The 144,179-nt window shown below is 38.7% G+C and overlaps 1 protein-coding gene across 1 annotated transcript; it reads right to left on the bottom strand.

The window, feature by feature from the left end:
* Positions 1 to 65,661: 65,661 nt before the first annotated feature.
* Aqr (aquarius intron-binding spliceosomal factor) lies at positions 65,662 to 143,021 on the bottom strand. Its single transcript, XM_027422262.2, has 35 exons — positions 142,802 to 143,021; positions 140,153 to 140,209; positions 138,172 to 138,212; positions 134,900 to 134,935; positions 131,428 to 131,548; positions 128,382 to 128,522; positions 126,030 to 126,098; positions 124,617 to 124,717; positions 123,240 to 123,316; positions 118,184 to 118,248; positions 117,179 to 117,295; positions 116,317 to 116,430; positions 113,307 to 113,410; positions 112,085 to 112,187; positions 109,358 to 109,478; positions 103,871 to 104,012; positions 99,524 to 99,702; positions 96,171 to 96,338; positions 95,383 to 95,552; positions 92,302 to 92,543; positions 89,824 to 89,970; positions 89,310 to 89,379; positions 88,109 to 88,219; positions 86,498 to 86,607; positions 84,055 to 84,190; positions 82,831 to 83,040; positions 80,761 to 80,898; positions 79,755 to 79,826; positions 78,372 to 78,559; positions 77,612 to 77,783; positions 74,639 to 74,809; positions 72,618 to 72,703; positions 70,447 to 70,621; positions 68,245 to 68,358; positions 65,662 to 66,132 (listed from the first exon to the last, which is right to left on the bottom strand). The coding sequence occupies exons 1-35, from the start codon at positions 142,874 to 142,876 to the stop codon at positions 65,821 to 65,823; spliced, it is 4,455 nt and encodes a 1,484-aa protein (XP_027278063.1). The 5' UTR covers positions 142,877 to 143,021; the 3' UTR covers positions 65,662 to 65,820.
* Positions 143,022 to 144,179: the final 1,158 nt, after the last annotated feature.

Below are 144,179 nucleotides of genomic sequence, written 5' to 3'. Positions count from 1 at the left end.
GCTGGGATTCCAGGCATGGGCTGCCAATCACCTCTGGCTTAGTTGTTTGTAGAGTAGAATGGTCCTGAAGTTCATGAACTTGTATGAGAGAGTTGCTACTTGACAGTGGCTGATGAGAGATTCCTACAGTCACTATACATGTGCTGAAGTTCTCTGGAACCGGGTACACTGATATTTAATCTGATACTTTGCAAGGCTCTTAGGGCCACCCAGTGCAAGACTGTGAGTCCTAGTGAAGTATGGGTAAATTCGTTGAGGACCAGTTTTGGGAGGCAATACTCATCTTGAAGACATTTTAAAATTATGTTTCACAGTCCATTCAGCACATTTTAATTTTTAAAATCTATTTATTATTATTAATGTCTCTGGGTGGTGGGAGCATATTGGTGCCATGGTATGTGAAGCAGGACCAGAGGACTACTCTGTGGAGTTGGTTCTCTATTTCCACTTTGATATGGATTCCAGCGATTGATCTCAGGTCTTGTAGAGTATACAATTTTACCTGCTGAGAATTCTCACCAGGCTTCTATTAGTCTTTTAGCACTTGAAGCAAAATGTATTTTCAAGTATGTTATATAAAATTATATTTCATGTACAGTATACTAAAAAAAGGTTTATAGTGAAAACATTCAAAACCCTTTCTTCTAACTTTTTGAAATACACTGTACATGGTCTATAGTTATCCTACCGTGCAACAACACATGAGGACTTATTGCTGTCTGCTGCAACTTAGTAATTGCTAATGAACCTTCCCCATTCCTGCCCAGACTCTACTCTCTCCAGCCTCTAGTAACTACCGTTTAATATCAACATCTCTGAGATATTCCTTTGCAGATTCCACATGAGTTAGAACATGTGAGGCTTGTCTTTCACTTAACATAATCTAGATCTAGTTCCATCAATGTTGTTGTGAATGATAATTTACACACACACACACACACACACACACACACACACACACACACACACACAGAGGCACATGCATATACACATACCATACTTTATCAGTTGCTGGCACTGATTGTTTACGTTTCTCAGCTCTGGTGAATATTATTGCAATAAAACACTGCTGTGCAAACATCTCTTTAACATATAGACATTATTGTCATCGGAAATAGATCCCCGGGGAGCGGGTTCCACATCATCTGATAGTTGTAATTGAAAGTTTTTGAGGCACCCAAAACTGTTTCCTTTAATGGCTGCACTAACTTACATTCTGTCCAACAGTAGACCAGCATCCCTTTTCCTCAATATCTTTCAGCTTTTTGATAATAACTCCTTCTGAATGGGGTGAATGGATAGCTCATTGTAGTTTTGATTTGCATTTCCCTAATTAGTGATGCTGTTTCCTAATTGTTCCTATGCCTGCTGGCCATTAGCCATTCATGTATGTTTTCCTCTGAGAAATATCTATTTGAATCTATTGCAATCTCAAATTATTTTGTTTTATTTATTTATTTGCTGGGTTTAATTTGGCTGCTGAGTTCTTTTAATTCTTCATATGGATGTTAATCCCTTGGCAAACAGAGTTTGCAAGTATTTCCTCCCAAACTGAGAGTTGCTTTGTTTGCTGTGCAGATACTTTTTAGATTATATTTCTATTTGCCTGGTTTTTTCTTTTATTTCCCATGGTTTTTAGAGTCTTTAAAGATTTGTAGCATTAAATATTTACTATTATATCACTGATTATTTCCACACTTTAGAAACACTAAATGCTATTTTACATATTTTAAAATGCAAGTTAATTAAGTTGGTAAGAATCTTGAGGTTTTCATTTAACACAAATTTTCAGTGATTTATTTAATTTGGAAACTGAGATAAGTGAGCGTATAGTTCAATAGTGTTAAGTAATTCACATTATTATACTGTCAGCCTTCTGATTTTATTTGTTCATGCTTATTGTAACTAAGATGATTTTCAAATCCAGGAATGGCTGCTTCCCAATGTTTAAGACAGCTGTATATCCTCAGAATCTGGGACTCTCATCTGACATCATAAAGATGAACAAATGATAAAGAAAGAACTGCAGAGTCACCGGAGTAAGCCTGCTTCCTAACCACCTTCTCAAGTCTTCTCAGGTCCCCCTCAGATTCCAGTTTTTCAAAGGGGGATGTTAGAATTGCCTGCTGCTGGACTGCCTAGTACAAGTTCAAAATCTGGGTTTCCATCCTTGAGGAGAACCGAATCTGTATTTAGTGAGACCTCACCCTGTTCCCCAGGTGAGTTTCTCCTTTACACATTGCCTGGCTGTGCTTCCCCAGCCCACAGAGCTTTGCTGGATAAGGCCCAAAATGCCATTGTTGGCCAGAGTCCTGCTTGGCTGACCTTGAGCGTCCCAGTGGGAGAGCAAAGCCAGGCGGGTCCCCAGGGCTGTGGAGGGCTAGCAAGGTCCTTCCCGGCACAATAGGCCAGGAGGGTGACGTGCAGAGCAAGCTAAAGGGACAGAAGGTGGGACAGTTCCCTGTGTCCTTGCCTGGGGGAAGCCTGTTCCATCCACCATCTGCTGGGATCTGAGAGGGAACAGCCCAGCCTCCTCCCCTGCACTGGGGGATTAGCAGTCACTTATCTCAGCTGTTCCTCCATTTGGAGGTGTTGTAGTATTTACAGAGAAGACAGAAACAGACCAAGCCACACTTAATTCCTCCCCACAAGCTGCCCTACCCCTCCGGTCCCTCCTGCATTCCATGTGTCTTTGAGAAGCCTGGGAGAGGCTCTTTCCAGACCACAGCAGGGTACGGGGCCGCGGGGGGGGGGGCAGCGTTCCTAAACATTTTTATTTTATCTCCTTACACACTTGTTCATCCTCGTGCCCTTTGGCAGGGGCTCAGTTTCAATTTTCGTTAAAAAAAGCAAGTGATGTGGTTGGGAGAGATGTAGTGGCCCACACATCCTGGTGCTCAGGAATGGCTAATCTTTTCGGCTTACTGCTTGTTTTTTATGCAACCGCCAAAGAGATTAACCTAGCTGGGAGGGTATTTTGACCCCAAATCGATTCTGTTCTTGGCATATTCCAAGATTCCAGAAGGAGTTCCTGCTTTCTGGCATGATAAGACCAATTGTAGTGAGCCATTTAAAACGATTCAGAAAGACGGACAAGACCAGGAGGATGCTGAGGTGGGCACTGATGGAGAATTCTGGACTCACGTGGGCTTCATTATCTAAGGATGTGCTTTCGTTGGCCTGTACCATAGTAGAAGGCAGGGAAATCAGAAAGGATTTCTGCATAGCCTTTTTAATTCCTTAAAAGGAGTGTGTCCTTCAAGTATCAAGTGCCTACCCTTGTGGGTTCCTTCTTGGAAGGTATCCTTCTTAGCTCAGTTTTGGCTTGCTCCACATATTAGCTCTACATCTATTTATGGAGTTTTGGTTTTTCAAGTGTTACCTGGAGAAAGCCTACTTTTTCTGGATAGCCCAAACATGGCAATGATCAAGCCTTTAAGCTTCGCTGACTTTCTGCTAACAGAAGCAGTCATGGTCATGTACATTGGATGATCTGTGGGGTGAGTTTCCATTCACCAGCACTCTGTGAAGCTCTACTGTTCCCCATCAAACACAAGATAGTGGTGTATACTAATGTTTACTGAGCATAGATGTTTATTGAGCATGTCTTAGGGGCTCTGTTTTGAGACTTTCTGTGTGTGTTCAAGTGGGTTAAGTTGTAGATAACGCTCAACAGACTGCCAGCTGCAGGGCTCATTCCACAGGCATGTTTTCCCTTCCTTCCTTCTTCAATAGAGAACTTCTTTCTCTTTTAGGAAGTATTTCTTTAAATTAAAATTTCCTATTTAAGTCATTGTGTGCACAGTGACTATGCATGAGTGCCAACTATGGTGTAAATGTAGAAGTCAGGGACAATTGGTGGGGGTCAATTCCCTCAATTCATCATCTGGATTCTGGGGGTCAAAGTCAAGTTGTAAGGCTTGGTGGCAAGCGCTCTACCCATTAATTCAGCTTGACGGCACATAGGTGTATGATGAAGGACAGAGTAAGAAACAGGCTTTTCCCTCTGTTGTAAAAACATTGTTATGGATGGCCACCTCAGGGATATGATCTTCTCTTCACACCTCTCAGGAGAATTTCCCTCCAACTCTAATACCATGAATCATAGCACTCAGCAAACAGGGGATTTGTTTTGAGTCTATGGCTCCTGAAACAACATATGTGGTCCTGATGTTAGCCCAAACCAAGATTCTTGTGGTCTATTTCACACAACCATCCCTGGTGTTCAGTTTTCTTTCTCTTCCACTTTTTTACTTTACTGGATTCTCATCTGTCATTGGAAGCTACTATAGATCTTTTTGTGGGACAAAAAATAAGGAATGGATGGGGGAGAAAAGGATGACTTTACAGAGAAGATGACAAGAATACTTGAAATTGGAACTAGGCTGTTCATTTCACACATCATCACTGATCCGATATGAGTTACAAATACATACAAATGTCTTCCATCACAATGAAAGTGTGTCTCATTTAATGAAAAGACCCACTGCTCATATACCATATTTTTCTTTTCTTCTTTCATTCAATTGCACACAATAATGGATTTCATTGTGATATTTTCATACAAGGTTGGTTTCCCACGTGATATGGTAAGTATAAAACTACTGATCTAAATTAACCTTCCTCTCATTATAGAAATATTTGCTTATTGCAGTGGATTAGGAAACATTTAAAAGTACAAAATAAAATGACACTTCTGGGAGAACTGTAAAGCTCTGTCTTACAATTTCCCTAGAATGAAACTAAGTGTGACATAAAAGCCATTTGGCCTTGCCTTTTGCATCTACTTTCAGCTGCTGGGCAGAGGAAAGACAAGCAGCCTCCTAGTCTGGTAGCTTGGAGAATGCCCACTTGTTCTTCAAAGAGAGACGGGCAATGCCAGGAATTTACATTAAAAGCATTTCTCGCTCCTGCTATTAAAATCTAAGTCATCTCTAGCTAACAGCTGAAACGGAAGAATGCTGAGGTGCCAGCAGCATCTGCCCTTTGGGATTACACCATTCATATCTCTTTTATATATTGTAGTTCAGCTGTTGAACTCTTTCAAAATGGCAGTCTGAAAACAATGACCTATTACAGATAAAACCAAATTACAGATATATTTCCAAAGGCTTTGTCTTCCCAAGAGGGGTCAGAAAGCTGTTCTTTAATAGCTGTTTAGTGATCTGTATTTCTAAACTCTTTGTTAAGAATTTAATTAACGTTTATTTTTATCTCTTTCTCTTTTTTGAACCATACAGATTGTTTGAAAATATATTATGTTTTTGTTGTTTATTTGTTTCAAGACAGGATCTCCCTCTTCCAACTCACTATATAGACCAGACTGGCCTTGAACTCAAAAGGATCTGCCTGCTTCTGTCTCCTAAGTGCTGGGATCAAAAGTGTGTCACTGTGCCAGACTTTTACTTATATATTAATGCTTTTGGTTTTATATTTTATGGGATTCCTGATTGGTCAAGCAAGTGGGTCTCTGTCTATATGTTTCTTGTGTCTTTCCTTGGGATCCTTTCCTTCTGCTTGTTTGTTTTGTCCTATTCAGTGTATTTGTTTTAACTTATTATATTTTATTACTATTCCTGTTTGTTTTGTCACAAGAGATAGAAAGAGGGTATATCTGGATGGAAAGGGAGGTACAGACAAACTATGAAGAGTAGAAGAGGAGAGACCATAACCAGGATATACTATATGAAGAAATAAAAAAAAACTGTTTTCAATAAAAGAAAAAATAAGGAATGTAAATAACCTGTCTATCTTATCTTAACAGCATTTGCCTGCTTGCTTAGAGGAAAGATAGTCTCAAATTTATAATTCTCTCTGCATAAGCTTTCTGAGTGTTAGTAATGAAGGTTTACACCATAATGCCTTGCTCAGCAGCTAATTGCAGAAGTTAAAACAAAGGCTTGGTCCAAAGCCTTTGTAATGATCTATGTTAGTTAAAAGAAATGGAAAGATATTGTATTTTCAAACTAAAAGTAACTGAAAAATCCATTGCTACCATCACTTAAACATGAATGTTGCCTCCAATAGAGTTCTGTGCCCTACCATATTTGAAACAGATGAACCAGCTTTTAATGACTAAAGAAAGAGTCAGCAATTAAACCATGGTGTGGCATTAGAAAATAATTAGAACAACTTTAAACTTGACCCAAAGAATGAAACATCTAGAGGAAAATATTGCATCATTAAAGAAACATGGTAATGATTGAATGGGCCCATCTCTCCACCAATGGTCACATCTTCTTTCTGTATTCTGTATTTCATGACAAGAGAAGCCAGTGTTCTGATCCCAGGATGCAGAGGGAGGAGCCTTGAGGCTGCCTCTCAGACTGGCCTAAAAGCTCAGTCCTGGTGTCCACACAAAGATCTCATCCCCAAGATGCCAACCCTTGGTGATGGATGGGGGTGAGAAGAAGAGGGACTGGTGGAACAGAACAGATTGTGAACAGAAAACTAAAAATTCTAAGCAGAGATCAGAAGCACATGCCTGTGATCCCAGCACTTGGAAACCACCATCGTTGTCTCTTTCCTTAAACTAACATAAACTACTGGCTTTGGAACAAGCCTTTATTGTTTTAATTTCTGCAGTTAGTGGCTGAGCAAGGCATTATGGGGCAGGAGGATCAAGAGCTCGAGGCCAGTCTGGACTACACAGAAAGACCCTGCTTCTAAAACAAGCCAAACAACATAAAAAATCACATATTTTTCATCTGAAACATAGACAGGCATTAGCCCAAGGACCAGCCCTTGCTTTTATTTGGTAGAGGGGAGTCTCGGGTAAACTGTGCTCATGATTAGCCTATGAGCCAGAAAGCATTATACCTTACAGTAGCTCCTATGTTCTGATACCTTCTAGAAATATCAATAACTAAGACCTAAATCTTAAATTCTGAAATATTGTCTGTGGTTTAGGCAGTCTGTTCTTTGAGCTGCTTGTAAATTAACTCTCTATTCTGACTAAATGTGAAAAGTTAACCTTTAGATCTGCCAGCGCTCTCTCATATAACATACACTTGTGAACTTGAGAGAACCAGGGCTGTTGGTTCTGCTTCTTATATTCCACCATGATGTGACAAGGGAAACTCAAGCACTCAAACACCTGATTCAGCCAAAGTCACGGAGAAAAATTACAAAATACCTTAAGAGTGTCTTTGAATCAACAGATGTTTTCCCAGAGATTTGTTTGTTAGGAGAGTCTGTATAATATTTTACCATCTCCAGCCTGAGCCTGAATTAAATACAGCATCATGTGACATGCTAAGGAAGCAAAGTGTCCTATTGTCAGAGCATGTGCTATTTCTAAGATAGTATTTCTCACCCTCCTGGTCACTCTGAATATTATTTAAATTCTCAACATCATCTATAAATGTGTCTAAATCTCAGTAGCAAGTTTTAAACAAAGATCTTCAAGTATTTTCTCTGGTGGACTCGAGGATCAATAAAACTCAGTATCCCACATCTTTCATTTTTGCCAATAATTTAGCAAAGTGTTTCAGATGAATAGACTGTTAAATGTTTTTACATCTACTTGGTGTGTGTGTGTGTGTGTGTGTGTGTGTGTGTGTGTGTGTGTGTGTATGTGTGTGTGTGCGTGCATGTTCATACGCTGCCATTCATATGTGGTGGTCAGAGGATAACTTGCACAAGTTAGCTGTCTCCTTCTACCATGTGGGTTCTAGGGATATCTCAGGTTATCAGGCTTGGCAGCAAGTGCCTTTACCCAAACTCATGTTGCCTGACTAAAAGATGAATAAACACCATCATTTGAAAGAACATTCTCAGCACAATCAAAATACTGATGCTTCCCATGCAACTGTAAATACATGAACAAGAGTAAAAATCCAATTCTGTGGCTAAGTGATGCACCTTTGAAATCCAAATGTGGTTTATGCAGTCTATTGATTTGATTGATTCTCACCACATGGCACGTCTAGACACAGCATTGTACCAGCTGCTGAGGGAGTGCTAGGATGGATGAGACAGAACATGTGCATAAGGAAAATGTTTCACACAGATAGTAGTTAACACAAACGTGGCCACACATACAAAAGAAGAATGAAGCAAAGGGTAGAGAGCTGGAAGATGGAAGAGAATCTTTCACATTAGACCACTTGGAAAGGCTTCATAGTCTATGCAATTTGAATTATGCCTCTAAGGGCTGGTTGAGTAATAGGTCCTTCCCAATACTAACCTGTATCAAAATGGCATAATTTTCCATGTGAGTTAGAGGAAGGGGCAAGAGTGCTAATGACCAGAAGCTTAAGATACTAAGAGGCAGAATTACTGAGTAAGCTTTATCATGTTATACTGTGTTTATGAAATCATTTTCTAGCATAATCATTTTTTTAATTTAAAGGACACTAGTTTCTATTAATCAAGACCTTATATATTCAGTACAAGGCATTACTCATGAACAAATGGAAAAAATTAAGTTTAACATTTTGAGACCAAGATAGCTGTTAATTTATCTTCAATGTCAACTCAACATGTCAAACTGGAGTAGTTTTTAATCCAAAGTTGACAGCACAGCTAAAGTTTCCAAAAATTCAAATTATTTATGTGTACACACATATTTATATGAAAACAACAATATCAGTGTGTTATGCATCACTGTAGCAGCAGCTTCCCCAAGTTTGTGGTCATCTAAAAAAAATTGTAGAGAAATCCCCTGCATTCTAATTTAAAAAAAAAAAAAAGTCCAGAAAACAGCACAGGTCTGGTACTGCTATGATACCAGGCACCATTAGCTTTCAAGGGCTGGAGAGATGACTCAGCAGTTAAGAGCACTGACTGCTCTTGCAGAAGATCCGGGTTCAATTCCCAGCACCCATGTGGCAGCTCGTAACTGTCAATAACTCCAGATCCAGGGCACCCAGCATCCTCACACAGACATACATGCAGGCAAAACACCAATGCACATAAAAATAAAAGTAAAGTTAGCTGTCAGTCATCATCTGGAAAGCAAATGTTCTTAGCTCTGATAAAGTGTGCCCATCACTATGTTTATATATACTGATGTATGTCACCTACTGCCCTGCATCTATACTAGAGGACACAACTGAAAGGCACCATTTGAGATTTATTCCACATCTCCAGCAGAAGGCTTACAAGGTGGTGTGACAGCTCAGTACATCTTAGAAAGGAGATGTACTTAGATAGCACCTTTCACTAGTAGTGTTGTACTGTGATTGCTTTTTTAATGGACACTGGCTAAAAACTGTCATTTTTTAATTCCTTTAAAACAAAAGCCTGACACCACCAAATCATACAAAGACCTTGAAGTGGAGGCAAACAAGACTCAGCTTTACTATCACTTAACCATTGACTGGTGAGAACTCAAGGAAGGAGAGGGTGTCAAGTACTGCCAAAGAGCTCTTGACCAGAGTCAAAATGCAGCATCATGGACAAAGCAAAAGCATATTTGTTACTGCACCTTAAAGTGATTTGCTTTTTCAGCAGACACTGGTGACCTGTGAGACCATATCCCATTCTTCTGAGATGACAGTGCTAAGGTTCCATGTAGATTTCAGCCTAAGTGCTACTGATGGCTTCATAAAGTGGCCCTTGCAAATGGACAGTGTGTGTGTGTGTGTGTGTGTGTGTGTGTGTGTGTGTGTGTGTGTGTGTGTGTGTGTGTAATGTGTGTGATGTTGTAGAAGTCAGCTGCATCTCATTTTTCATAAATTTAAAAGCCAGACTCAACCTGATAGAAAGTTCTTCCCCACTAACCCGAGTCATCTGCCGTGGCTGACTGAAATTTTCCAGGGAGATTTCTGATGGGGGGAAGTCCTTCTGTATATGTTTATCTTATTGGTTGATGAATAAAACACTGACTGGCCAGACAGGAAGATAGGCGGGACTAGAAGACAAGGAGAGTTATGCAAAGTATAAGCAGACAGGAGTCGCAATGTAGTCACCAGGAGGACAGGATGTACCAGACATTCTCTGGTAAGATATGACCCCATGAAAATACATAGATTAATAAAAATAGGTTAATAATTAAGACAGAGTTAGTCAATAAAACGCTCTAGCTACTGGCCTTTTATAACTAATATAACATCAGTGTGTTCATTTGGGGCTAAAGGGAGGCAGAATGAGCCAGGACAAAGAACCTCTCATTACAGTTTTCAGTGTCACTGATCCATAGAAACCTTTGTCTGCTGGTGGCTGCCTCTAAATTCCAACACGCATGAGGTTGGTATGAAGGGAGAAGGAATAAGTCACTGTATTTTTCATTTATACTTAGGCATTATTTGCAGCAATGTGTATTCATTTTATGAACTTGAGAGAGGAAAGCAGTCTGACTTTGGCTCCTCTTGCCAAATGTCAAACATCATTTCTGTCTTGTTTACCCAATGCAAAGCTGCACAACAACCTCCATCTACTTGAAGAAACAAATCACAATGCCAAGTGTTGATTCAGATCTTTTTCCACCAATGTGGTTATTTTTAAACCTGTCTTCAGCTTTCCTCTATAATCTGACTCCACTTTAGTTCTTCATGGACAATAAAACATCTTTTAGTCAAATTGCTTCAATGTTGTATTTCTGGTCAATTGAAAACTACATCTATTGGAGGGTCAAGCCCATCTACACACTCCCACACACAACTGCAGAGGTGGCTGCATTTTGGTGCTACTTCAGAAGTTTGTTCCAGAATGTTTTGGTTTAGAAACGTGACTTTTGTGATATGCCACGCTGTAGCTGACAGATTTAGATACTGAGCTGAACTAGGATGTGTAGGCAGACTTTCTCTGTTCCCCCAGCCAGTTCCCAAATAACCACACAGAGACTTATTATTAATTATAAATACTTGACCGATAACTTAGGCTTGTTATGACTAGCTCTTACAATTTAAATTAACCCATATTTCTTATCTATGCTCTACCATAAGGCAGTACCTTTTTTCCAGCATTGCATATTCATCTCCTGCTTACTCTGTGTCTAGCTGGCCTCCTTCATCCCCACATTTTTTTGTCCATGACTCCTGCCTAACCTCTACCTGACTAGCTATTAGACATTTAGCCAGTTATTAAACCAATGAGAAAAACAATATTCACAGTGTACAAAAAGGTTGTTCCACAGCAATGATGATTCTACCTGAAACATGATTGATATGAATTAATTGTTGGTATTCACAGGATTTATATGAATTAATTGTTGGTATTCACAGGCTACCTGCTATTTAGATGTTTCTCTTTAAGGTCAATATTATAGATCAAAGGTCTGGTTCCAGCCCAGATGGAGCATCCCAGTCCTCCCAGGCTGCTATCTCACAGTGATGGGCACAAGTGAACAAACAGGGAGGAATAAAGAAGGTGGACTGTGAAGGAACTTTGAGGCTTAGGAAACAACATACCAGTGACTTCTGGGGTTGCCTCACATGTCCTGAACAGGTACAGACAAAATCAATTCTAAGAAAAGTCTGTTGTCTGATTTAAAAAAAAAAAAAAAAGACCAAGACAAGGGTGACCCAATGGTGGAAAGCCATTTTGACAACAGCTGCCCTCTCATGATAAAGCAATAGGAAAACTATGTCCCTATCCATAGTTGCAGTTGGGGTGTGGGTTATTCCCATCCCCTATCTGGAGGCATTAGGTTTTGGTGCTTGGGCAGGCGTATTTAATCACATTCTGATCTTCACTTAAAGCCTGGGGGAATGGCAGGGTTACTCTTCTCCCACAGAAAACTGTCAAAAACCTCCAAATGGACCCTCCATCCCTTCTACCATCCACAAGATGGGGCTGTGAAAATTGCAGTCAGCGCTCCACATATGGTGTCAGCAGGATCCAAAGGGGGTGCTGAACTTCCATTAGCAATGAGACTTAACAGTAAACAAAGCCAAGGAGCACTCTTGACTCCCTTCCACCCTCACCCAGCTTCAGAAAGTAAAACAAGAGTGTGGCATGTAGAATCTAGCTGACCCTCTACTCTCCTCCTCTCTGATTTCAACAGAAGTGAGGTGTTGACCTCATGTCCTCACCTGGAAGCAGCAGAGCTGTGTGGCTCAGCCTTCTGCTCCCTGCCTCTCTGTAGACAATGGAGCCCATCAGGGAACTAAGTTTCATCCCCTTTTAAAGAAAATGGGATGGCAGGAGTCAGGGTCTAGCTTTCCTCAGGAAGGTATCAGTGAGGTCAAGGGGAGCTGAACTTCTACCCATCCTCTGCTATGAGATAATATGGTAGGCACTCTACTCTTGCCAGGATAGAGTCAGAAATCTAAACATGTACACTGACCCAGCTCTCTGTAACTCAGCTGAAGGGTTTCCTGCTAATAAAATAGGAATGTCATGATACAATGTCCAAATTGTCAGGATATAATTTTAAAAATTCAGCATAGGATTGGGGATATAGCTCTGTGGTAGTATGTGTCCCTACCATGTATAAGGCCCTGGGTTCAGCCCCCAGCACTACAAGGAAAAATAAAATATAAAGAGAAAAGACAAACAATAGGCAAGCAACATCAATAGGAATCTGATACTGGAATTATAAGACAAGAATTTTAAAGAAGTCATTCTTTAAAATGTTTCAATAATTGCAAATTATCTTGAAATAAATTAAAGAAATAAAAATTGCATCAAAGGGCTGGAGAGATGGCTCAGAGGTTAAGAGCGCTGACTGCTCAGAGGTCCTGAGTTCAATTCCCAGCAACCACATGGTGGCTCACAACCATCCATTATGAGATCTGATGCCCTCTTCTGTTGTGCAGATATACATGGAAGCAGAATGTTGTATACATAATAAATAAATAAAATCTTTAAAAATTGCATCAAAGAAACAGCAGATAGATAGATTAGATACAGATATGTACATATATATATATATATATATATATATATATATATATATATATATTGGTTGAGGAGAGAGTTCTGTCAGTGACATGCTTGCAGCACAAACGTGGGGTCCTGAACTTGAGCTCCAAAATCCACAGCAAAAGAAAACCAAGCATGGTGACTGGTGTCTGTAATGTCTGCACCTGGACTGCAAGAGGAGGAGGATCCCTGGGGCTTGCTAGCCAGTCGGCCTGGTGCCATCAGTGAGCCCTGGGATCTGGTCAGAGATCTTGTCTCAAAAACTAAAGTGGACATCTGAGGAACATCCATTGTTAACCTCTGTGCATGAGCACATATTTGCATAGAACATGCATACCTACACTCCAAATTGAAACAAACACAAAGTAGTATCTTAGCTTGGTCACTCACAACCCTCTAATCTCAGTGCCAAAGAGGCTGAAGCAGGAGGATTGCCATTATTTCAAGATGGCCTGGACCACAGGATGAGTTCCAGGCCAGTTTAGAGGACTTGGCTCAAAGGAACAAACTAGCAACTATGGGAGAATGAAAAATAGAGTCAGTAAAATGAAGAACAAATCAGTGGAATTCAAGCAATATGAACAGAAAAAAAAAATGCATGAAAAACATAAACAATCTGAGGGAATTGTGGCTCAACAATAAAGCTAACATTTCTCTACATCTCAGTAAATACAAAGAAACTCACCGTAAAGCACACCATCATTAAACTTAAGGCTGCAGAATGAGATTGTGGGCATGTCTGGAAGAGAAGCATGAGGGTTTTCGTTTCCCAAAAGTTCCCAAAGGATTATGAACACTCTGTCTCATTCCAAGGTACAGGTTTATTGAGACATCATTTCTAAATTTCTACCTCCTCTCTTCCCCAGCCAGTGAGGCTATTGCAAACATCTGGACAGACAAAAAGTATAAACCAATGAACAGACTCATAGAGGCCTGCACCTCTCTGCTGCCTCTGTCACTTAGCAACCATATGAACTTGCTTACACTAAACTTGAATTTCTCCATGAGTAAAAGAAGAAAAATTGCATCATCTATTCATAAGGTTGCTGCAATGCTTAATATTAAAAGTTTGTCAGCAATAAATGCATTATATATATATATGTATATATGTATATATAACATCAATTTAACCCCTAGTCCTTCCTTTGAAGGATTAGTTCTCCCATTTATAGATGAGGAAGCTGGGTTTCAGAGATGTGACTTACTTCAAATTGAAACTCATTTGGACAGGCTTAGAATTAAGACCCAGTCATTCTGACTCCAAAATCTACAGTTAAATACAAAACAATAGTACTATGATAATTACTAGCTATTATGGCAACGATCATATTAGGAAATGGAAGCACCCAGGATTCCAAAAATTTCAGAGTAGTTTATTATTTTTGGCATATCTATGACATAGGAAACTGGCAGTTATTGTGGTCAAGTGTAAGCTCAGCCTTCTAGACCAGCATTTCCCATTGTGTGCAGCTTCCTCAAGTGGGGTCATCCATAATGTCTTTACCTCAGCCACAAACCCACAATTTCTTGGAGGGCAGAGATCCAAAACTTGAGCTATGGCATCTAAAGTGAGGAAAAGTAAGTGCTGCTGCAAACAGAGATTCCATAACTCAAGAGGAAAACTTTTGGACCTGCATAGACACATACAGATTCCACCGAGTCAGCAGTCAGGTGCTTGTTTCCAGACTTGAATGAATTTCACAAAGAACTGGAAGGATTTGCTCCATTGAAAGTTTTTTTAAGGTGATAAAATGACTCAGTGGGTAAGGTGCTTGCTGCCAAGTCTAATGACCTGGATTTGATTCTCAGTACCAACATGGTAGAAAGAGAGAACTGGTTACTACATGCTATTCTCTGACCTCTACACAAATGCACAAACACACACACACACACACGCACACACGCACGCACGCACGCACGCACGCACGCACGCACGCACGCACGCACGCACGCGCGCTCGCGCATGCAAACAAAATCAGCAAAGATTTCATTATTGAGGGAAAGCTAAAAGAACGAACATTAAAGATCTATAACAGAAATCAGAGCTCTGGGAATCAAGCAGATAGATCAGGGATGGGACGCAAGAAAAGGTTAGATCATCTCCCACATTGGAAAGGGCCCAAGGAGAGGGGAAACCTACAGAGCCATGTTGTTGAAGATTCTTATTGGATTTATGGCCAAACCCAGGCAAAGACTAATATCATTTCTATTGAGATTGGTTCATTCTCTGAGCTATTGCAAGTTGAGCCAAATGGGAGCCCACGCTATCTACCCTGTCTCCCTGGGCCAGTCAGGGAGATGATCATGCTACCATTCATGAGCAGCTTGCTTAATTAAGAAGGCTAAGAGAATGGTTTTCCACCTCTACTTTTTTAGCTGCTGCCCTTAACTGTCTGTTGATCATTAGCCCTGGGCAATGTTGCTACTTGCTGACATTGAAGGTGTTACTAGTCTCAGAACTATGCAGGATCTACTAGCTGTTAATTGGACTATGCTCTTTGTTCTCCTGTATGCTATCAGCTTATAGTTTTACTATGATAGGGTGCTAACTCCTTTCACAGCTACCAAGATATAGCTGTAGTTTGTCTTGGTATCCAGCTTCCTTTCTATGGGAGTGGTTTCCTTCCTGGAATAAGTGGATGGTGCTTGTCATGTACCTACATGCAGAGGGGAAGGTACCATCAGTTCCCACCCTTAACTGAGTAGCTATTGAAAATGGATGGCTCTGGGGAAAAGAAAGTCAGTTTTCTTGAAGGGTAGCTCCTGGTAGGTAGACTTTGCTTCAGTGAATGTTCCCAAACCTTTGATTACATGGTCAGCGCAAATTGGTTATTGAAATCATACAAAGTTAGGAGAAGATGGACAGGTGATGTTTGATCTGGGAGGAATTAATAGGGAGTATTGTGAGAGGAATATTATTAAAATACGTTGTATGCATCTATAAAACTCTCAAAGAACTAATAAGAATATAATATCCACATAATTAACTGCATCAGAAAAGGAAGAGTATGAAAGAACAATTGTCAACTTTATATGGAAAAACAAAAGACCCAGGATAGCCAAAACAACCCTGTATAATAAAAGAACGTCCAGAGGCATCACCATCCCTGACTTCAAGCTCTATTATAGAGCTATAGTCTTGAAAACGGCTTAGTATTGTCACAAAAATAGGCAGGTAGACCAATGGAATCGAATTGAAAAACCCTGATATTAACCCCCACACCTAAGAACACCTGAATTTTGACAAAGAAGCTAAAATTATACAATAGAAAAAAGAAAGCATCTTCAACAAATGGTGCTGGCATAATTGGATGCTGGCATGTAGAAGACTTCACATAGATCCATGTCTATCGCCATGCACAAAACTTAAGTCCAAATGGATCAAAGACCTAAACATAAATCCAGCCACACTGAACCTCTTAGAAGATAAAGTGGGAAATACCCTTGAAGGAATTGGTACAGGACACAGCTTCCTGAACATTACACCTGTAGCACAGACACTGAAATCCACAATTAATAAATGGGACCCCCTGAAACTGAGAAGCTTCTGTAAGGCAAAGGACACAGTCAGCAAGACATAACATCAGCCCACAGACTGGGAAAAGATATTCACTAACCCCACATCTGACAGAGGGCAGACTTCTAAAATATACAAAGGAATTGATTTCCATTCTTAGGCATATACCCAAAAGATACACATTCATACAAGGACATCTGCTCAACCGTGTTCATAGAAGCATTATTTGTAATAGCCAGAAACTGAAAGCAACCTAGATGCCCCTCAACTGAATGGATGGAGAAAATGTGGTACATCTACACAATGGAGTACTTACTACTCAGCCGAAAAACAACCATGGAATCTTGAAATTCGCAGGCAAATGGATGGAACTAGAAGAAACCATCCTGAGTGAGGTAACCCAGTTACAAAAAGACAAAAATGGTATGTACTCACTCATATATGGATTTTGTATCTAGAGCAAAGAAGTAGCAGCCTACAATCCACACAGCCAAAGAAGCTAGGAAAGAAGGAGGACCCTAAGAAAGACACACATGTTCCCCCGGAGAAGGGGAAAGGAACAAGATCTCCTAAGCTAATGGGAATCATGGGGGAGGGGAGAGGGAGTTAGAAGAAAGAGAAAGGGAGAATGGGAGGGGAGAGGAGGACAGGAGGGGGCAGGAAGATCTAGTCTAGGGAGGAATGGAGGAGAGCAAGAAAAGGGATACCATCATAGAAGGAGCCATTATAGGTTTAAAGAGAATTCTGGCACTAGGAAAATGTCCAGAGGTCTACAAGGTTGACTGACCCCAACTAACAATGTAAGCAATGGTGGAGAGGTTTCCTTAAATGCCCTTTTCCAATAATGAGATCAATGATTACCTTATATACCATCCTAGAGCCTTCATCCAGTAGCTGATGGAAGCAGACGCAGACACTCACAGCTAAACATTGAGCTGAACTCTGGAATCCAGTTGCAGAGCAAAGGGGTCAAGACCAGGCTGGAGAAACCCACAGAAACAGCTGACCTGAACGAGGGGTTGCTCACGGACCCCAGACTGATAGCTGGGAAACCAGCATAGGACTGTTCCAGACCCCCTGAAGGAGGAAGTCAGTTTGGAGGTCTGGACAGTCTACGGGGCCACTGGTAGTGGATCAGTATTTACCCCTAGTACGCAAATGAACTTTGGGAGTCCTCGCCACATAGAGGAATACTCTCTCAGCCTAGACACACTGGGGAGGGCCTAGGCCCTGCTCCAAATGATATGATAGGCTTTGAAGATCCCAAGGAAGGCCTCACCTTCCCTGGGAAGCAGATGGGTTGGGATGGGAGGTCAGTAGGGGACAGGGGAGAAGGGGAGGGAGAGGGAACTGAGATTGACATGTAAAAAGAAGCTTGTTTCTAATTTGAATAAAAATAAAAAAATAAAGTATCACATTTTGAGTTTACCAGAAAGAAAGAAAGAAAGAAAGAAAGAAAGAAAGAAAGAAAGAAAGAAAGGAAGGAAGGAAGGAAGGAAGGAAGGAAGGAAGGAAGGAAGAAAGAAAGAAAGAAAGAAAGAAAGAAAGAAAGAAAGAAAGAAAGAAAGAAAGAAAGAAAGGAGGGGAGGGAACTCTGGGGCACCTTCTGCTCTGCCAATACAGAAGTTGTTCCCAATGTCTTTTTTTTTTTTTTTTTTTTTTTTTTGATTTTTGAGACAGGGTTTCTCTGTAGCTTTGGAGGTTGTCCTGGAACTCTCTCTGTAGAACAGGCTGGCCTCGAATTTACAGAGATCCACCTGCCTCTGCTTCCCGAGTGTTGGGATTAAAGGCATGCTTCACCAACGCCCGGCTCAATGTCCTTCCTATTGTGCTATCTCATACTAAGCTTCGGGCCCTTTTATTTCCCTTTTATTGCTAGTGTTCCTGACCTCATCACATTAGCCTTAACATTCCTTTTAAATCTACCTGTTTTTACCATAACAAACACATTTTGTTATTGACCTTCTCCTACTTGTTAGGCTGACCTAGTGATCCTTTTATTATCTTTTAGTGAACTTGTGATAAACTATGTTGAGTACACCAAATAAAATTACCTGTGATTTGAGAAAATAGAACCTACCATTTACATTATTGTAGATATACAAATAAAATACTGTATGGGGTATCTGGCTTAAAATGCACCCCACCGCAATGTAGCCTCAAGTACCTACTATGACAAATAAAGTAGGACAATGCCTTTCATTTTAGGGAAAAATGAAGTTATGCATCTGATCTCTGTTACATTTTTTTTCAGTTAAAAAATGCAACTCTCTAACATAGATTTTATTGACAGAACAAAGGTCCATGTAATGGAGCTTCATGAAATACTTTTGATGGTGTGGTCATTTTCTTGGGGTCCCAGATCTAGCAGAAAGCAATGTGGCAAAAACCAAACTTTAAATAGAACAATGGTCCAGAATTACCCCTCCCCCCCAAATGAAGGAAGATACTCACTCTGGTGGTCAAACTTAAATGGAGGAAATGCACAGAAAACCAGACGAAACACATTCTATAAAGCAGCTGAAAGTGAGAGAAAATTTTACAAGTAGCGAAAGAAAAGGGCATGTCAGCCTCAAGCAGAAAAGGAACAAGAATGAAAGCCAACTGGGACATGGTAACAAGTAGTAGGAAGCTTTGGCTGAGTGGGAAAGTGACATAATGAGTTCAAATGTGCTTGTGTTGTGCGGGAAGTGTAAAAGAATGAACATGTGTTAGTCTATGACATATCAGAATAAAAGTTACATTACATAGGGAAACCATAGAGTATGAGTAACTTGTAACAAGTCAACAGAAGGGAAAAAATGAAATAATGAGCCTGTTGAATCAAAGATGAGGATGGTGGCCCACAACTACAATCCCAGCACTCTGGAGGCAAAGGCAGAAGGATGCGAATTCAAAGCCAGTTTGGATAGCCTAAGAAAATCATGTCAACCCATGAGTCAATCAATAAAGATACATAAATAAATAAACCTGCCATCTATAATCTTAAAAAGGCTGGACAAAGTTTAAGATGATAAACATAGATCTAATACAGCCATGTTTCTTTCCAAAATGCTTAGGGAGAGAAGCATTTTAGATTTTTATTTAGGGAGATTTAGAACGTTTGCATGCTCTATAGCAGTTGAGTATTACTTAGTTTCAGCTGCACATCAGTACTCAAAATGTGTCTGATTTAGAGGGATTTGGAGAATTGGGAGTTTGGGGTTAGGGATGCTCAAGCACTACATTATTATAAGAGGAGTGGTATTCCAATTAAAAAAGAAAGACTGTCATACTAGGTGTGGCTGGAAGAAAATGGCCCCCAAAGAGAGTGGCACTATTAGGAGGTATGGCTTTGTTGGAGTATGTGTAGCCTTGTTGGGAGAAGTGTGTCACTGTGGGAGTGAGCTTTGAGGTCTCCTACGCTCACCTACTTCCAGTGTCAGAGGTAATTTCTTGTTGCCTTCTGAGCAACACGTAGCCAGCACCACATCTGCCTGCATGCTGCTGTGTTTCACCGTGGTGATAATGGACTGAACCTCTGAAACTGTAAGGGAGTCACCACAATTAGTGTTTTCCTTTATAAGCATTGCCATTGTCATGGTGTGCCTTAAATATCAAGGTACAAAACAATTGAGATGGCAGTTTAAAAAGAGTATGTCATAGTGTTAGCATTCTGTATCTGTGAAAGAGTACTGGAGATAAACAGGTCAAGAAGAGGAGTTCATTTGGGACCATGTTTTCTGAGGCTTCTTTTTTTACCTTCGTCTGGTTTACTAGCTGTAATAAAGCAAGTCATAGTGGAGAAACTCAGAATAAAGGAAAGGTATTCACCTCATTACAGCTAGAAACAAAAAGAAGCCAGGGGACATGGGTTCTGATGTCAAGCTACCAAGGTGCCCCCTTCTCTCTCTCTCTCTCTCTCTCTCTCTCTCTCTCTCTCTCTCTCTCTCTCTCTCTCTCTCTGTGTGTGTGTGTGTGTGTGTGTGTGTGTGTGTGTGTGTTTGTGTGTGTGTGAATGCTGATTCTAAAATTTCATAGAACCACAAAAGACTAAAGAAACCACCAAAGATAACTTTAAATAATAACACAGTTGAGTGACAGGCTATTGAGATTTACTATAAAGCTATGAAATGAAGAAAGAATATTGGTGCCATATTAGATAAAGAACCAGACAATACCATGTATGTGTGTGTATATGTCTCTGAAACATGTTACCTCAAACATCACTGAAGAAATGATGACCTTTTAAATAAATGGTTCTCAGTCAATTGGATAACTATTTGGGGGGAAGTGAACATTACATTAATGCCATCTAACATTATCTACATAAATCAACTCTAAGTGAATTATAGATAATGACAAAGTTAAAAAGGTAAGTTCTTAGGATGTAACATAGGATAATTTATTGTTTAAGCACAGGTTTCTTTAACAGAGAATGTTCTTCTGGCTCAAATGGAAATGATAAACAGCATGATGACACATTTGTCCTGAGAGTCTACCAGGAGACTGAAAAGGTGAGTGACATTACAGGGAAAAAAATAATTCACAGTAATACCCAGCAAAGGGCTCAGATCCTGGATAGACAGGGAGTGCCTATCAATCATTAAGAAAAACAGACAAGCCCACATGAATACAGACAAAAGGATTCAAGGAGGCCTGACACCAGAAACTGTCCTCACAGCTGTGAAAAGGGGAGCCATTTCAGTCTCATCCCCCTAAAACAGAGATGAGAGACTATGGGGATATCCTTGACTTCCTGCTTCAGGAGTCACCTTACAGAATCAAGCCACTCAAATTGTCTCTTCTCTTTGAGAGTGTTTAGTTGAGCTGGGGGCATAGTTTAATCGCAGAGCCCTTGCCTAGAATGCATTCTAGCTCAGGCTTTTATTTCTAGTACTACATGGTAAGGGGTGGAATTAAAAAACAAAAAAAAACAACTATTTTTATTTAACAACTGAAGATAGAACTGCCAACTATGACTTAAGAGTAACTTTCACAGTAATCGCCAACACTTGCCAAACACTTTGCCAATCTCCCATGGACGTCCCAAGAGCCAGTGAACCTGTTTTCAAAATAACCTGCATAGATGTCTCTGTCCTAATTAAATCCCCCAGATTTCCTTTATTCTCCGGACATACCAGGAGCCATCCCAGCCTGTTAGCTTGTCTCCTGAGTTGCAATCCTATTATCTGTTTACTCCCAAATAGAAGGTCCACTGTTGGAGATTTGTCTACACAGCCAAGAAACACATGAAAAGCTACTCAGTTTCAGTAAAGATAGGAACCAAACTTGCTGATTGAATTTGAAGAAAGTGGTTCTTCAGTAAGTGTATTTTATCTATTTTGAAAGGAAAGTCTAATCTATATTTTGATTAAGAAAAGTGTTTGGATGAGAAAAAATATTACAAGTTCAGTTGCCTTTGCTATTTCTTATTTTGAATTTACATTGGTAGTCTTGACAGTAAATCAAAGGACTGAAAATGTGAACAGAAAAGTGAGGAAATAATTCTCATTCTTTAATGAAGCATCTCCAGGTTCTGCTCAGTTATACTAAGAAATAAAAGTGTAGGTGTGAGGTATATCAGGGGAAGAAGAGAGATGACAGCTTCTGCTATGTCTGTCCCACTGCGATAACACAATGCGTTTTAACTCTGGAAAAAAAAAAAAAAAAAAAAAAAAAAACAGGGAAAAACCACGAGGGCATCAGAGACTAGGGTGGACCCCTCTCTCTGTCCTGCCTTAATAGTTAGGGATGCACTTCTGTCCTTTGATAATTTATGGTTTTTCTCTAGCAGAAACTGAGATTTGACTATCTCCTGCTAGATGAGCTTTTTCCCAGATTTTTTTTATTTGAATTAGAAACAAGATTGTTTTATATGACAATCCCAGTTCCCTTCTCCCTCCCGCCCTCCCCTACCACCCCCTTCCAACTAAAAACCTACCTGTCACATATCCTTTCTGCTCCCCCTGGATGGTGAGGCCTCCATAGGGTGTCATCAGAGTCTATTGTATCCTTTGGGATAAGGCCTAGGCCCACCCCCGTGTGTGTTGGCTCAGGGAGTATTACTCTTTGTGGAATGGGCTCCCAAAGTCCACACCTATGCTAGGAATAAGTACTGAACTACTACTACAGCAGGTCCTGTAGATTTCCTCACTGAAACCCATGTTCCTGGGGACTAGATCAGTCCCATGCTGGTATCCCAGCTATCAGTCTGGGAACCAAGAGTTCCCCAATGTCCAGGTCAGCTGTTTCTGTGGGTTTCACCAGCCTGGTCTGGACCCCTTTGCTCTTCACTCGTCCTACTCTGCATCTGGGTTCCAGTTCAGTTCAGTGGGGGGTGTCTGCTTCTACTTCCACCAGCTGCTGGATGAGGACTATCGGGTAACATATAAGTCAGTCATCAGCCTCATTATCAGGGGAGGAAATTTAAGGTCTCCTCTCCTCTGTTGCTTAGATTGTTAGCTGGTGTCATCTTTGTAGATCTCCAGACAAGAGGAGGGATGCAGAGGACATGAGGGAGCAGAAAGGTTGAGTCAGGTGAAGAATAAAAGATAACAAGAATGGAGATACCATAATAGAGGGAAAGATTTTAGGTTTACAGAGAAATCAGGTGCTAGATGAGTTTTGAGAGATTTGATTTAGGCAATAGAATTGAAGAGAAATACAAAGCAACCAAAGGTCTTTTCAGCACAGTGTCAGCAAGTTCTCAAAGATGATTTCTCCTATTTCACAGAAATGAAAAGAAAAATCAGATGACATGATGCCAGGGAAGAAACACCAGCTTTATAATTAGAAATGCTTCTGGAGATCTGGCCACATCCATGTGTGATATGACACAGTTTCAACGCTGCATAATGCACCAGGAGGCAAGAAGTCCTCCTTGCAAGGAGAAGGCCTGAGATCAGGACATGCTTAGTTATTTAAATGAGGAGTATGAAATCTGGCAATCAAAAACAATATTTTGATCAAAGTCAGTTGGTCCCTTTTGGTGGCCAGGGCTAGCTGGCTGGTGCCACTACTATTGTCTCAGCATTTGATTTTAGAAAACAAAGATAGAACAGATCACTACCCGGCACTGAAGAGTAAGTGACTACGTGGGAACTTGACAATGTAGAGAAGATTGGTGAAGCAGAAAACTGCACTAGTTTTCTTACCAAGTTCCTCTCTACAGGTAACTGTTGATTATCTTAGGTTTATATTCCAGGAATTCCACAATGAATAAGCACAGGCACAATTAACCCAGGAATATAAAACAGAAAACCGGAGAGATTAGGTAAGGTTTCTTGGAGCAGGTAGTATCTGACCTTGAAATCTGGGTGGAGTTGACTACAGGGAAGAAAAAGGACATTGCATCCCAAATAAGAAGTGCAGGAAAAGCAAGCCACAGGAGTGATGCTTTCACAGGAAACTAAGGAGGGTAGTGTGACAGAAACAGAGACTGTTAGACAAGTAGCTTACTAAATGCACATTACAGCTAACCAGGGAGAGAGATAAGAGGGAGGGATGGGGAGACAGAAATAGAGAAGTTAAGAGAGTTCCTAATAATGTTGAAATGTATACTTTAATATTTATTTTGGTGTGTGTGTGTGTGTGTGTGTGTGTGTGTGTGTGTGTGTGTGTGTGTGTCCATGCCTGATGAAGGCACAAAGATGGCAGTGGGGTAATTTGTAAGCTGCCCAACATTGAATTTTGGAAATTGAATTTTGGTATTTTGAAAGAACAACAAGTGCTTTCCACTGCTGATGCATTTCTACAGCTCCTTAAAATCATATTTTTAAAATTATAAATAATAAGAAGAATGTTAGAATTATAGCTGGGGCCTGTAGAAGCAGCTCAGTGGGTAAAGTGCTTGCTGCCAACACACCAGGGAGCTCAAACACTCACATCCATATAAAATCTCAGGTTCTTTGGCATGATCCTGTAACCCCAGAGCTGGGAAGGGACAGACCAGAAGATCCCTAGAGCTTGCTGGCCTGCCAGCCTGGCCAAATTGGTGAACTCCTGGTGGCAGATCTTACCTCAAAAATAAGGTGGGGAGGAGTTTGGGGGATGGATCAGCTGTGAAAATCAGTGGTTGCTGATGGCAACCACATGGTAATTCACAATCATCCACAACTTCAGTCCCAGCAGATCTGACACAATCTTCTAGCCTCCTTGAATACTGCTAACACGATGCACAAGCATACACATGAACAAAACAACCCTAGGCTTAAATAACATTTTAAAAATAAATGAGGTCGAGAGAGGTTCACCAGAAGACACCTACCATCAGCTTCTCAACTCCACGTGGGTTGTACACATGTGCCTGTATACACACCTATGAATGAATATGCAAACACATACACATGCCCATACATGAAGAAAAGTCCTAGACACAGGGAAGGCTGGCTTGGGTACAAATATAACAACCACAGTAATAAACATAATACTCATGTGGCTATCAGACCCCAGCACTGCCTTCTTCAGTCCTCAGCCTGGCTGCTGCACTGAGGTGTCTGATGACACTTTGTTTCTGAGGTTGATTGTCTCTGTGATGTAAATATTTCCTCCACAGCCAACTTCAAGCCATTGCCAGCTTAAAGTATTGAACAACCAGTGCTCACATCTAAACCCCGAGGCAGCCAGCTCTTAGTCATCTGCTCTATAACAGGTTCCTTTTTCATTTCCCAGACAGCTCTACTCATGAACCCCTGTTCTTTGGCCTTTGTAAGTAAGGGTTTTGTGTTTCATACTAGAACTGAAACAATGAGAATAGTTAGCGAAACCAACCAACCAAACAAACAAACAAATGTTAAATGAGTCCTATTTGAACTGCAGGATGCTAAGCTGTGTATTTTATCATTTCATGTATTGGTGTTTGACTTCCATCACCCATAAAGCCAAGTATTCTAGCAGTACTGGGTAATGTTATAAACAAATGCACAATGTCTGACTCTTTAGAATCACCTTTGTTTAGTAGGGGAAAATGATCTCAAGAGTTTGCCTTTTCAACAAACTCCTGGATGATGATGATAATGATGGTGGTGGTGGTGGTGGTGGTGGTGGTGGTGGTGGTGGTGGTGGTGGTGGTGTGTGTGTGTGTGTGTGTGTGTGTGTGTGTGTGTGTGTGTGTGTGATTAGGACCACATTCTGAGTGTAATCATCAAACTAGATGTTGGCTGGAGGTCATGGTTGTCAACGTCTTACAGATTCTATGTTCTCTAGCTGTAAGGCTTGGCATCTTCACTCAACATCTCTGGAATTTCTAAAGACGCCAGCTAGCCCTTTACCTCTGACTCTGTTGCCATAGCTGGGATAAAATGCATGACTGTATTCATTCTGGAAAAATCAACTTCCACTCCATGCTTTTCACACAGGGTCATCAAAGCATTTCTCCTGCCCACACTTTTCCTACAAAACCCCTTTACTCCCAGCTCATGCCCACCTCCTAGGCCCCTTGGTCCTCAATCAAGTTCTAACACTTCACATATCTGCATTTTAATTAAGTCTATTTATATGGTGTCATTTTCCTATTTGTGTTCTCATGCACATAATAGCTGCTTCTATCCTCAAGTCTTTGAGCACAGCAGTTGTGACTTTTCTCACTATTTCCCCCTGCTCTGAGCCAGGTGTGGAACCTGCATAAGTCACCTCCGAAAGGCATCACTCACAGGTCCCCAGACTGACTCTTCTGGGGTCTGGTCTTTTCTGTTCCTCTCTAAGTCCTTCCTTAACTGACCATCCTCTCTCTATGCTGCAACCTCTCCTTGTTTGTAAGGTGCCATCAGAAAAGTCAGCAGCTTTGTGTCTTGCAGAAACAAGTTCAGCCTTGTTCAGCATGCAAAGTCCAACAATATTAGGAGACCAGAGATGGTCTTGCTTCACTTTGAATATCATGTTCATGTTTTTTTAGGTAGACTATTTTGCCTTGTGAAAGTGATTTCTTGCTCAAAAGGGGACAGTGCTGCCAAACACCTGAAGCACTTGGAAGATTTGCTGAAGTAATTCGTAGAAAAAAAATTAAAATGTAATAGTGTCATGCCCAGAGCAAGGCTGTTCACACACAGCTTAGGAGAGTTACATAAGCTCTCTGACTCGTGACTTCCTCATGGACGAACTATGAACGATGGTATGAGAGTACCCACTGTTCAGGGTGTTTGTGACAACAGAGAGAAAGTGAACTATATACATGAGTGTGGAAATGCTTGACCCATGGGTATATCTCTCCCTATCACTTGTCCTCCCTTTCCCTGGGCAGAAATTCTGAGGTCATGAGAATGTCCCTTGCTCTGGGTGTTTTCACTTTGTCCACCATCCTCTGCTCCTGTTCCCTTAGGCTTTCGTTCCCCTTTCTCTTCTCCTGATACAGATTCATTCACTCCACTGACAATAACAGTGGAGTGTGGACTACCATTCCCCTCCCTTAAAACCGGATGATGGGAAAGACTCTGAACTGCCAGGTCTGTGGATATAAACAAAAGAACAATGATCACTTCTACATTAGCTCCTTACTGTTGTTGAAATTACTATCTATGGGGCATGTCAAATTATATAGACACAGTCACAATCTCAGCGCTTACAATTCCACAAACATGAAGCCCACAAACCAACAAATAAAAACTCCAAGATACCCTACTTTACACGAGACCATTTGGTGAAGATTCAATCTGAAATAGAAATATCTTGAAGCTCATTGGCCAGCCATTCTGTCCAATTAATGATCTCTGGGCTCAATAAGAGACCCTGCCTCAAAACATAAAGTATAAAGTAATAGTGGATACTCAGTGGCAACCTTTGGCCTTCATATACAAATACACTATCCTTCCACAAACATCAGTGCACCTGCATTGAGACATGCACACAAAAATACACATGTGCAATGCGCTCTCTCTCTCTCTCTCTCTCTCTCTCTCTCTCTCTCTCTCTGTCTGTCTGTCTGTCTGTCTGTCTGTCTCTCTGTATATATACACACACACACACGTGTGTGTGTGTGTGTGTGTGTGTGTGTGTGTGTGTGTGTGTAATCATTATAAAAGATGGAATTTTCCAGTCTTTTCAGATTTTCAATCCAAATGCCAAATAGAATCACCTGGGAAGATATTTTTAATTTAACAAAATATATCATCTACTTCAGTTCAATTAAATCTGCATTTCTGGGCATTCATATTTTTGTACACGCCTCAGAAGATTCTAAGATGAAATCTGAGTTCAGAGTCACTCAGTGGTAGCAGCAAACATCTCCTGTTAGGTAGAAAGGAAGAGTCCAGCTTTGCCGGAGGCTATGTGCTCAATCTTTCTTTGTCCTTCTGCCAAGATGTTCTTTAATTTCCCAAGGCATCCTACCCTCTCACTCCTGAGCCTCACAAAGGCCTTCTACTAGAATTTTCACTGTCTTTTCCCCATCCATTTAATTCTAGTTCATCCCCGAGGCCCAGCTCAAGGAAAATTCAAATATAACTTTTGCTAAAACAGCTATGGTTGCTGTGATATTTTAAGTAAATAATAGAATTGATGGGTGATAATGTAATAGTTAATCATCTTCACAGTTCCATTTTACTCAGTGTCCTGATAGAATCAGGGTTTCTCAGTGTGGTGCCCAGAACAACAACAGTGGGGACCTTGTCAGTGATGCAAGTTCTTCATATACACTGAACAAGATACTCAAGGGGTGGAGCTAGTATTTCAGGGTTTTAATCAGCTCTTAGGGTGAGTCCAGCAAACATTCAAGTTCGAGTGTACCTGTGATAGTCTGCCTGCCTTGATGAAAAAGCACCAGGTCTTTTTATTTTTTTTTTTCACTGCTGCACTCCAGAGTCTACTTCAGGACTCTATGAGGAATATATACTCTATAAATATTTATTGGATGAATGATAGCACGGTCAAAGAATTTGACCTGGAAAGGAGTATGTGGGGCTTAGGTGGGCTGAGGGAAGCATGGAAAGGTGTATGTGGGGCTTAGATGTGCTGGCAGAAGGAGATATTAGGGGATATTAAGGAGAGCGAGGGCTAAAGAGAAGCAAAGGCATGGTCAGAAAAATAGAACGTCTAGAAGAACAAAAGAACTGTGGCATTTGCCTGGAGACACAGTAAGGAGAAGGAGCTAAAGTGTGTGTGTGTGTGTGTGTGTGTGTGTGTGTGTGTGTGTGTGTGTGTGTGTGTGTGAACAAAAATGTATATGACAGCATTCTTGAAAGAAAAATAACATGGATAACTACAGATACTGAGATTTGAATGAGAATAGCCCCCATAGGCTCATATGTTTGAATGCTTGGTTCCCAGTTGGTGAAGCTGTTTGGGAAGGATGAAGAGGTGTGGTTTTTTTGGAAGAGACATGTCGCTGGAGGTGAGCTTTAGTGTCCCATGCCATTCGCAGTTAGCTCTCTGCCTCTTGCTTGTGGGTCACATATAAGCTCTCTGTCATGCCTGCCTGTCTTCTGTGATGCTTACTGCCATAATGGTCCTGGACTCAAACCCTCTGGAACTGGGAGCCCCAAATTAAACATTTTCTTTTATAAGTTGTCTTAGTTGTGGTCTTTTATCACTGCAATAGAAAAATAACTAAGACAGAAGACTCCCGAAGGAAAGTGGATACCAATCTTAATGAGCTCGTGGCTTATGGTGTTGTCTGCTAGGTAGGCATAGACCTATTTAATTTCTAGTCATGAAGACCATTACTTTCTGATTGTGGTGACCATGCCATTTTTAAATATGTGAAGAATTAATTTTAACACTTACTTAGCATGTGTATGTGTTTGTATTTGTGTGTGCATGCACAAGTGCTTGCATTCCACTCCATACATGTGTACAGTCAGAAGACAACCTACACCTTCACATAGATTTCTGAGATCAAACTAAGGCCATCAGGCTTAGCAGCAGGCATCCTTACCCACTGAATCATCTCTCCAGCTCCTGTATGGAGAAGGGTTTATAATAGACCAGCAACAAATAAAATCTCGTACCTTTTTATCCTAGTAATAATGCATAGTTTCTGGTCTTGATTTTTAGAAGTGTATAACCCAGATCTGGTGATGTTCTTATCCTCCTAAGTTTCTGAATGAAATTGTGCTGTCCTCAACCTGCTACCTCAGTGCCTCCATTCAGTCATTTACCCTTTCTGTGTCTGATAGTATTCTAGAAACTTGGTTTTACAGCCTCCTATGCTTATACCAAAGTCCCTTCTTTCTGAAGCCAGATTTCCTTGATGATGACTGTCAAGGAAGAAGCATTTGTTGCCACCTACAGAGGACGAGTCCTGCTTTTTCTAGAAATGGCAGTGCCAGGATGTCATCCCACTCCGTGGTTCAAGGTCACCAAGAGAGGCAAGACTCACACAGGCAGTGGATGGATCAATGTTTTCTTCACACAAAGAAATCCGGCTAGATCAGCAGTGGGAGTCCACCCCCACACCAGCAGCTGATGCAGGGTGATGATCTGTCTGCATGCACTCCTCCCACACCTCAAGTGAAGGACCCAGTTCCCTGCTGCCAATAGTGGGGTTGCCCAGGGACCAACTGAGATGTGGGCTAAATAAAGTAATGGAATATGTAATAAGGCAGGGAATAATGTTCTCACACAAGTGATAAGCCAAACTTAGGTTTTGAAGACTCTTAACACTTGGTGAAAGGAAGTATTCTGGATTCAAGGATCTGGATATGTTCATTTGTGTGTGATTACATAGAGGTCTTGAGAAGTTTAGTGTTGAAGGAAGTCCTTGGGATAATTCCATTCACTTCTTTTTTATTTTATTTTAAATGTATTTATTTTACATCCCCACTGCAGTTTCCCTCCCTCATCTTATTCCAGGCCCTGCACCCCATCTCTCTTCTGCCCCCCAATCCACTCCTTCTCCATTTCTGTTCAGGAAAGGGCAGATCTCCCATGGATGTCAATCAAACATGGCATATCAATTTGCAGCAAGAATAAGCACCTCGCCTTGTATTAAGACTGTATGGCAACCCAGTATGAGGAGTAGGGTCCCAGAAACCAACAAAAGAGTCAGAGACAGATTCTGTTCTCACTGTTAGGAGTCCCACAAGAATATCAAGGTATACAACTGTCCCATATATGCAGAGGGTCTAGGTAGTGCTTTGCAGGCTTCCTGGTAGTTGGTTTAGGTTCTGTGAGCTCCGATGAGCCCAGATGAGTTGATTCTGCAGGTTCTAGTGATGTTATTGACCCCTCCGGCTCCTACAATACTTCCTCCTTCTCTTCAGTAGAATCTCCCAAGCTTGGCCTCACATTTGGCTGAGTCTCCCTGCATCTATTTCTATCAGTTGCTGGATCAAGCCTCTCTGATGACAACTGGGCTAGGCACCTGTCTATGAGTATAGCAGAATACTGCTAGGCATTATTACATTGACATTTTTTCCAGTCATGTTTGGTTCTATCCTAGGTCTCTGGGCCATTCAGCCTCTTTTTTTCCTGATGCTCCAGGTAGTGTCAGGTGTGAGCTTACTCTCATGGCATGAGTGACCAGTCATTGGTTGGTCACTCCTTCAATCACCCTTACCCCAGCACATTCATGGGCAGAACAGAGTGTAGTTGAAGGTTATGTGGATAGGTTGGTGTCCCAATCCATCCACTATTAAGTCTTGCCTGTTCACAAGAGATGGCCAATTCATGATACATATGGGCCATTACTAGGGGTCATTCTTGTAGATTCCTGGGAGTTCCCCTTCCATTTACTTCTTCATTCACATCAGTTTGTTCTTTATCTCCTATGTATAATTGACTAAAGGGATCACAACTCACATGCTAACATTCCAGTGAATCTTCCAAGTTTTTACCATCACATGTCTGGTCCAGGTTACCACAAATTCAAAATTTTGACTATTTAAAGACTGAATATGTAAGCATACAGTGGACAGAACATATATGACCATAAAAACACTGACTCAGTTCTTCAGCTTTATTCATCTTAGAAAAAGAATTTCCGTTTCCAGCAGTAATCCCAGAATAGTAGAAAATTAGCCAATGACTGTCAGATTACATACTTTTTCTTCAATTCCTGATTCCAACTCAGAACCAATCATACAAGACCAAATGCTTCCAAATCAATCAAATAAGATCTCCTGTGTTTGGCAAGCCCAGCCTAAGTCAACTTGTGCCATCAGACTCCACATAGAGCACACTGGATGCCCTCCTTTGCTCTACTCTAAAGCTTCTGTGGTCCTTGTGAAAAAATGATCAAAGGGAAAAGATTATTCTGTACAATAGAGACAGAGGAAACATTCTCAAATTGTTTTTATGAGACTACTGTTACTAACACCAAACCCGCACAAAGACTCAACAAAAAACAAAATTATAGACTAATATCCCTTATGAATAGATATAAAAATTCTCAATAAAATACTTGGAACCTGACTCAAGAAGACATAAAAAAAATATTATCCACCATGATTCAATTTGTTTCATTCCAGAAATGCTAGGATAACTCAGCACATGTAAATAAGTACATATAACCCACCACATAACCAGACAGAAAGGGCAGAAACAGCATGATCATGTCAGATGCTGAAAACAATTTGACAAAAAAGATAAAAGGTTCCAGAGAGACTAGGCAGGAGAGAGACACATCAGCATAACAAAGACAATTTACGATAAACCCCAAGACAACATCATTCTAAGTGGAGAGAAACTCAAAGTATTTCCACTAGAACCAGAGGCAAGATAAGGATGTCCACTTTCTCCATATGTTCAATACTGTACCTGAGGTCTTAGCTAGGGTGGTAAGACAACTGAAGGAGGTCAAGGGGATATAAATAGGATAAGAAGAAGTCAAAGTATCCTTATTTGCAGATGATATGATTTTATACAGAAAAGACACCAAAAACACCACCAGGAAACTTTTTCAGCTGATAAATACATTCAGTAAAGTAGCAGGATACAAAATTAATGCACAAAAATCAGTATCCTTTCTATATACAAATAATAGACTAGAGGAAGAAATCAGGAAAACAGTATCTTTCACAATAGCCTCAAAAACTATCTTGGAGTACCACTGACAAAAGAAATAAAAGACTTGTATGGTTAAATTTTTTTTTTGATGACAGAGGGTTTACTTAGGTCCATAGTGTAAGGGGGTACAGTCCACCATGGGGGTCAGAGGAAGTTATGGTCCTGGAGTGTGAGATAGCTGTTCATACTGTGTTCAATTAAGAAGCCAAGAGAGATGCACACTCAAGCTCAGCTTTCTTCCTCCTTTTTACTGGGTGTACTGGCTGGTTTTGTGTGTCAACTTGACATAAGCTAGAGGCATCAGAGAGGAAGGACCCTCAGTTGAAGAAATGCCTCCATGAGATCCAGCTGTAAGGCATTTTCTCATTTAGTGATCAATGGGGGAGATCCTTGCACATGGTGGGTGGGGCCATCTCTGGGCTGGTAGCCCTGGGTTCTATAAGAAAGCAGGCTGAGCAAGTCAGGGGAAGCAAGCCAGTAAGCAGTACCCTTCATGGCCTCTGTATCAGCTCTTGCTTCCACGATCCTGCCCTGTTTGAGTTTCTGTCCTGACTTCCCTTGGTGATGAACAGTGATGTGGAAGTGTAAGTTGAATAAACCTTTCCTCATCAACTAACTTTTTGATCAAGGTGTTTTGCTGCAGCAATAGAAACCCTAAGATACTGGGTCTAGCAAACCAGCTCCTGGAATGGTGCTGTCCATATTATGAGTAAGTCTGTCTTGTTTAATTAAACTTTTCTGGAAATACCTTCATATATACATATCAGGAGATACGATTTCAGGGTGATTCTAAATCCTGTCAAGTTGACAGTGAAGATTAACCAGTTCAGAGAGCAACCTTAGAACCCCCTTTTTTTTATAGAGTTTTTAATCTGAATTATGAACTATGACTTTTACTTTTGAGATTATAACATAGTTACATCATTTCCCCTTTCCCTTTCAGGCCTCCAAATCTTTCCATATTCCATTCCTTGCTCTCTTTCAAATCCATGACTCCTTTATTATTAGTTGTTGTTATATGCATATTTGTATATACATATATATTTCTATATACAAACTGCTTAGTCTGTATGTATGTTTTCAGAGCTGACTAGTATTGGATAACCAATTGATATTCTTGTCCAGTGGGGAAGTCTACTTCTCCTGCTCTCAGCATTCCTTAGTTACTTGTTGTTCTTTGTGTAAGGTTCAGGGCTGGTGGGCTTTCCCCCATCTGCTTCAGTAAGTCTGCTGTTATTGTGCTTGTTCAGCTCATGCCTAGGCAGTCATGTTGGTGAGTCTTCATAAGTGTAGCTTCTGACATGACTAGGAGACACACAGAACATTCCCGGTCCTCTGGCTCTTACCATCTTTCCACCTTGTCTTCGGCAATGCCCCTGAACCTTAGGCGAGGAAGTGTTTTATAGATGTATCCATTTGGACAGGGCCCCATAATTTTGCCTTTGATTAACAGTGGATTTTTGTAGTTTTTTTTTTTTCTGTTGCAAAGCAAACAAAAGCACTCGCTCTGGAGACCAGGCTGGCCTCAGACTCACAAAGATCTGCCTGCCTCTGCCTCCCGAGTGCTGGGATTAAAGGTGTGCACCACCAATGCCCAGCTGTTCAGTGGCTCTTAAATCCAATTAGAGAACTGTTGTTTATCAACATGGCAGGTTCTGTATGTGTCCATATATATGGTCTATAACATTTATTGACTTGTGTATTTTGTACCATCCCTGCATTTCAGGGATAAAGCCAACTTGATCATGATAGATAGTCTTTTTGAGGTGTGTCTGTATTCTGTTTACTAGTATTTTATTAAGCATTTTTGAGTCTATGTTCATCAGGGATATTGTCCTGTAGTTTTTTTTTCTTATTCTTTTCTTTCTCTACCTGGTTTTGTATTAGAATTATACTGGTTATGTACCCCTTTTCTTTCTATTTTTTGAATAGTTTAAGAAGCACTGGTTTTAGATCTTTGAAAGTCTGCTTTGAAGGCTTTTTACTACTATTTCAGTCTTCTCATTTATTACAGGTCTGTTTAGGTTGTTGACTTCTTAATTTAATTTTAGTGGTTGGCTGAATATAGAAAGTCATTCTTTTATTTTTTAGGTTCTCCAGATTAATAGAGCATTCCCTTATATTATTCTGAAGTTCTATAGTGTCTGCCATAATATTTTCCAGTTTGTTTCTGGTTCTTTTAATTGGGTCTCTCTCTCTCTCTCTCTCTCTCTCTCTCTCTCTCTCTCTCTCTCTCTCTTAGTTGTGCCAATGATCTGTCAGCCCTTCTCAAAGAACCAGCTCTTAGATTCATTGATTCTTTGTATTTTCTTTGCTTCTATTTCATTTATTTATACTCTGGTTATACTTGTTGTTGTTGTTACCATCAACTGGGTTTGGATTAGCTTTGTTGGTTTTCTAAATTTTTGAGTTGCATCATTAAGCCACAATTTGTCCTCTTTCTGATTTTTTAAGTAGGTTCTTATATCCATAAATATCCCTCATAGGACAGCTTTCAGTATGTTCCAGAGGTTTAATTATGCAGTATTTTCATTTTCATTGAGTTCCAGGAAATTGTTTCATTTTCTTTCTTGATTTTTCTTTCACTCATTCCTCATTCAGTAATGAGACCAGTTGTTCAATTTCCAGCAGTTTCCACATTTATTAGAGATTTGTTTGCAGTCAATTTTAAGTTTTACTGTATTGTTGTCAGATAGGATACAGTATGTCAGCTCAGTGTTGGAAAAGCTTCTGTGTGCTGCTGAGTAGAATGTGTTTTCTTTGGTGCTTGGGTGGAATATTCTGTAGACATATGTTAAGTCCATTAATGTCAATTAATTCTGATGTATCTCTGTTTGTTTTTTATGCTGATTACTGGTCTATTAGAGAAAGGGGGCATTGAAATCACCTACTAATAGATTGATGTCAATTTGTGTCTTTAATTCCAATAGTACAGTTTTCATGAAATTGGGTATGTTAGAGTTTTGTGCATATGTGCTTAGGATAGTAATGTACTTTGGTTTAACTGTTCTCTCAATTAAAATTAGAATCCTCCCTGCATCTCTTCTTGGTTTTAGTTAAAATTTTTTATGTCACGTATTAGGATAGTGATGCCAGCTTTCTTCCTGGTTCCAATTTGATTTGATTACTTTTGTCCATCTTTTTTGTTTGTTTGTTTGTTTTTTGTTTGTTTGTTTTTTGTTTCTCTGTATTGCTTTAGAGCCTGTCCTGGCACTCACTCTGTAGACCAGGCTGGCCTCGAACTCACAGAGATCCACCTGCCTCTGCCTCCCAAGTGCAGGGATTAAAGGCGTGTGCCACCAATGCCCAGCTTGTCCATCTTTTTATTCTAAGATGTATATGTCTTTAAAGCTAAAATGTATTTCTTGTAGAAAACAGATAATATTTTTCCTTGAGCCATTCAGCCAGCCTGTGTTTTGTGGTTGGATAATTTAAGACTGTTAATATTTAAAGTTATTATCTCAAAATGTGTGTGTGTTAACTGAGAATATTGTTTTGTTGAGTTTTGGTAGTTGTTTGCATTTGCAATGGTACTTAATTATGGCTTTGTATTTCTTTCCAGAATCTTTATGCTATGTTCATTCCTCTCTTCAGCCTAGAATATTGCTTCCTGTATTTTCTTTAGGTTTGATTTGTTGGATATAAATCTTTCTAGGCTCTTTATATCAGAGAAAAATTTTCTTTCTCCTTTAATTATGGCAAATAGTTTTGTTGGGTATATTAGATTATGCTGCCTATCATGAGAGAAGAGAGGGGCTTAGAGGTTGGAAATGGCTTGGGTGAAGTAAAGTCAAGTAGGCAAAGGGGACTGGGCTGATGTACGGGACGTGCCTCCTGGTCCAAGCCTGGTGTGTAGGGGTAGATCTTGCTGGGTATAATGGTTTGATGAAGCATGGAAGGGACCTGCGGCTTAAGGAATGAGCATGTAGGTTCTGAGAAGCCTAGAAATTGGTTGAGGTATGGCTAGACTAGAATAGAGCTTTGGATTTGAGATTTGGGCTAGATTTTGTTGGTTGAAGATGAGAAAGGTCAGGGAAACTCGCCAGGCTAGACCTTGGAGGAGAGTGTGGGAGATCTGGCTTGCTGGAAAAGTTACATACATATTAGGGCCCTGTGTATGGCAGTTCTTGGTGGACTCCTAGAGGTTATAATAAAATGTTTAAGATAATGAAGAAATAAATTGAAGAAGACATCAGAAAATGTAAACAGCTGCATTTTTAAAACACTATTGAAGCTGAGTGGAATCTATGTCAGTATTTATCTAGTCAGTGGTTAGACATAAATCTAGGAGTTACCTCTTTATTAGAAGGTCTTGAAAATATGGGATGATTTGAATAATTCAGCTTAGATAACACTGGAGAACTCACACTGTCTTAGTTCTGCTACTCTGGAAAAGAAAAAAACAAACCACCATGACCAATGCAACTTATAAGAGAGTTTACTGGGGCTTACAGTTTCAGAGGGAGAGAGTCCATGACCACTATTGCAAGGAGCATGTCAGCAGGTAGGCATGCATGGCACTGGAGCAGTAACTGAGAGTTCGTATTTTGAGACATAATCACGAGGCAGAGAGAGAAAGACACTGGAAATAGCACATGTCTTTTGAGACCTCAAATCTCACCCCAGTGATGCAACTTCTCCACAAGACCTCACCTCCTAATTTTCCCCAAATAATTCCACCAACTAGAGACCAATTATTCAAACATATGAGCCTATGAGAGTAGTTCTCATTCAAACCACCATTTCTTGTTTCTTTGTAAATGGTGGATGTGGACAAATCATTTCTGTTGCTTCTACTAGTCATTTGGCTCTTTGTAGGAAATTTCAAATCCCATTTTTCTTCTATTTACTATTATGATAAAGATCTCCCACATTTAGGTATAAAATAGTAATGTTTGAAGTTAAGTTGTTTTACCATATGATCTTATTTCTGGCATGCTAATTTTGGCATATATTTTTGGCTTTTAGTGCTAAAAACTGAAATAATAAAAGCCACCGCCTACACTCTACTACAGTTATAATTTTTAGCTTAATGCTGGTGCTTTAAGTTGACTAGACATTATTTTAACAAAATTTTATTTTCTCCTGTCCTATTTATTGTCTCTTCATTGAATCAATTTCTGAAATTAGTATGAAAAGATAAATGTATGGGTAGTGAATTCAGTAGCTGAGTAATCAGTCTGTTTTAACTAGAGGGAAAAAAAAACGAATATCAAGACAAGAAGTCAAAGCTCATGTTTTGCAAATGCATCATTCAGCATGCATGAATTCCAAAATTTTAAACTCTGTCTGCCTACTAGTCTCAGGGTCATTGGTGTGAAGAGAAGATTCTTTAAAAAAATAAAAAACATGTTATAGTTCATATGCATACTAGGCAGAGTGTTAACTAACTCTGCAGACTGATTTTTTGTTTGTTTGCATTGAAACTTTTTTCTCCTTTTGACAGAGAAACTGAGTTAATTAAAAATTATAATCATTATGGACCGGAAAGATAGCTCATAGATTAAAAGCATGTAATGCTTTTTCAGAAGTCACAGGTTCAATTCCCAGTACCCATGATAGGCAATTTGCCACTACCTGCAACTCTAGCTCTGGGGGAATCCAACACCTCTAACCTCTGCAGACACCTGCTCTCACATGCAATCTCAGTCACAGATACTCATCATACATATCATTAAAAGCAATAAAAATAAATCTTTAAGAATTATAAAAATTAAATAAATATTTGTATATCAATTATATGTCAGACACTGTTTGCTCTTCCCAAGCAAGCTGAGCAGAAGATAGGTTTGTTTTCCAAGTCCCCAGAGTTTTACCAATGTATTCTTCATTTCTTTTTTTTCTGCTTTGCAAGGAAACTTTTTGTTGTTGTTAACTACAACTCAAATTTGTAGTTAAGCCCAGGAGCTCAGACATATTCACAAACTTAAACTCTGCCACTCACTTTTCCCTTTCAGTGGTCCTCTGCAGCATTCAATCATGGTGTCTTAGGATACTATGAAATGGTTACATTGCTTTGGTAACTTAGCACAACTTCTTTGACTCTTTTGAACAATCCAATCCAATTACAAGTAAGGTATTTTAAAAACTAAACCAAATTTTCTCAAATTTGTTTTGTCTTTCAGGAGGGATGTCTTAGATTATCCAAAAACATATTTGAAATAAACACATGACTCTTCTAAAATGTATGCAACCTTTCCAGCAAGCCAGATCTTCCACACTCTCCTCCAAGGTCTAACCTGGTAAATCTCCCTGTTCTTCCTCATTCACAAACCCTCCCCAACCCACAAGATCTACCCTAGATCCCAAATCCAAAGCTCTAGTTTAGTCTAGCTACACCTCAACAAATTTCTAGGCTTCTCAATATGCACAAACATGGAACTACTTGTATTGGGGGATCTCAACTGTAGAATACACTATTTTTTTTTTTGATTTTTCGAGACAGGGTTTCTCTATGTAGCTTTGGAGCCTATCCTGGCACTCACTCTGGAAACCAGGCTGGCCTTGAACTCACAGAGATCCGCCTGCCTCTGCCTCCTGAGTGCTGGGATTAAAGGCGTGCACCACCAATGCTGGGCTAGAATACACTATTGATCCAATAAAAGATATTGGGGGAAGTCACCCTATAGAATGTATGCTGTGGGGTTGAAAAGATGGGTCAGTGGTTGACAGAACATTCTACTCTTCTAGACGACTCACATCTGCTTCTCAGCAGTTTCTGGTCTCCTTGGACACTTGCACTCACATACACATATCCACACATGACACATAATCAAAAATAAACTTTGGGGATAAAGAGATGGGTCTATGGCTAAGAACACTAGTTGCTCTTGAAAAGGACCCAAATTCCATTCCCAGTACCCATATGGTTTTGGTCCTATGTTGGTTCTCCAGCTGTCAGACTGGAGTCCATGAGTTCCCACTTGCTCAGGTCAGGTGTTTCTGTGGGTTTCCCAGCATGGTCTTGACCTTTTTGTTCGTCACTCCTCCCTCTCTGCACCTGAATGTAGGTGTCAGCTAGGAACCCTGGGCAGTCTATGGAGCCTCTAGCAGTGGAACCAGTATGTATCCCTATTGCATGAACAGACTTTGGGAGCCCATTTCCCATGGAGGGATACTCTCTTGGCCTAGGATACACAGGGAAGGGCCTAGGCCCTGTCCCAATTGACTTGACAAATTTTAATGATCCCTCATGGAAGGCCTTACCCTCCCTGAGGAGTGGATGGATGATGGGATGGGGGCGGGAGTCATTGAGGGGGATGGAAGGATGGGAGAGAGAAGGAACTGGAATTGATATGTAAAATAAGATTGTTTCTAATTTAAGTAAAATTTGTATAAAAACAAACAAAAAATACCTCCATAAGATTGGGCTGTAGGGAAGACTGTAGGACATTTTCTTAATTAGTGATCAATGGGGAGGGCCCAGTCCATTCTGGGTAATGCTTCCCTGGGCTGGTGGTCCTGGGCTCTATAAGAAAGCAGGCCGAGAAAGCCATAAGGAGCACCCTCCGTGGTCTCTGCAACAGCTCCTGCCTTCAGATTCCTATGCTGTTTGAGTTCCTGTCCTGTCCTGGTTTCCTTCAATAATGAACTACAATACAGAAGTGTAAGCCAATTAAACCCTTTCCTCCCCAAAGTTGCTTTTGGTCATTGTGTTTCACCCCAGCAATAGGAACCCTGAGACAGACATGTACAACACATTTTTTAATAAGCATTCATATATATATATATATATATATATATATATATATATATATATCAGTGTGCTTCCCCTTCTGTCATCTGTGTGGGAAAACCTCTATTACAGTAATGATATTGCAGCCTCTCATCCTGATTAACACATGCCATCCGAGAAAGCACACCTCTCACACAAGTGATGTGACTTTCACAGTTTGGGTGCCATTTTCCCTTCTTTAAAAATGTATGTGCAAATGAGAATTTTAGTGTGGTGATAGCATGGGAAGTTTAAATTTACAACAGTCAGGAAATTCCCAAAGTAGATAGAGCTCTAAACATCACGTGTGCACGAGATCACTAAGTATAAATAGTAGTTGAGTATAACTCGGGTTTTCCTTGTCTTCAGAGGCATTTAAGTCATCTCACAAACTAAACTGGATCCTTTTTGTGTTGGCTCTTCTAATCTTAGTTATTTAGGACCAAAGCATTCTAAAATGCAATAAATGAGCTAGATGTAACATTTTGAGAAGAATTCAACACAGATCCTAACCACAAGAGAAAACTACAAGGCAGAAGATAAAGGGCAAACAGGAAAGAAGATGGCATAGCCATCTGTCAGCCTCCCAGAGGACATGTTGGTTTTCACATCAGTGTTTGCTTTCCCTTTCAGTGCTTACTGGGCAGCATGTTGCTCAGTTAGCACTGTTCATGTATGGGGTTAGGGCATCAACTGATAATAGTTCTGTGCCTTTTGATGTCTCTTTTCTGTAACTTGGCCTATCCACTAACAGATTTGGGACACTGGTTTTTAAAACAAGGGTGTTACAATGGAAATCTCAATATAATGAAAAATAACACATGTTTTCTTTTATAATATTTATTGTTTAGAAGCAAGGTAAGGTAAAAGCTTCTGTAGCTGAAGTCTGTAGAGGAGGTAAAGACTTACTTCTAGTAGAAAACATACAGGATGACTTTCACTTGTCTGCGCTGAAGTACCAGGCAATCCACATCACACAGATCAAGACACACTCTTTAATACAGTTGATGGCAGTGTGTTCGAGGGACAGCAATACACAGATGCTGGAAATAAAGGGGAAACTGAGAACCTGCAGCGTGCACGATACAGATATGTGAGGGCCCAGCCCACTGTGGAGTGCCACACCTGGGCAGGTGATCCTGGGCTCTATAAGAAAGCAATCTGAGGAAGCCATAGGGAACAAGCCAAGAGGCAGGACTCCATTATCATCTTTGTTTTAGTTCCTGCCTTGACTTCCTCTGATAATGGTCTGTAACATATAAGTCAAATAAACCTATTCCTCTGCATGTTGCTTTTGGTCATGATTTTTTTTCTCACAGCACTAGAAACCTAAGACAGATGGTAAACACCTAGCTAGGCAATACAACAAAATAGTTGGAATAATTTATAAGTAACAGAAACTTAATTCTCACAGTCCTGGAGAAATGCAAATGTTGTGATATTTTGTTAATGATATAGCAAATAAAGCTTGCCTGATGATCAGAGTGCAAAGCTTGCCACACTAGGTAGCCATAGAGGCCAGGCAGTGGTGGTATGCACCTTTAATCCCAGCACTAAGGAGACAGAGGCAGATAGATCTCTGTTAGTTCAACGGAGGACTACACAAAACTGATCCAGTCTAAAAGAGAAACAGAGCTCACACAAAGGTGATCCCAGTACTTGGAGTGACACACCTTTAATCCCAGCACTAAGGAGATGGAGACAGGCAGGGATATGGCTGCATGGAGAGAGGAATATAAGGCAGGAGGAGACAGGAACTCATGGCAATCTGAGGCAGCAGCTTGCAGCAGGCAGTCTGAGGATGCATTCTGAGGACATGCTCACCCCTTTGGTCTGAGCATTGGTAGAGGTAGAGATAGTGGCTGGCCACTTTGCTTCTCTGATCTTTCAGTTTTCACCCTTTGATAGCTGACTCTGAGTTTTTATTATTACTACCAATTAGAATTCATGCCACGTGCAAGATCCAGTAGCCTCAGTAGCCTCAGTGTCTAGAGAGGTATCAGTCTCTGCTCCATAAATGGTGTCTTTTTCTGCACCCTCCAGGCTAGGAAGCTCATTCTGCATCTTTTAAAAGAACATTAAACACAAGTATGAACATGGGACCCTCATCACCTAATCACTTCCCATTGGCCCTCCTCTATACTACTTCACTGGGCATTAAGTTCAGCATAACTTTGGAGGCACACCATTATTCAGACTGCAGTGGAGAAGGAAGTTCTGCCTCTACCTTCAACTACGCCTAAAAGCATTTCTTAGTTCTGGGGAAATTTAAAGGTAATGGTGAAGTAATTGTTCTGAGAATGACAACCCACAGTTTAAAGGGAATCAAGAAAAACATGGTACCAGACTTACATTCTGCTTCATCATAAAACTATCGGTAACCCATGCAGCTATACTGACTTTATACTGACTTCATTTTCATGGTGAGAATCATCCCTGCCTTTTGTTCCCAGGTCTAGCTGCCCTTTTTCTCTAAGCATCGTATTTTCAAGATTTACTCTCTTGGTATGCATTTATTTCAATGCTATCTTCAAACACCACATTTTACTTGCTAGTAGCTTCCTGTCTCCAGCAGGCACTTGGCTCTTCTCTTTCTTTGTAGCTGGGGATGTCATATACTTCATTCCATTCTCCTGAGACAAAGAGATGAAAAGGTTTTAACGTCCATTTTCTTAGTAAAATTTTCTCTGTTTGACAGAACTTCTATGAAATACCTTTCTGTTTCCTTATACAACTTCTTTTTAACTGGTTTCCTTCCAAACTTATGTGGTTTATCACAGACCGTGGGAAACAGTGGAATGCTATGAAGGAAACAAGTAGTTTTTGCTTTTTGTTTTTGTTTTTCTTCAAGACAGGGTTTCTCTGTTTAGCTTTTTAGACCTGGCTGGCCTCAAACTCACAAGGATCCCCCTGCCTCTGCCTCCCAAGTGCTGGGATTAAAGGTGTGCACCATCACCATCCAACTTAAAGCCATTCTAGACATGGCTTTTCTTTTACTTTCCAGATATGAGAATGAATGAATGAATGAATGAATGAATGAATGAATGAATGAAAACAAACTAACCACACAAGAGAAGTTAGGGTATCCAAGCATCATTTTCCCATCTTCAAGAGTTGCTGTGTATGAGCATTTGGGGATCAGTAAATGATACAGTTTTATGGTTGCCATTGAAACTCATGTTGAGCTTGCAACTCTACTGTGAAGCATCAAGGATCAGGTGATTTGGGGTTTGAAGCCATGGCGTTATACATACCAGGCTAGGGGCGCATTCCCAGCCAGCCTCAAGTGTGACTTTTCAAAAGTGATTAATGAGTGTTCTTTTCTTGTATATCTCTTTGTGGGATGATGAATTAGTCAATTAAGGGGTAAATGAGTTATTATAAGATTGAGATTACTATAAAATCCAATTTGCAACCATCTCTCTTTTATAGGATGCCTCTTTCCACCTTCAGAATCTACAGGGTCCCAATCAGCAAGATACCTTTGAATGCCCAGCCCCAAGATCACAAAACTACATTCTGCAGTGTCATTCAGTTAATAGTCTAGGACATTAGGTAACAACGGTCAACCCTGAGCAATGCATGAAACTGCAGGAAACATCTAGCAGGAGCTCCAAAACAGGAATGTGACAGGTTAACGGCCCCTGGTGAGATGTTAACTGGGACCTTGTTAAGATTCTAAGACTTACAGAAAAGAGATGCAGGTGAGAAGGGCTCAAGCTGGGAGACTGAAAAGATGAGGAGCACAAAAGGCACTGTTATTTCTTCAGTCCTGATCTGCTCCTGTAGCAGGGATCTAATCAAAGCCTGTGTCTGCCTCCCTCCTGAGAAGACCAGAGGCCCCATCTCAATAGTCTTCCTGCAGCAGCTTTCTACCCCCTCCAGGCTGCCAGATGGGAGTTCCAGACCAATGTTGTCTCCCGGGACGTTGGCACAGCAGCTAGGTTTATTGTTGCTGGGCTCTCCACAGTTGGTGTGGCTGGATCAGGAAGGGGCTGGCATCCAAACAGTGTTTGGTAATTTGATTATTGGCTATGCCAGGAACCCATCTCTCAAGCAGCAGCTCTTCTCATATGCCAGTCTGGGCTTTGCCCTGTCTGAGGTCCCCATTCTTTTTCACTGTGAAATACTGTGGGGTCACCCAGATGTCCCTGCTGTTTTAACTCCATGACATTCTTGGTGCTAGAGTGTGCTAAACTTTACTATTAAACACAATGTTTTTCTAAAAACAAAACCAAAAGAAGAAAAGAAGAAGAAGAAGAAGAAGAAGAAGAAGAAGAAGAAGAAGAAGAAGAAGAAGAAGAAGAAGAAAAAGAAGAAGAAGAAGAAGAAGAAGAAAGAAGAAGAAGAAGAAGAAGAAGAAGAAGAAGAAGAAGAAGAAGAAGAAGAAGAAGAAGAAGAAGAAGAAGAAGAAGAAATGCAGGTGAAAACACCTTGGGAATCATATCACCGCACCAAGCAAATAATCTCCGGTTTTGAGCTTCCTATTAGTCCTCTCCACATTTTCGTATCTTTTCCATATGGGTACAGCATGCTTTTCTCTCAGTGGTCCAGTGTGGGTTGTGTAAGTTACCCTCCAAGCATTCCAGGAAGGGTTAATCATAGTGGCTGAGGACTAAAAGTCATTAAAGGTCTGTGTTAAAGCTGGGCATAGTAGTGCATGTCTTCAAAGTCAGCCAGAGGCAGGTGGGCTATGTAAGTTCCAACAACCCTCCCCCCAAAAAAGTTCTGGTTCCAGTCAAGGACACTGGGATTTAGACTGCTCTTCTGACTCTAAAATGCCATTGGACACCTTTTCTGTAACACATATGAAAGAAGAAAACATTTCAATTGGGAGGGAGAAGAGATGAGAAATGGAAGCTTCTCTCACTCAGGAATGGATGAGCACAGCTTCATGAGGAAGAAAAAGTCATTGAAGACAAAGAGGGGCTTGGGGTGGGTCTAGGGTGGGCAATAAGAAGCTGAAAACGTCTACGCTCAGTATTGGTGATGACTAGCAGAATGAAACCCCCAAAAGAGTCTGGGTCACAAACCAGAAGCAGGAGAGGCCTTTGAACAGTCAGCACCCAGTAACTGTCATCTTAATAGGAGGCAGCCACTGTGCCTGCCATATGTCCCTCTTGGCTGGTGGCAGTCACAGCTGAGCAGTGAGTCAGCACTGGACAGTCATTCATCCTTTTCTGATGCCAAGTCTCCAGTCATTTCTCAACAACAACAACAACAACCCAAGAAGGAGAAACTGGGTTTTCTCTCCCTGAAGAAATTATGTGGATGAACCCATTATTTGTTTTACTAATAAAGCAGCCACAGATTCAGTGCGCTGTGGGCTGGGTCTTCTGAATTACTTAATAAATGTTGGCCACCAGGGCTGCTGTCACCTGTGTTGGTAAAGGGCAACTATGGTTCACCTGTGTGAGGCTTTGTCAGCATCCTCTCTGCTCACTGAAAGTTCATTCCCACAAGCCAAAATGAGCACTTCCACTCATTTTAAGAGGCCAGAACAATCCAGCTCACTCACAAAACATGTCTATGATAAACATGGCCTCTATAGCATGTGTTGTCACAGCAGTCCCCTTCACATATTCCTGGAGCTGGCATGTGGTTTCCCCACACACAATTGCACATACCACTCACCATGTCCAGTCTATACCTTTCTGGGAACAACCACAATGTGTGAGCTAATCTCAGTGTGAGCTCTGTGCTCAATGATGCTGTTACAAGGCTGGGCCTACCCTTTATTGGCTGTGCAAACCCTGGCCTGTTTCTTTACACTTCAGTTTTTATCATTTGAATAACAGATGTTATCACAGGGCCATGAGATTCTTGTGAGAATCAACTGTGTTCAGTTGTGTGAAACACAGGCCATAGTATGCAATGCTTCAGAAGATATCAGTAAACATCATCACTGAGTCCACCACTACCACCATCACTTACTTCATCCAGTACCAATATCATCCTAACAGTATCATCATCATCATCATCATCATCATCATCATCATCATCATCTCTGGTCTTTCCTCACTCAAAATCTAGCTGCTCTGTGTCTCCTCCTTCTGGACACTGCTCTCTAGTACTGGTCTATAAAATGTTAATGTCACAAGAAGATTTGGAAATTGACAAGGCCAAAAAGAAATATGTTGGTCAACATAGCCCTTTGAGGGCATTTCAAACCTCAATGAACAGCTATAAGGACAATATATATTTATTATGCTATTTTGTTTTTTATTTATTATGCAAGGACATGCTAAATTTTGTTTGTTTGTCTGACAAATAAAGGATTTTTTCAAACCACCAGTGTTGCTAAACCAAAGTTCACTCCCCCAGCTAGGCGAACGGCTTTAATTTCTTGTCATTTGACCTGTCTTATTGACTACTTAATCCACACATGGTGGCTGTGAGGCTAGGAGAGGTAGGGTCATCTGACACTATTCCTAGGAGAGTTGAACAAACATCCATTCACCACAGACAGAGAACTAACAACACAGCAAAGCCAGGATCCCACCAAAGTCCAAGTTGTTCAAGTGATGCATTTTACTGTGGTTAGTTAAAGGAGTATGGATGATGGGTTGTAACTTATGGGAGCAAAAATGGCTCAAAAACAGCTGCATGTCTCAAAGTTCATCCTGCCATGGCTGACAGCATACAGAATCTGGAAACCTGGAACCTACCGCACAGCCTGTAAGCAACAGGTTTCAGAGATCTGAGACTGTCTCTCAGTAGTCCTTACTACTTACAAGGCCTGGTGAATCTGGACTGTTTCAGGTACTTTCTGAAGCTCTTGACTTATTTACTTGCTGACTTAGCTACCTTCCCTGAGGCACATTCCCTTAGAATAGTGGTTCTCAACCTATGGGTCATGACCCCTTTGAGAGCGGAACAATCCTTTCACAAGAGTCACCTAAGACCATTGGAAAGCAGATATTCACATGTGATTCACAGCGTTAGCAACATAAAGTTATGAAGTAGCAAAAAATTAGTAATACAATTTTATGGCTGGGAGAGTCACCACAACATGAGGAACTGTATTAAAGGGTTGCGGCACTAGGAAGGTTGGAAACTATTGCCTTAGAAAATCTTGTGTCTTAACAAGTTTTCACTTCAAGGTGGAAGGTTTTAATCTGGAGTAAACAGCAACACAACAGGTGTCTATTATGAAAAGCACAGTGCAGCACTGATGGACTTTGTGAGGCAAGAGGTGTCAGTGGTATGAGATGAAGTTGACCTTGTAAGTTGAGGAATTTGTCTGGCCAGTAGGAACATATTTTTAGCAAGAAAAGCTCCAGGCCAATACCCCATCATTTGTATTGGGGGAACATGGATGAACTGGCTCATGATGGAAACTCTGAACCATTAAGGTGGGGCTAGCACTGTTCAACTCTATTCCTACGTCACATGTCCCAGGACTAGTGCCACCATCATTTCATTCATATCCCTTGGTGTGCATGGCAATGCCTTCCCCTCCCTGACACCCTGTTCTGTGTGGTTTTGCTCTGACGTGATGCCATTTGACATTTTGTATTGCCTACTGGGACCAACTTGGCACCTTTCCTGGTCCTCCCTGACGCCTCCACAGTCTGTTCCTGTACCTAGGAATAATTAGCTCATCCAACCTTGCTGGAGACCTAAGACATTGTCCATGTGGTGTGCAACACGCTCCCAGAATGATAATGGGTATTTGTCTCTAGGTTGTGGGTCCTTGGCTAAGAAAACAAGCATGGACAGATGCCACTGAACCATTGAATTTCAGCATTCTTGGAAAAATATTACTTCAGAATTTTTAACATGCAACAAATTTTTCATTATATATTCTTCACAAAAGAACTAGGGCTTTTCTTAAATATTTAAAAACTAGAAATAAGGTGTTGTCTAACTGCATGTGAAACACTAGTTATATACAGCTGTTTATATTATCTACAGTTAAGTTACAATTTATTCTCAGTCTCATCAGCCACATTTCAGTTACATGTATGGACATGAGGCGGCACACACAGAACATTTCTGTCTTTGCCAGGTTTCTTCAGAATGAATGCTACACAATGAAAGTCATTGAGCATGCTATAGAGGAGAGTGAGTAGTGTCAGATTTGTGATTTGAAAGGCTGATTCCTTGCAAAGTAGAGGGTAGCATTGGGGAGGGAAACATACTGAGTCAGCTGTCCTCTGGGGAATGCTGAAGATGTCACAAGCTTCAGAAGCAACTCAGAGCATTCAGAGAAAGACTAGACTACAAGATACTGTCAGAAAAAAAAAAAACAAAAAAGAAAAAACACAAACAAAAACACCCCTCAGTTGCATATTTGTCCAGTTCTCTGGCCTTCTCTCTGGCTCCTATTCCCTTGAACACGCTGGGCCAGGTCTTGAATCAGGACCTCTATGCTGCTCCCCCCTCTTACCATATTCTTTATTTACCTCCTTCAGGTGCTTGCTCACTGGGACCTTCTCTCACCAGCACAGGTGATGGGAAACAGTGGCTATCAGAGATGCCATTGTCGAGGGCATGCTTGCACTGGATAGTTTTTGTCAACTTGATGTAAACTAGACCTAGGAAGAAGGAATCCCAGTTGAGAAATTGCCTCCAGTTAGACTGAGCTGTGCGCATATCTTTTGGGATGCTTTCTCGATTGCTAATTGATAGAGGAGGGCCCAAGACACAGTGAATAGTGCCACTTCTTGACAGGTAGCCTGGAGCTGTATAAGAAAGAGAGCTGAGTATGAGCCTGGAAGGAAGTCAGTGAGTAGCATTCCTCTGAGGTCTCTGTTTCAGTTCCTGCCTCCAGGTTCCTGTCCTGAGTTCCTGCCTCAGCTTCCCTTCATGATGGACCTATAAGCCAAACAAACCCTTTCCTTTGCAAGCTCCTTTTGGTCAGTGTTTTATCACAGCAATAGAGAAATTAATGAAGACAATGCCATAGACCCCCATAGGCAGAATCTCTAGTGATAAGATTTTATATTATCTTTTATGAATTGAGAAAGTTGCCCTACTGCTCCAGCCCCCAATAACTAATACCATTAGGAGATGACTAAAATGATTTTGGCATTCATTGAGTAAGGGGTGACCAGAAAAATTCTTTGCAACTAACTAGGTCTGAGTTACTCAGAAAGTTAAGTAGATCAAATGTTTCATCTCTTCACCCTCTGAGTCTGTTGGTAATCGTAATGGTACTGTATAATGTGAAAAATTTCAAATAGAACTAAACTCAGGTCTATAAATACACATGATTAAGACTTCAAATATAGCACTGCTTTCTTTTCATAGGGGCTATTTCTGTGTGGTGATTGCCTGGCTGATATGCAATTTCAGAATACAAATGGCTTTTCTCCATAACTAATGGGGAAGTTGGCAGGGTGCTGCACACGCAGGCCCTCTCTGAGAAAAAGTCTGTTAAACTGTGCTGAGTGCTCTTCTGAATTATATAAGCAGAGTGGACAAGAAACAGTGGTGTGACTGCACATCCCATTAGGATGAAATAGTGTCTGTTTGGTTTGTTTCTGGTTCTAGAAGAATACTGGCCCTTCTGGTCATAAGTCACACAATGGTCAGCCACAAACATGAGCCCAGGGCCTATTGTATTCTAAATTAAATAAACTATAGTGTAAATCAGGAATAAATGCCAACAGGGTTTTTTTCTCTGATTTTAGATTCACAAGCACTATAAAAAAGTTTAAATAAGAACCATGTAAATTTATTTATAACCACAGTGATTAAAATATAAAAGGAGTGGCTTCAATGGAACCATTGACTCTTATGAGCAAAGATGGTCCAAAGTGTTGATCATCTCATCCCATCCCCTTCAAAGAGAGGACTGAGGACCATGTGGACTCTCAGCATCATGGAGCCATCTTCTAAGGTCATCACAGCCAACAGAACCCCATTGTAGGTCAGGGCTCAGGTCATGTTTTATAAGTAGGATGACACTGTGGTATTGGGAGTGTTCTAGAGGAGGATGGATTTTGGGGTCAGTGTGCAAATAGAAGTCCTCTGTCTTATTTTGTGACTTTGACAAATAATGTTAGAGAAGTTGAGCTTTGAAAATTACTAACATCCTAGGGTAATTGAAAATATGAAATAGGGTAAAACACTTGAAATCCCAGAATCTATTACATATCACATATTAAAAACCAAGTGGGCAGGAGACATTTTACATTTAACTAGAAAGTCAGTCTTCAGTCTCTCAGCAACTTCTGACCCTTCTGCTCCTGGCTTCTGGATGCTCTTTTGGGTAACATTTGGATGGTCTTTCCCGCCAGCCCATTTTAGGCTAGAGTTAGGCCAGGTGGAGAGAAGCCAATCAGCTGGGTCAGAACACAACTAAAGAGACTCTAAATTTTGTGGGGAGAAACAGACTCAGAGCACAATTGCTCATTAAGATAAAAGAGTAGGAATGACAAAGAGGCAGGAACCAAAATCATTACACAAACCCAAGCCAGGGGCAGAGCTAGACAAGCCAATTAAAGTAAAATTTGAAGTCTCCTCTCTTACACAGCCCCTAATTTTATATTAATAATTTAAAATTCTTTCTCTTAAGCATGGTCCCTAAAGTCAGAGTCCCTTTAGACCCTGCCTGGGCTGAGGTGCCAGATAGTAAGAGTAACTTGAAGCTGGATCCAAGAGCCACCCTGGGATTTCATCTTCACCATCTCCCAGAGCCTGTCAGGATCAGCCAGGCACTAGGGAGGAGGATCTGCTTGTGTGTGTCTCTGGACTTCTTGCAGTAGAGGAGCCAAGCACTTACAATGAATGAAGCAGGAAGCTGGGCCTAGTGTCTTTACCTGAAATCCCAGTACTCAGGATGCCAGGGCAGTATAATCCTGAGTTCAAGGCCAGCTTGGTAAACACAGTAAATTCTATCTGGGTGTTCATAGGCTACATAGTGAGGCCCCTACTTAAACACTGACAAAAGTCCCATCTCTGTAAGTTCCTTTGTCTATAACAGCTGCTGGCAAATCCTAGCGTAGGACAACTGACACCAGAGGCTTTCAGTAACATGGATTACAAAGATAACAGCTGAAGGTTGTTTTTTTTTTAATGATTTATTTTATATGTTAGATCCCTTGGAGCTGGAGTTACAGCTGGCTGTGAGTTTACCGATAGGTTCTTTGGAAAACCTGAGCCGTCTCTCAAGCCCCCAGATTTTATTTATTTATTTTTAAACCAACAATTTATTACTTTTTATTTATTTTAGTGGGGAGGCTAGTGAACTTTTGGGAGTTGGTTCTCTCCTTCCACCATACGGGTCTTGGGGATTAAGTTCTAGTGGTCAGGTTTGGCAGCAAGTGCCTTTATCCTCTGAGCCATCTCATTGGCCCTCAAGGTTGTTTGAAGGTGTCCCAGTTATCAGTAGTTGTGGGACTGAGATGCTAGAGTGTATAAAGGTGTAAATCTATGAGCCCAACATCAGGGTGTTTCCTTCTAGTTATTATAGGTTAAATTGCACGACACACAGGCTTAGAAACTCAGAGGAGAATGAGTAAAGGGGACAGCAAGGCTCTGGAAGTTTCATAATGTGATGGAGATAACTGAGTTCAGAGCTCTCCAAGGGGGACTGGTACCTCCAAATAACCAGGCCTTAATCTGAGACCCTGAAGGAGCTACAGCTCAAGAAGGGGGTAGCACCAGGACTAAGGTGGCCTCCTCCGGAACACACAGCCAGCCTGGGGTAGCTGCACTGTGGTGCTCAGCCTTGGGCATCTGGCAAGGGAAAAGGGTCAATCCTGTGCAATGTTTTGAAATAAATGCCAGACACCTATGTTGCTACAGACTGGTGATTACAGAGAATGAAGCAGTGGGGCTAAAATCAGCACTCTGTAGTGTTTTAACATCATGTAGAACAGACCTGAAGGAGGGCATTGCTGTATGTAAGAGAGTCAAGTAAAGCGTGGAGCAGCCAATAATAAAACAGACTGCATCTTTAAGGAGCCATGGAAGACTGGAAGCCAACTTTTCCAAAGAGAGATAAGGGATACAATATCAAATGATGGTTTTCAGTCCTCAAAGATAAGAACCAGTCATAGCAGACTCTGAAGACCCCCATGGAATGCCTCACCCTCCCATTCTAGGGAGCAGAAAGGGTATGGGATAGGTAGGGTGTCAGTTGGGGGGGGGAGGTGAGGGAGAGGGAACTGGGATTGACATGTAAAACAATTTTGTTTCTAATTCAAATAAAAAATGAAGAAAAAAGAACCAGTCATAGAGAACTCTACACATAGTGAAGACCCCTTTTAAAATCAGAGATGAAATAAAGACATCTCCAGAAAAACAAAACTGGATAGTGTCAGCAGTGTATTTGTACCAAAGGAAATAATGAGGGGATTTAATTCCTCATAGAGAAAGAAAATGATCTCAATCAGAAGCACAGAAAGTGTAGAAAGAAAGGCAAGGAGCAGGCCAAACCCATGTAAGTACACACTAGGTAAATGAATGTTAACTCAGAAAACAATACTAATAGCTACATTTTAATTACAAGATGGACAGCTCCTACAAATGTGGGGATCAGTGGAGGGCATGGGAGGATGGGAGAGAGAGGGAATGGGGGATTGATATGTAAAATAAGATTATTTCTAAAATAAAAAAATTTTGTAGAGATAACATTTCTGTGAATAGTAAGGGAGATGGGGTCAGTGCAGCCACTGTCACAAGAACAGCATTATCTGGTAAGTGGAATGGGGTTAATTCTTCAGAGGCCAGAGTAAGTCGAAAATGCCTCTAGTAATCTTTGGGATAAATAGAATATGTTAGAAATGAGGTAAGGGAATGGAGAAAATGAAATCGTACTCTATATATTCAATGAGAACAAGGAAAGAGAACAACCAAGAACACTGTAATATTCGAAACATCTAAATATAGCAAATTATTTACAGTTAAATGACCTCATCTATTTGAAATATAAACATTGCCTGATTACATGAACTGCATGCAGAAGAAAAATCTTAAATATAAGAACACAGATGATCCAAAGAGACAAGAAAAGCTATGCCAGGAAGAATCTCAGCAAAAGAAGACTAAACTAGTTATATTGACAAACAGCAAGGTATACTTTGAGGCAAGAAACATTGCAAGAGTTAAGTCCATTTCCTGATTATAAAAGCCTTTCTAATTGGGAAAGAAATGTAATTCAAAATCTGTACATATACACAATAATATACCCTCAAAATAGGGATAGCAAAAAAAATGACAAAATTATGAAGAGAAATAGGTGCACTCATAATCACAGAGGGCCTTAGTGTGCTTGCACTCTCATCTCACCAGTGTGTGTGTGTGTGTGTGTGTGTGTGTGTGTGTGTGTGTGTGTATAACAGAAGGCTGCTTTCCACTCTGCCATTTCTCAAGAGGGTTGAATTCGCAGCAGGAAACCTTGAGGGATGAGGAAATGCCTCCCTCTGGGATAGAGAGAAAACTTGTTTGCAGTGCTGTTAGAGCGGAGGGATTCCCCTGCTTCTCACAATCCACTCTCCTCATTACTGTGGGGTCTGGGGAGTAAGAGGAACTGACTCAAACACTGATGCTCACACTGCTTTGCTGTGAACGACACAGCCCACTTTGCTGGTCACTCGGGAGTCTTTTGCCTTCTGCCAGAAATGCACTATTTATTAGCTTAAGAAGGGTAAAAAAATCACACTCCAAGCCAACAGTATGCTGCACACAATAGAAGAAGCCCCAGTAAAAGGCCATGGGAAAGGTAATCAAGAGTGTCGAAAACCAAATATGGTATAGGTTTATAAATATACAACTTTAAGCAAGAAACATTATTTAAATTAAGGGAGAGTACTAAATAACAAAGGGAACCTATCCATTAGGAAGCTATAATAATTTAATAGCTCTCTGATTTAAATAACACCTTTAAAATGTTTAACACAAAATCTGGTAGGACTAGAATAATTGATGAATAAATCTATAACCATACTGGGATTTACAATAAATACATTTGGGGGGACAGGAGATGGTTCAATTGGTAAAGTACTTGCCATGCAGCATGAGGGACTGAGTTCAGATGCCCCAAACCTATTATTTTTTAAAAGCTGGGGTTGGCATCACCTTTCTGTAATCCCAGCATTGACCACTGAGACAGGAGGATCATGGCAGCTTGCTCAGCAGATAGTTTAGCTTAATTGATGAGCTCCAGATTCAATAAGAAACCCTGTTCCCAAAATGAAGATGGAGGAGGGCTGAAGAGATGCCCCAGTGCTTAAGAGCACTTGCTATTTCTCAAGAAGATCTGAGTTCAGTTCCCAGCACCTGATACCCTCTTCTGGCCTCTGTGGACACTTGCACATATGTGTCATACAAACAGACACACACACACACACACACACACACACATACACACACACACACACTCCTATGAATATGAGGCAGAGTGATGGAAGATACCTTGATGTTGACTTCTAGCCACTTGTATGCATATCCAAACATATATGTGGACACACACACACACACACACACACACACACACACACTACCTCTCTCCTATTAAGAGAACAAGTAAATGAATAATAAAAGACATAACAGCCTTGAACACAGGTACACAAAAATAGCATGGAACACACAATCTTCAGGTAACATAAAAATTGTCATGTATTTCAAAGGATTATCACTATTTAAAACATGCCCTCTGTCATAGAATGAAGGCATGAATGAGTTTCAAAATGACAAGACACTTAATAAATTGAGTAACACACTTCTTAAGAAAATTATGAAGGGAAAGCCACTCAACACAAAAGTAACCATTTGAAAGTGGCTTGTGCACAGTTAACTTTGGGGCCAAAGGGAGTTTGTCTATTAAAAATACATGCTGAGTGATGGTGGTGCACCCTTTTAATCCCAGAACTCAGGAGGTAGAGGCTCATGGATTTCTGTGAGTTTGAGGTCAGTCTGGTCTACAGAGCAAGTTCCGAGACAGCCAAGGCTATACAGGGAAAACCTGTCTTGAAAAACCAAAGCCAAAACAAACAAAAAAATATTTGGGGGCTAGGGAGGCAGCTTGGTTGTAAAATGTTTCCTGCACAAGCATGAGGAACTGGGTTTGATCCATAGCATCAAAAGCCAGGAGTGGTGGCATGTGCCTGTAATCCTAGTACTAGGAGGTGGAGACAGGAGGATGACTGAGAGCCAATCTGGTTGAACTGGGAACCCCCACATTCAGTAAAAGACCTTTCTTTAAAAAAATATAAAAGTGGGAAGTGGTAGAGGAAGATATCAAATGCCAATCTCTGGCCCCTTGTCTTAGTTATTTTCCTATCACTGATAAGAATGCCACCACCAAGGCAACTTATAGAAGAGTTTATTGGGGGCTTACATGATTGTGGGGAACATGACAGCATGCAGGAGATACGGCACTGGAACCGTAGTTGAGAGCTTACATGTTGAGACAACAATCATGAGGCAGGGAAAAATTACATGGAATGTTGTGGGGTTCTGAAACCTTGAAGTTTATCACCACTGACACTTCCTCTAATACAGCTGCAAAGCCAGAAACCTTCCCAAACTGTTCCACAAATTGAGGTCCAAGCATTCAATTATATGAGCTTATGGGTTCATCTTCACTCAAACCACCACACCTCTACAGGAATATACATGAATACCTTCTGTGGTAATTTGTGTGTAATCAGCCCCCATAATCTCATAAGGAGTGGCACTGTTAGGAGGTATGGCTTTGTTGGAGTGGGTATGGCCTTCTTGGAAGAAGTGTGTTACTGTGGGGGTGGGATTTGAGCTTCCCTATGCACAGAATACCACCTAATGCCTCAGTTGACTTCCTGTTGCCTTCAAGGTGTAGGACTCTGATCTACTACTCCAGCACATCTGCCTGCATGCCACCATGCTCCCTGCCATGATAATGAACTGAACCTCTGAAACTGTAAGCAAGCCCCCTCAATGAAATATTTTACTGTTGCTGTGGTCATGGTGTCTTTTCACAGCAATATAAACCTTAACTAAGAGACCCCCCCAAAACACACACACACACACACACACACACACACACACACACACACACACACACACACACACACACACACACACACACACACACACACACACACACACACACACACACACACACACACACACACACACACATACACACACACACTTTTTTTTGAAAAAACCTCTTTTAGAGGCCTACCACCCAGCTCCCAAATAAATACACAGAGTCTTATTCTTACTGATGAATGCCGGGCTTAGCTTGGCTTGTTTCTAGCCAGGTTTTCTAACTTAACCTGTTTCTTTGCTTCTAGGTTTTGAGTCTGGGATGTTTTATTTTCTTTATTCTGTATGTCTTTCTTCTCTTCTTACTCCCTGGTAGATTGTGTGACTGGGTGGCCCCTGGCATCCTCCTCTTCTTCTTTTCTCACTCCCCTCTCTCCTTCTCCCTAGATTTCTCCTTCTACTTATTTTCTCTGCATGCCAGCCCTACCTATCCTTTCTCCTGCCTAGCTATTGACAGTTCAGCTCTTTATTAGGCCAATCAGCTGTTTTAGGCAGGCAAAGTAACACAGCTTTACAGAGGTAAACAAATGCAACATAAAAGAATACAACACATCTTTACATCTTTAAACAAATATTCCACAGCATAAATGAATGTAACACATCTTAAACTAGTATCCCACAACACAAGCACATACACACACACAGGTGCATATCTTAAAGGGTTACCCATAAATGCTTTGTTTGCCTCAATTGCTGGGAGTGATATATAGGAGTTCCAGGTGTTCCATTTTTCCTATATGCATAGTGACATATGGAAATCATTATATTGAAATGTAAAGGAAAGTTCTTAGAATTTTCTTTTCAATTGTTTTAAAAATATGTATTATTTTTATGTACTTGTGTGTGTCTGTGTGAGTTCATGTGCATCATGTGCATGCAGAAGCCCCTGGAGGCCAGCAGGTGGCAGCAGATGCCCTGGAGCAGGAGTTCCATGAAGTTGTGAACTCTGCATGTGAGTTTCTGCAGAATGGGAAGCAATCTGGACTGCTGAGACATCTCTGCAGCCCCTGAACTCTTTTAAAACAAGTCCATTTTGGTCTTCTATTTTCATCACTCAAAAGTCAGTATTTGATCCTTTTCCTTCAGAAACAATCCAGAAAACTCAAGAAAAACCAGAAGATGAAAACACAAATGTCAATTTCAGTGAAATCAGAAAAAAAGCTAACATCTGTATACTCCAGCAGAGGTAGAAAAAGTTATCAGAAGCGGGGACCCAGCACAGGGCAGCAGGAGCATGGCTAAGAAGTCAGGAGATGGGGTTGAGACATGAACACAAGATGCTAAGAGAGGGACTCAGGGCTCCAGATATCAGATGAGGTGGCAGATATTTGCTTGCTGCACACGTGGGCTGCCCACCAGTTATAAAGCCGAATCCTTGTTCATAGTGGTTGGACCAGAGAGGTCTCCTATACTTGGTTTGATTCTAAGCCACAGAAATGTGGAAAACTAAATGGAGTTACCCCTGAGTAAGTCATTTGTTCAGGAAATTGTGGTCACAGAGGTCTTTATCTAGTGTCTTCTACAGCAACCCTGCAGGAACTATCTAGGAAGAGCCAATCCCCTCTGAAATTGAGAGTCAAGAAGCTGGGTGGGAGATGGGTTGGCAGCAGCAGCCTCAGAACTTATTTCTGTAGCTGAGAAAGAGCATCTTGCTGTGAATTGTTTTACAAAGAGACTTTGGCTCCTGGGCTTTAAGGCACACTGACATACTTTTCAGCTAGCATGCACAGGTGCTGAAACTGAATGTTGACTCGGGGCTGCCTCCTTACTAGAGCTCATATTCTGTTTTTAACCTGCTCTGCCACTGCTTAAATAGAACACTTTTCTAGATAATTAATTAGTACATTGGAAGCACAGAGGACTGCTTAGTAGGGTTTCTGCCCATTATGTGCTTCTCATGTCTTTTTTCAAACCAAAACAAACATTAATTTGGCTTTCACCTATTAGTAAAATCACTATTAATATCCAACCATCTTTTCTACAGATGTCTTGTTTCCTTCTGGTCTTTGTAACCCGGGCTCCTTTGGTATGCTAACCATGACAGCATTTAGTAGAATTTAGTAGATTCGCCTACTTAGGTGCAAAGCTTGAGTGCTGCCTTTTCTACTTTCAACTGTCTGCACAAGTGCATGCATTGAGGGGTATTTGAGTTCTCAGTTCAATTAATTGTGGTGTCCTAAACAAATTACTCAAGGTTTTGATGTTCTTATTTACAAACCACTGGAGTTGCATCTGACTTTGTTGCCTGACCTGGGAAGTTCCCAGAGAGAAACCTCTACCATTTTAGCTTCGAGTGCAAGACAAAGGATGTATGGAACAAGTGTGGCATTAAGTCAGAGTGAGAGGAAGAGAGGATCATGGGTGCAGTTATCAACCATGAGACTTCAACATGTCGTGCTTGAGTTAAAAAACAAGCTCTTACTGTGAAAATTTGGAGCTCCAAATTAAAGTGTAAACAGACTGCTTAGTAACCTTCTCTTAGAAGACTCACGTGAAGGGATGTCACGGTACATTGACCAAATTTTCATTACATTTGTATATTCAGGATATTGCTAGCAATGTCACATGATACTCAATATAATTATATGATTATAACATTTTATACAAATCATTTCACCTCAAGCTTCCTCACTGAAAAATATATCTGGGCTTTATTATCCAACGGCAGAGCACAAGTTCTTGCTGATGTAGAGATAATGGCTCCCAAGCCACAGATTGAGGAAATAGCTAGATAAGGTGGCTTATTAAAAAAAAAAAAAAACAAAAGCAAAAGTCCTTTGGTCTAATCTCAAGTTTGAGTAATGCTAGGTTAGAAGAAGTTAAATATGATCCTTTATAGCAGGTCTCTTCTGAACCTGTAATTAGCTGCTAATGCATTGTGATTCTGTAAACGGGGAATAATTAATTTTGATGCCTGTGTGTTTGACCATGGAACATACTGTTCATAGTGTTTTGTAACAGTAGCATTTTCTGTAATATATACTAAGAAAGAGTGGCATCAGATATCATTGAATATATGGGCAAAATTGTAACCTGCTACCAAAATAAGCGTAAGCCAAACAGTAGAGAGCTAAGTGAGTAAGTAAAGCTGACATACCACCAGCCCTCAGCATGGTGTGATCTGAGGCATGTTCTGGGGGACTGGGCTAGGGTTTGTTCCGAGGAAGGAAAACTAGAGCACCCACAGCTCCTAGATCCCACTTAATTAAAACCCTTTTGGGATGCTAACAAGCACCAGTGGATGAAGAGAAAAGTCTCACATGTCTTCATTTCCATCCTCGGCTCAGCACAGCTCCAGTTCCATTATCCTCAAACATCTATTAACATGATTGCTTCATAATTACCAAGGCTAACCGCCAAGCACTTTACCAGGAAGCAAGACACTGCTTATCTTAAATGCTCTTCTGGCTTGTGCAAAATGGTCAGTATTTTTTTTAAAAAACCTTTTGTATGCTCTTAATTGAAGAAACATCTCTAAAAATACTATCTGAATGACTACAAGATAAGAAGAAAATAGCATGTGCAAGGCACAAATCAAAGCAAATGAACAAAAAATCTGCTCTAAGGGTGGGACAGTACCAGATTCAGAATCCACAACAATTATCTGCAGCAGAAGCTCCGTAGATCAGAGAAGCACCGTGAGACCTATCGACTCCCTTCCGGTCACACTGTGCCGCTAGAATTTTAATTTCACAACTGTCTATCCTGCATGTTACCACGGACCCACACAGTAGTATCCAGTCAATAGACTTATGTCTAATGCGTCTCAAAGGTCAACTGCCTCCATGTGTCTGCCTCATCATCCATTCTTCATGCTGTGCTCCATGGACAGGGATTCAGCTAAGTGCTGCAGTCAGACATTAACAGGCAGTATCCCACACTGTCACAATGCTTTGAGAGAACTTGGAGAGTAAGTGGCATTTACCATGGATGTAGGTTCCCAGTTATTTTCATATTCAGTACACAAAAACAAACAGAAACGCCTGAAATTTTTTTCTCATGGTTTTGTAGACACAGAAAATCAGGGCTCAGAGAGATTATTATATTTGCATAAGGTCAAGCCAATGCCTAATAAGTGACTAGGTAAAATCCGAGTCTGTTCTCAGTGAGTCCAAAGTCTGTTTTACATACACTACCCCTGCTTGCTCTAAACATAAACAAACTGCTTTTTATAGATCACAAATGAGCCATTTACATAGTTTCAGTAGCCAGAAAAACACCTTAACTTTTATCATCACACAGACTTAAAAGTTTTGGTATTGTATAGACCTTTCTAGCCATTTGCCTGCAGAAATGGGGGTCTTTATTCTCTGCTGTTGTAAAAAACTTTGTAACTCAGCATTTGGTGAGGAAAAAAGCCTCACTCATCGGCTGCTTCATTTCATGCTCACTCTCTGGACACACACTTTTCTGGTCTCTTTTAAAAAATAGATTTCTGATCAACATAGTAAAAATGGCAATCTTGTCAAAAGCAATCTACAGATTCAATGCAATCCCCATCAAAATACTGGCACAATTCTACACAGACCTTGAAAGAACAATACTCAACTTTATATGGAAAAACAAAAAACCCAGGATAGCCAAAACAACCCTGTATAATAAAGGAACTTCTGGAGGCATCACCATCCCTGACTTCAAGCTCTATTATAGAGCTATAATCCTGAAAACAGCTTGGTATTGGAACAAAACTAGACAGGTAGACCACTGGAATCGAATTGAAAACCATGATATTAACCCACACACCTATGAACACCTGATTTTTGACAAAGAAGTTAAAGATATACAATAGAATAAAGAAACCATCTTCAATAAATGGTGCTGGCATAATTGGATGCTGGCATGTAGAAGACTGCAGAAAGATCCATGTCTATCGCCATGCACAAAACTTAAGTTCATATGGATCAAAGACCTCAACATAAATCCAGCCACACTGAACCTCTTAGAAGAGAAAGTGGGAAGCACCCTTGAAAGAATTGTTACAGGAGACAGCTTCCTGAACATTACACCTGTAGCACAGACACTGAAATCGACAATTAATAAATGGGACCTCCTGAAACTGGGAAGCTTCTGTAAGGCAAAGGACACAGTCAGCAAGACAAAATGGCAGCCCACAGACTGGGAAAAGATATTCACCAACCCCATATCTGACAGAGGGCTGATCTCCAAAATATACAAAGAACTCAAGAAGTTAGTTTCCAAAACACCAAACAATCCAATTAAAAAGTGGGGTACAGAACTAAATAAAGAATTCTCAATAGAGGAATCTAAAATGGCTGCAAGACACATAACAAAGTGTCCAACATCCTTAGCCATCAGGGAAATGCAAATCAAAACAACTCTGAGATGCCATCTTACTCCAGTCAGAATGGCTAAAATCAAAAATACCAATGATAACTTATGCTGGAGAAGATGTGGAGAAAGGGGAACACTCCTCCACTGCTGGTGGGAATGCAAACTTGGATAGCCACTTTGGAAATCAGTATGTCGATTCCTCAGGAAAATTGGAATCAGTCTACCACAAGATCCAGCAATTCCACTCTTAGGCATATACCCAAAAGAAGGGCATTCATACAACAAGGACATCTGTTCAACTATGGTCATAGCAGTATTATTTGTAGTAGCCAGAACCTGGAAGCAACTTAGATGCCCCTCAACTGAAGAATTGATAGAGAAAATGTGGTACATTTATACAATGGAGCACTACTCAGCAGAAAAAAAACAAAAAACAAAACAAAAAACAAAAAACAATGGAATCCTGAAATTCGCAGGCAAATGGATGGAACTAGAAGAAACCATTCTGAGTGAGGTAACCCAGTCACAAAGAGACAAACATGGTATGCTCTCACTCATATATAGATTTTACACATAGAGCAAAGGATTACCGGGTACAGTCCACACTGCCAGAGAAGCTAGGAAGCAAGGAGGATTCTGAGAGAGGCATACATGGTCACCCCGAGAAGGGGAAAGGACACGATCTCCTGAGCAAATTGGGAGCATGGGTGGAGGGGAGAGGGAGCTAGGAGAATGAGAAGGGGAGAAGAGGAGGCGTGAGGAGGACATAAGGGAGCAGGAAGGTTGTGTAGGGGGAAGAATAGAGGAGAGCAAAATAAGAGATACCATCAGAAAGGAAGCCAGAATAGGTTTAAAGAGAAATCAGGCACTAGGGAAATGTCCAGAAATCTACAAGGATGACACCAACTAACCATCTAATCAACAGTGGAGAGGCTACCTTAAATGCCCTCCCCTGATAATGAGATTGATGACTAACTTATATGCCATCCTAGAGCAGACATCCACAGCTAAACACTGAACTGAACTGGAATCCAGTTGCAGAGAAGAAGTGATGAGCAAAGGAGTCAAGACCAGGCTGGTGAAACCCACAGAAACAGCTGGCCTGAACAAGGGAGAGCTCTTGGCCCCCAAACTGATCACTGGGAAACCAGCAATGGAACTGATCCAGACCCCATGAATGTGGGTGTCAGTGAGGAGGCCTCAGAAATCTATGGGGCCTCTTGTAGTAGATCAGTACTTATCCCTAGCATAGGAATAGACTTTGGGAGCCCATTTCACATAGAGAGATATTCCCTCAACCTGGACACACGGAGGAGGGCCTAGGCCCTATCCCAAAGGATATGACAGACTCTGAAGACCCCCCCCCATGGAAGGCCTCACTCTCCCTGGGGAGCAGAAATGGTATGGGATAGGTAGGGTGCTAGTGGAGGGCAGGAGAGGAGGGGAGGGAGAGGGAACTGGGATTGACATGTAAAACAATCTTGTTTCTAATTTAAATAAAAAAATGGAGAACAGCTGGGCGTTGGTGGCGCATGCCTTTAATCTCAGTACAGAGGCAGAGGCAGGTAGATCTCTGTGAGTTCGAGGCCAGCCTGGTCTCCAGAGTGAGTGCCAGGATATGCTCCAAAGCTACACAGAGAAACCCTGTCTCAAAAAACAAACAAAAAACAAAACAAAAAAAAATGGAGAACAAAAAAAATAGATTTTCAAGCAGTGACATACTCAAATATGAGAAACAGTTTGGAGAGCTGGAGGTACACTCACTGGTCACATGGCTTCATTACCTGTCTGTCACAGCTCCAAACTAAATGGGAAACTCCAGAGTTCTCTCACCAATCACTCATGTGCTCTTTTTAGAATATAAACAAAGTACATTCTTAGGACTTTGAATTTGGACTCTACCCCTCCCTCAAGTTGGCCACCCAAGGTTATCTATTCTGTTTCCTCATTATTAAAGAGACAGGGATGCAGGGGATAAAGAGCAAAAAAGGGCAACCCTTTCTTCCAATTGCTGTAAAAACCCACCAGTTCTGTATCAACTGCATCTCATTGGCCTTCAGAGTGAATGAACAATTTAAAATAGAAACCCCGATGTCATGCCCATCTTTTTAATTCCTTAGACTAAATACTTGGCCAGTGTCCACTACGATTTAAGTTTTTGTGTGGTAGAAAGAGCCAGCAGAAAAACAAACTAACTAAGATCACCTAGGCAGACAGTGGTACAGGCCCAGACTTGTGTTTGTTTTGGTTGCTGGTATCTTAATTCCTATCTACTAACAGGTGGAGGGGAAAATCTTTTCCAGGAAACACCATAATACAGCAAAGCTGCTTTCCTTCCTGCATAGTCTGCTACTGTATATTCAAAATGAAAATCATTCCATGACTGCTGTTCCCCATACACATGCCCACAACACCTGTTTTCAAAGTCTTGTATCAGAAAGATTATGTAACCGACTATCTGGCTTGATCCTTACTCTGATAAAATAGGCCAGGGTTTATTTTTTTGTTTTGTTTTGTTGTTGTTGTTTAGTTGCCAGGTATTTCTATGCCTTGATCCTCTCCTCACATTCATTTCCTCTCCTCACCAAACATTTACACAAGTGTTCTGGCACACTGTAAGCTCTGAGTGTGTATCCTATAGTTTGGTAGCTGAACAAACACTTGTCACTTAAAATATAATTGACTTGACTTTCTGGGTTTTATTTCTTTATGAGTCAATCATTTCTTTGCACTGCTAGGATCCGAGGGATTTCAGTGTGGTTCTTCCTTTAAAGGTTCCTTGGATACGGTCAAATCTATAGGCACTAGAGGGGAGATGCATGTAAATATCCTTCGGCAACTCTAGAACAAGCTGGAGACTAGAGAACTAGTGGCCCCATGTACACACAAGGCAGGCTGCCTTCCGCTCCTGCCACCATGCCCAGGGTTCTTATCAGAAGAGGTCACTTGTCAGAAAACATTAGTCCCATTCATTGTTAATTCTACCACCACAGCCTCATTCACAAGGACAGCCCAGTAATTTGCACAGAGCGCCTTTCAAGTCACAAAGTGCATGGTCACCAGGAGATCTATCTGGTTGAAATACAGATTTCAATAAACAGTTGGAACGTCTACATTCCTAATCAACTTCAGCATACCACTAATGCTGCTGGCTGACCAATCATATTTCTGTAGCAAGGGCTGAAGGCATCTGCTTCCTCACATTTGACCAAGAGAGCTCAGCAAGGCACAGAACACAGACCTGCTGCATTAGGAGGCCTCCACACTGCACTCAGGAGTTAAGTTCTCTAATAACTCTTACTGCGCAGACTTGGGTCCGGCCAGCAGTCCTGTTCAGCTGAATGATGAACCCTGGTTCTGTCACTCTAGCCTTATCAGATGCCACTGTGTTAGGAGAACCTGCCATGTGTCTAAGGTTCTAATTCCTTAGGTCTAAAGTGGGTCTGACCAATAAACAAGACTCCAGTGAACAATCAGGCATGCCCAACTTTTTGGCAGTGTGCCAAAGTTCACGCATAAGAATAACACAATTGGGCTGGAGAGATGGCTCAGAGGTTAAGAGTACTGGTGACCAGGGTTAGATTCTCAGCACCCACCCACATGGAGGCTAACAACCATCTGTAACTCCAGTTCCAGGGAATCTGATCTCCTCTTCTGACTTCTACACATGTGGTACACAGACATACATGCAAGCAAAACACCCATATACACACAAAATGAAAATATGTAAATCTTAAAAGAACTGTATCATTTTTTAAAAATTGCAAAGTTTTAAGTAAGTTTATGACTTTTGGACTGGGCTGCATGATAGCTGTCCTTGGCTACATGTTGCCCATGGCCCACAATGGGTGATTCTAAACTATTTCAGGTACAGAGAAGAAAATATGTGCATGTTGTCTGAGAGACTGCAAAGACCTTTACCCCAGGGCTATTTATGTCCTTCTAGGAATAAAGGGGGGCGGGGAGAAAAGGCTACAGATCGTGTACTCAGAGGAACAACCTGCTACCCTACTGGGACCCTGTTCACAGCCACTGAGGGGTAAGTCTAGCATCTTAGGCTTTGTTTGTTTGTTTGTTTCTAGAGACGTTCACTAGACTTGCTAAGTATGGGCTGGACTGAGGCTTAGCTGGCAGGATGCTTGTCTAGGATCTACAAGGCCCTGGATTTGATACCAAGCAAGACATAAAAGAAAGTTTAGCAGAGTGCAAGCACTCAGTACTAGGGAGGTGGAAGCAGGAGGATCAGGAGTTCACGGTCATCTTTAGCTGCACAGAGAGTTCAAAGGCAGCCTGAGCTACATGAGAACATGGAAAGTAAAAGGGCAAGTATGCCTTACATATTCTATAAAAAAGTTTTAATTCAGGTATTATTACAGACACATTTGGCAACCAAAATTATTTTCTCTTCTGATTGAACAAATGGAAATGCAATTGTTTATATATTTACAAATAATATACAAAACAAGGAAACCAGCTAATAAAAATAAGGATGGAACATTAGTTGGTGTCATTAAAATCATCTATCAAGTATAAAAATAAAGGGTAACTTTATCAATGGAATGTCCAGGGAAAGGCTTGAGTTAGGTTAGCGGGTCTCTGCAGGTACAGAGGCAGCACCTTCTAGGGTGGAAGCACCTGCTGCCGCAGAGACAGGCTCGGCTGCAGCAGCAGTGTCACACAGAGCAGAGATATCTTCCATCTCACTGGAGGCTGCCTCAGTCTGATTGGAGCTCTCAGGCTGAGAGGCTGGAGTCTCTTGACTCAGGCTGGCTTCTGCTGGACTGGGTATGATGTTAGCTTGGGCAGTCATGGTTTCTTCTTCTGCTTCCATTTCTGTTTCTTGACTCTGAACTTCCTCACCTTCTTCCACCATTGCAGGTGGTAGTTGTAAGAAAGTCTAATAAAAACACATGGAGAGTGTAAGAGCACTGGCTTATAAAGCTGAGCAAGCTCTCTTATTATATCACTTTCTCAATACACTGCTTCTGCTGCAGTTTTTCAAACACTACTAGCCATTTGATATGACAAATTTGATACTTTTGAACAATGACCTTGATTCTGCTAATGGCAAGGAATATGCCTATGTGTGGCATAGAAGTAAAACCAATATGAAAAGTTATGAGAGTTTTAATCAGAGGACTCTTTGATAAGGCTGCCTAGGAAGCACAGTGGTTGGTTAGAATTAACTGCCACATCAACCTAAGTTCACCTTCACTGAAGGAGTCTATGGGGAGAGCCAACTTTGAAGACCAGGACATGGTAGGAAGGGAAGGAAGGACAGAGCTCAAGCCTCCAGCTCACTCATCTGGGAGAGCAGACAGCTGCTCACGTCTAGCCCTTTCTCAATGCTTTGGCAGCCTGGAGTGAAACGACAGCTTCTTTCCTCCTAGATTTTGTTTAGCTAGTCAGAAATTTGAAAACATTTTAAAAGTACCACTCAGAAGAGTAATGGGCACTCAGGGCAGAGCTAAGAGATGGAGATACATACTGTTCATAAAGAGACAGACTCAAAATTGGTAAGGTACTAATTTCTCCCAAACAATTTTGCTCATGGAGACATTACTTCAATTACAGTAGGTATTTTATAGGGCTAGAAATTGACTGGCTGAGTCTAGGTAGAATAGGTCATTTTGAAAAAGAATGGAACTAAAATATTCATTTTGCTGAATTTTAAGATCTGCTGATTCTAAGTTACTGTAATCCAGGTAGCATGGTGATGGTGAAGGGATGGACAGATAACACCAAATAGAGGAATGAAGTGGAGTACAGAAAGAACATTCATGTAGACAGTATTTTGGGTTTATTATTATTATTTGAGTAAGGTTTCAAGTAGTAGTTCAAAAGAGAATAAAATAATCTACTGAGGAAATGGCAGTAAAACTACAGAATATTCACATGTGGATGAATGAGAATAATACTGCATAGAACCTTGCCAGAAATGAGCTCAAAACCTATCCTACTTGTAAACACTACAACCCAAATGGTAACTGGTAGAGGGTAATCTTTATCAATGGGGGCTAAAGTAAGTATTTTTAGGACATACAAGAATGAATTATAGGAAAGTAATTTTATATATGGTATCAAAATTCAACTCTACTAAAAGCTGCTTTAATAAAAAAAAAAAAACAAACTTATAAAAAACATGTTTGATAAGGGACCTGTAGGTGGGAGACAGAAAACCTCTGAGTGCATTATAACAATACATGTGAACAGACTCATCCCCAAAGAGGATATTTATGGGGCAAATAATATAAAATGATGCTCAAGAGAAGAAAATGAATTCTAAAAAACACCCCTCTCCCCACCAAAAAAACTGAAGCCATACTGAGCTCACTATATCCCTAATGTCCCCGCTAAAAAGGCTTACTGAGTCAAGTGTGGGTGAAGCTGCGGAGTGACCACGCTCACATGCTCCTGGACAGAGCAGCGAGTTCTATTTGAAAACCAAGTTGCCACTTTAAAAAGTTAAGATGCACATAACAAATTGGTCAGCAAGTCTCCTTGGAGGTAAGAGTGCAAAGTCTTTCATAACAATTACTTTGTGATATCCCACAATGGAAACAATCAAAATGTATGCCAACAGGTGAAAGGAAGGGACCATTCCTAGTGTGTACCAACATGAATGGTTTTAAAAAAGGCCAAGAAACAACAGACTAAAAGAGTGCATATTGGATGCTCGCATTGGTATAAGTATCAAGAAAGCAGACAGAAATCACAACCCTATGGGCTTAGAGAAGGATAGGAAGTCAAAGTTACGTGAGAAACAACAGCTATGTTCATTATCTAGATTAAGTGAAAGTTTTAGGAGTACACACATACATGATAAATACAGAATGTAGCATATTGTCCATTTTGAGCAAGTGTATTGATGCCAATTTATTTCTAAAGAAACGTATTAAAATATGATGGTTACATGCATAACAATATCTGACTGTAGACTCTCGACAACAAATTAGTTTTACGATTCACTCGAAATTTACAGAAATGAGCAAACCTTGAGCAAACTCACCTGATGATAATGATGGGTAGTCTGTATCAAATGCATGTACATATTGTACACAAAGTTCGCCATCTGGGGCATGTTCTTTATTACCTGTACTTCATGAGGTGGTCTTTCTCCATTCTATAAGAAAGTAAAAAGAGAGTGAAGTATCTAGTGGAAAAAAAGAAACCCAGAACCTATCATTTCAAAATAAGCCCATTTTTGAATCTATAAATGCTACCAGGGTATGGAGGACATGAAATCACGAAGCCAGAGTCGAGAAAGTACTTCATGAATATTTAGAAAAATCAAAGACAACAGAGTTGAGAGTAATTAACTTTTAATACAACTTTAGGCTGGTAAGTAAAATAGAATTTCAGTATGTGAATTGATATCAAAGAATCATTAAGATAAAACCTCATGAATGAGAGAAAATAAATCAACATGGTTTAAAATAGTGATTCTCAACCTTCCTAATGCTGTAACCTTTTACCTAATGCTGTAACCTTTTAATGCAGTTTCTCATGTTGTGGTGACCCCCCCCCCCAACCATACAATTATTATCATTGCCACTTTATAACTATAATTTTGCTACTGTTATGAATCGTAATGTAAATATCTGATATGCAGGATATCCGACATGTGAGACCTCCAAAAGGGCTGTGACCCAAAGGTTGAGAACACTGGTCTAAAGGCAACAATTTCTATTACTGTCTAGAATCCAAAGAGAATCTACGATTGTTCAGAATGAAAATATTAGAACTATTTTTCCTATCTATGTTTTTCTGAAGCATAAGATGTTAACATTTATTATTATTAACATGGAGCCTGTCAGCCATGGAAGTGATGCTCAATGCCTTATTTTAATCTTTGCAGCATTTGTCAGGCTACTACTTTGTCGCTGTCACAGTGCAGACTCCTTACCTGCAGCAACCTGAGAACTAGATTCTGCAGGTCTGCAGGAGGATGAGGGGATTTTTACAAAGCAGTTTCTCAGAAAGATCACTCTAGCAGTAAAACAGTGAAGTAACTGAAGTAAACACAATCGGTCCTTCTCCTTCAGCTACTTTACAACTTTCCTATTTGCAATCACTGATCACATGAAACGTCTTATGTTTCTTACTGTAGGGATCAATGTGGAGATCTATGAATGTAAAAACAAGTTTTCCAGGAAAAAAAGGATCCTATGTAGAAGCACACAATAGTGAGTCTATAAAAGAACCAAGAGTAGAGCTGCAGGGTGGCTATCCAGGAGGCACTCAGGGCTTTTGGGACACCACTCATGACCCCCCACCCCATTCCCTTTCCTCCAATTTTCTCATAGCAACATTTCTTAAAAACAAAACAAACAAGCAAATACAAACATCTTTAAAGAAAAGTGGTTACCATCACCATAAAACAAACACACTGAACTTACTTTGTTTCAGGGGAGTGAGAAATAATTTTACTGCATATTTAAAACAATTTATTTAAAATTTAAAGGACCTCTGAGACATTTCATTAAGTGAAAAACAAAACAACAACAACAACAACAAAAAAAACCCCAAAGTCTGTAGCATGCTCTGAGAATGTAAAATAACAGAATATAATCAGTCACCTATCAGTGCCTTTGTGTGCATGAGTATAAGAATGAAATGCATTATACTTTATCCTACAGAAAGGAGTGGAGGAAAACTGGACAAAGGAGGAGGAGCCTACAGAGTAAGAGTAATGATAAAGAGGAGAAAAGAGGGGAGAGGTGATGGTTAAGTTGCATGTGTTTTCCTGCCCCACGACTCTAGAATGCAAGCTTTGCAAGAATTAAAACTAGATTACTCTGTTATGTGACAAGTGATGGACAAGAGGAGGTGTGAGGTGATCAGAACATGAATTCTTGAGTCAGACTTCCTGTTTTCAAATTTTGGCTCATTTACCTACCTGATGTATGGCAAACTATTTAACTTCTCTTATCCTTAGCTCTGTACATGTACAGTTAGGACAATCAGAAAGCCTCCTGAGCAGATGTGCTACTGAGATCAAATGAGACAATCTACATGTGGCATTAATTCCTGATTTGGAGTAAGTTTTAGTAAGTGTTATTTCAGTAAGTATTATTTTTATTAATGCAGTTCTTTGGTGTAAGGAACATTTCATATCAGTGACTGGGTATTCTCGATAAAGTGGTCAACTCTAAGATAACCCACTGTCCCACTTGGAGCACATTGCTCTATACAGTGATGAAAGGCCTACCTTTCTGGAGGTTGGGAAAGGTTCTGTTGGAATAATATGCAAATGCAGTGGTCGAGCAGTGAGCTGGCTGAAAGCAGGAGTCAGTTCAAAACAATTTTGGAAGAGGGACACTCTAGCGAAGATATAAAGGCCAAGCCTGGCTCTTGACATGGCTACCACCAAGCGACGGACATCCCTTTAGGAAACAAAATAATTATCATAGTTTGAAACTAATAATATAAGTATGCAGCCCCTTTTCCTTGCTTTACATAATCTACTAAATAGTTTCATTATAAGTTATTGCAATAAAAACCTTCAGGACTTAATAGGCATAAGGCAAATCAATGTATGTGACTAGTAAACCAAGTGAGTGAGTGCTCCACTGATACCATCTTGTTAGTTAGTGCATGTGTGTGCACACAGGAGACAAAACAACCAATGTGCCCAACCAGAATCACAGAGGTTCAGATAAAAGTCATCAATTACTGCATCATCATCACCTTCTTTCACTTTCTACCTAGCAATTTCCCAGGCTCTATCAAGACAAAATTTTCCTTCCTAGAAAATTCAATCTTACCTTAGAGTAGTAATTCCTTTGGCTTCTCTTCACACTCCCTAACGTAGAGTTACAAAGAGAAACCAACAGCACTTTTTTTTGAGTTCTTTCACAGAAATGGAAGGGAAATGTAGACAGTGTTGTCTAGGGTGAAATGGAGTGCTAGAGGAAGGGAGCAGCTTAAACTCCTTTTGAGGAATCACTGCATTACAGTGTTCAGTTTCCTTGTCACATCTAGGAGGCTCTGACTCTGGATACAAGCAAATACACAGCATTGCCCAGGTCTTTCTGTGAGAACACTGACTGTAGTCTTTGGTACTGTAGCAGCTAAGAGGCTTTTATAAGTATCACCTCCATCACACACGAGAGGAGTGGAATTGAAATTTTGGGTATATTCAAATAAAGGAATTTCCCAATTATTTGGATGTATCCCATACTGGCTACTGTAAACTCTTCAAGGATGGAGATCATGAAAGCTAAATTTATTCCTACATATCCAGAAGCTAACACAGCCAAATAACAGATGCATAAAGGTGTTTTTAATCAGAAAATCTGGAGATGCATGGTCATACTGAAAGCACCTTCTCTTAAACCCTCTATTCATAAGCATTTTTAGTTTCCAGAAAATTAGGCAGAGATCACTATAGATTTTCATTGTACATATATGGCTGTTTTGTGTGCATGTATCTAAGTGCAGGACTGGTACCCACAGAGGAAGAATATTGACTAAGAGGGCCTAGGTCAACAATAATGGCCATTCAGACAGTAGTTATGTCAGTTAGGAAAGGAAACTGTTTTTAGAAAAGACTTAACTCTATGCTTGATACTTCAATAAGCAAAAATAAGCTAACTTTAACACTATCACTTTGTAATAATTTCTTAAAACATTATTGTCTTTGTTTACTCTTCCATAAAGATTATCAGCCTAGTAGAATCTGACCTAAGGCCCAAAGAGATCTGGACTTAATGACAATTTATGAGAGCTTGGAGAACTTTCTCTTTATACTCATCGAATAAATTAAGACAATGAACTCTAGATCTCCTGACTTTTGCTGGTAAGTCACATGAGATAAAGATTTATATAAAACCAAACGGCTGCTTTGTAATAAGAAGATATTACTCCCATAAATCTCTAATACATAAATACATCACAAAATGATAAAAATAGGTTATTGTTTGTTTGGACCATTCTTAATCCAGGGAGAACAAATGGCTCCTTTATCCTCTCATGAAGCTGAAAGATGGTGGGGAGAGAAAAACCAAAAGCCTTATGCACTGAAAAAATGCTCCTGAAGAGGCTTCCTTCCACCTTAGCTTCTTTGGTTCCTGATACTGTTCCTAACAGATCCAAGACTATTAAGATCCTATGGTAAAAAATTCTCTCTGCATGTAAATGAATGTTGAAGAAGCTACAATTACTACAGCATTATGAGGTAAACAATCAGTAAAAACAGCTCTGATAACTACATAAGAAACTACATACTTTCTGTTATTCAGACCGAAAGTACTACAAGCTGCCATACTGATTAATTGCAGCAATTAATTCAACAATTTTAGAACTACTTTATCATTGAAGCTCAAAAACTGAAATAGACAGTAATCTTTAGTAAGAGTATAGTGTTTGAACCTCACGCACCTCAAATGACCCACAGCCCTGGTCCGCACTAGAGAAAGGAGGATGTAATCATTCTGTTGACCTTGAAATCTATCAACAGTTGTCACCTAGGAAGAAAAGGTGGGGAATGTGGTATTATTTTCAAAGTACAGCAAGGCATTATCTAAACAAAATGCTAGATACACCTTTAAAATTATCTCAGAAGAAACCTAATAATAAATTCTTGCCACTAAAACATGGTAAGCACCCTGGAACACGTCCTCCTGTTACTCACACACTGGTCTGCCTCACTTGTCTACAATAGCTAACAATTAAAGAACTGCTCTTGGAATCTACAGCCTTCCACCATTAGACTGCCAAGCTTCATAAGGCAGGCTATGTTATTAAGTGGCATCCCAAATATTAAAAAAAATATAGCTAAGTATACTCACTTATTATTCAGTGTGTGTCCCTAGTATTTTGATCACAGCATTCTTGTCAAAGTGAAAAAAGAAGTCTCCATAGTACTTTTTATTCAGTTGGAAAACATACATATGAATAGGGAGAGGGAGTTCATCAAGATTCTAGCCACCAATTTTAACTCTTAGGCCTCCATCCCCGCTATATGAATTTAACAAAGCTTACTGATTCCCCTACATAAATTATCATTTATGGTCCCTCTGACTTTAGGAAGTCTATAAAACACTTCTTTGGAAGTGGACTTCAGAGGTACATATCACACACAATGAGTTTTGACAAAATATACTCCCACACAATCACCACCACCACAATGCCCATCACTCCGGGCCCTGCTGTAAACAAGCAGGCAACTTCCCAGCTCCAAGCAGTCCCTGATCTACTTCCCTCATTTTCTGCTGGTTCTGAACAAGCACAGTAGTGGAACCATCAAGTCTTAAACCTGTCAATAGCATAAGGCTTCTGTGGTTTTTCTGTGTTGTACATAGAGATGCTTACTGTGTTCTGCTGCTGAGCAGCCAGGCTCCCACTAATGAATGTGCTTATTAATGGGCACCAGAGTTCCTTTTACTCTAGGGATATTTAGAATAAAGCTACATTGAATATCCATTTTTCTTTTTGGTGGACATGTTTTATTGCAGAAAGTGGAACTGTAGAACTATGTTAAGTGTATGTTTAACATGATAGTCAAACTACTTTCCAAAGTTTCTGAGTCAATTTATTATACATTCACCAGCCATGTCCCAGTCCCCAAGTTCCAGCTGCTCGATGTCTTGACACTATCAATTTTTTACAATTTTTTGTTGTTGTTTTTGTTTTTCGAGACAGGGTTTCTCTGTGTAGCTTTGAAGCCTGTCCTGGAACTCCCTCAGTAGACCAGGCTGGCCTCAAACTACCACAAATCTGCCTGCCCCTGGCTCCCAAATGCTGGGATTAAAGGTGTGTGCCACCACCGCCTGGCCAGCTTTTTACAATTTTAACCATTCTGTTGATGTGTAGAAGTATCATATTGTAATTTAAAAATTTTAATTTAATTTTATTCAGAGACTCATGCAGCCCAAGCTACAAATTTGATATATAACTAGGGATGGCCTTGAAGTTACAATCCCCTTGCCTCTAACTCACCAGGATTGGGATTACAGGCAGGCACCACTTTGCAGAGTTTATGTAGTGCTGAGGGTAGAACCCAGGGCTTTATGAATGCTAAGCAAGCACTCTATAGACTGAATTGCAGTCTCTGTTTCCTTATTGTGTTTTCATTTACACATTCCTGACAGTTAATGATGGTAAAGACAACTAATTATAGGGCAGGGATGCTTTAGTGGCTATTTGTAGGTTTTTCATAAAATATGCCCTGTTCACTTGCCTATTTTATATTAGTCTGTCTCATTTAAAATGACTATTAGAATTGACATTTTGAAGCAAGTCTTGTCATGTATAGAGACTATACATGGAAATTCTGTTGCCATTCTGACCTTCCAGAGAGCTTGTCTGTGAGACAAAGTGGAGCAATATAAACAACTTAAATTAAATGCAAACCTTGCCAAAAAGATGAATATGAAAACATACTACATCCATAAAACTACCTTGTTTGGCCTTCCAATCAATGGATTATTCCCACATCGTCTATTGATGATGTCCCGAATCAGATGCTTTTGTCCATTGTATGTTGTTAGAATGCTGATCTTGTCTGCAGGGTAGCCAAGCAGGCACATATACATGAAGAGTGCTACCACATACTCTGCTTCTCCAAGGTTCTGTAATGCAAGCACAGGCACATTGTACATCAATTCCTCTGTGTTTCCACCTCATAATAGCTTCAAGAGGGTTACCTACCCATCACTTGCTTATTTTGAGCATATCTCAAGTAAAAAGTGAATAACCTTGATAGATAAGTGATTATTTTGGTAAGTTGAAGGATAGCCTTATTCTAGGTTAATATTGATATAACTCTGATGTTTGTAATATATTTATAACACAAGACATAGAGGCTAATATTCCTGGTGCCACAATAATCATGATATATAGTCTGTACAATGTACTCTAACTGCAGCTGTGAAAACAACATTAATATAAAGGAGCCAATTAGCTGAGGACTTCATACAATGCTCAGTGTAACTGGATGTAGCAGTATTACAACTGACTGCACTGTGCACAGCACTTTCCACACCTCTCCTGCTTCCTTTGAGTTTGTTTCTGCTGTCTTCCTTTTGCCCCTGAAGTAGACTCATCTAGATGAGAAGATGTGCTCTCAAACTGGCACTCTGGCTTACTGTTAAGTTTGAGATTCTGGTTAAAGATGGGTGATACAGAGCTTAAAAGAAAGGGCTTTACTGAACTTCAAAGTGAGAAATCTGACCTGCAGCTATTTAATCCAGTTCAGTAGAGACCAAGTTCAAGCATCAGCTGAGAAAGTGAAACAAGAACATAAGCACATCATCAAAAGCAAAACACAAAGATAAGAAGCTGGATTCCAGGCGAAGGCAAGAGGAAAATTACTGGATGAACTTCAGAGACACCATTTATATCCAGGTTCCTGGTGACAGACAGTCTCAATTATCTCTTTCATTTAAATTCTCTAGTTCTTTGGAAGATAGGAGACAAAAGAAGGCACATGACTGTGTAAATCTCCATTCTCTATATTGGTAGCAAAACACATTTATCTAAGGATCAGCTCCAATATAGATAAAAGAACAAACCAGGGACCATGGAAATGACCTTATGTAATAAATGCTAAGGCTGAATAAAATCCAGTTTTGAGGGTTCAGGTATTTTTGGCAAGATTGGGGCACTGAGTTCTCAGAAAACAGAAGCAAATTCTTTATATGGGCAATGAAGACTGCTTAATTCAGAGCTCTGCTTGAGGCAGATGTGAAGTTCCATGGGAAAACAAGTATATTTTTGATGAACATTTTAGAGGCTGGGCCACATAAGTCAAGGTTGCTTCAATTTAGGGACTTTTATTCATTTTCCATTTATTCTCTCAGACATTAATTTTTAAAAATGTATTGTTTAAATGAACATTGATCATATTTGGGGGAGGATAAGGTTTTCAGTACTTCAGAAATACATTTAACCAATAGCACTCACCATTTGAGAATACCCTTATTTCTTGATATATTTAAAACTCACCCAAGAACAGAATTAACAAGTAAGGAAAGATGAGTAACTTGGATAACATTTCGTATCAATATCATTAGGTGGTTTAGGCAAAGACTCAGGACCACTATGTAATGAAGCTATCAGAACACACCAATCAACTCCTGAACTCCTTCAACGGTGGATACCAGGAAATATGTTTCTACTTTGAATAAGGTTCTAAATGTGCTATCATTTAAAGGTCATGTTTGTTCCTAGGCTTCAAGTATATGAGAGTAACTTTAGTATTTGTTATTTGTAGAACAGAAAAAAATTTATTCTGATAACTGTTTAAATTATTTATTTCCAAATTAATCTGTAGTGAAAATATTTCAGTATGTTAAGTCTTTATAAACTCATCCAACTTCTTGTTAAGAATTACTAGGAGCCAGGTGTTGGTGGCACACGCCTTTAATCCCAGCACTCAGGAGGCAGAGGCAGGCAGATCTCTGTGAGCTCAAGGCCAGCCTGGTCTACAGAGCGAGTTCCAGGACAGCCTTGAAAACAATACAGAGAAACCCTGTCTCGAAAAACGAAAAAAGAATTACTAGGAGCGAGAACAGTATTTTTAATACATAGGACAATTTATGTGTGGACTATTTTCCTACTAGAATTGCAAGAACAAGTGCTCACTGATGTAGTGAAGTGATTTATTACTGTTAGGTATTTACTCATTTTTTTCTAGGTAAAGTGTTTCTCTTTATTGCATTTCCTGATGGTGTAATATTTTTAAAGGTTTATTTTTATTTAATGTATGTACTTTGTTTGCATGCATATATGTTCTCTCTCTCTCTCTCTCTCTCTCTCTCTCTCTCTCTCTCTCTCTCTGTGTGTGTGTGTGTGTGTGTGTGTGTGTGTGTGCTACACACAGAGGCCAAAAGAGGGCACCAAATCCCCTGGAATTGGAGTTATGGACTACTGTTAAGCTGCCCTATGGATGCCTGGAAGTGAACCCTGGTCCTCACAAAGATCTGCAAGGTCAGCAAGTGCTTCTAACTGGTGAACCATCTCTCCAGCTCCCAGAGTACTTTTTTTTTTTTTTTTTTTTTTTTTTTTAAAGCAACTGAGTTCTTTAATACAGATTTTAGTTAGAATTTTCAATATATTGTTTTAATTTACATATTTGTTGCTTTTCTCAAGTCAATTAAGATTTTTCTTTATTATTTTTGTTATCAAGGAGGCCCTTTCTTACCACATCACTACATACTTGTCAATATTTATTTTTAGTACTTTCTACTGAGTTTTAGTTATTCTTTGTGTATCTTTGATCCATCTGAAACTGACTGCTTTTGTGTAGTAAGTAAGGTGAGGCTGCAACCTTTCGTTTTCTCAATAGCTGGTCACATGGCTCAGTGTTACTGAATGCCATAGTACTTTAGCCAGACAGATGTAAGATAAACTCCAACTCCATGCTGTGTTACCTGATAGAAGTAAGGGTTAGGCTCCGATTCTCCCACTCCCTGAAAGTCCTCCACATTGATGAGCTGGAAGTCATACAGCAGGCCAGCATTGGCTGTGCTGAACTCTGGCAGAAGCTGCACATGTGGCAAATTGCCTAAATTCTTGTAGCGCCAGTTGTAGAGGTTACACAAGCTGTCCCAAGAGAAATTGCCCCAGAACACAAAAGATTAGCAAGGCGGGACCCTTCAGTATACAAAAGGACATTTTAAGGAACCACATTTTTTAGATGCCAAGTTTGCTCATCTTTTTAGCAACAATACTTTGGCAACTTTAGACTACTTGTTCCAAGTAAACAGTCAGGAGAATGAAGATGTTACAAAAATGGCAGCTCTCCTGTGTTCCTTTGTAAACACTGCTACTATGTCATAATCTACAAAACCTGGGAAGGCCTCTAAGTGGGGACACTGGGAAGACCTGGGAGGTGGCTGGCATTACTTATGAAGTTAAGAACCAATGTTTTACTCTTGTTTACTTTGCTTTAGGTTTTACAATTACATTAAGGCCACATTTTTTGGACACAGGATGGAGTGAAGCCTTTACAGTCCTTAGTATCAGTCTAATAAAAACAATTCCTTTGGTCAATATATACCATACATAAGAGGCAAAATAAACATGGTTTCAGATTTGTAGAGGGCAGGTTCCTAGATCTTAGAGGAGGCTAAACTTTATGTAAAAGATGTTTCAGGGAACCCATGTCCTTAACTGGGAGTGAATCTTCACCTTGCCCTGGCTCTCCCTTGAGCATCGAGATCCACAGTAGGAACGCCAACCCGGACAAAGCGAGTGAAAAGAGATTGCTCCATATTTGAATACTTCTGAAAGGCCATATTTTTAATGACTGGAGGTAACTGGTGGTGATCACCAATCATAATCCATCGTTTCAATCGGCTGAACCCATCTTGAGGATTCTAGAAATGAAAATTAAAGAAACATCAAAATTCTGTAATTAATACATGACTAATTCTAGCTTACCAAACAGAATACTTGTTCATCAGATGACTTCATTAATTTACAAATTCTCAACCCTCACAAGCTCTATAAAAGAGCCTAGCAAATTCACAAGATGAATTAATTGGCAAAGAAGCAAGGGTGGCCAGTGCTCTTGACTGACAGTAAGCAAGACTGGATGAAGGTCTAAAGCCTTCAACATGGTAATCAGAAGACATCTTGAAGATTAAGGTCAGCATTAAACAAAACATAAATAAGAAGAAATATGCCTAGAAACAGAAGGGGAAAGATGTCAAAGTGAACACCTGTTATCAAAAGTATGGCAAGAAGTTTTGAAAACCTCAACAGTAAAAACCATACCATTAATAGCTTTGTATACTACTAACTTCAATTTCTTACTCTACATGTCCCCGTGTTCCTGGAAATATATCCTGAACTGGATATAGTAAACACTAAGTTTTATATTATGACAGCTCATAAAAATCAATTTTGATAACTAAATTTACCTGCAAATTAAGCATTCTAGTCTTATATTGGTAATTACACATTTTGTTTTAACACTTCAATAATAAAAAATATCATATAATAAGAAACATTCTTAAAATAAAACTACTTGGTTTTAAATTTAGGCATACAATTAAGAAAAGCAATGTATCTAGAGAAACTAGAAACAACCATAGAAACAACTCAAACAAAAGAAAAGACAAGTAACTCATCTTCCCTCCAAATTACATACTAATATAATTTTCTTGATTAAAATTCATCTTTTAAAAATGATATATATATACATATATACGCCATGGATATTATTTATTCATTTTTTTTTTCCAAGACAGGGTCTCTATAACTGTCCTGGAACTCACTCTGCAGACTTGTTTGGCTTTAAACTCAAGAGATCCAACTGCCTCTGCCTCCCAAGTGCTGGGGTCAAAGGTGTACATCACCATGCCTGGCCTAAACCACATATTTTAAAACAGTCTCTCAGAGGGAATACAAAGCCATGAATAGATTAAAGGGAGAGTTTACGGGAGAAAATGGAATAATCAAATAAAGTGAAATCAAGGAGAGCATGGAACCATGACAATCAGTATCCTAAGTACAGCTTTCCAATGCCCATGAATTCTTAAAGTCTAGTCTCTGACCTTTATTTCTTACCTGTAGAAGAAGAGGTATAAAGGTTTCTATCTCCAGAATCTGAGCAGCCTCTTCCATTAAAATGTTGTCATACTGAAAAAGAAAATCTTGTATGTCATAGGTAGGGTTTTAGTTGGGGATGGGGGTGATAGAGGAGGAGGGGAGGGAGAGGGAACTGGGATTGTCATGTAAAACAATCGTATTTCTAATTCAAATAAAAAAATCTGCAAAAAAAAAAAAGAAAAGAAAAGAAAGAAAAAAAAAGTAAAAGAAAATCTTGTTAAATTAGATGAAAGTTCACACAGTTACCACCCTAAGCCTAACAATGGTCAAAAAGCCTTAGTAATTTCATATTAAAACAGCAATGTATAAACTATGCAATCAAGTTCACAGCCTGACAATTTTCCAATTGTCCTTAATCTCAGGCAGATGAAGGTTTACAGATTTGTATTCAAGTGAGTTTTGATTAGTACTGCTAACAGTGACAGACTCTGAAAATTCAAATTTATTACTCGGATGTTAGGTTCCCCTTATAACTGAGTCATAAACATTGCATCCCCCCTCATATTTATCATACAATAAGTTATTTTAATATCTCATCTAACGGTATAAATGAAATCATCCTACTCTGGACTGGATGCATGTTTACTATGTGAATAATGTTTGTAGATAAATGCCTCAGGAGAAAAGGATTCTGAAATACTACTTTCATAGCTTTTACAATCTGCTTAAGCAATTTTTTAAATAAAGTAATAGTAAAACTGAAACCTTAACTATAATGAGCTGGTTAGACAATCAAACGACTGATGTTAATTGGCAGACGTGGTATTCAAAAATTAAATTGTATTTAGCTTCATTAATCACATGTTACGTTACCAAATACTTTTAAAAAAGCGCTTTAAACACTACAAATGAGACCTTTTACAAGTGAACAAATCCCTAAAGAAAGAAGCCTAGATCATCACAAAAAGAAGAGTAAGAAAACGAAGACCTAATGAGAAGATGAGCTAAGATGAAAAGTCTTTACCTTGAAACCCAACTTCACCAAGTCATGCCGTTTCAAGGCAGCATGAGTACAGGTCATAGCAATGATTTTGGCTTCTTTCACCAAAAGGTATTTAGATCTGTCCAGTCCACTGCGAAGCAGTTCTGAGGCTCTGAATTCCTATGGAGTGAGCACCAGCAAGAGAGAATTTTAGGGAAGAGTTTATGTGTACACAACCACAATCCACCTAATCAGACAGTTCTTGAGACATTAATTATACAATGCATAATACATTGTAAGCCAAGCCTAATACACCATAACAAAATAGTATGCTAAGCTTAATAAGTCATAATTCCTTTTGTTATTTGGATGCTGTTTGAGATCAAATAAGAGTTGATATTCAAGCTAAAATTTGGACCTTTCTGTACATAAGATTCACATTACAAAAAGAGTACTAAGTTAAATACCAATTACCAATGAACCTGCATTATTCAAAGTCCCTCTAAGAAAAGAGAAACTATTTCATATATTCCTAACAAATAGCAAACAACTGGTCATACAAGTGACAAAAGAATAAAAAGCCAGCCAGGGGGGATGAATTAATCTAGAGATTGGAAACAGCAAGGAAGTCATTGACACTCCAAGACTAGGAAGGATAAAAAGGAGTAGTGTTGTCAGAGCTCAGGGACTTGGGTTACCCCACCAGCTGGAACTATAGTGTGCCAGTCTAACAGAAACTGGAGTAACAGGAGATAAAACTAAAGCAGGGGGAACTGAAGTTGGAAACAGAACTCTCTTCAACTCCCACCACAAGCTCTCAGGATATGGCTGAATCCAACTAAAAGGCAGGTGACATGGAACTCAGGGTCATTGAATCTGCAAGGACTGGTCTGAAGCTCAGCTGTGGCAGAGGGTGGACAGGCACTACAGTATCAGGTTTGACCACACTTCAATTTTATCACATTTTGCTACTCAAATAATTTAAGCATTTCTGATTCAGGTGAGTTGCTCTGTATATCCTTCTCTGCACTCCTCAAGGAGGCAGCTGCTACTATGTATTGAATATATTTTTATCCTATGATGTTGTATTTATGTAATAGCACTATAATTTTCAGGTATAAAATATTATACTATATATCCATCTACCTACTCATAAGCATCAATATTTACTAAGTATCAGCTATGTGCCAGATGCTAGGAAATGGGATAGAAGCATATTTAGAAGACAGAAAAGATACAAAGTCCCTCTTCTTTGTACCTGGAGTGACACCTTCTACATGTTCTTACTAAGGAAACAAGCCTGATGATGACTCTTAAAAGACTGTTGCAAGGAGTGTTTGTGGGCTGCTCCCACAAGGGGATACAACTGGCTCTCAGACAGTCTTCTATCTTCTGTGTGTAAAGATGGTCCTTGCTTCGCTTTCATATCAGGATAAAGCATCTTGGCTAATATAGGAACCTTATTTTGTGACTACTGATCAAGAGACATGAGGAACTAAGAACTGGCATGTGTCAAGTTCCCATTCAAAGAAGTACTGGTATGTTTCCTTATGGAGGGCTGTGATATCAATAGCTCAACTGGCGGAGTGCTTGCCAACTGTGTACAAAGCCTGGGGGTTTGAGCCTTATCACTGCATGAATTAGGTGTGGTGGTGCACATCTGCAATTCCACTACTCAAGAGGTAGAGGGGAATCAGAACCTTAAGGTAATTTTCAGCTACAGAGTAGATCTGAGATGAAAAAGAAGACCAAATTCTTAGGAAAACATTACTTTCTTAAATACTAGTAGAATAAAAGGGATATAACTCATTTTAATTTTTGCTTATTTCTTAACTCTACCTGGCTGAGTGTGCTAGTGCATGCCAGCACTTGGAAGGCAGAGGAAGGAAGATTTCTGTGAGTTTAGGCTAACCTGGGCTTATTTATGTAGAAAGTTCCATGGCAGCAAGGGCCTATATAGCAGTCTCTCTCTCACACATGCACACAGTAAACATTTTCAAAACTTTTTCCTTAAACTATTTGGTTTGTATTATTTGACTATTTAAATTGCCTCATTAAAAAGATAAACAACAAACTTTAAAAAAACCATTAAAACAAGTTGGGAAGCCTTACTTCAAGCTGAGTGAAGATTTTCTTAATATGCCTGAAACACCCCTCAGCAATTTCCATGTCTTCTTCATAAGATCTGCCTTTAAAGATGGGTTGAGGCGCATTGGCAAAATACTCATGGAATGGGAAGAATGAGGCGACCTCTGCAGCATCTGGCGAGGTGCTCCCTGTATTTTTCACTCTGCTGATGTATTCTTCCCAGCGTGACATTACCTATAATAGGAAAAACCCAAGTTGTGCTTTGCTGGCTAGATTATGCATTAAGTAAGGCAAATGAATCTAGTGAAAATGAACTAAGCCAGACTACTTTGCAAGCCAGTGTATGTCCTGTTTGCTTGACAAAAACCATAAAATCTCATTTTGAATGCACTCAAGTGGTTTGTGCAGCCACTGGTGAGATTAAGCCCATTCTCTCTTATATATATAAAAACTTTCAATGTTATAACATTTCTAAAACACACCAACAGCATTACTATAATGAGAACAAGGAACATAAAATTGGCACTATTGGATTATGTCTTAATTCACTCGGAATTATTAGTAATGCAATGACTTACCATTTATTCATTTATGTGGTTTCCTATTTCTCAGTGGTTTTCAGGCTCAGAAAATTAATCTTAACAAAATCACAGCCTTAAATTGAAATCAATTAGTTCTAAGAGATGCTTTGATTTCTGGGTATTAGAAAGAACAATATGCTTTCCCTTGTTAGTTAATAAAAGACATAATAAGATTATGTCTTTTGTACTTTGAAGTGACTAGATAGGTAGAATATTTACATTATTTAGTGAGATAGGGAGAGAAAGAGAATAGCAAAAAAGAAGGAAAATGACTTCAACTGTAGTGGTATCAGCTTTAAGTCAGAGGTGCTTGTAAAGAACAATGAACCATAAAATATGAAAACACAGGGCCTGGTGAGATGGCTCAGGGTAAAGGTGCTTGCTACCAAACCTACAACCTGAGCTTGCTCTCTGGAGTCCATGATGTGAAAGGAGAGAACTCCACAAAGCCATCCTCCCTACACACAAAATAAACAAGTAAATGCAAAACAAAACCAAAAAACAAACAAACAAAAAAACAATAAAAACAGAGTGTTCCTAATAGTCTTGGGTGCCATATATTTTAAAGTACTAAAATAACAACATTAACACTTCCAAAGAAGTCTCTAGAACTCAGGCCACTCTCCACTTGAGACAATTACTATCAAGTCCACCCCTTAAGTCCTACCTGGTATAGGAAGAAATAACCTGCAGTTTCACAGGTATATGAAGCATCTCCTGGAACCCCCAGACTCTTTTGTAATCGTTTGACTTCTTCTAAAAGTTCTATTCTTCGAGCCAGGACATAATTAACTCTTCCATACCTAGAATTATCAAGACAGGTAAGAAAGCAAAACTGTAATGAAGAAGTTTTGATGAAATCTATAAACAGAATTCAAGAAACCATCATAGAAACTATGAATGATCAGAGAGAAAGGAAAAAAAAGATAGCCCAATTTAACTTATATTTAATTATGAATGGTGGGTAAATTAAACTATAAATGGTGTATCTTGGGCCACACCACAAGGAAGTTATTTAAAGTATAACCAAAGGTTCAGTACTTGTATGCAAACATGTTAACAGTTTGAGTGAAGAGAAAAATCAATCAAGCAAGCTATCTTTTTTTTTTTACCTCTACCAAAACTTCTACATATGTTATAATAGTGCATTCCAGAGCAGTCCAATAGGCTGGGAACACAGAGTGGACAGACTGGATACTGTAAACAGCACTGCTCGGCTGACCTATCCTAAGAGCAGAGTGTTTCAGAGGCTTTGAAAAGAAATTTGAAAATGTGTTCTATGTTATGTGTATTTTCTGGCATATAGCCTGGCACTCAAACCTAGTTGGGTGAGAACAGAAGTCTGGGAGTACCTTGCACAAAGATACATGGGAATAAACCTAGAGGAAACAGAATTAGACAAAGTCTATACACACTTCTTTCACAACACCTCAATGTCTGAAATACAAGCAGTCTGATCAGTTGGATCATGTGACAGGCTAACAAAGGAAGAGTTCCATTTCTGAATTTCTAGGTCTTCCAGTGTGTAGAGGCTCACCTGGAACAGCAGGAAGCAAGAACTGGTCTATATTTATATTTCCCTTTCTTCTCTTCTCCCCCTCCCTCAACAGTGTTTTAGTCCAGGTGGACAGAAATCTAGTCTCCTCTTTCTTTGCCTCCCGTCATGGATGGGGTCACAGACTACCACCATTACACCAAGCCAAACAGGGTATGTGCTCTGAAGAATGAAGAGTTGGAAAAAAAAAAAAAAAAAACTCACACAGATGAGCATATGATATGTAACTTTCTTCTGTTTGCTTGTCTATACTTTAAAATTTTTCTACAACAGACACTCTGGTCATAGCAAAAATAAATAAATAAATAAAAATAAAAATAAAAAAATGATTTTAAAATTATGAATTCCACCGGGCGTTGGTGGTGCATGCCTTTAATCCAGCACTTGGAAGTCAGAGGCAGATGGATTGCTGTGAGTTCGAGGCCAGCCTGGTCTCCAGAGCGAGTGCCAGGATAGGCTCCAAAGCTACACAGAGAAACCCTATCTTGAAAAACCAAAAAAATAAATAAAATAAAATTATAAATTCTACTGGACTTCAATTCTCTTAGTGTTATGTTCACTGAACTCTGAACAACTAGATTTAGCACTTAGTTATTTTTTTTTTCTTTCCCCCAGACAGGGTTTCTCTAGTAGCTTTGGAGCTTGTCCTGGAACTTCACTCTGTAGACCAGGCTGTCCTCAAACTCACAGACCCACCTGCCTCTGCCTCCCAAGTGCTGGGAATAAGGCATGAGTCACTACTGCCTGGCCTCATTTTAATTTTTAAAGTTATTATTATTACTATTTTTGAGTGCACGCACACAGATGTAAGGCAAAGGACAACTCTGTGGAGTTGGTTCTCTTTCTACCATCATGTGGAATCCAGGGATCTAATTCAGGCCATCAGGCTTGCATCTTCAGGAGGGAATCTCCTTACACACCATCTGAACTGCTCCTACTCTATTTTTAAAAATGGCCCTGGCATGAGGAAACACCTATGGTTAGATTTCACAGTTATCACCAGCTGATCCAACTCAAAAACATCACTGGTTTACGCTGTGCTGTTCTCTCTGTGTAACACACTAACTTTTTATAAGCTAAGTATTTAGTGATCTCTGTAGTAAGTGAACTCTGAATAGACATAACACAGTAATATAACATTCTTCTGATGTCTATTACCACTTTAGGTCAATGGTCATATTCATTAAACAAATGATACGTTAGATATGCACACCTACTAATTGTGTTTTTTATCTGAATTTCTAAATAAATGAAATGAGTTATTATAATTGGAAGAAACAAACTATTAATTGTAGAAAAAGTTAGACTTACACAATTTTATTCTACTTACAATAAGTAATATTAAATAATGAATATGGGGATAGTCACACAGAACATAAACTAGAGTGCACCCTGCCTATACTTTCAGGTCAACATACAGATTAAGTAGCTGACACTAGAATCTTCTAAATCAAATTTGATTATCCACATCTTTTTTCTTGGTATTGTTTCAATAAGGAGGAAAAGGCTAAAAATTCTTTTATGCACGTTTCCACATTCACTCCCATTCTCTTACCTGCTAAAATCTTTCTCTGTCTCCAGCTCTTCTTCTCCATGACCCAGACGCAGGAGATGCCGTTCATCTATGTCTAAAGCCATGATTTTCTCAAACAACTGGTTCAGAGCCTGTTCAGTAGGGCAAATGGATAAAAGTGAGTTTAAAAGACTTATTATGTTCTTTGAAATGGAACAAAGACTAGTTTCTACAAGGATAAATAATGTCCAGTTATATAAGAATCAAAATTCAAACTGAAGAAAATAGGTTTACTATTAGTACGTTTATAATCTTTAACAAGATTATATTTAATACTAAATTCTTGTATTTTCATTATGTAACACTTGGCCAAGTGAGAAGCTGGAAATTATAAAAACCACCAACATCCAAATCTCTATGTCTAATTTATAAAAACAGTATGCAAGGCATTGGTTCAAGGGCTAGTCCTCCAAGTGGTGATGGTTCCTAAAATAAACCATGTGAGTTTCATGTCACCCAACAGTATTCCAAGTTGGAGAGAACAGCAAATAGTTCAGCAATTGCTGAGAAAGGGCAGTGAGATGGCTGAGTCGGATTCACTAAGAGGGCCAGAGAAAGAGAAAGTGCCTCATCCAACTCTCAGGCCCAAAGCCCAATTCTCTCTATAAAAGGAGCAGAGAACACTTGCTGCCATAAACTGTTCTGATGAAAACCATTTAGAACTCACTTCTCTCTATCTCTGAAATGTTTATATTAAGGTTTCTCTCAAACTCTTATACTTATTCTCCAACCTCTATGATTAGGGAAAAGTTTTGTATGAAGCAAATCATTTTGCATAATGGTAAAAGTTTGATAATTTGGGAAGATATACTAACAAAGGCATCATTTACAGTGTTGGCCACTGGTCAGTATCCATGCTCACTTATCACTAGTCGAATTCTGCCCCTCAAGCTAACATACATATTCAGGCTCCATAATGTTACATGTATCTTTTGCTGCCAAAATTCTAGCAGATTTAAGAATGGAAGGCATTACTTTTTTTAAAATTTAAAATTTCCACTATATAGTTTTTCATAGTATTCAAAACTTAGAACCCAATCAATAGGACTGCATGGTATTATTTGTTATCTGTACTAAGAACTGAGACAGAAAAATATATATATTGCAAACTCAAAAAAAATTCAAGATTTCCTTTTGAGGTAGAAAGATACTGGACAAGTGCTTGGATGAAACAGTCAAGTAAAGACCTGACAAACAAAACAGCAAGTCAAATGAAAATCAGCTATTTGACGGACACCAAGGGTGATCTGAATTTCAAGGACAACAGGGGTCTGAGTAACAAGGGCTTCTTTGGTATTTCTGCAACAGACCTTCTCTAGGATTGCTATACAAGCCTATCCTTGTTACTAAGTAGCATGCACTTAGTAACAAGTCCTAACAAGGCATGAGACAAAACTTAGTCAGAAATGCTGTGAGTACTAACAAACTTTAGATCTCTGCACTCAAGGAATACCCATCCTATTAAATAAAGACATACTACCAATAGGGTTAGTTAATGCTTTCAACTCAAAATGAAAAGACCAGAGTATGGACATGTACATACACACATACACTGACAGGCAGACACACGCACAGACAGGGACAGTCAATTACCTGATTGGAATGAGTAACAATTAAGGTCCTCTGTTCTGGAAAATTGTGGTAAATGTTGGATATGATCTGGACTGCAACATCTGTTTTCCCTGTACCAGGTGGACCCACAACCTAAAAAAAAAAGATGAAAACATATCTAACACTAAGTTACTACATTATTGGAAAATAGAAATAAAAAACTTAGAAAAAAAATAAGAAACTTCACTGGGAGGACTGAATGCATAATAACAATAACAACTAATAATAATAGATAGGGTAGACAGGATAGAGGAACCCAACCTCAGAAACTCATACATCTATGGAAGAACCCCAGAAAGTAAAAATTTCATTTTACTGACCTCCAAAGAGACAAAAATATATACAGATTAATGGCTAAAACTGAAAGTCCCAAAAAGACTGTTCAGAAAAAACTCACTTTAAACAAAACAAAACAAGCAAAAGTGAAATGATGAAAAAGAAATATGACATAAATACATACTCTTGGACTATATCAGATTTAGACTAAAAGGTAACAACTAGAAAGCTAAGAGAAAAATTTGCACATACTTGGAAATTAAACACACTCAATGCAGCTCATTCTCTGTAAAAGACCAGAGAATAAACATAACTTATAGTGTTTGCTGGCCAAAAATCTGTTGTAAATGCTTCTGTGGTTACAGCAAAAGGAGGACAGATGATATAACAGAGATGGCCATATATTTATTTTTACATTATTATTGTTATTATTATTATTATTATTATTATTATTATTATTATTATATAAGATCTCACTATGTAATCTCTGGTAGTCCTGATGTTAATCCTGCCTCAACCTCCCAAGTACTGGTATTGCAAATGGGCACCACCATATCTAGCTGTGAAGCAAACAAGTAAAATGCAAAAACCCTCTTGAGCAACGACAGAGAGATACCAGGTGCTGGAAGGTGGCACACCCAAATCCCAGAGAGGGTACTGGAAGTCAGTATGGTCCCCTTCCCCTGCCCCATGGCTCACTTTATGCACCTCTTATTTGGCTGTTCCTATATCCTACATAATCAGTCAATAAGCTGTTTCAGAGTTCTGTGAGTTATACTAGTGAACTGTTGAATATGACAAAGGTTGTGGGGTGCTGTATCTATGAACACTGAGATGAGCAGCAACATCTCATGCATAAAATGTTGCAATTACTTAAAAATACTCAAAAGTCAGTCAGTTTGCTTACCATAGTCAGTCCAGGCTGCATCCCAGCCCTGATGGCCTCTATTTGTGTATGAGTGAACTGAATTGTATTACTGCAAATAGACAAGTAAATAAAAGTTGGTTAGAAATACAGTGACATTTAGTGAAGACTCAGATAACCATGAACAGAGAGGTTTAAACATCTACTTGTTCTTATTTGCTGACCCTCAGATAATAACTCTTATGGACAGAGTACTTATTTAAGCCTCATCCAGCCTGCAGAAGCTCTGGTTCTCAAATGTACTGCTCCTGCAAGTCCCAGCACACACCCACAAAGGCCAGTTACACAGGCGCTCCATGCTCACACTCCAGCAGTTGTACAATGCTGACTTTTCAGAGCCAGAGAACATTTCCTTTTGAAATGCAACTACAGAATTATCTAAAATTTCTCAGCTACTCAGACAATTGGCAGAACCGAGGGGAAAAGGATCTAAGGTTTGAAACAAAACTATCCCAATGGTTTAAAAGCTAGTAACTAGGGTAGGCAGTGAAATTACCGTTTGGGCTGGTTGTAAGGATAAGGGCCTCTATTAGGAATGACATGAGGTTCTACAATTAAGGTCTTTGCTTCTTCGATGTCATCTTCTTCCCCGTCTGCATCTTTCCTTTTCTTCCCTTTTCCACTTCTTACCGGGAAAGTTATTCTACAAGAGCAAAACCAATGGTCCAAGCTGAGAAAGTGAGTGGACATGACCCCTATCCCTAATCCAGAAGCTATCAACCACCAGAACAGGAAAAATTTAGTTTTCTCCAATGGAGTCTCACTAGTTATACAAACCTCACTTTAGGGTAGTCCCCATGCCCATGCCCATGCCCATGAGTAGATGGGTCTCATAAATTTTCTTCATAATGCTATATTTGGGTTTTGTTTGTTTGTTTGTTTGTTTGTTTTGTCTTACTGGTCTTTTGCTCATATATTATGGTTCCAATTTTGTGTTTTTATAGTGTGTCTGCACACGTGTTTTTCATGTGCTATTTCTGCTATTTAAAAAAAAAATGTTTGCTTTATTCACCCTCACCCACACCTCAGCCTGTTTGTTTTCTAAAGAGAGGGAAAGAAGGCATGGGGGGCATGGGGTTGGAAGGGTAGGGAGGTGGGGAGGTTCTGGCAGAAGATGAGAGAAGGGAACTGTGATCAGAATACAGTGCATGAAAAAAATTTATTTTTAATAAAAAAGAAATAACTACTATTTTGTGTATGATATTGTATAGAGAATAAAAAGATATATAAGAGAGATCTGTGCTTTCTCTCTATATAAACTTTGAAATAGAGGCATATTTATAATTAATAAAATGGATGTTAAGTCTTCTGTTTGGGGAAAAAGTCATCCAATTAATAGACGAATCAAAGAAACATTAGGTACTTGTCATGCACTGTAAAGTGCTTCGTTGGTGTCCATGTATTCAGAAGACTTCAGGAGACTGGTTTTAAAGAACAGAGACTTTCAGAGACTCATAACCAGAAAGGAAAGACTTCTCAGAAAAAAGAAATAACACTGGAAGCCAAATATAAGCAACCAAGCATTGCCAGAGCATGAAATACAACAGAGAAAAGGACAGAGTGGAGTCTTGTTGTGGAATCTCTGGAATACCAAGCTTTAGGCCAGAGGTTTAGTCTGGAGTTAGAAGCCAATGCTTTCAATGAATTTCCTAAAATTAAAACAACAACAAAAAATTAATCCTGAATGTGTTCTTTTCCCAATCTTCTTTCCCATTCTCAAAGTACAGATGGAGTTAAAGGTTGCTGAGAACTAAAGTGGAGAAGTTACCTTGCTAGTAAGCAGAGGCACTCAATTCTCCAGTGAGGGAGTGAATGGCTCTATCTAGCAAGAGGCATCTGAGATAGGTCAAGGGAGAGGCAGGGACTACATACAACGCCATCAAGATTGAAGGGCTTAGAGATGCAGAAGTCTGAAGGGACACAGATTCTTCCTAACAGAATCTATGATATCTATAGTGAGAGCTATGAGAATAACCAGATTAAAATAATAAAAATTGGGAGACAAGAGTAATGTCTTTGTAATTAACAGAAGTTAGGGATGAAAGAGGAAGACAAGGCACGGCTATTATGAAAGACATGTTGCTAAGTATTCTGAATTATATTTATATTTAATGGGTATATGGAAGTCGTGTGCTCTAGTTTCCAGCTAAAGAAGCAGGATCTGAACTCTACGCGTAGCTACCTTGGTGTACAGCCTCTAATGTTTATGAACAAACTCCGGCAGTAGCCAGTGGCTCCAAGCACCTCACTCTATTCTTACTCAAGAGCTAAAGCCATCTGACATTAACATAACTCTATTTTGAATACATACTGAATATCCATGTTCTGAAACCATGAAATTGAAAGTGCTCCAAATCTTAAACATTTGGAGTACTCAGGCAATCCTCAAAAAGTTTTGAATTTTTGAACATTTTGGCTTTTGGACTTCCAGATTAGGAATGTCCAACTGGTGATGTCTATGGAAATATTCCAATAACTGAAAAAACCCCAAACTACAACATTTCCTGTCCCAAATGTCCCAAACATTTTAAGTAAAGGATATTCAACCTATTTAAAATTTGCAAAAGGCAGGCAGAGTTAAAAAGAAAACTTTAGCTTCTTAGAATCAAAGTGAATTTCAATATCACATGTCTGTATGGTAGCAGTTAAAAAACACACTAGACTATGTGGGAGATGTACAGGCATATTTCTTTAGTCAGCTACAATATTCATATAGTTCTTTCCAAATCACAGACACTTAGTGATCTCTTTTGAGACATGAAGCTACTTTTAATGTGGTCTTAAAATAGCTTGTACTAAGAGTCAGGAATAGACTCAAATATAATAGTCTTATCCCAGTGATTATTACAGCAAATCTAAGGACTGCCAGAATGAAATCCAGACACAATGCTCAAAACTCATGTAGTCAACAGTGCTGATGCTAGACAGATGGACTACAGAATGGCTGCCAAGAGCATAGCCATCCTGACATTACCTGAAAGGGGGTATTTGTAGAGCTGGGTCATTCACAGTCACTTTGACATTATGACCAGGAAAGCTGGCTTTTAGATGTTCAATGGAGAGAAAGGTATCATTGAAATCTAGGGTAGCAATCTGATTGGGCATTTTTGAATAATGGGCACTACTTGGGTCCCCATAACCTAAAATGATGTCATGCAGCCAATCCGGTACCACACAGTCGGTATTCATCAGATTCCGAATAGTCTCCAACACAGCCTGCCAGTAAAAGGACAGAAAAGCATAGTGTCAGTTGACATCTCAAACATTTGCACTTCACTGGAATGCAGAGCTGACGGCACCAATCCGGAATGCCCATGTGTTTCAAGGCAAGAAGCTATTTTCTGCTGACAGGTGCTTGGCAAGACTGACTCAACAGCTATATTTTCAGCTGATACCATACACTGAGTTAAACAAAAGAACTAAGTTAGCAAGAACAGTTTATCCAGTAAGAATTCCTTTAGACAGAATGACATAAATGAGTTTGCCACTTGACTCCTATTGAGCATGATGAAAATAAGATTTATGTCAACCCAATACAAAAGAGAAGAAAAAAAAAGAAGAAAATTACAGAACAGGGCCTTAATAACAAATGTTTTCTTATAAACTCGACTTTTTCCCTCTCAATAGTACACAGCTCTTCAGTGAAATGCAGCACAATTTATACATTGAAGAATTAAAGAATTGGGACTAAGCTGTGGTGATGCAAGGCTTTAATGGCACTTGGAAGCAGAGGCCTGTCTCAAAAAACAAAAAACAAAACAGATTAACAAACAAACAAAAAGAATGGGGACTATAATAAAAGGGTATTATAGTAGTTAGCATATATTCTGTCAAAAGGAATTAACAGAGTCAAGCACATTTTTTGAGTAACCAAAACTATTCTGATAAAGTAACATACCTCAATATGGAAATTAGGAGGCAAGGCTTAATTTCAAAGAACACAGTAACCAAATCAACTTTTTTTAAAACTCGGGGACCTAGCACAGTTTAAATCTGGGATAGGTGAGCGATGGATAGACAGATCAATGAGTACTTTTATGTAACCCTGATGAAGAAGATGAGAGGTCTGCCATCTAAGAAAATTCTAAATCTAGTAGAGAGGAAGGAAGACATGGATCATGACAAGCAGCAGCGGAATGTGACAATTAGTAAAGAATCACAAAATACAAAGGGAATGTACTACAGAGATGAGAGATGGGTGAGGGGAAATGGACTTGATATTAGGAAAAGCTACAAGAAGGAATGTGTCCTTTTAATTTAGTGTAACAAATAACTTCTGCTTTGTTTCATCATTAATGGAAAGTTACAGAAATGTTTTAAGCAGCAGAATATAAAGTATCAGTGTTTGAGAGAATTAGGAAATATACATAAACAGAATTATGAAGAGATTATAGAAGGGGAGCCACTCCAATGGTCCTGACAAGAAGTGGAAGACCCAGATAAGAACAGGCTGCACTAACTGGAAAACAAATGAAGCAAAGAGACAAATGAGGGCTCCTACTCAAGTGCACAAGGAAACAGCAAACATAGCCCACAGGAAGGGTCATTGTTCCCCTTCTCATAAGGATGTGAATGCCTCCTTTAATTCCCTTAAAAAAAAAAAAATCACTTTGGGCACCTGCTAACCTTTCATGGAAATTACTTATATTTCCTACATTCTTGATTGGCAGTTAAGGCATCAACCATGTTTATTCATCTCTGCGACTCCCATGTAACAAAGCACAACATCAGACACACAAGAGACACTATACAGAATGGCACATGAAGAAATATTTTGTAGATTTCAGTCATGTGACTGAAATTCACTTATTGAAAAGTAAATGTCAGACTGTCCTTGGTACTGTACAACTTGGAAACAGACCTCTCTTAAATGACACTTAAACTGAATTGCTTGTGTGAAGTGAAGAACAAACTGTAAATATACCCGAGGAAAATCATCTAGAGTTACACCATGTAAAGTCTTGGGTTATTTCAAGAACAAGGTTTGATCAGTGTGGCTACACTGAAGGGGATGGAGGACATGACAGGGGAAGCCATGGGCAAATGACATAACGACACTATAATGGATTATTAAAAACTCTTTAATGTGATGAGAAACCATTAAAGAATGGAGAACAGGGGCACTGATGTATAACTTACATTTTGAAGGAACCAAACAGAGGCTATGGACAGAGTTATGTATGGGAGGAGCAAAGGGGAATGGAATCAGGGATGTGGAATGAGGGTGTCTGCATATGGCATCTGCAGAGATGGCGAGCCACTCAGTACTGAGAGACTGCTTGTGGAGTGGGAGGAAAAGAAGTCAGGGATTTCCCCACTGCATTTGTCCTCAGTAAAAGAAGAAATAGAGAAAACATTTCTGTGTTTGAGAGCTTTTACTTTCTTTATACGGCAACAGTATGGAATTGCAACAGAGTGATAGGACTGTATAAGCAATGAGGCTTGGGGCAGAAATGAAGGAAAGGCACCCTGCAAAAACTGGAAGTTACCAACCAATATTAAAACAACTCGAAAGAATAGTGCTGCTCTTAGTCCCTATGAGCGATTTAGATGTGAGCAAAGAACAAGTACTTTCAGATCTTCCTTTACTAAAACTCTCCTTCTAAACCATGAAAGAAAAACTTGTCTCCCTGTCCCTAATGAGTGAAGTGTGTCAAAACATTGTATCAGAGCATCACTCCACAGTGATGCCCCACATCTGCACTCTAAAGACATCTGGAAGTATACCTACTTTTGACTTAAAAAAGAAGACCCAGCAAATGAATGAGCAGTCTCTCTCCTCATTCTGGGCATAACCTGAGCACCTAAGGTAGGAAAGCAAGAAAGGAGCTGACCTTCAGAGCAAAACCTGAATTCTTTTTTATAAAATTCTTCAAAACCCAAAACAGATTTAGAAATTGGTTTCCTTAAATGCCAATTTAATCTATATGATATGAATTTAAGACTGCTGAGAAAATTAAAGAGTTAATATTGTCTTTAGCCAGCATGCAAGTATTTCTATTTTAGGATTACATTATTAGGATATAAAGACTTTTAGCTACAGAACAGAACTTACCTTAAAGTTATTCTCTTTTGGTTTCCTCCTCATGATGACATTGAAAGTGTCATATACATCTTCAGCACCGTTTTGTATGGTATTGGTCATATCCTGCTGATACTGGTTTGGGTCCAAAAACACTCGAAATGTCCTCGATTCTCCTCGAAGATTGGGTCTGGGTTCAGGTCCTAAATAAATTTTTTAAGAATTTGTTAGATGAACTATGTATTTTTAAATTTAACTATCAAAGTACATTAATAGTATTTCTTTTATAGAAATGATAAGCCACTAAACTTACCACCAGTATCCCTCCATGAGTAAACTGCCCTCTACTTAGACAATTCAGATTCGAAGTCAAAAGTATATTCCTCTTTTTCTAAATTCTTATCATTTCTTACAACTCATGATGTGCAGAGGCCAGGGGAATTACATACCACATCTGGCCTGCTTAGAAATATTAAAAATCTTACACTTTCCAGTATCTAATATAGAAACTTAAAAAGGGCAACTCATTTGCACATAATAGTTGTGCAATGTATAAGGTATAATGGAAAATTCATACATTCAACATAGTTTTTTGCTTGCCTTTTTTTTTTCTTTTTCAATGCTTGGGATTGAACATAGGGCATACATAGCACATGCTAGGCTAAGTGTCCCATCACCACAGATATTACCTATTCTATGAAGTAAGTACCTCACACACAATCTGTGTTTATTACATAAATTAACTAAGTTTACTAAGAAAGCCAGCACAGAAATGTATCATTCTAGACACACATTCTCTCAGAGGCAATAGATCACCATACCATCTTCGATGACTCGCCCCTTGTCATCCAGCATGCCCTGGATTTCACAGCCTCTGACGTATACCAAGCCAACTTGCTCAATAAAAGGTCTCCTTCTGTCAAACTTAGTACCATAAGGTTTTGTGGGACGCACAGTAATTAAAAAGCATACGTCATGTTTGCGAAGACCTAGTAAAACATAAAGGGCATTTTTAAGTATTAGAATTACATTGCTTTTGGTCTTTCATTGGCAAATTTTTAACCTTTTTGAAGGAATGGAGATTAAGAAAAACATTAAAATAAAAGGGATGACCAATAATTTATTTTGGATTATAACATAATTATGTGTTTCCTATAGTTTTTAATATTCATATTTCATAGCAGTAATTAAAAGGAAGTTCTTTTTATATTAAAATTAGAAACGTCTGTGTCATGAATTAATTACTGAGTAAGACTTCCAAGTCATGTTACAGGTCCAAAATTGGATGTTCATCACCATTCTTATTTTTAATTCTTATTAAGTAACCAAAAATATGGCTGGCATATAATTCATCTGTATCACAGTCATCAAGTTTCCACCATCACTTTCAGCTATCCATCAGTGTCTTTCCCAACAGTCTAAGTGCACTGCCCTAAAACAGATTAACTTAAGAATAACTCATCAAAGCACAAGGGTGCTTTTATCTACAGATATCACCCACAGAACATGGCTCAACATACAGTTTCAGTCAGCAAAAAGGGAAAGCTTTCTAAGTGAATGAAAGTCAAGAGAAAAATTGGTATCAAAGTTCAAAGCTTCACTGGCTTCTCAGCTCCACCAATAATACTGACACAGGAAGAAAAGGGGCATTAAAGTGTTAACACCTTACAACTTGGAATGTTCACTTATCTTTGTTTCTTTTCAGAACTATTATTTTTAGCCATTGTATGACAGAAATGAAAATTTACATAGTCTGTCTACTTATAATCTTGGAAAAAAGACATACAGCTAGATTAAGACACTGATGTGAATGGCTAATAGGACTGGAAACCAAACTTTGAGGAAAAAATTAGATGCAAAGGGGAAGAAGAGGCAATGAGAACTACGAGGAACAATGTTCTAAGTCACACTGCTGTATAACCTTGAGTCCGTACAACTAACATCTAGGCTTTAGGGACAAAGAAGAGACTCTGAGAAGCCCCCAACAAAGCAGGAATCACTTTCTGACATCAATAACATTGGCTGGCTGAGTATCCCTCCAAAATCAGAACATTACAGCAGAGACAAAAAGTCCGTACTACAATGAGCTCGCCTTTCTTCTCAGGCATTTGTAACTACCCTACCTGTGTTTTTAGAAGCAAAATCCAATATCCAGTTTCCATATAGGGTAATAATGAAGTTAAGGACCTAAGCTTTAAACCTTGAGGGAGGAGAGTTCTCTAAGTTTTAATGGAAACATTTCAAAGCTATTCTGTTTGTAAGACAACATTCATTATAGTCCTCTCATATCCTGATTCCATCTTTGATCAATTCAAATGTTGAATGTGGCCCGGGCCTTATGAAAGAGCACTTCTCTTTCCATTATGTGCCAGAATATGAACCACTCATCCCCAAATCCTCCACAGCACTATAGTAATGGAGAGTGTGAGGGGAAGCAAAGGGAAAGGAAAAGGGCCGGGGATGAGAAGGCAATTATCACACACACACACACACACACACACACACACACACACACACACACACACACACACACACCTCCTTCAGGCACTCCAGGCAGCAGTCCCCAGAGCAATAGATGGAGGGTTTTGTCAGGAGAGCGCTTTCTCTTCTCTAACTTTACAAGGCAGACCTGTTGTCTCTCATCTGTAACCTCCTATAACAGGTCTTTAAAAATCACCAACCATTATTCTTTCTGTGGGTGCCAAGAAGCCACTTTGTTTTACTGCCCAATGTGTGTAAAACAGTGTTAGACACCTCCCTAAGTTTCAAAGGGCTAGTAAATGCAAGACCCTCTCCAGCAATCAATGAATTCTCAAGGCACAGTAAGCATAAAGGCAAGGCGCACAATGTTCTAGACATATAATGGAACAGACTGGAACTCACAGAGAGATACAGGACTCAAAACAATCTGTCACAAATGATACCCACTAAAACAGCCATTTGTTAAACATTTGGTCAACTTTATTGCTGAATTCCTTCAAAATTCCTTTATAAGTCTTACATATGTTCCCCATGGTTACTGCTATGCTGGGAGCTATAATTTCTGAAAATTGATCCATTATGGCACTATCCCTTTCCTTCTGGCATTTGAAGAAGGTAGCAGGAGATAAGTTTCTGGCTGCTACTTCTTACAAAGGGCAGCAAATGGGAGTCCTCAGACAGCAGGGGGTGGGCAGGCATGTGGTGGGGAGGATGATACAAAAGTGCCAACTGCCTATCAATTCAGGGGCCATTTCTCACTCAGGTGTTAGCAAAGTTTTAACTCCTTTTCACTAAGTATTTTTGAACATGGCTTCTCCAAAAGCTAATTATGATACAACTCTCACTGCTAAATCTTAATATAAAAAGGAAAAGGAAGGAAAATAACTGGTTTGCTTTCTTGTCAATTATCACCCAGCTTCAAGTAAATCTAGTTTCACTGATTCTTGATCTATCTTCCTTCTGGTAAAATAAACAGTTCCCTTCTGAGTTGTTTCCCTCCACGTCTCTTCACCAGATTCTTCTTCCAATCTGCAATCTTCATGAGGTCTGTGCATCTCTCTTCTACTCTGACCGCTTTCATCTTTTCAAAGTAAGACGTTCTCTACTTACACTGCAAATGTGTGTGAGTTGTATCTGAATCTCCTTCAAGATACCATAATGCTTTTCTATTGATTCTACAGTTCCAGAAAATACTGTACTAAATTTATAATTTCCTCTCAGCTTGCTTTGTAAACTGCAATCTTTACAACACTCTGATAGTTATGATTTTGTTATTAAAACAATGAGATACTTAAAATACTCTTGTATGATCCCTAGTATTTTTACTAATTACAAAGACAACTACAATGCTTTTTATCAAATTTTTAGAACAATACTGAATAAAATTTTAGAAGGACATTTAGTAAGAGTAGTCTGCAAGGCTCTAAATCAATGGTTCTTAACATGTGGGTCATGACCCCTCTGAAGTTACATATCAGATATCCTGCATATTTGATATTTACATTGTAATTCATAACAGTAGCAAAATTACAGTTATAAAGTAGCAACAAAGTAAATCTATGGTTGGAGGTCACAACATGAGGAACTATTAAAGGATCACAGCATTAGGAAGGTTGAGAACCATTGCTCTAAATGAGAAACTATAAACCAAAGAGGTAAAAGATAGTTGTTACTTCTTGAAATGCCAAATTACCTTCCCATTCATCCTTGATGTGGTCTCTGACATTCAGATTGATGGTGACATCTGCACGAACTCGGGTCGGCCAGTTTTCACCAATGTTGGGTTTGGCAACCTCAACTACAGTAAAAGCCACAATGGGCTGAGCCATTCGTGCCCAACCACCAAATACTACACCGCCATACTCAGACTGCCTGAAAAACCCAAAAGCAGTGGATGATTACACAAACAATAACTTTACATCTTTACACAAGTAAAACTTGGAAGAATACATGTTTAGCTCATGGTTAGCTAGCACTGGTTACCAATGGTAAGGGCCCATTCTTCTTAAAGATTGAATAACACTCTATACTGTACATGTGGTCACATATTTTCTTTACTCGTTCATCTCTACAAAGACACAGATTGTTTACCTATCTTGACTGTTGATAACAGTGCTGCAATGAGCATGAAGATCAAACAACATTACTTTAAGACAATAATTTTATTTTCTATTAACATATATCCACAAGTAGGATTATGGGACCATATGGTTCCCTTTTTAATTTGGTGGAATGTTCATGCTGTGTTTTATAATGACTGTACAATTATAGTCCCAACAACAATATGCACAGTTTTTATTTTCATAGTAACCTTGCAAAAATTTATCTTCCTTCTTAACAAAGATAAGTGATTATCTAGTGGCTGGAACTCTATTTCCTGATGATTAGAGGCCTGAGCACTGCTTGTTTATAGTTGCTGGCTAACTTTACATCTTCATTGCAAACACACCCATTTAGGATGTCTGCCATTTTTTTCTTAATTTTTTTTCATGTGTGTGCTGTCCTTATAGTTCTGATATTAACCTATAATTAGATATAAGTTGCAAGTACTTCCTAACATGTCATAAATTTCCTTCTCATTTCCCCTCTCTTTTTTTTTTTTTTTTGTACAGAGACTTGTTAGTTTGATGCACTTCTACTCACTATTGCTATATTTTTGTTTTTGCTTTCTCTTTTTTTGGTGTCATAACCCAAGACAAAAAACAAAAGCAAAGCCAGGCGCTGGTGGCACATGCCTTTAATCCCAGCAGTTGAGAGGCAGAAGCAGGCGGATCTCTGTGAGTTCAAGTCCAGTCTGGTCTACACAGTAAGTTCCAGGACAGGCTCCAAAGCAATACAGAGAAACCCTGTCTCAACAAACAAAGAAAGAAAAAACCAAACCAAATCAAAAAAGCAAAAGCAAAAATGTTAAGAGCAATGCTATGGAAATCTTTTCTGTTTTCTTCCAGAAATTTCATGGTCTCAATTCTTAAGTTTAATCTGTTTGAATTCATGTTTTATTAATAAGTTAGTCATCTGATTTTTTTTCTTTTGGCTTTTGCATGCAGATCTAGTTTTCCTCTATTGAAAACACTCCTCCTACTTCACTGTATATTCTCAATACAAGTGTCATACACGTATACCTTTATTCCTGGGCTTTCTACTGTTGTCAACTTGTGTATTTCCCTGTTTTTTGTTTTTTGTTTTTTTTTTCCTCCTTTTGTTTTTGTTTTGTTCTGTTTTGGTTTTTTTTGAGATAAGGTTTCTCTGTGTAACAGCTGTGGCAGTCCTGAACTCCCCCTGTAGACCAGGCTAGTGTTGAACTCAGAGATCTGCCTGCCTCTGCCTCCCAAGGGCTGGGATTAAAGGTGTGTGCCACTAAAAGAGTCCCCATCACACATCCCCCTCCTTTTAAATGCCTACTGAGCACTATTTTGATCACAGAAGCTTTGTAATATAATTTAAAATCAGGAAATGCAATGCCTCTAGTTTCATTGTCCCAGATGGAAACTTCTTTCAGCTATTCTGTCTTTTTGTTTACCTACTAGAATCTCCCTCCCTTGGAGAACTCCTCTTAGCTTCTCTTAGAAGGCTTTTGTTCATCTTGTGTCTCCTTCATTTCTAAAGGACAGTTTTACTTAGATTTATTTTATCCTTTTCCTCTCCTCAAATAATTTAAACTGTTAGCATTTTATCTTTTGTTCTTTAAGTTCTTATACAATGCTTAAAATACTTTTTAGAACAAACTATCATTTAAAATACTTAAAAAACATGGAATAATCATTGGGATCTATTACTTTAAATCACTTAAAATATTTAATCACTAAAAAAAGATCAAAGTGGAAGTTAATTGCTAACAACCAGCAGCAATTCCTAAATACTCATTTCTATATATGTTACTTTAATGTACATTAAAAATTAATGGTAATTTTTACATTAAATGGTAAATATTTGGAACATAAACTAAGGAGCACTTTAAAACTTAAATTTAAAGTTACTTCCAAAAATAACATTCCAACACATTTAATTTATATCTACTATGAAAATTATATGCTGAACTAAAAACTACACAACTTTTTAACATTAAAGAAAAACTAAGAATAAAAGTTCGGCAATGGTTAGCATTGGACAGCTCCTTGAGGCATGACAGTGTGTTTAAACCCTTGTAAAAGAGTCTCTACCACTTTTACCCCACTATAGTTAACAGTGTCTTGTGGAACTCATTCACTGTAAATGTACAACTCAGGAGTTTTAGTAAATGTAAACAATATGGTCTAAGACCATAATCCAAAAAACATATGTATCATCTCTGAATTCTTCCATCCAATAGCAGGCAATCTCTATGCACTTCAGGCAACCACTACTCTGGGCCCTTCGATCTTATTACTTACAGAACTGAAACATGAAGTGTTAAAAAGGACAGACTTCTGCCACTTGAAAATACATCATCTTTTACTGCTGCCCAGTGGCTTCAGGCATGTGAAAACGTGACCTGAAACATGTAATGTGCAATAGTGCCTAGGCTTCTTCTCTTCCACCCTCATGGTGTGACCAGCCTCTGCAGCAATTTCTTCATGGGCACCAGTGGTAAAGCTTTAGAAGCATTTATTATTTCAAATATGAACAAACTAACTCCAAAAGTAACATTTTCTTTCTTATATCAAAAAGAAGAGTAATTTTAAAAAATCCTCTATTAATAGAGAATAAAAACCATGAGTAATTGTTTGTTTTCTTTGTGTGTGTGTTTGACATTTAAATTAAATGTACAAGTGAATTCTATTTACTTAAGTGCTAGTTAATAAATCCCTATCTTGCAAAATGGCCAAAATTAGGCTCTGAATCTAGGCATATAAATGCAAGGTAACAATAAACTGTAAAGGAACTTCTGGATTGAGTGCTCCCACAGGGTCCGAACAATGGGCAATAATTTCAGCAAAGCTGTGGGCAGGGATGAACAGCCAGTGGATATACAAATTTCATAATCTTAGCCTACTTACTGACTCAACTGATTATTAACTCAAAAATACTTTGTGTTGGGTTTTATAGTCTCAACCAGAATAACTTCTCACATAATAATTAAAAAACTAGAACTGTGTATAAAAGAAAATATGGAAGTAAAAAAAAAAATAGATCATAATCGCAGTGCTTGTGGTCCCTCTCTATGGTGAGGAAAAGAAGGCTGGAAGATAAGATACCTAAGGAGGTTTACCCTTCAGAAACCATTTGGCTTTTCACACAAAGATGGCATCATTGTGTGTGGGTACCTACTATGCCTGAAAGGTAATGAAGATTCACCTCAAGAATCATTTTTATTCATTTGCAATTAAGTACTTTTAATGTATGTGACTTATAATCATCTACTTAGAAAAAACAGTGAATGAATTAGCCCAAGTCACTCAAGGGTAAAATTCCAAAACTAACCTTCACAAATCTCATAATGCAACACCGTCTACCACAGCTAGACCTAAAGGATTTCTTAAAAACAAAACAAAAGATAAAGCAGGAAGGTAGAGAGTCAGGTTTAAACAAAAGAAACCTCAAGTAATTAGACCTATAAGTGATCCTGCCAATTTAGTTAAGTTCCAAAGTGCTACTCATAGAGTGTGGTAACATCCTCAGACCTAGACAGTTCCTCTGGGCACTGACTCACACTTTTAGCTACAGCCATGGGAGCATCTGTGGTAGAGGATCACTCCTTTATTGTAAAGGCCATCCAAGACTAAAGGAGTGTATTCTGTCCTATAAAAGACTGCTGGCCAGAACACATCCTCTCTTTACCCTGTTACTAATATCTAAGCTAATCTCTTCTACATTTCTTCCTTCACTGCCTAAAATGACCTCGCCTCCCTTCTCCCCAGTTCCCCATACACACCTCCAGGTACTCAGACACACAGTTTACACTTTAACGTTTCTGAAGTAAATTCAAACTATAAAGATTCTCAAATAGTGGGTATTTTTGACATGTTATCTTCAAATTGCTTAACACACTGATTTTCCTAACACTGTGTATCGGTTTACTATACACACATTTCTACATTACAAATGGCACCAATTTACTGACCATGGCTTCATTCTGCTGACACTATCCTCGATGTCCTGTCTAATTTCATAAGTTGATTCCAATCTGAAGAGATTAAAGTTCCTCAGGAGGTAGTCATGTAGAGTTAAAAACTGCAAATTCAACTTGGGGAGAGCAAGACAGCCTGAAAAATAAAAGAGAATTGATGTCAGCACTATTCTTTGAATCTATATACAAAACCCAAACCAGCTACTAGAGAAGTAGCTACTGATGTCTGTGAAACACAAGCACATGTTCACATTTCCATTTGCACAGACACTAAAGACATACTAGCATAGGCTACCTTTTGATATCTGAGGGTAAAGATACAACTATTCAACCCATCAGTATTTCGCATGCAAGCAATGCTTCTTAAATGTTCCCAAAGATACTTAACACCAATACAGACACTAGTAGCTTAACAGCTCCTTTTACTCATATTCATGCCATCCAAATCCCGAAGTGGTAATGTTAGCCCGTGTCAAAACTTACTATGCAAATTACTGTTAATTATGATGATGTCACTTTGCCTAAGGAGAACTCCAAACATTCCTTTGGCTAGACTTTAAGGGCCAAGGCATTGTCTACATGCTATTCCAGCCCTTCTCTTCTCTGTTAGTGAAGTCTGACCATTATTTACAGATCAAGTACTCCGAAGTATTATCAAAGTAATCCTCAAAGCCACAATACATTTAACTGACAAATCACATTTTTGTAATCATTATTTACAGTACCACAGCAGTAATAAAAGAACTAAAGCAAGAAATGATATGCAAAATATTCATATCATTTTTATTAGTAGACACTGACTTGCAATCTGACACAGGCTGAAGGGAAGGTGTCTCATTTTCATTAAAAACAAAAACCTGTTAGTGTGCAACCCTCACTGAATTAAAAACAGTAACACTGAAAGGAATAGGTACTTCATGGCATCCTCGTGTATATGTGTGATACCTGGCTTTCATATGTTCTCCTCCCTCTGCCTCCCTTGTGTAAGTTCTCCCTAGTTAGGCCAGCTTCTGCTTTATAACATGGATTCCCACTGCGGGATGTTTGTATATGTGAAGATATATTGCTGTGATTGGCAATCACAGCTGAATTGGCAATACTAAAAGCTGAATAGCTAATAGCGAGGCAGGAGGTACAGATGGAGTTTCTGGAGAGAGAAAGGAAGAGGAGATGTACAAAAGATGCCAGGAGACACTGAGAGGAACAGGAGGTGCAAGATGGAAGAGAGGTAATGCCACATGATAGAATGTAAATTAATATAAATGGGCCAATTTGAGTTATAAGAGCTAGTTAAGAACAAGCCTAAGCTATAGGCTGAGCTTTCATAATTAATACGTCTCTGTATCACTATTAGAGAGCTGGCTGATAGGACAGAAAAAGATTTGTTACATATGGCATCCAATGTGGGGCACATATTTCCATATGGGACCTGAGGAAGCCTAAAAAGAAGAGCTCCAAACATATAAATACAGAGCTAGATGTGGATTCCTAGTTCCATAGTCTCTCAGGCTGGTCACAGCACACAGAGACACAGCTCCCCGCTTCTGCCTGCAGCCTGGAGTCACTCCCCAGAGTTATGTGCCAGCACCATGCACTAAGCTGAGCCAAGTGTCAGCTGACATGGCAGTTTAAATTTGTCTCACATTGTCAGAGAATGACATTGGATGCTCAGTAAAGCCAGGTCGAGACATGGAAAACCTCTAAAAAGATACTGTATGTTATAAAATGTGCTTAGATGCTGAAGAAAGAAAAGAAAATGAGTACAGACAGTCATAGAAAACAATAGTTTAAAAATAACACGACGTCTTTAAAGAGAATAAAGTAATATTAAAAAAAGAAAAAAGCCTTAATAAAGATAGGAAATACACAGGGTATTTGGATCCTGTATGGTGTTTTGCTGACTTTGAATTTTTTTAATGCTAATGAACAGAGTATGACAACTGCTGAGAGACATTGGATTGTGGAAGGGACTGCTGAATCAGACCACCCACATACTTTATGTCTGGGCTTCAAAATGGAAATTGGACAAAGTGTTGCATTTGGGGAGAGGCTATGTGTTTGTTTCCATAGGAAACAAAAAGCTACAGATTACTTCAAAGTTAATTGAATTTGACAGGAAAACACCTGAGGATCTTGGCTACAGACATGAGGGAAAAAGCCAAGAAAGACTACAGGACAGGTGATATAGAAGCTGATCCCTCGACATGGGAATAACCCTGAGACTGGATGAGACACGATAAAGCTCGTTGGTTATAGAGTCCTCATGACTTAGTATTACATACCATCCTTTCATATGGATAGATATTTATATTATAGTTTGGTTATACAATTCAAATGGACTTAGGAAGTTGACAGATGCCTTTTACATGCTCAATATAAAACAAAAAATCATCTTTAGCTGACTTGTACACACTGCACATTCCATACTTGTGTTAATACAGATAAATGTTACCTTTAAAAGTTTATGTGCTTTCAGAAAAAAAAAAAAAAAAAAAGGACCAGACACCAATAAAAACAAGTAGCTGAGGTAATCCAGCCTCTCAGAATACCTCTGTTGCAGTTTCCTCAAAATTTTGCATTCAGAACAACTTTAAAGTTGCCAGCTGAGATGGTCCAGCCTCACAGACTATCCAGCCAGAACTTCACATAAGACTTACATTTTTCCATCACACCAAGACTGGACAACAGCTAGCTCTCTCAGGACTTGACCATTATCCCAATTTTCTTAGAGTGCCCTAAAGATGCCATCACCTCCAGGGTAGCAGGAAGTAGTCTAGAGAACATGATGTCCCCAGTCCCAAAAGGTAAGGTGGGTGGTGTTTGGTCATTCAGTGGGTTATGGATGTTTATTACTGCTAAGGGGGATTGGTTATAAGTTGTTACTGGTCATGGTCAGGAGAAAAAAGGAGATTAGATTCAGAGATCTGTTTCTGAAGGGAAATAAAGAGAAATGTAGTACAGAAATGATGACATAAAGGAGTGAATTGTTGAGTCTACTTTTGAACAACCACTAGTCTCATATTTTACTTTGGTATGGATTTCTTAAACTGACTCAAATTTAAGGTTATTTTTGTTATACTGTATAGATTTCTCTTCTTGTTTAAGGTATTGTACATATGCAGCTCATTTAAAAATGTAAAGCTTTAGTCCTTGAAAGCTATTTAGGATAACAAAGAAAGACAGGTTAGTGGTTAGTCACCTAAAACAATCAAACTTATAGTCATGATATGTTTTCAAGGCCATACAGAGATATATTTTAGATAGAAAGAGGGCCTTCAAACACTTCAAAGACCTTCAGGATATGGCATTTAAAATGTTTTAATAACAAGGCTTTTCATGACAATGAGACACATCTGTTCCTGACAGTACCAATTTACTTCAAAAAAGATGATGGATGGGCATCAAAGAACTTTCATATTGGATTTGCTTTTATTTCGGTAGAGCTAGCCATTTGGGCAAGCAATTAACCTCAACTGCTGACAGTATACTGCTCAAACTGGACAAGCAGGACACAAAAGGAGACTGCCAAACTTTGCCAAGACAAGGTAGGACAGCCCTGATTCACATAAAAGTCTGTCAGATATTCTATGCCTGTAGGCTGAAGACAGATGCCCCAATGTTGCAGAGGAACCTTGGGTGACTGTCCAGAAAGCCAGCTGTTTCTGTTATTTCTATATTTTTGAAAGTTGCTTGCTCTGCACTTCCAAGTAATACTATATCCTCCTCAGGTCTTTAATGAAGCTAAAGACCAGATAGTTACAGTTTTCCTTGCTATCAAATTCAGATAGAAACTTACATAAGAGATATAAAGTTTATAGTGTTAAGAAACATAAAAGCTTAATTTGTTTATCTAAGAAAATGTTTTGAGGTCTAAAAAGTTGAAGACCAGATAGTTTTCCTTGCTACCAAAATTCAGAAAAAAAAAAACTTGGATAAGGAATATAAATTTTATAGGGTTGAGACATAAAAGCTTTTTTTCTTTTTTCAATCTAAGAAAATGTGTTGAGGTCTAAAAAGATAATTTTGGGTTGGTAATACAAGTTAGGATAAAAAGTAAATTAGGCACAAAAGTTTGGACTCACCAAGATGGGATAGATAATGAAATATTTTCTCTGAATTTGCCAAATACAGATAGACTGAACATTGTAAATTTTATTCTTACCTGATACTTGTTCTTATTGTATGTAGTTTTACTGTTAGAGTTAAAGCCTTTTCTTTTTCTTTAGACAAAAAGGGGAAAATGTTGTGGGATATCTGTACACTGTGTGAAGATGAATTGCTGTGATTAGTGTAATAAAAAGATGAACAGCCAATCTAAGCTAAGCAGGAGGTATAGGTGGCATTTCCAGGGAAAGAAAGGAAGAGGAGGAGAAGTTAGGCACACAAGAGACTCCAGGTAAAAGATGGAAGAAAGGTAATGCCACATGATAGAATGTAGATTAAAATAAATGGGTTAATTTAAGTTATAAGAGCTAGTTAGGAACAAGCCTAAGCTATTGGCTAAGCTTTTACACTTAATAAGAAGTTTCCATGTCATTATTTGGGAACTGGCTTGTGGGACAGAGAAAGATTTGTTATAGATCCCATCACCCTACTTCCCACTTTCCTTAAGATATCTTCCTCCTGTCCCATGATCCCTGCTCTATGTCCCCCCCCACACACACACACCTACACATAATTTAATTTCCATGTTCTGTATATAGAAAAGAAGAAGCTATGTTTGTCTTTCTGATTCTGGCTTATGTTATTTAGCATAATGATTTCCAATTACATATACTTTCTGAGGGTGGATTTCTGGAAAAATTTCAGGAAATCTTTGGAATAGTAGCCACTAAAAGAATTGTGACTACTTTAAACTCATCACTAGTATAATACCACTGGTACATTTGGGCCAATTTCTCATCTTCAGAGTATTTAACAAGTAGTTTTGAATCCAAGTAGCCCAGTAGCTAGTACATGCACTTGGGAGGTAGAGGCAGTTCAGGCCAGCTTAGGCACACAAGGCACATTTCAGATTAGTTTGCAGAGAATGACACCTTAGCTCAAAATAATAAGAACAACAAAAAAAAGTTAAAAACCCAAGTAGATGTTACCAACTGCTGCTATGTATTTTATGGTGGTCATTCCCTGACTTCACAAACAACTTTAAAAAGGCTCTAAGAGACCTGTTGAAAGGCATGTCTGTTATAACAGCCTATCACAATGATAGCTCTACTTAATGCATTCTTAAGCCTCCTTAAAAATAGCCTTGTGGTTTAATAATCATATTTTATACTGAGCAACATATCCTAGGATACAGTTTAAGTTTAATATAAATCACCGTGCTAAGCATTCAAAGTTCTCACTTTTTTTTAGCTTCTAATATTAACTTCAGGACAAAGAAACATATCCTATTGTACAGAGGAGACTGGTGTGGATTTCAGCTATATGTGATGAAATTAAGTTCCCATCACACCTGATGCTCTGTATTCCTTTACCTACCTTCCCCAGAATAGTACTCGGTTGGGACGATGTTTTCATCCCATATAATTTTCTCAGTTGGATACAAAGGCATCTGATTCAGCTGCTGTATTTGAGAGATGCGACGTTCATGGCGTGATACCTGAAGGAAGGAAACAGGTTTGTGCACAACATGAGTGACACTGCAGTTTACTCAAAGCAACCAAGAGAGGCTCATTATGCACAGAGTGAATAATTCCTGGCCTTTCAGTTACTGGGTCACTTTAATGACAAGAAGAAGAGGTATCAATCAAATGTACTAGAACTAAATCCCAGCACCTCCATTTATAAGGAAGTTACTAGAAGCTTCTTAATCTTAGTTCCTTTCTTAATAAAACAGGTGAAGTGTCACTGTCTATCAGGGTTCTATGAAAATGAGACTGAATATTGTAAATTGTATCAAACTCCCTGGTACATACCAAGAGTTTAAGAACTGTAGCAGCTATGTAAAAATCAAACAAACTCCCTCAACAAAAATTCTGAGTACTAGATTTAATTTTCACATTTCTATTAAGAATCTCATATAATCTGAGAAAGTTTATTAATCCCCTAGTCTGAATCTTTTCCACTGTAAGATGAGAGATGGGGTAAGCTGTTCTTTCCCTTCACTAATGATCTCTACATACAGTTAACATCAGAGTTGCCCTCCTCACACATAAACAAGTCTGTTTTCTAATTAACAATGCCAAAATGGCACTGGTTTTTCTGAGAAAGAGCCCAGGGAAAGGTCTGTATTTCTTTTGTTCATAAAAACTTTTAGTATTGGTACCAAGAGCCTGACTCAAAAGAGATTTTACATTGTCAAAAAAGAGCTCAGAGAGTTTTTAGGAAGCATCTGCAGTTATAGACAGTGACAAGTGACTTGTAGGAGTACAGGCAAAGATAGCAATATAAGACACACACTTCAGAGAGTAAACATGCAAGTAAAAAACTATTTTCCATACTGGAGCTAATTTAAAATGCTCCCCATGGCTTTGTCCCCAAATGACACTCAAACACCTGTCACTAAGCTTTAAACACCTGTTACAAATAGTTTCTTGTCTCTGCTCCCCAAATTTAGCATATCATCATCTTTCAACAGTACAGGATTAGATTCTACATCATGTATTGCAAATATAAGCTTGGAAAATAAATCACAGAATGTTACACTTAGTATGGTTCAATATACATAAGAAAAATCAATAGATACATGCTTATTTATTTATTTGTTGTTTGTGCACAAATGTCTGAAATAGCTGAACAGCTACTCAATCTTATACCAATAAAGGAAACACACACACACACACACACACACACACACACACACACACACACACGCGCATGCCTGCACACGAAATCCCAAACTATCATTTTAAATACTTTTTGCCTGCCCCCCTACCCTCGAAATAATAGGAAAACTGGCCAGATCAAGGCTGGTAAGAAGGCAGTGAATATACTCATCAAACTGTTAGCGGCAATCTACACACTTTGGAGGATAACCAGGTAGCCTCTTTTTCAACAACATCAAATAACCAGTTCCTGGTTCAGATTAATGTTCACTCATGGGTACACACACACACCAGTAGCAGCAACAGCAGCAATATCTGTAAAAGTGAAAATTGCCAACAACGTAAAGAGCCATTAGCTAGTGACATGTTTAAATAGTCACCTGTTCTAGAAAATATTGTACTGGAGGGAGAAGGTGTTCTTATACTACACACTGGATTAAATCCCCAAACAAGGTGAAATGAAAACAGTATTAAGTTTTTTGAAGTTCTAGAATTACCAGAGCTCTGGTGCTGGTGACCAATGTATAGTATTGAATATACTGATTGTATAAGCAAGCACTCTTATCACTGAACGGCATGGCCTGACTTGAATTTTGACCTCGAGAGCTCTAAATTACAGCAATAAAATGTACTCCACCAATATTCAGGTAATTCAATCATATCTATATATTTTTTCCTGAAAACTTTCGAAGGATGTAGATACAGAGTTTACAGTGTTTACTTCTTGGCAACCGGAGGCCAAGGCCAAGCGGACAAGTTCTTCATTCCTTTACTTTAACCACTGTGGAATTGTATATTATTTATGAAATAAAACAAACCCAATTCGAAAAACCTAAACAATGACAACAGTAGTAACAGCAAAAAGCCCCCGCTTCAACAAAAACTATGTTTCTATAAAGCAACACAAAACTAGAAAAAAATAGCAGCTTAAAAATTAAAGCCCCTCATCACCAAAACTGACTGAAAAATGTTTAGAATTTTTAAGCTACTTAGGGATAATTTATTGTATTTTTAAATTACTAAACTTATAGTATCAAGGTTATGGCCTAATACTGAATGCATCATGTTTGAAAAATCACCTTTACAAAAACCATATGACCACGGTTATCCACATGCACTGTGTCTAACCATGGTCTCCATTAACTCTGCACCCTCAGAACATGAGTCCACTGTAACACAGAAGTTGGTCTGTGATATAATGAGTTCCTGCCTTAAGGGAGCTGAAAGGTATGAAAGGGCGAGAAAATAAATAAATGAAAAACAAGCCTGACCAAAATCAATCAATCAGTCAATCAACCAATCAATCAGTCAATCAAATAATTCAAGGTCGAGGTAAATTACTGAATCTGTACTCTAGAAGTCAATACTGTTTATATCCCTATGAGTGATTCAAAAAGGTAGTAAAAGCCACAGGAGAAATGCTGAGAACATTAATATTTACCAGCAATTCTAGAAGAAATTCTTTATCAAAAGTTGTGTCTTCATTTTTAGGGAGAGTTGGCAAGAGGCAGAGGTACGATGCCACCTGGTGGAGTGTGTTTGAACTGCAGAATGGAGAATATTTTATTCAGATCAATTAATTTTACTCTTGAAACATATTTTCCTACTCTTATCTTAAAAAGTAAATAGAACCCTAGACCATAGACAGTAAACAAATTAACAACAACAAAAACTAAAAGCAGGCATTAAAACTTCTGAAGCATTTTCATGGGACCTAAAATTCACTGAAGGGATGTGCAAGGACAACACTTGTTTGCTGCACTAACTTGATACGGAAGGCCATGGCCCAGCAGTTTGGGATGTGGTGCCTCCTCCCTCCCACATGCAGGACTACCTAAAGCCAGTTTCATCAAGATGAAATGGAGGATGTTTCTATGGGAAAAGTTACCAACACTGGACTCTTACAGAAACATTAAAAAAAAAAGTATGTACAAGATTCAAAGTATGTATTTTGCATGTAATTTTCTACTTGAATGAATGATAAATTATGCCTATTTTATTAATAGTATTTTTTCTTTTATGAACCAAAAATGTTTTTCTCATGTCATTTTATATCACGCTTCTCTTTTACATTCAAATCCCCAGTACTGCTTATCTATTTTCAATCTTTTTGTTTTTTCAGGCCAAATAAATGATGTAGAACACTTAATAGCTTTTTACATTGGCTGTGTAATGCACTGAAAATTCAGCAGCAATGTAATCAAGAAGCAGTACATGCCTGTAGATACTAGAAGATCGATGACTGTTTAAGAACATAGTAAATATAGAATAAGATATTAACTATTGTTTTCCAAAAACATACAGTAGTAGATTCATACTAGATAGTATTATTGATATTATATACATTAAAATCACAAAATTTTCCTAGGTCATAACTCTAATACCAAATGTGAAGCTTAACTGGTCAGTGTTATATTCTGCTTATGGTTAGTGACATTTGGTCAGATCAATGTCCTGCTCAAAGAAGAATTTCACCCCTTTCCAAGGAAAAGATGAATAATTATGTTTAAGTGACTCAAGAATTCCTAATGGCTAGAGATAAGTGCCAGTTGTGAGGTTACCAGAGGGCCTAAAGCACTATAAAAGGAAACAAGTAACCAGGAAAAGAAAATCCCAACAGCAAGACACTAACAGAGGATGTTGTTCTTTTCATGTCGTTTTACCTGAGAGGCCCAAAAAACTTGACCAAGGAATCCCGGGCATCTACTTCTGCCACATTGGAAAGAGCAAAGTCATAGAGTTCGGGGAAATGTGCAAAAGCAGCTCTCTAGAAAAAAAGCAAAACCATCAACAGTTAATGCATCAATACAACCACCCATAATTCCTAGGCCATGTGGGGGAATAGTTTGTTGTTTAGTCTCCATAGGGTGTGTACTTTCATTTCTCTTGCCGTTCATTGATATGCAGCTTTATTCTATTAGGTTAGATAAAATACATGGTATTATTTCATTTTCTTATATTTGTTGAGGCTTGCTTTTTGTCTTAATATGTGAAATATTTTGAAAAATATTCCAGGAGCTGCAGGGACAAATGTGTGAACTTTAGTGTTCACACTAAATACTTTGTAGATATTTATTAAATCCATTTGATTTGTGATTTCAATAAGCAAATAAACGAATAAATATTCACTACTCCTTATGTTTGTCTTCTATGTGATCCCTGTGTCATTAAACTGGAAGCATGCTATGCAACAGGGAAAGCATCAATTGTTCTAGCAGAAAAACAACAGCATCTGTGGTTAGTGCTCCCTCCCCACCACTGCTGGGGAGTGAGTCCAAGGCCTTGTGCATGCTAAGGAAGCACTCTACCAGAGCTATACCCTCAGCTTCCTGTGATCCCAACACATGAAAAGGGCATGCATATTAGCTTCCTTGGCAGAAAATCGTAGTTTATTACTAAGAACCAGCCAAACACTACTGAAAGAAAGCCCCAGGGGATACTGTACTGGAGATTAATCCAAGGGAGAAGCTGAAAATACAGCATGCTTCTAATTGACTGATCTCTGGGAAGATAAGCCTGGCAAGGAGCATCCTGGCCAATCTAGAGTAAACAACAAGACAGCTGCACTGTGGTAATTTGACAGACTGAGGTAACAGTCCTTGTCTTCTCTCGTACCTCTGTGTTACAGAAAAGAACCAGAAGTTCTTGTACCATGGCAGATGGCACAGAATGTCACCAAAGGTAGAGGTAAGCATGCCATGAAATTGCTACAAACAACTACAATGTGACCCTAAAACCAAGCCTGAGAGTAAGGAACCTACATCAAGAAAAGAATAAGTTAGCTCTAAAAGACCCACATCAAGAAGCCTGGAGCCTCTGTCAATATCGAAATAGTCATCACACTTGCCTATGTTAAAAGAATGGGCCACATGCACACTGGCTGGCTGTGTCACTTCAAGGACAGAGGCAAGAGGGCAAAGGCACTGCTGCTCTGAAGAAGGCAAAAAGAGATGTCTGAGCTCACTCATCTCCCAAAAAGATGTGGCACCTTAGTGCTCCATGTCACTCATGCAGCATTTGGGAAAAAGGACGATAACCAGTGAGAAAGCAGGACTGACTTAAGGACTGACTATGAAAGAAAGTTTGAATTAAGCATGACACAATGACATTGTTATTCTTCAGAGACACTGTAAAATAATTTAGTTTCTTTAAACTGACAAAACGAGAATGTTAATTAATCTAGAATGTCAACTTGATGGGGTTTAGAATGAGCAAGGAAACAAACTGCTGGGCATCATGAGATTATGCAGATAACTTTCACAGAGGTGGGGAGATCCACCATAGCTGTGTGTAGCACCATCCCATGGGCTGGGGCCCTGGACTAAATAAAAAGGAGAAAATGGTGGGACACCAGCCTTCACCTCTGCGTTCTCACTCTGGCTGCATGTGAAACCTGCCCCACACTCCTGACACCATGACTCCCTGCCAAGAACTTAGTTGTCATCCTTGGAACTAAAAGCTAAAATAAACCCTTCCTTCTTTAAGTTGCTATAGACTGGGTGTTTCACCATAGCAACACGACAAGTAACTGGTAGACTGGTGTGGCTGTAACCCCAGCACTCAAGAGGCTAAGGCAAGAGGATTGCAAGTTCAGGCCAGACTGGACTACATAACAAGACCACATTTCTCAAAAATAATAAATAAATAAACAGAGTGACAGAAAACAAAGAGACTTTGGGGGCCTATTTATGCTATACTGGTAAACTTTATTCCTATGATATGTACTTATTATAAAAGTATATACATATATAAGTATATAAATATATGAAAATGACATCTAAAAATAAAAATATGTATCATAATTCACCTTGTCACAGGTATGGGTGTGTCTCTGTGTGTCCCTGCAAGCATCATGGCAGGCAGGGAAACAAACCTTGAAGAGATGAGGATGAAAATTTGGCTCAGCCTGACTTAGTCAGTTTGGATCAAACTTCTAGACCGTCTAATCCCAGGCGGTTTATTGTAATCATATTTATAAACACAGTAGAATTTGGAAAAAAGTTTCCAGATAATAATCATTCAAATTCCCGGTGTACAATAAAGCTTAATATGTGACTACACAGAAACTCCTTTGCAAAGTACATGTGACCATGAAGATGGGTTCTATAGCCTAAGAGCCTAGGATCTGGTGTGTTCTCTGATGGAGACAGTATAGAAATCAGCAGGCCATAAAGTACATGATATGCCTCCCCTCAGGATAGCTTCTAGTAACTGGGAGCTAAGGTCTTGGGAGGGAGAGTCTGGAATAATTATTCTGGAGGATTTGGGCAAGATCTGGCTCTACAGATACCAAAAGGTCACCAGGTCATTTGCATCATTTAGTCTCAACTTTCTGGATGAAATCCAGCTATTTTACTTTCTCTACTGAAGAGATGCCCCTTTGTGTTTTATAACATTCCTGATTTCCCTAGTGCTTATCTGTTAGCACAAGGACCTGTACACATAGGCTGACTCAGATTTCAGAGTATCAAATACCAGCACACAGATTGATTTAGAGGTTTCTGATAGACTATGAAAGTCATTTATTTCATAAATTCATCAAAAATGAGCAAGTTTAAAATTTGAGGGTGAAAACAACATTAATACCACTTTTATTTGCATATTACAAAACGTAAGTCATAGAATGACTCAACAGGAAGGAACACAAGAAAAGGTATACTGCATTTTATTTACCTGTAGAGATGTAATTCTGTCATAGTGAATTGTGGTCATCTCATTTTCCGTCAGAGCATTTCCAGTCTGGTCGTTAATTTCAAAGCCAGTATAGAACTTCAACATGTCTAAAAGCTGGAGGAATTCATTTACATTAATAAACTATTTGCTAAAAATAATAAAAAGTATGTTTTTCAGGGGTTAAAAATCTCAGAATGTAGCATTACACAACAAATACTTAAGAACACACTCAAATATATTTAACTTATGTGAAAATAAAATGTTTTATGACTAAATTGTTAAGCCTACTTCATACACATAGTCCACTCCTACAGAGAAGAAATTAAAGTGCAAACTCAGTACAACAGAGGAATTTTCCACATCAGATGACCCTGTGGCCACATCCATGAGGAACTGCCTTGACTGATGACTAATGTGGGAAGGCCCAGCCAAAGGTGGTGACAACATCCCTAGGCAGATAGGTCTGGGCTGCTTAAGAAAGCTACCTAAGCATGAGCCAAAAATCAATTGCCTGTCACTTTTGTAATAGGCAAGAGCAAGCCATGGTACTACGACACAATTCATTTGCAGTTAATGCTTCTTATCTACTATATTCCACAGTGGTTACTCACATAAAATTAAAATATGTAAACACATGAGACTACATTTTCAAAGCCATAATTTAGCTTAGTAATAAAAGAACATATAGTTAACATACAAGTTAGGTAATTACTAGAGTTGTATAGGTGCATTCTGATATGTATAAAACATTCAAGTCAATATTCTAGAATTTTGCTTTGGCTCATGCCCTGGTACTTCCAGATGCATGGTAAAACAAAGATCAATTTAAATGATTACGAGTGTCAGATCCACTAGGGCTCACTTGGGAAAACAGATGGCCATCCTCTTCTCTGTGAACAAGACTGGAAAGGTAACAGTGAACCAAAAGGTGGGAGTCATCCAGGATGGTATTAAACCAGCGCCTTGTGGGGAGCAGAGCCTGGGAAAGATAACAGCATAGTGTTCATTTTGCATGTATTCTCTGCAGCTACAGATAAAATCTACTACTATTTCACACAAAGTGGATATCACAAAACACCCTCCTGCATGCCCAGACACCTGGCATATAAAACAAAGGGTCTCACCTACGCTGTAAACAAAACTAAAACAAGAAACACTCAGAGGCAATGCTTTTCCTTTTAAAAACAATGGTGGCACAACTTAGAAGATAAAAATAGTAAGAGCTGACATAGGAAGAATCTCACAGATCACCTTGTCTACAAGTTTTTAAACAAAATCTATGTGAAATTCCAGCATACCCTGCATATAATTATAAAAGCAAAGCTCTTCTCTATTTCCTGTTCCCACTTCCCTTATGGCAGCAATGAGAAACTGAGACAGACAGTTTGACAACTACTTATCAATAACATCATTGAATAGACAAAGTTACTCAGATCTGACATAGTCAGAGGATTTAAATTAGTCACTTAGAGTTACCTATAAATAAAATTCTCAAGAATAATAGTTTTAACACTCATTTCAAACCAATGGACAGATTTTCTTTCAATTTCCTACATTAGGGAGGAAAACAAAATGGATTTCTCTGAACTACATCAACTTTATATCTGAACTCTCCATAAGAATCCTGTGCCTAACAGTATGACACCTTTAAAATCTTAATTTTAAAAGGTGAAGCAACCCAGGCAAATAGGACAGTTAGCACAAAACCTCAAGGAATCAAACCCTGTGACTTTCTTGTCTACATAAAACCCTGAAATACAAACAGGCTGTTTCAAGTAAGTATTTCAGATGCAGTTGTAGTTTGATCTTAGACAGTTAAAAAAAAAAAAAAAAAAAAAAAGCAAGTCACTATATATATATTTCTTACCTCTAGATCAATCATAAGTTCGATGAATCTTTCACAGTAATGAACTTTGTCCATAGTGACAGCCTCTAAACATGAGAGAAACATGTTAGAATTTTACCAAGCCATTCTGTGCGCTATTTCTTAAAACTGGAAGCTATTAAATAATTTAAACAAAATCATTTGTCTTATTCTATGTAACTGAACTATGATTCAGAATAAGAATCACTAATATTTTTTTAAAGGCACACCATCATTATTTAGTACTACTAATATGAGAAAATGACTGGGTCAGAGTGCATTCTAATAATCTGATATACAAATAATGACGTGTAAATTATTTATAGCTTGAAATTAATTCTATGTGTATGAGTGTTTGCCTACATGTATGTATGTGCACCATGGCCTGCAGAAGACAGAAGATGACATCAGGTCCTCTAGAATTAGAGTTATAAAAGGTGAGCTGTTGTGTACATTCTGGGAGCTGAACCTGGATCCTTTGCAAGAGCAGCAAATGCTCTAACTCATGAGCCATCCCTCCAGTTTTAATAACTATGTTTTTAAAAAATCAAAGGCAGTTTTTAATAGAAGTCAGTTTTGTATTGTTTGTTTCACTTTCCTTAGTATCATATATCAAACTCATAAAAATTCTCATGAATAAACACATACATCATATATGTGCATATTATAGACATATATAGTGTATATATGATATACGATACATATACACATATATGATATATATAACTAACTTTGAAGTTGTAAATATATACACCAAAGAAAGAATATGTTTCCACTGTCCATGTATGACTTTTTGTAATTTTAAGAGGGGATTATATTGGTTTAGAAAGTATATTAACTTTGACATGAAAATGTCAATGACACATAGAAAAATATAAATTTTTTAAAAATTGTAACACTGATGGTATTCATGAACATAATGTGCTTTTTTTGAAAAAAATCACTTTTAAATAGTAACAGCCTTGTGAAATAAAATATTTTCTGGATATAAGTTTTTATTTTTTCTTAATACCAGGAAATGGTATTAAGCTTACCCTCTAAAACCATGGTGTCAACAATTGTTTCTACTGACATATAGTTTTTTTAACCACTGCTTTGCTAAGACTCTAAGCAATGACTAACCAAGTATATATCTATAAATACCAACCCATACATGCTTAAAAATGCATTTATTTATTTGTAATATACAGAAAATGGAAGGTTAAATTTATTCAAGTTTTTACCTACTGTATGAAAATGCTAACTGTAGTTTCTTCCGAGAACTTTTCCAGTTGCTATCTACCTATTATGCTAAATCAGTAGATTTTAATATCTGGAAGAGACATTAAACATCTACTCTAGATACTCATTTTCTAAGTAATAAACTGAGGAAAAGAAAAAGCAAGCTGATGAAGATGGAGAATGAGAACCTGATTTTCTGACCTTATCCTAGGCTACAGGGCTCTTAGGAATAAAGCCAGGTGGATCAGCTCATAGAATCTTAGCACTCTGGATGATATAGCAAGAGGAACACACATTCAGGGCTAGCCTGAGCTACATATTGAGTTTCTGGACACTATGTTCTGTACAGAAAGATCTAACAAAATAACAAGCAAACAAACAACCCCCCCCAAACAAAAACAACAAAAATCCTCAAAGCAACCAATAAACCTACCAGCCAAAACTCACAATTGATTAGAATGTACAAGGCCCTATGATTGATAAACTAAAGAATTTAAGAGAGCTATGTTTAAATTAAATCCTTTCAAAAACTAAAACTTGGTGGCTGTTCAAGAATTTCTTTTGGTCTAAAACTAAAAATTAAGCTCTGTATTCTCTATCTTTATAGCTTGAAAAAATTGGCAACGGTCAGGTTAAAAATCAGAATACAAAGCTTGGTACATAAGCTCTGCTCTGGCAGACAAAGGTGCAACCAGTAAAATCCTCTCCTAACAGTGCACTTGGCAGCCTAGTCTCTATACCTGCATGTATTTTGCACACAAACACTTCTCTGAATGATGCACCTACCAATTTGGCATCTTTAGAACTCTACCTTCATGGAGTTACATACAGGTATACCCTGTTCCAACAAAAGAGTAAGTTTATGTTCCCTGAAACAACCAAACTTAAATAGTTTCTATTTGACATATTCCCAGTTAGAACTGGATAAGTAACATAGGAAACCAATTTGGTCTGAACTAGTTTTGGGTGTGTATATAGTAAATCAAAGCAGTGTCCTCAAGTTAACTTATTAGATGAATCCTTTATTTACCCCCTTATGCCTAGGCATAATTCAGTGTATGTATGATTAATAGGAGATGTGTTACTGGAAGAGACATGTGCAGAAGAGACATGATTATAAGACCTAATCTAATAAAATGGAGAACCACTTTCTCTATGCCCTTTAGTAACCAAAAAAGAAACGCACAAACAATAAAATTGGGCTCTTGGTAATCTTCACTCATGTGGTCCACTGGTCCCTGCAGTGTATACTGATCTTTATTTTAAATGACATTTCCTTGCTACATTTGCAAATCTGTATGAGCACTTATTTAAATTTTCTAAATAAGAGGTTAAGAACCTGGAAGTACCTCATCCTGACTACAACAATCAGTAAAGTAACACATATATGAAGAAAGAAAATTAATGAGCACGACCAAATGTTCTAAGAACTATGATACACAGTTGAGAAATCAAACCTAAGAACCCACAAGTTAGGAACTGAGATAAAATTCAAAGGCGCCCACAATTTATTTAGTAAAACTGTAGAAAATTCAAACCTTGAGAAGAACCAGACACTCAAACACAAGACATTTAGACATTTAGAATTGACCAGAGATGGACACCAAGCCCCCAAGCCAATGGAGGCTGAGAACAAGCTTGAAGCTATTCTGAAATCTGAGACAGCAGACTTAAACAAACAAGTCAGAAGAGAAAAAGGAAGCCACTACAAGGATGGGGAGGGGGCAGGGAGTAGCGAGCTCAGTCACAGACAGCTTACCTAGCAAGTGCAAAGTCACAAATCCAATTCTAATACAAAGTAAACAAACAAAACCTCCACAGTACTTTAATAATGGGAATAATTCATCAAAATGGCACAATAAAAGAACTTCATATGCACTATACTGCTTAGGTTTTATTTTCAGCTTGACTCAACCTAGAGCTACTTGGAAGAAAGAATTTCACACCGAGGGACTGTCCTGTGGGTATGTCTATGAGAGAATGCAACTGAAATCGCTACGAGATTCTATCTTCATCAAGTCAGAATGCTATCACCTACACAGACAGATCGGTGAGATGGCTTAGTGGGTAAAGGCACATGCCACTGAGTCTAAAGATCTGAGGTCACTCCCAGTCAACATTTTAGGAGAGAACTGACTCCACAAAGCAATCTTCTGATTTCCACAAGCATGCAGCATACACACCCAAATAATCCTACAAAATGAAGCCAAAATAAACATACAAAACAAATGAATGCTGACATGGGCACACCGTGTCAAGGACTCCCATGCCCCAGCTTCTGGGAGTGACAAAGTCTTCTGGTGAGACTCAGAAGGATGGCAGTTTTCCTCAGGTCTTCATCTCCTGGGTATCAACAGCCTAAAGACTAAACCCCCACTGAGATTGCTTCTACTGAGATTAGCTAAGTCAGCTTCCTTGATGCAATTATATACCATAAACCCTGCCTCCATGTTCAACAGTATATAATAACATGTTGAACTTCCAGGTGCTGTAGATTCTCCATCAGACAGCCCAGTACACCCGAACCCTGCTTTTCTGTGTCCATGTGCTTGTCTTTCCTTTGTTCCCTTGCCACTTGAGTCACGCTAGTCCCTTCAGCCATGCTGGACATGGCACCAATCGATGGATGGATGGATGTTTAAAAGGGAAAAAAAAAAGAAAATGATGACAAAAAAAAATTGCTAGTAAGCATGTACAGAAAGATGAACTTTCATTTATTACTTAGAGATTTATGCTAACTGCTACAGCCATATGGAAGTCAGTGTAGAGGTTTCTCAAAACTACAAAAAGAACTACCATAACCCAGCCATACCATTCCTGGGTATATATCCAAAGCACTTGTAAGTCCCACTGCTGAGACACAAGTAGATATTATTGCTGCACTGTTCATAACAGTTATTAAATTCAACCAATGATATCCTTCAACAGATGAATGGACTGAAAACATGTAGTAAATATGCACAAAAGAACTATATTCAGCCATAAAGAAAAATGAAATTATAATATCTGAAAGAAAATGGATGAAACTGGGAGTTGTTACACGAAATAAGCAAGATGCAGAAAGACAAACACATTTTCTCTCATACGAAGAACGTAGGTATAAACTTGTATACATACAAACATACAGTATATATGCATGCATATGGGTGTGCATGTGAGCATGTGTCTTACGTGTGTTTAGGTCACCCTTGAGAAAGGAAAAGACCTTTGGAGGGATGGGGCCAACTGAATACATGTGATATGAAATTTGAAGGGAAGATATTTTGGGGAGGAAGATAGATCAGCAAGCGAGGCACAGGAGGAATGAGGGATGACAGTTAGGGAGGAAAATGAATGAGAATAAAGTACATATGACAATTCCAGGATGAGCCCCATTACATTGTATGCTAACTTAAAACGATCAAAGAAACATGGGTAAAGATGGACTTGACCCATCTTATTTTGTAGGTTATCGTCTCATAAACCCTCTTATCCCTCCTCCACAGAAATCTCAGCACTTGAAAACACTATTCAGCACTGTAGTATAAAAAAGCAAATGAGGTCTATAAACACCTTATTCACTATTGTCCCCAGCATCCTGCAGAGAACACGGGCCTGGTAAGCAAATACAAAATGTTTACTAACTAAACGAACATTTCAATAACTGTGCTGGTACTTTAGTAACCCTCCAAGGTAATCCCAACACTCAGGCTGGCAATATACAGGATATAGAAAAGACATACATTTGCTATTACAATTTTAAATCACTCTAGGAGTAGTGTTACAGTAGAAGTGAGCAAATTCCAGGAGGGCAACTACATAATAATGTACAGTGAGCTGAGTAAAGCCGGCCAGTTACCAGAAAGTGGGATGGACTTCAGCACGGAAATAAACTTCTGGATGAGCTGGGAAAGAAACCGTCTTTCTTGGTAGGCCCTAAAAAAAAAAAAAAAAAAAAATCAAACAGTAACCCAATTATTTCTGAGTAATTAAAAAGCAAATTTAAACAACGAGCTATTCAAGTGCTTGCTCTCCGATATTGAGCACATAGCATCTCTTTGCAAATACACAGGAAGAAAGGAACAGCCACATTATTGGCCTGATTGGCCTACTTAGTACCTCCTCTAGTAATTTTAAGTTTCCACTTAAATTCAGGGGTCAGCAGTACATAGGATGGCTCAAAATTCTATCTATACTGTCTTAAAAGTCTAATTTAGGGGGCTGGAGAGATGGCTGAGCCTTTAAGAACACTTGCTGCTCTTCCAGAGGACTAGGGTTCAGTACCCAGCACCTACATGGTGGTTCACAACTATCTGTAACTCCAGGTCCAGGAGATCTGATGCACTCTTCTGGGCTCCAATGGCAATGAATGCAAGTGGTGCACTTACATACATGCAGGCAAAACACTCATAGATAAATTAAAAAAAAAAAATCTTATGTTTAACTAGGCATGGTAGTATATGCCTTTAATCTCTGTACTCAGGAAGCAGAAGCAAGAGGACCTCTGTGAATTCATGGCCACCCTGGTCTACACAGTGAGTTTCAGGTCAACTAGAGTGAGGCACATGGTGAGACTCTATACAAAAAAAATCAAAAAACAAAAACCAAAACAAACAAAATAATGTTGTTAAATTGACAGGAGCAACTTTATAGCTTAATACGTTTACAGTAGCAAATACAGTGAGAGTATTACAATGGCTGAAGATTTAAACATTAGTTTAAAAATCAAGTTCCTACTGCTTCCTGAATTATCCATCAATTAACAAACCCATCAGGTACTGGATAGTTGCAAATGCTTATGAAAGCCCTGCCAGAAATGCAAAGAGGAGTGATCAAATGTACTTGGGAATGGGGAGATAGATCAATGGGTAAAGTACAAGCCTGAAGACCTGAGCTTGGGTCCCTAGCACCCATGTAAAAAGGGGGGGGGGGGTTCGCAACTGTAATACTAGTGTGGAGAGGTGGAGACATGAGGATCCAGGGAAGTGGCTACACATTCAGAGACAGACCTTACTCAAAACAACAGAGCAATAGAGGAAAACACCTAACATTGGCCCATTGGCCTTGGGCTCCCAAGCATACACATGAACACACTGCAGATCTCTAAAAAATACTCATAATAATCTAACTAAAAACATTTATTAATTATTTGAATTTAGCACTAGATAAAAGGAAGCAATAAATTACAGTGTCATGACCCACAAGCCTAGTATGGAAGAAAGCTTTGCCCACATACTGTTCTCTTGCTTCTGGGTCCATCTTTTCATCATTCTTTTTAATCAAGTTCCAGAATTTTCTTAGCTTTGGTGTCTTTTTTAATTCTAATTCCAATCGTGCCTGAAAGAGAAATATGATACACAACAATCAGTAACACTTGTATTTAAGATGATACTTATTTTGACCATTAGCTAGTCTCTTAATATATGACATGGGATACCCTGAACATAGTAAGACAAAGAGTGAAAACTAAGAAATGAATGTATTTAATTATTATTCAATTCTATATTCTTAATTAAAATAAGATGGGAAGAAACTACCATTAATAATCATTATTATAAGCTCAGCAACTTATTTCTAAAATTGAGAATTTGAGGCTGAAAAAATAAAAGCATGAATGCTTATAAGAATTATCACTGAAATAAAAAAATCTAAGTCTCCAACAATGAGCATAAAAATAATTACCAAGGCTGGACATGTAGCTCAGTGATATATGCTTTGCTTAGCATGTCAAATCTCTGGGCTCAACCCCAAGTGTTGGGGTGCAGGGGCAAGCCCTGCCAAAAGAAGTAAGGAGTAGCTGGCTGAGCAAGGTGTGTACCTATATGCTTGGCACTGATAAAAGGAATACAGGGTCCAGGCCAGGCTACACAAGATCCAATCTCATCAAACAAACAAAAGAAACAAAAAAGTGCTCACATAAGCACATTTTCTCTTGTGGTACTTATCACTGTTTTACTTAGTACTGTTTAGATGTGTCTCACTCTACCAACTGGTACTACTTTTCACTCTTTTACTTAGTGCTGTTTATGTGTGTTTCACTCAGTCAGCTGGTATAGGTGACTGGTCTGTACATCTGAATGTGTACAGAAACAGGAGGAGGAAATAGAATTCTGCATAAAGCACCATATTTAAAACTTGGTAGTTTTTAGTTGATACAGAAGATATGTTAATCTACAAGTAGACATCATTCAGTAAAAATTAATGGAGAAGCAGAAGTAATTAATATTAAACATAATCCAGACATTCTATAACTGTATAAACATCCTAAGCCTGGAAAATAAATGAAATCCAAGTTTACATTTAGCTTCATTTAAATACATACATATATATATATATATATATATATATACACATACATATATATAGCTAACAATTACACTTTACTAAATTATCCTCTTTCTCTTTAAGTTCAATAAACAGACCCTCATTTCACTTTACAATATTAAAATTAAGTGGAACATACATTAGGATGCAGGCAACAATCTTTAAAACTGAAAAAGCTACATTTATAATAAGTTAATACACAGTAAACTCCTAAGGAGGATTTTAGCTGAGACACTTTTTCTGTTCATGTTAAAGTCACTCAGTCTGAACCCACATCTATCACAGGTAACAGATCTATGGAGAATATTCTGAAATAGGTACTTACAGGCTGCAAGCCCATCCACATAGGGAGGGAGATAAGCTGCTGGACTTGACTCCTTATCAAGTCTACTTCCTGTTTAAAGCATGAAGAAAACAAGTTTATATATACTGCAGTTACCTAAGCTCTTAAAGTTCTGGGAGAAAAACATGACATCAATACAGTACTTTAATACTGCTGATATTTACTATGTAGAAGTTCAACAAGGGACTAGAGATGGCTCAGTGACTACAAAGGTTAAGAGCGCTTGCTGCTTTTAGAGAGGACCAGGGTTTGGTTCTCAGCATGCATCTTGAGAGGGTCACAACCATGTGTAACTCCAGCTCCAGGGTATCTGACATCTTCTTCTGGCCTCTGTTGGTACCCACACATGCACATACACTCGATCCTATACAAAATTTCACATTTAAAATGGCAGTTTTCACTATTTGCAGATTTCATATTCAAAAATTCACTTATTAACAAAAAAGTATTTGTAAGCCCCCAGATTAATACTCCCGGCAGTAATCACAAAGAGCACAAAACAGCAGAAGCTTTAAGTTACCCCAGGTACCTGTCTTCCCTGAGGCTATTACCTCTCTGCTTCAGTTCCAGCTATCATATACCAGTAAGTGTCCTTTCTTGGATGTGGTGCTATGTTTTTATCATCATCTCTAGTTGGTGATTTCACCCTTTTAATATGAATCCCCAAAACAAGGCTGAAGTGCTATCTAAAGTTCATAGGTATAATACACTCAATACACTGCCTTATCTTCTTTTAGATTTATTATTATTATTATTATTATTTTATTATTATTATTAGTGTGTGTGTGTGTGTGTGTGTGTGTGTGTGTGTGTGTGTGTGTGTGTGTATGTGTGTGTGTGTGTGTGTGTACCTCAGAATGCCAGAAGAGGACATAAGATCTCCTGGAGCTGGAATTACAGATAATTAAAAGTAACCCTACAAGTAGTACTGGGAACAGACCTCAGGTCCTCTAGAAGAGCACCAAATGCTCTTAACCATTCAGCCATCACTCTAGCCCATGCTATGTGTCTTATACAAAAAAAATATGTGTATTCGATAAATTGCATTTAATAACAGTGATGATGATGGAGAACTTACAAATGATCAAAATTACACATTAAGTAGGATATCTTTAAACAGAAACAAGCATATTAAAGGTTATGACCTGGTAAGATGTGATACACACATAATATTCCAGCACTAAGGAGGCTGAGGCAGAAGTATGAGTTGAAGGCTAGTGTGGGCTACACTGAAAAATAATGTCTTTAAAAAAAGTTATGTATTTTACAATTTGACAAAAATATTATGATCAGACCTAGAGAACTGGCTCAGGGATATAGAATTTACCTACCATGAGACCTCATGTTCAGTTCCTAGGACAAAATAAATTGAAATAATAATAATAACAACAACAGCAACAACTAGGAGTTTGCAGTAATGTATTTTTCTCCAACAGCCAGAGTAGCTATAGCCTAACTGGTTCAAAGAAGATTGGAAAAAATAAAAAATAAAACTATCACAATAAAAACTAGGTTTTAATTTGGTTAAACCTAGCACCAAACTATTAATACTAATTAAACCCTCTCCTTGATCAATGTCTGATAATGAATTCATAATTTTTTAGTTTTATAAATGTTAATGAGATAATAGTAGTATCTACTGGGTGCATAAACTTTTTGTGTGTCTTCATAAGACCTAAGCCATCAGATAGTGTATCCATATCTCATAACCACCCATCTATCCAACAGCATTTGGTCTGTAGGATACGAATGCACTCTAGAGTTTCCCACATAGGTCTAATGGCATGATTGATTCAAAAGCATCTGTCTTTAAACAAGTATGTATACACTTTCAGATACTCACAGCGAGGAAGCTGAAGTGAAATACCAGCTACTGGAAATATTTCAATTTTTGTAAGATGATTTCACGAAGGATAAAAATATATCACAAGACATTTCCAAAGACCATAATGGTCTTCATCAGCCAACTTAAAACAAGGCTCTCCTGCTGACTAGCTAGCCTGAGCATGAGACACAACAAAAAATAATGACCCTACATTTTAGCATGAAGATTGTGGCAGACCTCACTATTCAAAATACTTAGTAACCAGATTCTTGGCTGCTCCTCACATTCATGCTCTTTCTTTCACCTTTCATTTTCATTTTCAAGTTTAGATAGGAGAGGAGGAATCAAGTCCAGAACTACCAAAATGAAACCAGGTTTATAAAATGGTCTGAGAGATGCTGAAATGAAGCTTCCAGTATCATCGCTACTCCCTACTACTATAAGCGAAGTGACAGCCTGCAGGTACTCATTTAAAGTCATTTAGAAAATCTGATGGAAAGTAAAATTACCAAGCTGTTGAAGCAATGATCCAGGAAGAGCAGGAGGACGGTCTGCTCATGGAGGGAGAACTCGCCATCAGTCTCGGCTAATGCTGCTTTCAAGATGCACTTAAAAAAGAATGGGAAGTGGTCTGGCTTCTTCTTAAATGTCTGAAAGAATAAAAATTCACTTTTAGCCAGGGTAGGGAGGGAGCGTGGCAGACACCTTTAATCCCAGCACTTGGAAAGCAGAGGCAGGCAGATTTCTAAGTTTGAGGTCAGCCTGGTCTACAGTGAGTTTCAGGTAGCCAGAGCTACATAGAAAAAAAACCCTGTCTGGAAAAACAAACAAAAAACAAATAATTCACTTTGAGCTCTTGCTTGCATTTTTCTTTCTTAAAGAACTAGTGGTGGGGGTTTTATGAAAGGATTAGCAAAATCAAACAATTACCCGGTTATCTGTGTATGTGATAAGAGAAGCAATGCGTATTTCTCATTAATGACAGTAAGTCAAATATAATTTCTCACAGGACTATGGGAGTCTAATGACTTCAATTCTCTTACTTGTTCTTATGTTCATTTTGTCTTATCAAAATTTTGGAATATTTTAATTACTTTGGTTTAAACAAAACAATTACATCTTTGGCAAAACCCATAGTTTTCACGTTGTAATTAATCTCAGGACAGCTTCTCCTGCTCTATACTAGCTGTTGACTCTTAAAATGTAAATAACAGTTGGGCAGTGGTGGTGCAAGCCTTTAATCCCAGCACTTGGGAAGCAGAGGCAGGAGGAAGTCTGTCAATTTGAGGCCAGCCTGGTCAATACAGCGAGTTCCAGGATAGGCTCTAAAGCGACAGAGAAATCCTGTCTCAAACACCCCTCCCCCAACCATAAATAACATAAATATATTCAAGGCCCTGCTACTCACTGCCACAGACAAGTGAAAGAGATGTGTGGCTATTCTAGTTGTTCCATTTATTTCTCTAAGCCAACCTCTACCAACATTTCCATGATACTAATAGCAGTTAAGCTCAAAGGACCCCTATCCTCTGATTCTTTTTCTTTCTGGGGCTTTGCATGCTAAGAAAGTGCTCTACCACTGAACTACATCCCAGCTACTGAGCTGCTTGTAATTGTAATTAACTTCCTTGTTACTTAAAACAGAAGTTTGTACCTAAGGGTCTGGCCTACTGTTCCTCCCCAACTGACATTAATAAAGATATATCTTCAGTCCTGGTCTTCTAACCACCTGATCCTTAGATTTATCTGTTTTACTACTGGAGCACAAAGGTAATTTATACTCCAATACTTAAACTCAAAAACCCTCCACAGTGCCCTCAACTCCTCTATTTGTATCTTCTACAGCAAATGGTACCATCATCTATTTTCAGTTGCCTAAGTTTGGTAAGTTATTGAAGATTAATATACTCTCCGATCGATACTTCAATTATCAAAGCCAATCATTTTTTTTTAATTTTTAAATCTTGTACATTCTCTAACTCTATGATAGTTGTACTTTATATTTTTTTTCTGCAATTTCAGTTACCTGTACCATCTACAGTCTAAAACTATTTTCAACAATACACTGTTCTGAGGAAAGTGATGAAATAGTACTACATTTGGTCCTGAAACCCTACTACCCAATCTATTTGCCCATTAGACACTTCCCCTTCTCAGGGAGCAGAATGATTTCATTTAATCCTTATTTTCTGTAATAATCACTCCACACTACAAAAAAAGTGATCCTGACAATTTAAGTCCAATATTGAATAATCAGTCACTGGTGACCCCTTACATTTATAGATGGAACTTTATCCAAATTACTCCATAGCAAAGTGTGTATATATGTGTATATAGATAAATAGATATGTGTGCGTGTATATATAAGCTACTCTATAGGAAAATGTGTGTGTGTGTGTGTGTTTGTGTGTGTGTGTGTTTATAAGCACTATCATCTGAGGTTAGTGGTATCTATTGGGATCTTGGGATGCATTCCCTGTGCAAAATGAAGGAATTCCTGCACGGTTATTCCTCTATTTCAAACTCTAATCACTAAAGTGGTCTCTGTATCAATTAATGAAATTACTATCTGGCTTTAAAAAAAAAAAATTCTCTCTTCCTTTCTATAATCACTTGAAGCAATTTCCTGAGATCCCTAGGATGTCTTGTAACACCCAAAGTTAACCCATAAGTCCTACCTCCCCAAGTACCAGGTAACTTCCTGGGATTTGGGGAGTTGTAGTTCTTAGAAAATAACAGCAAAGCCTTATGGAAAGGTATGGTGGCTGTATGGGTTTGTCCTTAAATAGCCATGCAACATGTGTCTAGGGGCCACTCAGCTGGAAGTTCCAGGGAATGGTCCTGACCAAAGTCCATTTTGGTCAGTGTTTAATATTTAAATAAAGTTCATTTCAAATCTGGCTCAAAATGGTGGAACTGGTTTTTCTCTGGAGAATCTCAGGATCCATAGTTTAATCTGAGCTCAATATTTGAGAGAAATGTCCATGTTTTAATCTTAACAATTCTAAACTTAATCTTAAACAATTTCTCACTTTTGAAGCCACTTCATCAAAACAGATGACAATTACCATGCTTTCTCTTCATGAAAAAAGAAAATCTACATTCTGAGCCGTAGAAGAAACCGTTAGTACATTAGTAATTTCCAAATGGTAAAAGAAGTCCCAAATTGGAAGGCAGACGGGGTTAAAAGGAAAGTACAGTATAAACACTTGTCAACTTTCATATATTAATCTCCTATAGTTACCAATACAACTTGCACTTTGACAACTCTGATTATAAGTCATTATTATTCATGTTATTCTGTTTCAATCATAACAGAAAAATAACTCTACATTCATATTATTTAAGTCCTAGAAAATTAGCTGGAAGTACTACAATTAGAAAAAAAATAGCATGACCTTTCACACATCTATTCTTTGTCTTACAGTACTTTATCATTAGGTAATCTCCCATTCTAAGGGGACACCTGCTATCAGTGAAAGATTCTGCTACTCTACAATGGCTTAAGTGGGGTCAGAGTGAGAGCTGTGAAGTAATTTATTTATTTATTTTTACCTCCCATGCTGGGACATTTTCTCTGAACTTCTCATTCACCATACAGCAGATGGACATTAAATAGGCCTTGCTGGAAACTTCTGGAGAATAATTCATCCAGAGGTAATTTTCAAGATATTGGCTGTAAAGAGTTAAGAAAAATGCATAGAATATTTCATTAGTTATCACCAGGCATTGAACTGCATCACACACCTGAAAAATAGGAGTGTTTCTAGCTTTCCGAAAATAGTTTGAAAACCCTTATTACAACTGTGTCTTTCACAAATTCCCCTATACTCGCATCAGTGCTCCCTTACATGTAGACACTGCAGCTCCAGAGAATGACAGCACTACACTTCCCAGCAAGAAGATATCAAAGGACAGTTACAGGTAAATCTTTATTGGTACCTTGACTGGATTTAGAATCACCTGGGAGACATACTGCTGGGTGTGTCTGTGAGAAAGCTCATAGGATATTTAAATGAGAAAGGAAGACAAACCTGAATGTAGACATCTTGGACTGAATGAAAAAGGAAAAAGTACAAAGGGAACTGAATATGAGCCTTAATTTCCCTGTTTCCTGACAGCAGAGGCAATGTTGTGGCCAGTTGGGTTCCTGCTGCAAGAACTATACACTTCACAGTATTTAAAAATGTTTCACTATCCTTAATGCATTCATTAAAACCTTTTTGTTTCTTGACACGAGAAGACTAATTAATCTTAACTGCATACCAGTATCTTCTTAATTTTTATCTATCTTTGCTATAATTTTTTTCTGAGTGTCACCCAAAGGAAGACACATTAAAGGTTTGATCGCTGGCTTGCTGTGCTGCTAGAAGGTAGTAAAACCTTCAGGAAATGGAGACTAATAGAATAATTAGGTCACTGGGTGTATGCACCTGAAAGGAATTCTGGGGCCCTAGCCCTTCTTGTCTTTTTTTTTGCTTTTGGCTGCCATGAGGTGAACACAGTTCCCACTATGATGTGCTTACTGTACTACCGCAGGCCTAAAGCAACAAGTTCAAATTACCATTGTCAGATCACTCTAAGACTACGTGCCAAAACAAAGCTTTTCTAACTACCTCAGGTATTTTGTAATAGTAATGAAAAACTAACAGTTTTCTTAAAAAGTGATATGGCATGGTACTTATCGAAAGGCTGGAAAAGACTCATTTCCTGATTCAGTTTTCTCCTGGATAATCCAGAAAGATCTTTCTAAGATTATTGTGAGAATAAAACTGAATTGGGTTAGAGTTCTTAGGATATACTAGCTAATCAACCATGACCCCCAGTTCCCCTCTAAGATCACTTACATAATGCCTGTTTTTAATAAGCATTGAATTGGTGTACACAGGTATCCTATGTAGTTCTCTGACAACTTGACATAAGTTGACAGTCATTTGGAAAGAGGAATCTCAATCGAGAAAATGCCCCACTAGATTGGCCTATAGATAAGGCTGTGCTACATTTTCTTGTGATTGATGATGACTGGTGTGGGAGTGCTCAGCTCACTTCAGGTGGAATCATCCCTGGGTTGGTGGCCCTGGGTGCTATAAGAAAGCAAGCTGAGCAATCTATGAGGAGCAAGCCAGTAAGTAGCACTCCTTCATGGCTTCTGCTTCAGTGTTTGCCTCCAGGTACCTGCTCCAGTTCCTGCCCTGACTTTAGTGATGAACAGTGATATGGAAGTGTAAGCAAAATAAGCCATTCCCAACCCAAGTTGCTTTTGGTTATGATTTTTCATCACAACAATAGTAACCATAAATAAGACATACATTGATCAAATGAGTGGGGTATTTTTATGACAGACCCGGCAATGTTTTAGGGAAGATTGTAGAAGGACTTTGGAACTTTGTGATAGAAAAGCCATTGAGTATTCAGAGTTGAGTAAGCTGTTGTGAGAATTTGGAAGATTAAAGGATAACGCAGAAGGCTAGAAGATCATGGACTGGCATACGAAGTTTCAGAGGGAGGCAAAGACTCCATTGGTGGCATCTGATATTTTGAATTAAGAAAACTGTGGTTCTGGTCAGTTGGGCTGAAGAATCAGCTTCGATTACAATAAAGCTTTGCTTTATTGGTGTAAGTGATGCTGGTTAGCTAGAGCCAAGAAATCAGCTATTACTAAGAAGAGACTGAGGTGAAATCTGGGAAGTGTTTGCTCAGGCTCAGCCACAGAAGCTGTAGATCACAAGTAGCCAAGTTGTACCTTGAGCAGGAAGGCTAAGTTGATAGTGTAAGAGTCACTCAGGTGGTACTACTAGTTTTGAAGGTATGAAGGGGTCATGGAGAGCAGCTGAGGCTTGGCTCTGTGAGAGGCCAGAATAATAGGGAATAAGGTATTAATATAGAAGCTCTTACCTCTGATACAGAGCAGAATTCAAGGAAGTATATAGGGAAGTAAAAAGAGCTTTGAGCTTTGGCTTCAGACACATTTATCTCAACACTACCAACAACTTAATCGCACCCTCTTGAAAACACCTGTGACTTTTTCTTGTTCCAGTAATTAGAGAGGATAATGCCTCTGTTTCAGGGTGACTATGAGTGACATGTATACAAAACATTTAGCATTCTTTAGCTTAAGGCATGTTCAGTCTGTGCTGAATAGTACTATTGTTTTTATTTTTACATACTATACAAACCTAGATGTAGCATGCTCTCTTACACCTTCATAATTAAAAGTTTTATGTAAGCAGAACATGGTGTCACATGCTTTTAATCCCAGCATTCAGGAACAGAGGCAGGTGATTCTGAGTTCCAGGTAAGCTTGGTCTATACAGTGAATTCTAGGCCAACCAAAGCTGCATAGAGAGACCTTTTCTCCTTCTCTGTCTTTTAGAGTCAGGGTATCTCTGTGTAGCTTTGACTGTTCTTGAACTAACTCCATAGATCAGGCAGTCCTCAAACTCACAGAGATCCAGCCTCTACCTCTGTCTCCAGAGCGCTGGGATTAAAGGCATTGGACACCACAGCCAGGAGAGGGATTTTCTCAAGAAAACAAAAAACAGATAAAAAACCAAAGTTGTTCTTGGGCTAGGGATATAGGTCAGAGGTATGGCACATGCTGAACATCTGTAATGTTTTGAAATATGGAAAAATATTTTATTTTCTAGTGTTTGAAACATTATGTACCAGTAGCTAGGTTGTAACAACGGTGTCTTTAGTCACAAAATTTCAGCTACAAAGAAGAAAATGGCTATAGAGTATATCCTCATTTATTCCCACAGACCACTTGTAACTAGTGAAAACAATCTCAAAATAAAAATTCCCCCAATAACAAGGTTATCTTTCAAACAAAGGAAATATCAAATAAGACCATCATAAAGATATACATAATCATGAATTTAGATTTTATTTGCTATTGGGAATTAAAACATGGCCTTGCACATGAGCTATTCCTGAAGCCTATAAGAATATTTTCTTTACTGCAAATCTAACACTTTACTCACATGGTCATCTTTACCAACCATCCATGTAATGCCTTTTTACTCACCTAAATTCCAACAGCATTATTTTTCTGATGGCAAACCTAAAAACATAAAAAAAAAAAAGCAACTTTGAAATAGAAAATAGAAACACTTCAGAGATCTTAATTTTCTCATTCATTTGGAATCTTTTGTAATCAAATTAAATGATATGTCAAATTTTATAACATCAGATCACTACAGCCAAAAGATTGCCCGGGTCAACTTAAAAAGTACTAATGCTCTCATCTCATGGATACATCTACCAAGGGACCAAATGCAGAAATCAGATGTCTCACATACATTGAGTCTTGACTGTGGGAAATAGTAGACATCTCTCTTTATTATACTCTTCTTTTATAATAGAAGTATGTAGCTTTACATGAATAAATGAAGCTTTACTAACAAGGTCTTGCTGCTAAGGCAGTTCAAATGGCTAATTTTGTTTTAATTGTTTTCTAATATTGGAAAGAAAGTAGCCAGACCAGAACACTGCCACTAGGTGGTAGTTTCTAGACTTGAAAATTAAATTTATAACTCCCCAGAAGACCCTGCCAATATCTTATTCCACTGCTTTCTGATCTCTGAAACAGTTTCACCAAGTACACGGTCACAGAACTTTATCAAGGATGAAATGAATGTTTTTATTATGCAAAATCAAAAAACTGGAGGAACAATGACAAAACATTAGCTTCTACAGTTCAGCAAGGTTACAGAGTGGATGTCCCACCTTGAGTGACATACTCTGGAGTGGCAGCTTAACTAAAGGTGTATGTATAAGACAGAAAAAGCACCCTAGGCAATAGTCTCCAGATCAGAAGAGTTCTGGAGATATGAAAAGCTACAAATAATAACCACAAATATAAATACCTCGAAGTAGTTTGTATATTTTCTAAGTTAGCAATATTTACTGACAGCATGCATTAAGCATAACACTATGCTTACAGCATTACATATACTTCATAAATATATCCAAAGTTGGACAATTTATGTATAACAAATTAGGTCCATTGATGCTATCAGCAATCACATGCAACAGACAAAGAAACAGTAGGCAGACATGGAAATTGCTTCATTATCATACATCCTCAGAGGATGCAGTTGCATGAAAACAAGGGGGTTGGAGTTGTACAGCAGCCTCACAACCACACTGAAGACTATATAAAGAAAAAAAATGTATTTTCAAATGATAAAAAGGGCTCTGCCACCATGAATATGTGATATGTATGTGTGGGCAAACATACTATGTATGTGGAGGTCAGTAGACAACTTTATGGAGTTGGTTCCAGGGATTGAACTTAAGCTTTCAGGTTTGTGTGGCAAGTGTTTTTACCTGGTAAAGCATTAGGCTGGCCCAAGTCTGTTTAAAGTTCAACACAAAACAACAATAACAACAAAATCAAGACTATAGTATTTATTTTTTATTTCATTTACCTTTCACTTATGAATCAAGATGTTAGAGGAAGGAATAAACAATGGCTTCTAGAGTGCTAACAAAATTCAAGTTTTCTCTGTGGAAATATTATAATCTATAAGGGTATATTATATCCTTCTAGTGTCATATCATAATAAAATAGTTCATGCATTTCAAATAAAGATAAACGCAAACTGGCAAAATAAAGTATTTGATAAGTCACTTTTATTTTTTTCACCATAAAATCTACCTGGTGGATTCATGAAAGGATTAATAATAATGGTATAAGTTAATAGACTCTAGAAAAAAACGGATGCTATTCCTATTAAAGAACTGAGTACTGGATAAGAGCCAAGGAAATAAGCCAGTGCCAAAGGTACTAGGAAATGCCTAAGCACATTCCTCAAACATATGCAGTAATAATGTTATGAAGTTCTTGAGGTGGAGATAAATGTACTACTGTATGTAAAGTGCTTAGAGCAAAACCAGCGCACAGGAAACACTTAACAGTAATGACTCCTGCTTTAAATGGAAGCTGCATAAAAATATAGTAAGAGAGGCTTTCCAAAATTGACATTGCAAGACAGCAAAATTGAATGAATTGTGTAATAAGTCATACTAACCATGTACTGGGCAAAAAGGCTTTTAAGATTTAATTTTGAGATCCTAGAAATAACTATTTTTATACCATAAGAATATTAAGATCTGAATAACTTATGAGTACCATGATATTAAAAGTATCTTATGACTATAAACAGTCTATTTTGGTAGTGTATGATAACCAATTAATAAATATTACATCAAGCCATTCCCCAGATACTGAAGATTACACACTGCTTAGCAAAATAATTTCCTCAGGCACTTAGTCTAAAACACTACTCATTTAAAGATTTTAATGTACTTTGCAATGTATGTTATATTCTTAGCAAGCTCCCAAACCAACCATTAAAAAAACCACTCCTCTATTTTGACACTGCCTTATTTTTGCCTTCAAATTATTTAGTGAAATTTACTTCTTTAAGACTAAACATAAAAAGTGCCAAGCAAGAATTCTACAAAATTTGAGCTTGCATGGTGGCACACAAATGTAATCCTAGCACTCAGAAGACTAAGGCAGCAGGATTACAAATTCAAGACCAGTCTTGAGCTCTACAAGACTTTACCTCAAAAATAATTATAAAATTACAACATTTAGACAAGTATCTTTCAAAAATATTAACTGAGCATATATGTGAGTAAATATGTGAAACAATGACCAATCTACATGGCTAATTTCTTATAAAGCATCCCACAACAGAATGAAGGGTCTAAACCCTTCTGTGTGAGGTGGAGGAGGGAAGATAAAAACTCCAAAGTTGAAGACATTGGTGAATAGGATCAGGAAAGAAAGTTTTCTTAAAGTCACTCCTTTATGTTTATAATTCAAAAAACAACTAGTTATGTCTTGATTTTATGCACTGTACAGATAGTAATTATTTTGAACTTATATCTTAGTTTTATAATTTTAAGAGTGTTTTTAGAAGATTTGCCATGAAATAGGAAGAAAATTATTAGTGACCTTGAAATAAATCTATGATCTATCTATCCATCTGTCTGCCTGCCTGCCTGCCTGCCTGCCTACCTACCTATCTATCATCTATCTATCTCTATTTTGGTCCTTCAAAAACCAAGTAAGTTGTTTAATCACTCTGACCTGACCCTGAAAACTTTAAGGCACAGAGCTAATACACTACTCATCAATACCAATACAGAAACATTCTTGCCACCAACACCCCAATGAGCAGTACAGAAAATAAAAAGATCCTTTACAAGCTAAGAGCAGAACTGGACACTCAGATACATCCCACATGGCCTACATAATCCCAATGCACAATTACTTACTCCTACCTTGATTTCACGATCTCTTTTTCATATATCTCTTCAATTACCTGTTGCCAAAAGTATAAAAATGTTTAATGTGTTAATCACCTTGTTTTTCAATCTAAACTGACAGTTTTCAATTACTGACTCAATTATTTATTATAAAATAATGTGGTTTAAGAAAGATCAAATATTTAAATAGCAAGAGTCTTTTATATCTCAAATATAAAATAACAGAAAATAAAGTAGAAGAAATAAAATCCATCCACATAAGCACACAGCTCCACAATATTCTTTAAATATTATAACATTTCTAGACAAATAAACTTATCAAGTCATATTTTCAAAACCTAATTTAAAATGATTTTAAATGCTATTCGACTCTAAGAGTCATAACAGCTTTCTAAAAGCCAGCTGGAAATTAAGTTAAGAGTGACTATATTACAGAAACAAATACAGAAACTGCTACATCCTACTATCCAAATGAATACGATAACATTTCTATTCATCTCAGCTAGGGTACAGAGAAATTAGGCTCTGGGGTTGGAATTCTGCCTCAAACCAGCACTTTTGGAGGCTGTGACCCTACAAGTACCTGAACTATCTGTGTCAGTTCCTTCCTCTAAGAAATAGACCCCAAATACAGACTACTATAAAGGTTGCCATGAACAGGGCATGTAAATATCTACTACAACCCTGGAATGTGGTGAGCTTTCAGTAGGAGTTACCATAGAAACATAATATAGATGTTAGGAGTACTAACGTGTGTTTTAATGTGTGCGAGCAATAAGTACTACTGTATACTGTGAGCACTGTTAATACCTTTTCAACGTTCAGAGCGTATATGTCAAATGTTTATGGAGAGAGTAGGAGCAGTGATAAGGAAAGTTTAGCTTCATCTAGATAGAATTCTCTATCATTGTTTTAAATACAAATAGTAAAATTATTCTGAATGTGCATATATAATTTCATCTAGAGCTATCTAACAAAGTAAAATCACTGAAGTATGAATTTGAATCTCAAGAAAAGCTTACTATAACTAGATCCAACTCAATCAATCTGGTAGTAACAGCATACTTGTTATTAATGGAAAATTACTCTAAGGACTCCTGACCCTAACACATAAAAGTAAAAACATACAAAACACCGTGTACTGAGATCAGACTCCTCTGCTGATGATTAAAATTAAATCATGTGTGCTGAATCCATTAATATCCTCCTCATGAGTAAAACATGACTACTAGCAAAACAAAAATACATATACAAATAAAATATTGAAGCTCAAAAAATGCAGTTAAGTGTAGCTTTAACACAGCCACCTAAAGCATCACAATTCACACTGTCAGAGATTAAGGTCTGAGTCTTCATCACTTGTTTATGCTTTGCAATATCAACATATACTCCACATGAAGGCTTGGCATTTTAAGACACTTCCAGGAAGAATCCTCCATTTACAAAGTCTGTTGTTAATTTTTTTGACAATTGCTTTGATGAAACCATATGTCCACTGAATAGTCCTGTCTTTATAGTCTATATATTCTAGACAAAACAGTTTCTACTCTTTCCACCCTTTTGAATCCTTTGCCTTAGTCTAGCAACCTAAATTCAATCAAAAAACATATATTCTATTTTTAACAAGCAGCCAAACTTTTGTATAAATTTTTCCATATATTTACAAAAATATTTGTTGCATGCTCATTTGCAATAATAAAATATTTAAAATAATCTAAGAATCCATAGTTGGGAAATCATCACACACATACATTTTTGGAAAGGATTAAAGGAAATAAAATAATATGATAATACCAGTTATCTCTAGGTAATGATTTTGATGCATAACTTCTAAAGATTCCAAAATTTCTAACATAAGCAATTATTAGTTTGATAATGAAAAACAGTATTTTCAACTTAAAAAAAATGTATTTAAGGCTTTTGTGGAATTAATCCTTAAAAAAAGATACCAAGAGTACAACTGTTTGTAAGTATGTTGTAAAACAAAACTACTTACTTTTATATCAAAAGGTGATTTCTTCTTGATGTGAGGAGCCCAGTATTTACATGCTAACTGCAAAAAAAAAAAAAAGTATAAATATTAAATTCCAGGTTCATACCACTGAACCATTTAGACAGGTCTCTCAGTGAGAAGCTGTTTCTTAACAAAGCAGATCTAGAGTTAGAGAACTGGGCGATTTTAAAGGTACCATATAACACACAATTTATCATCGTTGGCTCCAATCCAATAAATACCATCGATGCTTTCCATGGTTACTAGCTACCATGATATTCAAAATACCAAAACATCCCATTTCTGAAACCCCTGCCAAACAGTATGGTTTGATTATAATCCAAGTAAAAATGTTTTTGGTTCATTCATAAGGAAATCCAGAGCTCAAAAGATTTAGTGAGCTGCCCACGATTAGTCAGTCAACAGATGGGTAAGTATTAAAACCAGTTTTAAAATCTTCAGGAATGTTGATATGTAAAGAAATAAACCTTTAAATAATTACTATATACCCAGATATCAGTAGACAAAATCTTTACGTAACTGTAGTATCAAGGCTAGTTATTACAGAGGATATAGGAGTGGTGTTTTATATTTTAGCAGGTTAAGCTTCACTTAGAAATTGGAATACACATACATAATCTCTGTAGAAATTGAAGTGGATTATATGCCTTTCAGGACTAGGGGGGTGGGGGCAGAAATGGCTCAGCAATTAAGAGCACTTGGTCTTCCAGAGGACCTGGGTTCCATCCCCAATACCATGCTGGGTGGCTTACAACTCCTGTTCTGGAGGACCTGAGGGCCTCTTCTGTTCTCCATAGGTAACTATGTGTACTTGTACACGCATGCATGAACACATGAACACATGAACACACCACTCCCTCTAGCACATAATTAAAAATAAAAATTAAAAAACTGAACAGTTCTTACTGATTTTTTAAACCAAAATAAAATCTCTTTAAAGAAAAAAAAAAAAAAGCAAACTCTAGCAAGCACAAAGATTCAATAGATTTCTGAGCAGTAACTGCATTGTCTGGTACTTAAATGTTTGCTATATAGTTAGACAAATCTACAGATGAAATGATAAACAGGGAAATGAAGTCAAGGCTGAAATATTACTCTTCCATGAAGTCTTTGCAGCACTATCTGACAACTACCTCTTCTTTCTTTTCAGTTTGTATATAACTTTAATGTAGTCTTACCTTTCTGTAGTATCCTCATTGAAATAAAACATGTAAGATGGTACCTAAGTGTTCTTTGCATTTACAACCCAACCCTAACAATCAACACATTTTCTGCCTACTTTAACACTTTTTCCAAATTATCAAACACACTTCAACCTGATAGAAAACCTCTCATTTCACCCCATATTATTCCATGATGCATTTAACTTCAATGTAGTTTAAGAAGTCAGGGATAGCCTCTCTAATGTGCTAATGTGATGTAAAAAGATGAGAGTGGGAGCTGGAGAGATGGCTCAGAGGTTAAGAGCACTGGCTGCTCTTCCAGAGGTCCTGAGTTCAATTCCCAGCAACCACATGGTGGCTCACAACCATCTGTAATGAGATCTGGTGCCCTCTTCTGGCCTGCAGGGATCCATGTAGGGAGAATACTGTATACATAATAAACAAACAAATCTTAAAAAAAAAAAAAAAAAGAGAGAGTGAAAAAAGAAAAATGGGTAAAGTTGGGATCCCAAATAGTGGGAGCAATATCCAACAAGTCAGATAAAAGTTACCATGGCTCATTTAAGTAACTGAAGCTGCTTATAGTGGTGACAGCACAAAGCTGGAACGGAAGAGAGGGAGGACACTTGTGCTAAAGTCATAGGCTTGATCACACAACACTTTCAAAGATTTCAGTCACTATCCGAGGGCCAATCAGAACTGTTTCTGAGGATTTTTTTTTGGAAACAGGCGAAGTGGGCAGCTTTACAACAATGTGCACTCTGAAGCAACCTGAAGAACGGACTGCAGGAGAACTGGAGGAAATATGACAGATCAGGAAGCCTTAGAGTGGAGGAACGGACAACTTAGGGTGAGAGAGGTTCAGAAATACAGACAAATCAGCATGTTTACATGTAAGGGTTAAGTGAATGGAAATAGCTTCTAGGCTGCTTCTGCCTTGACAAATCTGCTGAAACAGGAGAGAAGACGGTGGACTTAAAAATTTCCGCACTTACTAAAGAACAATTTGTAAAGAATTGAGCCGGGCGTTGGTGGCGCAGGCCTTTAATCCCACCACTCGGGAGGCAGAGGCAGGCGGATCTCTGTGAGTTCGAGACCAGCCTGGTCTCCAGCGCGAGTGCCAGGACAGGTTCCAAAGCTACACAGAGAAACCCTGTCTCGAAAAACCAAAAAAAAAAAAAAAGAAGAAGAAGAAGAATTAACAACATGAATGTGGAAGGCTGAAGGCCGAGGACTGGCTTTGCCGTCTTCCAAATGAAAGCTCTAGAATGACAGAGAACTAACGCTCGTGGACGGATCTACTTGCAGACGGAGTCTTGTCAGATTAACACAATTCTATCTAAAAACAGGCTTCGGAGTCTCTTTTCTGTCGACGCGGAGCGGCGTCTTTTTCTGTGGCATTTCCAACGTTTAACTAGTAACTTGAAGTGTACACAAGATACCAGACAATCCTAACGCCCGGCCTCACCTGGGTGACGAACTCGGCGTTGATCTGGGACACCGTGGGGGCCACGATTTTCTTGGGCTGCGCAGGGGCCGCCATTCCGGCGGCGACTCCCGAAAGCTTCCAAGCAGTCGCTGCGGTGTCTAGTCCCCCGGTGCAAGGGACGCCCGGGCCGGACACACTGGGCTCTCACAGTGCCTCTGGGAACCTGTGGCGGAATCCCGCGCTCCTCCGGAAGCAGAACTAGTGCGCCCGGAAGTTAGGGCAAGCGTTAAGCTTGAGCTAGAAACTACTACTTTTTACCTGTCTCTTCTTCGCCCTCTCGTGGTAGGAGGAGAGATAACACCTAGGGTGCAGGATTGGGGTCACAGGGATGGGGCTGACAGATGGCTGTTGGATTTGATTAGGAAAGGTGGGAGTTGGAAGAATAGGACTTAGGGTTTCATTGAACGCTAAAGACGTATGTAATATAATAAACATACTCTTGGAATTCGAGACATTCTGTGACTTTTTACAGCTGACCAAAAATATTGTCATACAGCAAACATATACAGAGTGTAAAGCTTGATACGTTTTGAAATGATTGTGTATCTATTAAAGCATTGCCATAATCATGAAAAGAACTTATCCAATGCTCTTAAAAGTTACTATGTGCATTCAGCCTTACATCACTTCTTCTCACTCGGCCTTCCACCACCATTGACCCTCTGAATCACTGTGCACTAGAGAATTTTATTTAAATTTTATGTAATTTTTTTAGAGAAAAATACATTTTACATAAATTTAAGAATATGCCTTTTTCTTTTTTCACTCAAAATTATTCTGAAATGCATCTGTGTCATTGCTCATATCAGTTGTTAATTCAATTTTATTGCTAAATAATAGTCAACTGTTAGACTTATCACAGTTCATTGATTTACTAGTCTGTTGATAGGTACTGTGATCATTGCTAGTTCTTGGTTACTATAAACAAACCCTCTACAAGTGATTCTAAGTCTATGGGAAGATATATGTCCTCTGAAGTAACTAAATGGTTAGGTCATTTGGTAAGTGTGTATTTGTTCACCTTTTTAAGTAACTGCTGTACCTCACTCACATTTGAGACTTGTGCTGTCTTCTTTAACCCGCCAACATTTAAAATGGCTAGTCTTAAAGCTTTTTAAATCATTTTAATAGGTATGTGTTACATCACAGTGTGGTTATAATTCATGTTTCTCTAAGGACTAATGAGAAAGCATACCTTTCTGTATGCTTTATTCATATGTATATATTTACTATGGAAATACCTGTTCAAAGTTTCATCATTCTTGGGTTTGTAAACACCTACTATTTACCAATTCATACACAGGTTAAACAGTTACATTTAGTAAGTTCTCTCTGGAAATATATAGGCCGGAGACTA

The sequence above is a fragment of the Cricetulus griseus genome, chromosome 6, assembly GCF_003668045.3.
Source record: "Cricetulus griseus strain 17A/GY chromosome 6, alternate assembly CriGri-PICRH-1.0, whole genome shotgun sequence".
In the NCBI taxonomy this organism is placed as follows: domain Eukaryota; kingdom Metazoa; phylum Chordata; class Mammalia; order Rodentia; family Cricetidae; genus Cricetulus; species Cricetulus griseus.
Note: the sequence above shows the minus strand (reverse complement) of the source record. Positions and strands in the feature narration are given on the sequence as shown.

Coding starts and splice junctions, on each gene's coding strand:
- Aqr (XM_027422262.2), bottom strand. CDS start 142,876: ATGGCGGCCCCTGCGCAGCCCAAGAAAATCGTGGCCCCCACGGTGTCC. Junction 128,523..131,427: donor AAAATGTCCCAGCATGGGAG/GTAAAAATAAAT, acceptor TTATTCTTTCAG/ACATTTAAGAAGAAGCCAGA. Junction 70,622..72,617: donor AGGGCTGTGGGTCATTTGAG/GTGCGTGAGGTT, acceptor TGTTTCCTAAAG/GGATGTCCGTCGCTTGGTGG.